The sequence below is a fragment of the Heterocephalus glaber genome, unplaced genomic scaffold, assembly GCF_053883595.1.
Source record: "Heterocephalus glaber isolate CG9 unplaced genomic scaffold, H.glaber_assembly_v1.0 deba00001561, whole genome shotgun sequence".
NCBI lineage: Eukaryota > Metazoa > Chordata > Mammalia > Rodentia > Bathyergidae > Heterocephalus > Heterocephalus glaber.
In genome coordinates this window covers 14,340,481-14,478,856 of record NW_028258349.1, presented here as the reverse complement: position 1 = coordinate 14,478,856, position 138,376 = coordinate 14,340,481, and the positions used below count along the sequence as shown (strand labels likewise).

The following is a 138,376-nucleotide window of genomic DNA, read 5'->3' as shown; positions in this document are numbered from 1 at the left end:
GAATTCCTCCTGGAACCTTTTTGTGCTTGGATTTTCCATCTTCTTCTGGCTCGTCCTTCCAAGTTATCTCACACAGAACCCTCTGGTCACAGGCACAGCAGGAATCAATCAAGTCTTAAACGTTCTTCTCACAACTGCTTTGTTTGTAGGAGGCTGTGTGGCTTTTATTTTGGACAACACCATCCCAGGTACCCCAGAGGAAAGAGGAATCAGGAAATAGAAGAAGGATGTGAGCAAAGGGAACAAGTCACTTGATGGCATGGAATCCTACAACTTGCCATTGGGCATGAACATTATCAAAAAATACAGATGCTTCGGCTACCTACACATCAGCCCAATCTTTGTAGGTCACACATGGAAAGGCTTTGGGAAGAGCAAAAACAGCTGGAGTTCAGATGAAGACTCGAAGGCCATGGTATACCCTTAGCTGTGCCCTGTGGCCTGGTCGCAGTGAGGCATGTACCTGTAGTTCCTTGCCAAGTAACAAGAAGTCAAATATATGTTTATATATCTGAAAAAAAAAAAAAAAAAGAACACATTGCCATTTACTCACCTCACCTCAAACACACATCCTATCGTCTTGCCACTTTCTGAAGCAGTTCTGGAAGTCCTCTTTTATGAGTGTGTTTATGAGGTTCGATCAAAATTATGGTGAATGCTGCTGCTGAATGCTGTCCAGCAGAAAGGCAAGCTTGTAAAAACACTACTGTGTCCTCACCCACCTTATTCACCAGATCTGGCACTGTGTGACTTGTGATTCTTCCCCAAAGTCAAAATGACCATAAAAGATAAAAATTTTTCATTAATTCAAGATGTCAAGGCAGCCACACCCATGCAGTTTTTGCGTTTTCCAGAATGTGGTATAGCTGGGTTGTACAGTATGTACCTTTTCAGACCAACTTCTTCACTAAGTAACATGCATTTAGGGCTCCTTTGTGGCTTTTCATGGCTTGATAACTCATTTCTGTTTAGTGCTAAATAGTGTTCCACTGCCTGGGTCTACCAGTTCATCTTTATTCTTCACCTGCTGAGGATATCCTGATTGCTTCCAAGTTTTGGCAATTAGAAATGAAGCTGCCATAAACAGGCAAGGATGGGTTTTTGTGTGGACATAATTGTTCAGCTCCTTTGGGGAAATACCAAGGAGTATGGTCCCTGGCTCATGCAGGGAGAGTATTGTGAGAAACCACCAAACTGTTTCCCAAAGTGGCTCTACCATTTTGCATTCCCAGCAGCAACAAATGTGAGTCCTGTTGGTTTACACCCTCACTGGCATTTAGTGTTGCCAGAGTCTTGGATTTGGGCCACTACAGGTAGACACTGGTATCTCATTGCTGTTTTTTTGTTTGTTTGTTTTGCGGCGGTTCCAGGGATTGAACTCAGGACATTGAGGCAGGTGCAGTGGCACTGAGCTAAATCCCCCGCCCATTGTTCCTGTTCTAATTGGCACCCCCAGGACAACATGTGGTCTTTTCATATGCTTATTTGTCATCTGTGTCTTTTGGGGTGCAGTATCTGTTCAGGTCTTCTGTCCATTTCTCGGCCTGATTGCTTATGTTCCTATTGTAGATTTTCAAGAGCTCCTTGTATATTTTGGATAACAGTCCTCCGTCAGAAATGCCTTTTGCAAATACTTTCTCTCCATCTAGGGCTGGGGTCTCACCCTCTTGAAGGTGTACATGGTCTTTTTTTTTTTTTTTTTTTTTTGAGACAGGGTCTCAATACGTAGCCCAGGCTGGGGTCCGACTCACAGTGGTCCTCCTGCCTCAACCTCCTGAGTGCTGGGATTACAGGCGTGTGCCACCACACCCAGCTGCAACGTGTGCATGTTCTTAAGAGGGTCAATTTGAGCTCCAAAACGGACACATAGAAAAGGGTGAGGCAGCCTTCCTGTCACTTGGGCTGGGGACACGGCCAGTCTGGCCTGCACCCTTGGGGGTTGCTGCTGCTTTTCTGGCTTCTCTGCATTCTGCATCCCCAGCTCTGAATTGCCTGCAGCTGACCCTAAGCCACAGCCCAGTGTGATCTGCTGTGGGCTCAGTGCTGTGCTAAACTGAAAATGGGCACGTGAGCAGTGAACTCAGACTCTGACACTAGGACTCAGGACTCTCTGGGCTCTAAACTGTGACACATCCTGGATCACATGTAAACGCCAACTAGAAAGGGCTTCTAAGATGGAACCGTCTAGTCAAGTGGCAGCCGGCATGGTGGCACACGCCTGTGATCCCAGTGCTCTAGGAGGCTGAGGCAAGAGGATTGCAAGTTGCCCCAGTTTGGGCGACTATCTCAAAATTTAAAAGTGGTTTGGAGATATAGCTTAGTGCAAAAGCCCTGAGGTCAATCCCAAGTACCATCAAAAATAACTAAATACATAAATAATAAAGTCAAGTGGCTGTTAGGCTCTAGATTCTGGTGCATATACAGTATTAATTTCTGAAGTATTCCTAACTTGTGATTCCTACAAAACCTGCAAGCTGAGGGAGAGGACTTCACAGGGACTGCGACCTTCCTGGCCACTCAACAGATTGGTCTCTGGATCCCGTGGCAGGGGTGGTCTCACCCGTTGGTTACATTCACTTTCGAGGTGAGTTGCAGCCTGTGACAGCCGTCTGTTGCCTGACTCTACTGCCCCACGTTGTCAGTGCACACACCTCCTTGAGGCAGTTTGGTCACTAAGTGCTGCTCTCCCCACAAAGTGATCTATCTTTCCCAGGCTGCTTGCTGGACAAATGATCAAGTAGGGAGCTATGCAAATCCATCTGAAAACTTCTGAAAATTCAAGATTTCAAATTCATGGACATGGGGCCGGGGATTTAGCTCACTAGTTCTGCTGCCTGCCTCGAAAGCTCAAGGTCCCGAGTTCGATCCCGGTACCAAAAACAAATTCATGGACATGAGGTGTCTTTCTAGATAAGATGTATAAAAATGTTTTCCTGTGAATGCTTTTGTCTCTTGTGCATCCGGCACTTCTGAATGAACATCTGGATGAGAATTTAAAAGTGATTGGTATGCTGAGGGTGTAGCTCAGTGGTAGGGGGCTTGTGCAGCATGACAAGGCCTTGGGTTCCATCCCTAGCACCACAAAAAATTAAAATTAAAATGAACTTAAGAAAATAAAAGTGCTTGGAAATTCTGAAAGTATTTAGAAAACTAACAAATAAACAAAAACTATGTATTCAAAAGAAGCCCGACTTCAAATTTTGAACACTGAGCCAGGTGTGGTGGTGCAGGCCTGTAATCCCAACATTCTGGGAGGAGCTGAGACAGGAGGATTTCAAGTTTAAGGCCAGCCTGGGCAATTTAGCAAGACAGTAATAGAGCAGTTGCCTAGCATGTGGGAGGCTCTGGGCTCCATCTCCAGGCATGGAGGGTAGAGCGGGGGCAGGGAGTTGAGTGCTTCTATTAGCTCAAAAACCATACACCTAGCTGGGAAAGACTTTGACCCACAGAACTGTCATCTGGGTGGATTCTCTGAAGACTGACTCTCCAGGCCTCTCTGAACCTTTTGAGTCTTGGAAGTTCCCATCCCTCAGCTCCCTGCTAGAAGCCAGCACCGATCCCAGACTGGGAAGAAAACATGAGTCACCCCCCACCCCCCAGTGACACACAAGGGAACAGGGGGTCCTCAGGAGCTGCTGCCTTCTCCCACCCCGGCCACCAGGCTGACAGCCAGCATTCCATTATTTGTGACAAGGACTTTGACCACTGGGTTCAGATGGCATGTGCAGAATTCTTCATCGTGAAGCTAACACGTTTCCCTAGGTAAAGAGAGCCTGAGAGCAGGGGAATGAGTGTCCCTTTCTCCACTGAAGCATCACTGAACGCTTTAGCATCTTCAGGAAGGCCTGCAGTCATGGCTGGCCCTTGGCTGGCTGTGGAGCCTTGGATATGGGGACTGATAAGAAAGACAGGTCTGCCGGGATGACTGTGCAAACAGCATGATTTATGCTCCTTTCCTGCGAGGAATCTGGAATCTTGGTACACACCGTGCTCGGCATGAACCATTTTGTTTGCACAGCCTGGTCGAGAGAAACTCCCTAACAGTCAGGGAGTGGTGGAGCACTTCCAAACTCCCAGTTCCCTGATCCCAGCCGAGGCCCCTCTGAAAATAGAAGCCTCAGCCAGTGTGGCAGCAACACTCCCAGCTCCTGGGGAGGCAGAGACAGGAAGATCACTTGAGGGCCAATGCAGGCGACAGAACACAAGCTTATCTCAAAAAAAAAGGCCCAAATGTCCATGCTGACGGTATTCTGCCCAGCTCCCCACTGAGTTCCAAGTGAAACCAGCCACATACCAAATCTCTCTAACTCACTGTCCTGAAATACGTGGAGCCCCCTTCTTTATCTGAGCAGCCTATATGTCTCACTTGGAAGGTCATGACCTTGAAGTCATTGGAACTAATAGCTAGAGTGGGATATTTTTCCCACTACTGAGCATTGAACCCTAGGCCTTTGTACTGAGCTACACCCCCAGCTTGTTATTTATTTTATTAATTTAAATTTTGAGATAGGATCTCACTAAGTCTCTAAGTTGCCAGGCTGGGTTCAAATTTATAATCCTCCTGCCTCAGCCTCCCAGAATACTGAGATTACAGGCATGTGCCACCATGCCCAGCTCTCTGCTACTTTTAGAGATACTTTCAAATACATCAGCCCATCCATAATCTAGAATAATCTACCTCAAGGTCACTGTTTGGCAACTTTAATTCCACCCACACCCCTAATTACCCTTGGCTATGTAGGATGGCATGCTGTACACTGCGATTCGGACTTCCTCCAGAGAGGGAAGGAAGGTCATCTCTCCACCTGCCACAAAGCAGCTCATCCCTGGAAGAATAAATATCCTGACTTCCCAGTCTGAGTCCTCTTTCCCCAGAGTGCTGGGCAGACTTTGGAAAGAGCTGAGAGGGTCCTATAATGGGGTTGCTGCAGGTACCACCCCACTTCGTCCCCCACCTCTGAGTAAGTAAGAAGACCGAATGGGAGCTGCCCCAACAGAGATGAAAGGAATGGTCATACAGGAAATGATTCAGTAATTCGGCTTGGCGCTGGACTCAGATGGATACCCCTTGCCCTTAAAAAGTGAACCCCACCCACCCAGCTGGCAGCAGAGCCGGTGACCAGGGCCTCCCAGAAGAGATGGACCCTTCCTCCAGAGCAGCCAGGAAGGGGCAGCCTGAAGGGCACCGAAGCCGGGCTGAGCCAGTGCCATGACCAGTTAATATGTCATGGCCAACCCAAATGTTTTAAAATAAAATACAGTGGAAAACATCCACATACACTCTATATAGCAAGAGGTAAGTATTGCTGCAAAAATTCTGTCTAAACCAGGTATAGTGGTCACACCTGTAATCCTAGCTACTCAACAGGCTGAGTCAGGAGGGTTCCAACCTAGCAAGACTGTCTCAAAAAGTAAAAAGGGCTGGGGATGTAGCACAGACGTAGAGAATCCCAGTATCACCACCACCACCAAATTTAGAAAATTTAGAAAAATGTTACAAAATTTAGACGTGGGTGAGGGTGATCAGGCAGAAGGGGACAAAGCAGGGTCGTCTGCCAGGTTGAGATCAGTTCTGTTTTTCTGCTAAATTTCTGTTTCTCTGAAATGGTGTCATCTGGTCAAGGCTGAGTTAAGTTCTGCTTTCCTAAGTTAGGTTTTTATCTTTTGGAAATGATGAGAAAGCCATGCTGCATTGTCTCCTCACACTATATGTGAGGATAATCAGTATGTGTAATTGGTACACATTAATAAACAACAAAGTAAAATATTTACATTTAAAGAGGCAGAAGCTCCTTTCCCTTTCCTTCCTGGTTCTCGGACCTGGGAAGCCACGTCCATGATTGGCTGCAGAGGGACAACCTACTTCTCCCATGGTGTCCCCTTCCCGCAGTCCCAGTGACCCTCTCCTCTGCCCTTCCAACTAAGATGAACCCTGCGTGAGAAGATTGCTAGCTACAAAATCGGTATGATGTGACTAACAAGAGCAGAAAGTAATTTTGAACAATAGGAATACCCTAAAAGTGTGGGGGTTTTACCCTGGAAATGCCCGGGCATGCAACAATGAAACCATTTCTGTGATGAGACAGAAACCCACAGAACTCAGAAGAAGAAATCCTCCCCACCTAGGCTGTGGTAACAAAGTGCCAAGGACTGGGTGGCACAAAGGAGAGAAATGTCTCTCAGCTCAGGAGTCTGACCTCTGAAATCCAAATGCGGCCAGGGCCCCAGCCTGCTGAGACTGAGGGCAGCTCTCTCTCTCTCTCTCTCCAGCTCTCAGCTGCATCCGGGCTTCCCGGGCATCTTCAGTGTCCCTTGGCCTGCAGCTGCACAGCTCCAGCCCAGCCTGCATTGTCACACGTGTCCTCTCCGTGTGTCTTTGTCCTCAAGTGGCCATTTCAGAAGGACACTATGGGGTACCAGTATACTGAGTTACCAAATATGAGAGAAGCGTCAGATTGGGTGGGAAGTTTATCTTCAGGCTTGAGGTAGAAAGGCCTGGGCAACATACAAATGGAGCTGCAGATACAGGTTTGACAGTCACTGTCCTTCCGGTGGTTAACAGAGCCATGGGGAGGATGGGCTTGCTCAGGGGAAGAGTGCAGAATGAGAAGGAAAGAGGGCTTATGAGTGAGCCCTCCACGGAGCCTTCAAATTAAAAGTAGACTAGAAAAGGAGGAGCAGGCAGAGGAGAGCAAACCGCGGCATCAGGACAATAGTCTTCTCTGAGAAGGGGCGAGCAGTTGTGAACGTTTCTGAGAAGTGAAGCATCTGCAGGATTTAGAAACCTGGAGGCAATTGTCCACCTTTCCAAGGAAGGTGAGGGAAAAGCCACAGCCATTAAGGTAAAGAGTGGGATTTGTGATTTCTTTTCTCTCATGACTCCCAATTTTCTGCAGGACCCTCCTGGGTCCTGTCCTCCTCCTTTGTTCCCCGGGTCCATCTCTGCTCCAAAGAATCTCTAACAGGCAGACCTTATGCCAGTGTCACAGAGAGAGTTCACCCATGACAGTGAAGTACTTCATTTCTGCTGCCTTAGCTGCTGAGGTTGCTTCTGGGTGCTGGCTGTGTCTTTGGCTCCTGGTTTCACATGCAGAGCAGCAGTTGGGACAGTAGAACTGAATTGCTAGGGTACTTTACCACTGTTCATTCCTCATTTCTCCCTGGATGGCTTGCTCTCTACCTCCCCCTCTTAACAGATAACAGCCTCTCTCCCCAGATCAGGGATGGAGGCTGAGGGCAGTTTTGTCTCTGGCTCAATGGCTAGGTTGACCAGGAGTCCCTTCAACTTCATTTCCAGTGGTAGGCCAAAGACCACTGTCCACACAAAGCCCCCTCAGTGGCATGCTAAGAAATGTTTAATATCCAGCTCACCAGGGGGTCCTGAATTGTAGCCTTTGCCAATTTCTATGGTGAAAATATTCAGTCAGGCATGCTGGCACATACCTGGGATCCCAGCACTCAGGAGGCTGAGGCAGGAGGATTGATGCAAGTTTCAGGCCAGTCTAGGCTACATAGGGAGACCCTGTCTCAAAAAAAAAAAAAAAAGAAAGAAAGAAAATAGAACAGAGTCACTGTGCTTGACTTCATTTTTTGAGACCCTTTGCACTTCTGAATCTATATACTTTTTTTTTGGTACCAGGTATCAAACTCCGGACCTTTCACTTTCGAGGCAGGCAACAGCACCACTGAGCTAAATCCCCAGCCCCTTTGCACTTCTAATTAATGACCAGCATCCACAAGGGGGTTCGGTCCTGCTCCATCACCACATTCTAGAAAAATGATAGAAAAATAAATGTAGCATGAGTGACACTGTCTACTTAGGCAGTGTATGACTAGGGACACCCATGTACACTAGCACAGACATAATTACGTGTGCATGTGCCTGGGGAGAGTGTGTATGTACAAGTGTGTTCTAGAAGGCTGGGTTCCCACACTCTTGCTTATTTCTTCCTGGCACTTACTTCACGGTTTGTACAGACAGTAAACAAAGGTCTGGAGTCACAGACTGAGGGAGAAGGCAGCCGTCCATCCATGGACTCACTCAAGGCTCATCATCCTCGGAGGATGGACAAGACAGCAACAGGCTGGTGCGGAGCAGGCCAACTTCAAAGGCCCAAAGACACTGACCTGGGGAAACCACATCTATGGCACAAAGTATGTCACTCTCTCAGACTCAGGGATCTAAGGAGAAAACAGTGTGTTTAGTCTGTAATCTTAAATGAGGGGAATTAGTGATCAATGATGTTTAACATTGTATTTGTAATTGAGTGCAGCAGAGTTCTTTTTTCTAGTTTTGCAATGCAGGGTATAGAACCTAGGGCCTCGCACATGCTAGGCTGGTGCTTTACCTCTGAGCTGCACCCCAGCCACAGAGTTCTTTTTTTTTTTTTATTTAGTATAAATATGTATATAATTTTGGGACAGCTATGTTTGATATTATTGATTTTTCCAACATACCCTAGTTGAGAAGAATTAAATTTCTTTTAAGAGATTTTTTTTTTCAATCTGGCTGGTGAGGTGACGGAAGTAATGTTGGAAACCATTTGGTCGGGACGCACACAGGGGCTCGTCCCACTTCCCACTCTGTAGGAAAAATCGTGGGCTGTGGGTCGACCATCAGACCCACCTTGCCTGGCTCAGAGGAGGCCGGGTAGGGGGATCTGTTCTCAGGACCGTGGGGCTCTCATGCCTAGCAGCTGGCCCGCTCTCTCCACCCTACAGGGAGTTTCAGGCAGAGAAAGGACCCCATCCTGCACCTCAGGGGTGGGAGGACTTCCGGGTGCCTGGATGGCTGGACAGTTTCCCATCTAAGCCTTAGTGTGTTCTGCCTGTCAGGTTGTGATAGACTGGTTGTGACATCTGACACTAGGACCAAGCGTACCAAGGGTGCCACACTGAGAGGCAAATGCACTCCAGATCACTACACTAGTAAAAAAGTTACACAGAAATGTAAAATATTATTTCTTTTTAGGTGATTGCAAATATCCATCTCTTTTATCTGTGCGGAAAAGCCCCATTTAAAAAATTACAATGTCATACATATTTGAATTGTAAAAGTATAGATATGACCACATATGATGGTACACACCTGTAATCCCAGCACTCTGGGAGGCTGAGGCAGGAGGATCACAAGTTTGAGCCCAGCATGGGCAATGAATTAGTGGGACCTTGTCTCAAAATTGAAAATTTTTAAGGCCAGGGATTTTACTCAGTGGTTCTGCCACCTGCCTCACAAGCAGAAGGACCCGGGTTCGATCCCTGGTACCAAAAAAAAAATTTTTTTTAAGGGGCTAAGGATATAGCTCAACAGAAGACCCTGGGTTCAATATCCAAACACACACACATGCGCGCGCACGCGCGCGTGCAAAATGTAAAAAGCTTAAATCCTTTGTAATCTCACCTCCTAGAAATAACCACTGTTAACATTTTGATGCATGGTTTTTCAATTTTCTCTCTTCTATCTAAAAATGGAGTAATCTTTTAAATGATGTGGTTATTAATCTGAACATGATTGTTTATTTTCCTTTTTTACTTTGTTGATAGTTTATTCTGAGTGAAATGAATCTTCACCAGTTCTCCACGGTGGGACTTAGTCTTCTGTCCCTGTTTGTTTCTTTGTGTTAACTTCTTCTTAGATGGCCCCGCCTCGAGCATGTGTTTGATCCTCAGCTCTGCAGTGACCTAGGTACACCTGCCTCTTGGCGGGACACCCTTGGTGCACCTGGTCTTAGGTGTCTTCGTGTATCTCACTTCCCTGTTCCAGGGTCCCCGAGGGCAGTGGTGGCTCTGCTATGTTCACCGATGTGTCCTCAGCACCTGGCCTGAGCTACTTAAGAGAAGTAAAGACAGTACATTGTTTGGTGGCAAAGACATTAAAGAAAGACTTACATGTATTAATACCCGGCAAATGGGTGAAAGTCCTGCTCTGGTGTTTTCAGCTAGTAAACAGGTGCCTCCTGAGCCTGCTGGATACCTCCTTCTGGGCACAGAAGATGCAGCTGGATAAACAGAAGAGTCGGGTGCGGCTGCCTCCCGCCTTCTGCCCCAGTGAGTCCCAAGCTCCTTGCTTGGCCTGCCAGTATCTCCCCGAGGTGTGACAGTGTAACAGCTCTACCTTGTTGTTACACCCACCCAGCTCTCTGATCTGGCTCCAGGCCCACCCACCCTACTCATTTCTGGTTTCTCTGCTTTTGGTCACATTTTTGTTGTTGTTGTTGTTGTTTGTTTGTTCGTTTTTTGGTACGGGGATCAAACTCAGGACCTTGCTCTTGCGAGGCAGGCACCGGAACCACTGAGTTAAATATCCGGCCCTTTTGGTCACATTTTTGAAACCCGTTGCCTCCACCTAGTGCTTGAACCATAGCTGTTGCTCAACAGTGCCAGAGACCTTTAAACTTTTCCCTTTCTAATTTTCAGATGTTAATTGTAGAATCCTAAGCATCTTATTTTTCATCATTTATAGGATTAAAAAAAAGTAAAAATCTTTCATACACAGATGGGAGGGGAATTGCAGGGAGGAGAATATTTTAAGACACTTTCATACTTTGGGTAATGAAGTAAATAAAATAAAACTAATTCTTTGAGAAGAAAATACTGTCCATCCTCTCTTCCACTATCTGTTAGCAACTCCTGTACAGTGCCACCTTACAATGACATCTCCTGATAAAATGTTTAGACTGGTTTTTATCTTCTCTTTGAAGGCTGAGTTAATAAATATCTAATAACTCGGATATGTGAACAGCATATAATTCCAATACCTACTTATATTTTCTTACAGTACCCACATTTAAATATTGCTTTGGTGAGGCCGGGGATTTAGTTCAGTGGTTCCGCCACCTGCCTCGAAAGCGCGAGGTCCCAAGTTCAATCCCTGGTACCCAAAAAAATAACTAAATAAATATTGCTTTGGTTAATTTACACAGCTTTCAGGGAGATGCTAGAAAGTAGTAAAAATTATGAAGCTTGGTAAAACTGCAGTGAATGTATTTCTCATTTCCTCTAGTTGTTTAGATCTTTAATTTAAAATTGGTGTCACCACTTGAAGCTATTCTGTGAGATAATTATTCCTTCATTATTATTCCCTCCATTCTTTTCCAGAATGTCCTTGATACCCCTACAATAATTTATAACAATTTCGTGTATTGGTTAGTTAGGGGACATGGTTTTCAAAAGCTAGCATAAAAAAAAACAATGGAGGTCAAATTCTGAAATAACTGAGACTAGAAAATTAGAGGCATTTGTTAACTGGGTTTGGAAAACAGCCACACTCCTGAAACATCTTGAAACTTCTCTTTAGGTGAAAAAAGTATATTTAATGACTTGTATGCTTCTACTATCATGATTTTTGTTTGTTTTTTATCACCTGTAAATTAGCAACCTTATAAACATTTTGGTCTGAATCAAGGTGGTGAATCAAGGTGGTGACTCTACCATAGGACTATGCAACTTGTTTAGTTTTTTCTTTTCCTTTTTTTTTGCCAGAGGTATTGAGCCCAAAGACTTTGCTCTGCAATTCATCCCCAGCCTTTTTGATTTTTTTTTTTTTTTTTTTTTACTTAGAGGTAGGGTCTTGCTAAGTTTCCTGGGCTGACCTCAAACTTGTGATCCTCCTGCCTCGGCCTCCTGAGGAGCTAGAATTATAGGAGTATGCCACTATGCCCAGGTTCTTTAGTTATTTTTAATTGTTACATACATTATGTTGTTTTGATGCCAGCATTTTAGTATTTCCACTTATAGGATAAATTCTTATAAAATATCTTTTGTGAAGAGAAGATGATACATGAAGAGCTGACATTTATGTGCCACATTCTGGGCTGTGGGATTCAGGCGCCTGGTCTTAGCTCATCCTCCCTTTGTCCCTAAGAGAGCAGGGATTCTTGTTACCCCGTTTTAAAAATGGGGGCAGACACTTGGAGAGCTTGGGCAACGCCCCAGAATCACAGGGCTGGGCCTGCAGCCAGGACTCAGCCTTCGGCTGGGGCCGAGCTCACCTGAGGCTCGTGGGCTGTCTGCTCCGACTTCATCTCCCTCTGTGTCATCCAGAAGTGAGGGACGGCGGGACCCTGGTTGGGGTGTTCAGGTCCTGCAGGAGGTTTCAGGCCGCTTCCTGGCTGTGGCGCGACGGTGCGCAGTGCTAATCTGTTCATCACTGAGGCAGAAGCAAATCAAAGGGCAGGAGTTCTGCCTTAACGGGGACCTTCCGTCCATGTCAGACTCCTAACTCAGCAATTTAGGAGCTTTTTTTTTTTGTACCGGGGATCGAAGGATCCTTGCGCTTGCAAAAGAGGCAGCCAAACCACTGAGCTAAATCCCCGTCCCCAAGGAGCTTACTTTTTATAGTCTGTGTTTTCCCTCTAGTTCACGTGTTTATTACATCTGTGTTTCAGATGCTGGTCAACACCTCAAAAAGAGAAACATAAAAAGAACAAAGAAAAACACAAGACCAAGAAGCAGCACAAACAAAGGAAAGAGAAGTGAGTAACTTCTGCGTGTCCCAGGATCCTGTGGGGCCTGGAGCTTCTGCTTCCGGTGTCCACAGAAGCCCTGCACAGCACAGGAAGCCAATCAGGGAGGATCTCATGGCCAGGATCAGGGACACGGGGCCCTCTGTGTCTTAACAGAAATGCTGACATTCAGTGCAAATGCTCAGTTTTTCAGACGCTTTGTTTTTCTTTCAAAGCAGTATATTTTAATTTGTTTAACTGTACTTTAAAAAAAAATTTGGTGAAGATTAAAAAGTAGAAAAAAAGACATAAGGCTTCTCAGAGTAAAGGTTGGGTATTAAATCATAAAACAATGCTTATTGATTATTTGTCCATATTACATGAAGGTATCTCTTTTGGGGGGGTTGAGAAGAGGTCTCACTATGTAGTTCAGGATGGCCTTGAACATACTTATAGCCTAGGGTGGCCTCAAACTCGTGACAATCCTCCTGTCTCAGCCTCCAGAGGGCTGGACATTATGGGCATCTGGCACATTCCCAGCTCCAAATGAAGGTATTTTGAGCACTTCTCAACTACTTTTTTTCTCTTTTCAGTACTGGAGATTGAACCAGGGCTTTCTTTTTCTTTTTTTTTTTTTTTTTCTCGTACCAGGGATCAAACTTGGGAGGCAGGCAGCAGAATCACTGAGCTAAATACCTGGCCCAGAACCAGGCCTTTCTTGCTGAGCTACATCCCCATCTTATTTTTTATTTTTCATTTTGAGTCAGGCTGTCACTAAGTTCACTTGACTGAGCTGGAATTTGTGATCTTCCTGCCTCAGCCTCCTAGAGTCCTGGGATTATAGGTGTGTGAAACCATGCCTGGCTATTTTTTTCTTTTTGTTTGTTTGGCTGGTTTTTTGAGACAGGGTCCCCCTTTGTAGTTCAGGCTGACTCACTATGTAGCCCAGGCTGGCCTCAAACTCTGTGATCCTCCTGCCTCAGCCTCCTGGGAGCTGGGGATTATAGGCATACACCACCAAGCCCAGCTACTTTATTTTTAAAACAGTACTAGGGATGGAGCCTTGGGCCTTACTAGGCAAGCACTACCGCTGAGCTTCCTCCTGGCCTCCACTTTCTCATTACAAATAGAGCCTTCGGTCCATAGCTTGCCATTAGAACTAAAGGGAATGAATAGAAAGAGTAGCTGCGCATCCACAGTTGACATCTTTTGTCTCATTATCCAAGTCTTCCTTAAGCTTTTAACTAAATTCATGTTATTGCTGGGCACCCAGTGTGGTCCAGCTGGGAGCAGAATAGATTGGAAAGTGCTCCAGTGTTGGTTCCCAGGGGGAAAGATTCCTGACTGTGAGGACAGCTAAAGTCCTCGTGCAGTGAAAAGGAATGACAAGTGCTGACAGACTGGAAAACTAAATCCCATTTGCTCCGAGCAAAGTGCACTACTGTTCTTTGACCTGCCACTCAGAGATGACAACCCTCAGTATTCTGGAATAATTCCACCCAGTCTTATTTCCTAGCCATGGGCCTTCAACAGATGAGGCAGCATTTTGCTCTGCCCTACTGTCACTGATTCAGTGACAGATCTTTCCCTTACAATCTTATGGACTGTGTGACCCCACCCCAACCAGTTACATGTATTTCTCAGGGGCCCTTGCAGTTCTTATTGATTGTTTCTCTATTGATTAACAGAAAAGAGGGCTGACCAGCAGCTCCTACAGAGGCAAAGGACACAGAAATCGCCCTGTGACAGGGAGCTGGGGTGACCCAGAAGGATGACACAAGGGGTAGGGTCTCTGATTTCACACGCTCAGTCTCCTTCCTCTGGTTCCTAGGACGCGACCTCGTTTTTCTAGGGTCAGCTGTTGTCCACCTGGGAGGCTTCGTTTCCCAGCCGGGAGGCGCGTGGGTGCAAAGGGCTGGCGCAGGGCACAGGGGTGAGGTTGCCACCATCCAGCTCCAGGCCTGGGGCGGCCACCGGCAGGTTCGGGATCTGAGATGGCCTCGGCGCCGGACTCCCTGAAAACCTTGGGCAAGGACCCGAAGGGGATGCTCATGGTCCCCACCAGGGAGCACCGGCCCTGCAGGCTGCCCTGGGCCACCATGGTGAAAGCCGTGGGCTGCTTCAAGGTGTCGCTCCCTGCACTGCGCCGCAACGGGCTGCTGGGCACACTCTACCCCCTGGCCTTGGACGAGGGCAATCAGCCGTCTGAGCAAAACACAGTGATGCCAGAGGCGCTCTGGGGCGACCAGGAGCCCCTCTCCAAGACCAGAACCTCAGGGAAGCCCTGAGTCCTGGGTCCACTCCCCTACTCCACCCCTCACCCTCTGTGGCACCCTCAAAGTGCCTTCGGCAGGGCCAGCTGGAAGAGACGCTGGGTGGCCGCACTTCCACACTCTGCTCCCTGGGGAAACAACGAAGACACCACCCCAGATGGTGGCCCTGCGTCTCCCACCTACCACAGTTTGCCTATGCCCCCTGGCGATAGAGCCCGGGGTGGGGTCAGCGTGTCCCCACTTCCCCAAGCCCCTTGGAGGCTGGTATCTGCTCACCTCCTACATTCCCACTGCCCTGCCCGTCCCCAGGTCCCCTCCCCTGCATCCCTCCACCGCCCTGCACCTCCCTCTCACTGTCCATGCATCCCGTGCTCCCAGAAGCAGAGTCCAAACCCTTGGTCCCATGTCCTGCACTCTCACACCTCCCAGCACTCCCAAAGCCAGCACCCCCAAGTTCTGGCCCAGTGCCCCCAACACGTGGCCATGGGAGGGAGGGTTGGATGTTTTCAGGCTAGCTCCCTCTTGTCTAATTTTCATCTTTATAATAATTCACATTCCATACCATTCCACGATACAAGGTGTACAACTCAGTGGTTCTTAGTGCATGCGGACTTGTGTAGCCATCATCACAATCAATTTGAGAATGTTTTCATCACCCAAAAAGACACCTGGTAGCTGTTAGCAATCCCTCCCACTTCCCTACAACCCATCCTCCCAGCTCTGGGCAGCCACCTTGAGTCTACTTTCTGTCTCTATAGATTTGCCTTTAGGCCTTTCATAGTAACAGAATTAGAGGATGGTATGCGGTCTTCTGTGATTGGCTTCTTTTCCTTAGCACAATATGTCAAGGTTCATCCATACTGAAGCACACATCAGTACTTTACTCCTTTTTATTTCCAACTAATATTCCACTGAGTGCCTATGACACATTTTCTGTATTAGTTCATCATTGATGGACATCTGGGTTGTTTCTACTTAATGAATGATGCTACCACAACATTCTGTACACATGTAAATTTTTTGTGGATATTTTCATTTCTGTGGGGTATACACCTAGGTCTGAAATTACTGGGTCATATTTTAACTCACAGGTTTAATTTTTTGAAGAACTGCCAAATTGTTTTCCAAAGTAGAAAACATTCCCACCAACAATGTGTGACAGTTCCATTTTTCCACATCCTTGTCAACACCTACTATTATAGCTAGCCTGACAAATACGGCATGGTATCACACTGTGGCTTCCATTTGTATTCCTCCAGTGGTTAATGATGTTCAGAATCTCTTCATGTGCTGTCAGCCATTTGCATGTGTCTTAGTTACTTTCTCATTGCTGGGACAAAATACCCAACACCTATAAGATAAGGAGGAAAGATTTATTTTAGCTCACAGTTGTAGAGGTTTCAGGCCATACTTGGCTGGTTCTAAGGCAGGGTGGCATGGCAGCGGGCATAGCACAGGAGAAACAGTTCATGACAAGGCAGGGAGAAGGCAGCAAGCCTTCTATCTTTCCCATTTTATTCCATCTAGGCTACAAACCTATTGGTTGGTGCCACCCACAACCAAGGTGAGGCTTCCCTCTTCACTAAATCAATCATCAGCATCCACAACTGTGCTAAACCAATTAGTAGACTAATCCAGTACCACACACCCATGATCTAGCCACTCCCAAAAGCCCCACCTATGAGCGCATGAGGCTGTGTGGGGACATCTCTAGATATAAACTATAACAGCCTATCTTTGGAGAAACATCTATTTAGATCATTTCCCCATCTTTAAATTTAGTTCTCTTTATCACTAAGCTGTAAGCATTCTTTATATATTCTAGATACAAGCCCATTATCACATACATGATTTGCAAACATGTCTTCTCATTAAGCAGTTTATCTTTTTATTTTTTTCATGGTATCCAGTGAAGCACAAATGTGTTTAATTTTACTAATGTCTAGGTTATCTATTTTTGTTGCTGTTACTTGTGTTTTTGGTGTCATATCTAAGAAATCTATTATCCAAAGTATAATAGATTTACAATTATGTTTTATAAAAATATCATAGTTTTAACACTTACATTTAAGTCTTTGATCCATTTGGAATTTATTTAAAGAAAATTTTTTTTGGTGATACTGGGAATTTAACCCAGAGCCTTATGCAAGCTAGGCAAGTCCTGCACCACTTGAGCTACATTCCCCAGCCCTTTTTTTCTGGTACCAGGGATCAAACTCAGGACCTTGCATTTGCCAGGCAGGTGCAGTGCCACTGAGCTAAATCCCCAGCCCCCCAGCCTTTTTCTTTTCTTTGCAGTATTGGGAATCAAGCCCGGAGCACTCTACCACTGAGCTGCATCCTCAGTCCTTATTTATTCATTTTGAGACAGGTTGTCTCTAAGTCATTAAGTTGCCTAGTTTGACCTTGAACTTGCTGTTCTCTTGCCTCAGCTTCCTAAGGAGCTGAGATTACAAGTATGGGCCACCATTCCTGAATTGGAGTTTATTTTTATAAATGGTGTACAGTAAGAGTTCAACTTCATTCTCTTGCACGTAGAGAGCCAGTTTTCCAGGACAATTTGTTTAAAAAAGAAAAGAAAAGAAAAGAAAAAAAGCTATTGTCTCCCTATTTGCCTTGGCACGCCAATAAAAATCAGTTGATCCACTAAAAAAAAAAAAATCAGTTGACTATAAATACAAGTATTTCTCTCTGGATTATCAATTATATTTCATTGATTTATAGTCCTATCTTTACACTATTATTGTACTGTCTTGATTAGTTGCTTGATAGGATACTTCAAAATCAGGACATGTGATTCCTCCATCTTTGTTGTTCTTTTTAAAGATTGATTCAGGTTATCTTGAATTTCCATATAATTGTCCTGTCATTTCTACAGAGAAGTCAGCTTGGAACTTGATGAGATGGTGTTGAATCTTTAGATCATTTTGGAGAGTACTGGGGTTTTTTGTTGTTTTTTGTTTTTTTTGGTACCAGGATCGAACAAGTATTGTTGTTTTAACAAAATTATGTCTGCCTATCTATGAACATGGGATGTTTTTCCATTTACTTAGGTCTTCTTTATTTTGCAATTTTCAAACTTAAGTTTTATACTTTCTTTGTTCAATTCATTCTTACATATTCTTTTAGATACTTCTGTAAATGGAAATGATTTTTCTTAATTATTTTCACGTATTCATGTCAAGTGTTTAGAAATACAACTGATTTTTGTATATCAACCTTGTTTCTTGCAACCTCATTGAACTTGTTTGTTCTCTCCTTTTTTTCAGATTCCATTTAAAATTCTGAAGGGGCACGAGTATGTTGTGAGTTCCTGCCACTTCTGTGTGAATGACACAAAGCTCCTCAGTGGCTCCTATGACTGTACCGTGAAGCTGTGGGTAGGTGGCTTGGTGTTAGATTCTCCTCAAACTAAAACATCTCAAAAGCATTTTTTGTGGAGAGTTCTCCAGTACTGAGTTCTCTGACACTCAAGGAACTCAAGCTTTATAAAGGCCTTCTGAACAAAGTATAAGAAATATGGCCCGGGGATTTAGCTCAGTGGTTTCGCCACCTGCTGAGCAAGTGCAAGGACCCGAGTTCGATCCCTGGTACCAAAAAAAAAAAAAGGAAGAAGTAGGAGCCCACCCTAATGTTAAGCCATTAGAGAGAAGTCAGTGTAGCTGTGGCCTGTCTGTGGATATGAACATGGTAGGAGCAAAAGTGGGGGACTGAGAGCCCCCCAATTATTTTGGAGATGGTCCCTGTTGTGCCTTGGTTATACCTGGGATCTCTGAGCTGTCACTTCTCTTGGTCTCCTTCTCATCTGGAACACTCAGTTCCATCCATAAAGACTCTATGGCCAGGCCTGGGTGATCACAGAAGACAGAAAAATGGCCAGGCCTGGGATTTTTCCAGAAGGGGTGGTTAAGAGAGGCAGGCCCAAGTACAAATCAGTACCCCAGGATGCAAGAGGCAGGGGCACAAGGAATGAAGATGTGATGCTCAGGAAAGTGGATACCTAGAGCCATCCAGAGCTTTATGAACATGGTCAGCAGACCCTATCAGGGCTGTTTGGGGGCACTGTTGGCCAGTGAGGAGGGCATGATGAGGGAGTAGGGCTGAAGGAGGGCAGTGGTCATCAGGGAGCAGGCCAAAGATGGCTGGGTGTCTGGGGCTGTGGTCCATGCGAAAGGATAGTCAGTTCTGAGTTTTGCTGACTTCTGGCTTCAGCGGCAAGAAGGAGATAGAATGGAGTGAGTCAAGGCTGGTTTTCTGCTTCTCTTATGGGTAGTTGGGCAGAGAACAGCCCTTGACTCTACAGATGACCTTAGAGGAATATCTATCACCTGTGGGTGCCACAGGAGGCTTTGGGGACCTTCCAAGTTGGTTCAGACCCCACATGTAGGACTCATCAGCTGTACGACCCTGGGTGGACACATGAATGACCTCCTGGGCCTCCCTGAGCTCCCACAGCCTTACAGGGCCAGCTGTGGACTTGGGCTCCCCCAGAGTTTAGCTGGCCCACACTAGACCCCAAAAGTTCTCCACACTCTCCCTGTGCTGCATCAAAACACAAGAGAAGAAAAACTCATTCCACAACCCTAGAGTTAACAGCTGCAAAAATGTTGGAGGATATCTTTTTTATGTACATACACATATACATACATTTACAAAATTGGAACTATATAGAAATACTGAATATGTAACCATAATAAACTTGAGCTACACGTATTGTTATCTCCTTGGTTTTTCTAACTATTAAATTAGAGGGCCTACCTCCCCATCCTTAAAAACTTCACCACTTAAATTGTCCTGTTTCCAAAATGCCAAGTGAAGAAGGAGCTGGCTTCTCTGTCCATGGCTGCTTTTCCTTCTCTGGGCCACTTCACGTCCCTGTTGAACGCTGAACCTGCACAGCCCTGTGGACTCTGATCCATTCTGCTCCCTTGGTTGGCATAAGGCCCTGCCCAGACTACATGAGCCTCAATCCCAGGCCCCAAGGTGATTGGTGTCTTTGTTCACAGTCATGTTTTTTTCCTATAGCAGCACACCAGCAGAGGAGGCTCGGTCCCAGGCTGTCATAACCAGCCCATTCTTCCCAAGCCATTAGACTCTGGAACCCTGGCCACCAGCCTAGATGGGTCCTGCCCTGGGGAGGTCCACTTTGGGACTCCTGTTGTCCTTTTCTTCCACTGGGCTTTGAGTAGGGCCTGCCAGGATCCCTCAAACCTGTCAGGTAAAAGGGCCGAAGACCAAGACCAGACCAGGCCACAACAAGCCTTTATTAGGGGACTAGATCTGCTGGGCTGTCTCTGAACAAAGGAGAGACAAAAGCAATATGGCCGGGGCAGGGAGAGTCTTTTATAGAGACTGGGGTGGGGTTTGTAGGGGCTGAGGTGGGGTTGAGTGAGGTAGTGACTAGGGAATGGAGGAGCCCATAATGTCACTAGGTGGTAGGAGGTGAGCGAGTATTAGGTTACTTTCTAGGCAGGAACAGGGGCATGCTGGGAAGAAGGGTTTATTCTTTGGTGGGAGCAACCATCTTGGCATGATGTCACACAGGGGAGGGGGCGAGGCACCATAGGAAGAGGGCAGCTACTATGCATAATAGCTGCTGAGGTGGTGGGAGACCTATCAAAACCTAACTCCATTGTTTCAAGTCTTAGGGAACAAGGGATAGAGGCTGAGTCTGCACAGAAAACGTTCACTTAGCGGGCCTAGGCTGCTGGCCTTAGAAAGACTGCCCTTGGCGTGCATTTGGGGCTGGACCTGTAAACAGTTCCCTACGACCAGTGACTCACTCTGCCTCAATTGTTTGTGCAAACTGTGTTTCTTTTGGAAGTCTGGAATTTGGGTACATGTCAGACAGAGAGTACTGTACCTATGTGCCCAGCACTTCCCACCCCTCCCCTTCAAAGCAAAAACCCTGGACTCAGGCTCAGCTACAGCCTCTTGGTAGAGAACACTTCTATGTGTTGTTGCATTTTGTTGCTGGAGGAATTCAGCACTTCTGAGCCTCTCCACTGGGAGAAGTCTCTCGGACACCCGTGCCTGTCTTCCTCTGGGCTTCGCCCTTGCCTCTTCTCTTTGCTAGTTTGGTTTTGTGGACTTTCACCGAAATAACCCTTAGCTGTGAATGTGACTATAGGAGAATGTGACTGTAATGTGGTCTTGGGGACCCCTGACACGGGGTCCCTTGCTTCCCAGAAGGTCTTGGGGGTCCTAATGCAGCGTGGTCTCTACATATCCAGGGGGTCTTGTCACCGACCTGCCCTGGTCAGGCTGAAAAGTCGCCACACCCTTGCACCATGGTCTTACATCACAACACTAGATCTTTTTAGTAAGTCATTGTCTTACTAACAACTTGCCACCCCCTCCCCAGCTGCTTGTCCTGAAAAGCTGTTGGCACATTTCTTAGTAAAACTATTTTCTCTTTGCTGCCACAGACACCCTTGTGCTTTGGTAACCCTGCTTTGATCTCTCACATTCTGCATTGTTAACCTTCAGCATGATCGTTAGCAGTTGCTGGTGCCCCCTGTGGGATATGCTAATTTGTTTAACTTTTCCTCTTTAGATGGACACCCAGATTGTTGCTGGGAACCCAATGTGTATAAGTCTTTGACCACAAATCAGGCGGTTTCCTTAGGAGCAGCCCCCTCAGAGTAGAATTGCTGACGCAAAAGTGTGAAAAAAATTTTTTTAAGTTATTGAAAGATATAGCTACCGGTTTCCCTGAAAATAAGACCTAACCAGAAAATAAATTTCCCCTGAATTAATAGCTGGTTGTTAGCATGGTGATGGCCAATGTCACACAGATCACACCTTGCTCTGGCCTATTGTAAGGCAAGGATAAGCCGATAGGGGCTGGCAGTTTTCATCTCTAGTTAGGTCTTGTTTTCAGAGAAACGGGGCGGGGCGTGCAAAGTAGAGAATGAGAAAAATGATCTCTTTGCCTCTCTGCTCCCAGTGGCCAGTGCCCATCTGTTGCCTGTGGAGCTGTTGGGGAGTTCCCCATGGATGGTGCAGTCCTTCTTCCTGCTTGGGGGAGGTGTTGGAAAGGCTCTTTGAGGATGAGGGAGAGTCGTGGGATCATGATGTTTTCTAACTTTTCTTCTGTAGACAGGCTAAGGCTGTTGCTGACTTCAGTTCACAACTCCTACAAATACAGCCCTGACCATTCTCTCTGCTCTCTCCCATTATTTGAGGATGCTGAGAATGGATCTGTGATTCGGGATTTTGAGGAAAGGCCCAAAGCTCCTGTGTTAGAGTGCAGCGTCACGGCTGACAGCAGAAGGTGATATTAACTTTGTTTTATACTGCTCAGCAAAAGTGAGAGTCCGCATAGAGGCTACTGTACAGGCACAGCATTGATAGGCTGTTGTTTGTTTGTTTGTTTGTTTGTTTTTAAAGCAAATATAAAACTGTATTTCCTGATGTTAGTCTCGGAGTTTCCTTTTTTTTTTTCCTATGAGGATCAACACTTTGAAAGCCGTATGTACTTAAAGAGAACATTGTTGTGGTTAATAATATAAAGACAGTCTGAATTTTCATTGGAAGTATCTTTTTCATAGTTGCATATAGACTGCGGCAGCTGCAAGGGGCCTTAGCCATCTTGTCCAGGCCCTCATTTTTCAGGGGAAACTGAGGCCCAGAGAAGTCTGGGAAGGCTCAGGTGGGGAGGCAGCAGCACACAAGAGAGGGACCTCTGAGGGCCGGGGATGTAGCTCAGTGGCACCGTGCCTGCCTCAAAAGCACAAAGTCCTGAGTTCAATTCCCCAATACCAGAAAAAAAGAGAGCGAGAAGGACCTCCAAGCCACCCTTGCTGAAATCCACTGGCAAAGACAGAAGATGGCCCTTTAACAGACCAAGGGAATTTGCTTTAATGTGGATTTGTTTTTACTCTGAGCAGCAGCACAAAAACCAAGATATTACGCCAGGGATTTAGCTCAGTGGTGCCACCGCCTGCCTCGCAAGCGCAAGGTCCTGAGTTGGATCCCTGGTACAAAAAAAAAAAAAAACAACCAAGATACTAGTAAAAAACTAGTATGGGATTTACGTTTCATGGGAATTTATCTTATAGAGAGAATAAATTTTGCCACAGAAACATGCACTATAAGATATAGGTATACAGTATTTATATATTTTTGCTAAGTGTACAAGAAAACATTTCTGAACATCACACGCTGTCTCTGAAAGCATTTTCCTGTTAAAAGACAGATGTGAACAGAGAGGGAAGGGAGCGTCCTTGCGAACTGTAACGATCTTCTTAGAAATAGCAAATTACGGACGAGAAGAAGAACAAATGCTTTTAAAGCCCTAAATATAAAAGAACATCTTCAAAGTGAGAGGCCCTGGGTTCAATTCTGATACCCCCAAAATTAAATTAAATTAAATTAAAAATATGGGACATGTGCATAGGTTGTATGCAGATACTACACTATTGGGCTGGGAATGTAGCTCAGCGGCACAGCACCTGCCTGGCAAGCTCAAGGCCCTAAGTTCAATTCCTGGTACCAAAAAAAGAGCATCTTCGGGTGGCTGAAGGAGTAAGGACAGTGCGGTGCTGTGATGTCTGGTAGCTCCAGGGTATCTCTGTTTTCAGTGGGAATTCACTGCTCACCAGGGCGGCACACGGAGCATCTTTTGAAAGATTCTTGTATTATCTGCATTTTGGTCCTAAATTGTAAAAAAGAAGAAATAGTTGTCAGAAAAACCACAGGCCTAATTGTCTCTGTGCTCAAGGCCCATAGCTGTCATTGTATTTCCAGAATCATTGCAGCATCCTATGACATGACAGTGAGGACGTGGGACCTTGAAACAGGCCAGCTGCTGGTACGTTCACCTGCCCCCAGGTGGGGATGGGCAGGGTGCAGGGCTGGTCTGGGCCTTGGGAGCTTTGGCCAGGGTTGGGGAGATGACAAAAGCCCCAAGCTTCCAGGATAAGAGTGCTTTCTCAGCGACTGAGGTGTAGTGTGAACCCCACAGCAGCCATCGCTGGCTGTGCGGAGGCTGCCCTTGATGGGGGCAGGCACTGGGGGAGGAAACTTCCTCAGCAGGCAGAGCAAGGCGTCTGCTTGAAAGATATGGAGGGTTTGGACCCACAAGAGAAGCCGGGGCTAGGGCTGGGCATGGCATTGCAGGGTCCCCTGTGGGCTGTTTGGATTTGGTGAGGCAGGAAGTGGGGCTGAGGCCGTGGGACAAAGGCCAGGTGGCCAAAGAACCAGGCTGCGGGCCTTTCCCCGTCTATTCTCTTTCTCTGGGACAGGGCCACTATCCACCCGTCCCAACAGGACTGGGACCCGGCTCCCCCGCCCAGGCAGCCTCAGCCCTGCCCCCGGGCTTCTCAGGACCCCTGTCCTCACCTGCACTGACTTCCCCCAGCAGCTACTTAGTGCCCCTCCTCTCCTCTCTTTAAAAAACAACTTTCTTTTCGGTGCAAGAGTCAAGTATATTCATTGTACACATTTCTGTCTTTTTTTTTCATTGTAAACAATTTTTAGAAAGACAAGACAAGCCATGTTTAAAAGCAAACAAATAACAGTGTGGTGGTGCATGCCTATAATTCCAGCACTTGGAGAAGCTGAGGCAGGAGGATGGCAAACTTGAGGCCGCTCTGGGCAATTTTGCAACTCAGCAAGACCCTGTTTGAAATTTTTTTTTAATTTTTTTGGTACCGGGGATCAAACTCAGGACCTTGCACTTGCGAGGCAGGTGCCAGAACCACTGCGCTAAGTCCCCGGCCCCTTTAAAAATATTTTTAAGGGCTGGGAATGTAGCTCAGTGCAAAGGCCCTGGGTTCAATCTCCAGTATCACAAAACAAATAAACAGAAAACCCTTAAAAGCACCACTCAGAGATTATAGTTAACATCTCGGTGTCTCTTTTCCTATACAGTTTGCTTTTGAACCCAAGTATGTCTTATTAACAAGCACCATATCATCATACACATACTTTCTTGACCCTGACTCCCCTGCCCCTGATTAACAATAAACTGAGTGAGAACAGATCCCCATCATCCTTTTGTTTTGGTTTTGGCTTTGGTTTGGTTTTGGTTTTTTGAGACAGGATCTTGCTTTGTAGTCCAGGCTGGTATTAAACTCGCTGTGGAGCCTGGGCTGGCCTCGAACTCACAGCAATACTTCTGCCTCAGCCTCCCAAATAATGGGATTACAGACATGGTCCACCAGGCCCAGCCCATCATCCTTTTCAGTGGCTGCATGGGATTCCCCAGCACACACAGGGCAAAACCTGTCTCACCACTCCCTGGTAGAGTACTCTAAGGCTCTTCTTATTTTTGTCTATGAAAATCGCTGTAAGGAAAGTCTGCATATGTTTTTTATACATGTGCTCCCATATTTCTTTAGTGTCTATAGCTGGATTCCATTGCTAATTCAAATAGCATAAGAACACAGAGCTTTAAAAAATGCTTTCCAGCCAGAGATTTAACTCAGTGGCACTATGCCTGCCTGCCAAGCACAAGATCCTGAGTTCGATTCCTGGTAACAGAAAAAAAATAAATAAATAAAATGCTTTCCAGGAAGTTTGCCCACTCATACTCTAGGTGCTCAAGGAATCCACCACCTCCCACCCCACAGGCTAGGCATCGTGAGTTTTCAAAATTGTAAGCAATATGGTAGGTGACTGATGAGACTTGCACTGATATCTCCTGACTTTGAATATTTTCTCAAGTGTTTATTTCTTCTGCTGTAAATTTCCTTTTCTTGTCACCTTAACTGGTTCTGGCTCAGGTCTCTTGTGAAGCCACAGTGAAGATGTAATCTGAGGCTACGGTCAGCTTAAGGCTCCACTGGGGCTGGAGAATCCCCTTCCAAAATGGCTCACTCACTGCCCCTTGGCAGGAGGCCTCAGTTCAGCTCCATGTGGGTGCCCAGGGAGAGGTGGGGCTGCTGCATGTCCTCAGGTCATCCAGTTAACTTCCACAGGGCAAGTGATCCAAGAAAGAGCGAGGAGCAAGCCTAGATTCCTTTTATTTTGCTTATCCATTTTTTGGTGCTGGGGATTGAATCCAGGGCCTTGAGCATGCTAACCACATTCTCTACCATTGACCTACACACCCAGCCCCATGATTTCTTTTATATTCTAGCCCCACACTCTCCCTTCTGCCATATTCTGTTCATCAGAAGTGAGTCACTAAGTCCAACCACATTCAAGAGAAGGACAACTAGGCTCCACCTGTTGGAGAGGGGAACTGTTGAAGAATTTGAGGACTTTTGTTTTGTTTTTTGTACTAGGGATTGAACTCAGGACCTTGTGCTTGCAAGGGAGGCACGACACCTCTGAGCTAAATCCCCAGCCTTGAGGACATATTTTAAAGCAGTCACAATAACAACAGGAATAGATCCTCCTTTTCTGGATCATTGAAAACACATTGCCCCTTTCCCTGCCTTTTTTCTTATTTTTGAGAGTTTCACTATACATAGTCCAGGCCAACCTTGAACTCACTATGTAGCCCAGACTGGCCTTGAACTAAGGATCCTCCTGCCTCCATCTCCTAAATGCTGGGATTACAATGTACAACACTGTAGCTAGCCCATCACCCCCTTTTGTCCACAGAGTACTGAGAGTGTCTGGGACTACAGCATCTTGTCCACAGTACCAGGCACAGGGCAGAGGCCCAATAACACTTGTTTACCTCATTGGTCCGGAATAAAGTTGGCCATTTCTGGTGTGGCCAGTTCTCTGTGTGCCCCATCCCTGTTCCTCTGTCCTGGACACAGATTAATTATTTATCAGTTCATTAATTAAAATTAAACAAACTTAATCATTCAGCTCCTTCTTCACACAGCCCACTACAAGTCCCGAAGACCGCATGTGACCAAAGGCCATCATTTTGGATGGTGCATGGATAGAAATTTCCACCATCACAGAGAGTTCTACTGGGTGGCTGGGCCAGTGAGAGGGAGGAATCGACCTTTTGATTGTTGCCCCCTTTCAGTGGAAGATCAGGCATGACACCTTCAAATCATCCTGTAAGTTTTCTCCTGGTGGAAAATACATGGTCTCAGGCTTGGATATAGATCGTGGAATCTATAAAATGGATGCAGAAAACATCACCACCGTGACATACATTGAAGGTGAGGCCCCCCAGGCTCCCAGCTGTGTCTTGCCCACCATAGAGCACTTGCTTGTCGCTTGACCAATAGTGACTTTCGATGGCTTTACTAGGTGAAACTGTCATTGTAAGAACCACGTTGTTCAAGCACAGTTAAGACCAAGGCTGGTCCTCTTTGGTTAACGCTTTTCATTTCAGTCTTGTGCTTATAACAGGTAAAACAATGTTCCCCTCTGGCCACACATGCACATAGACCCAGCCTTCTTAACATTTCTGCCTGGACTGATTGATTGATTGATTGACTGATTTATAGTACTGGGGATTCAGCCTAGGGCCTTTACACTGAGCTACATCTTCCGCCCTTTTGTTTTGAGACAAGGTTTCACTAAGTTGCCCAAGCAGGACTCCAACTCGTGATCCTCCTGCCTTGGCTCCCTGCAAAGTGCTGGGGTTACATGCAAGCACCACCACATCCAGCTTCTATCTGTATTTTCAAAATATAAAAATAATAACCACACACAAAAAATAACCATCATAGGGCCCGGGGATTTAGCTCAGTGGTTCCGCCACCTGCCTTGAAAGTACAAGGACCCAAGTTTGATCCCCAGTTCCAATAAATAAATGAATAAATAAATAAATAAATAAAACCATCATATATGAATTCCCTGGTTGTGATAGTGTAGTACGATGATGTTACCATAGGGGAAACTGGGTGAAGGTCACACAGGATTTCCCTGTGTTATTCCCTCCACCTGTGTGTAAGTTTGCAATTATCTAACAGTTAAAAAAATCTGCAGTTATTGTAAAAATATTTTTTTCAATATATAAAGAATGAAAGACAACTGTACCTGTCCTTTCCCTTCAGAGATATCATTTATCATTATTATTATTTTGTGGTGCTGGGATCCAACCAAGGACTTCAAGAATACTAGACAAATGCTCTACCACTGAGCTCAAGCCCCAGTCCAGAGATAGTTCTTGTTGTTGTTGTTGTTGTCGTTTTGTGGTGCTGGAGATTGAATTCAGTGCCTTTGCACCGAGCTACATCTCCAGAACCCAGACTTTTAAAAATATTTTTTGAGGGTTGGGGATGTAGCTCAGTGGTAGAGCACTTGCCTAGCAAGGGGTTTGACCCTCAGCACCAGAGAGAGACAGAGACAGAGACAGAAAGAGAGAAGAGAGAAGAAAAGAAAAGAAAACAGTTTGAGCCAGGGTTCCCCTGAGTTGCTAAGTTTCCCAGACAGGGCTCACAATTCCGATCTTCCTGCCTCAGCCTCCCAGTGTGCCGGGATTACAGGTGTGGGCCCCGATGCCTGGCTCGAGGTGTCTATTATTAACAATACATTGCACGGTGACCATCCTGAACTGTACTTCCCATATGTCCTTTCTGTTTATTTTTACCAGCGTGTTGCCATGACACAAGCACCACCCCAGCTTGCTTTTTCCCCTAACACATCACCTCACATGCTGCCTCTCCTCCGCTCCACATTCTAGCTGTGCACCGCACTTCTGGCTCTGTCTCCCGCCAGGCCTCTGCATGTGCTGTTCCTTTGCCTGGGGTGTGCTTCTTTTCCTGCCTGATGATTTTTACGGCCTTTGTGGACCCTGGAAGGTGGGCTAGGCCGAGACGGGCTACACAGTCCCCTCATGGCCCTTGCATGTGGCGGGTTGCTGCCTGCTCAAGGGAGTCTCTCCCGCCCCACAGGGAGCAGGTCAGCTGGGCTCAGTGTTCTGAGCCTGGCTCATAGTAGGCGCTCAGGAAATGCATGTGAGGGGCACAGTCACTTATGAAAACTGGAGTTGAGTCTTCATATCAGTGGCTGAGTGGCCCAGAGTGTGGTCCTCATGGCAACGAGTCACTGTCTTGTGCTGCAGACCGTCACAGAAGGTCGATCACCGCATGCTGCTTTGACCCCGACAGCCAGAGGGTGGCTTCCATCTCGCTGGACAGGTGCATCAAGATCTGGGATGTCACCTCCCAGACCACACTGCTCACCATCTCCAGGTGAGAAGGGTCCCAGAGGCCAGCAGCATCCTGCTGCAGGGACGTGGGTGGGACGCCTGCCTTGGATCCCTCTGGGAGTCATGTCCATGTAGTGGTGTCTGCAAGGAGGTCAGAGACACAGGCAGGGAGAAGCCACCACCTGTGGCCTGCTGGCTGGGCTGGGCCCCAGATGCATTTGTTTTAGTGCGAGTCCATCCTGGAAAACTGTGTGCAGAGCCTGCATTAATATGTGAATTCCAGCCAGTCTTGGTGGTCGGCACCTGCAGTTCCAGCACTCTGGAAGGCCAAGGCAGGAAGATCGCAAGTTTGAGCACGCCCTAGGCAACTTGGCCATATAGTGAGACCCTGTCTCAAAATGAAAATAAAAAGAGGTCTGGGGTGCAGCTCAGTGTGAAGGCCCTGGGTTCAATCCCCTGCCCCCCCATACACAAGCAAATTTCAAGCTTCTCCTGTGAAACGAGAAGTTGTGATGATCCAATGCCTGCAGAGGGTCCCTGGCAAACGGCCACCACCAGATGGGCCCAGCCCTTGGCACCAGGCCCTGGTGTCAGGATCCCACCATGTGGTGCTCCTGTCCCCTGCCTGCTCTGCTCCATTACTCCTGTGTGGCTGGGCCAGCTTCCCCTGGTGGCCAGGCCAGACATTGAGAGGATGTGGTTCCCATTCTGGGTGACCTCGGACCTCGGTTTCCTCCTTGCAAGCAGAGCTGAGATGAGGTCTGAACCAGGGTAACAGAGGAAGCAGCACCTTAGCACAGTCCTGGCTGCACTGCGGGCCCTCTGAGGGTGCTGTTCCCAAGAGCGCCCCCTGGGAAAGCCTGGCTTAGAGAGCCATGGGCGCTCCCTCCATGCTGCTCCTCAGAGCCCCTCCGTGGTGGCAGTGAGGGGGTGAGGGCAGCAGAGGTGACCGAGCTCCTGCTGTGTGCAATATCCCGACCCCCCTCCCACTTCTGCTGTCCTAATGGACATGATATGGAAGAAGAAGATAAGCAGAATGTCTACTGGTAGTTTTGATTTATCTTGAATTGATTATCTCTGGAAATATACCATTCACTTTTCTTTTCTTTTCTTTTTTTTTTTTTGAGACAGGGTCTCGCTATGTAGTTCAGGCTGGCCTCAAACTCATGACAATCCTCCTGCCTCAGCCTCCTTAGTGCTGGGATTACAGGCATGCACCACTACACCCAGATTTCACTTATTTTTGTTGTTTTTTTTTTGAGGCCAGGTCTCTCTACGTACCCCAGGCTGGCCTTGAACTTTTGGAAGGATGTTTTCGTAGGCTATAGAAATCTTGGCTCTCAGTTCATTTCTTTCATATTTAAAAACTGCCACATCACTTTCTTCTGGCCTTCATAGTTCCTGATGAGCAATCTACCATCATTCAAATTATTTTCCCCCATTGATAAGATACCATTCTTCGCTTTTTTGCAACGGGTTTGCCGCGAGAGTGCAGGTGTAGTGAAAACCACCACTAAATCAAAGCCAACGTGGGAAAGGAAAAGACTCCTATCAATATTGTCATCATCGGACACGTGGATCCGGGCAAGTCCACCACTCCCGGCCATGTGATCTACAAACGTGGTGGCATCGACGAAAGAACCATTGAAAAATTTGAGAAGGAGGCCGCTGAGATGGGGAAGGGTTCTTTCAAGTACGCCTGGGTCTTGGGTAAACTGAAAGCCGAGCGTGAGCGTGGTATCACCATTGACATCTCCCTGTGGAAAATTGAGACCAGCGAGTATTACGTGACTATCATTGATCCTCCAGGACAAAGACTTTATCAAAAACATGATTACAGGCACATTTCGGGCTGATTGTGCTGTCCTGATTGTTGCTGCTGGTGTTGGTGAATTCGAAGCTGGTATCTCCAAGAATGGGCAGACCCGGGAGCATGCCCTTCTGGCTTACACGCTGAGTGTGAAACAACTCATTGTTGGTGTTAACAAAATGGATTCCACTGAGCCCCCCTACAGCCAGAAGAGATACGAGGAAATTGTTAAGGAAGTCAGCACCTACATTAAGAAATTTGGCTACAACCCTGACACAGCAGCTTTTGTGCCAATTTCTGGTTGGAATGGTGACAACATGCTAGAGCCAAGTGCTAACATGCCTTGCTTCAAGGGATGGAAGGTCACTTGTAAAGGTGCCAATGCCAGTGGAACCACACTGCTTGAAGCTTTGTATTGTATCCTGCCACCCATTCGCCCAACTGACAAGCCTTTGTGGCTGCCCCTCCAGAATGTCTACAAAATTAGTGGTATCGGTACAGTCCCTGTGGGCAGAGTAGAGACTGGTGTTCTCAAACCTGGCATGGTGGTCACCTTTACACCAGTCAGTGTCACAACTGAAGTAAAGTCTGTTGAAATGTACCATGAGGCTTCGAGTGAAACTCTTCCTGGAGACAATGTGGGCTTCAATGTCAACAGCGTGTCTGTCAAAGATGTTAGTCGTGGCAGTGTTACTGGTGACAGCAGAAATGACCCACCAATGGAAGCAGCTGGTTTCACTGCTCAGGTGATTATCCTGAACCATCCGGGCCAGATCAGCGCTGGCTATGCTCCTGTACTGGGTTGCCATACAGCTCACATCACTTGCAAGTTTGCTGAGCTGAAAGAAAAGATGGATCGCCAGTCTGGTAAGAAGCTGGAAGATGGCCCCAAATTCTTGAAAGCTGGTGGTACTGCCATCATTGACATGGTTCCAGGCAAGGCCATGTGTGTCGAGAGCTTCTCTGACTATCCACCTCTGAGTCCTTTCTCTGTTCACGATATGAGACAGATAGTTGCTGGGGGTGTCATCAAAGCAGTGGACAAGAAGGCTGCTGGAGCTGGCAAGTTCACCAAGTCTGCCCAGAAAGCTCAGAAGGCTAAATGTACATCACCCCTAACACCCGCCACCCCAGCCTTAATCAGTGGTGGAAGACTGGTCTCAGAACTGTTTCTCCTACTTGGCCATTTAAGTTTAATAGTAAAAGACTGGTTAATGATACCAATGCATTGTAAAACCTTCAGGAGGAAAGAAGAATGTGTTTTGTGGACCATTTGTTTTCTTTTTGTGTGTGACAGTTTTAAGTTATTAGTTTTGGGGTTTTTTTGGTACTGGGGATCAAACTCAGGTCCTTGCGCTTGTGCAGCAGGCAGCAAAACTACTGAGCTAAATCCCGGCCCCCTACTTTGGTTTTTTGAGACAGTCTCACTATGTAGCCCAAGCTGGCCTTAAACTCAGAGTAATCCTCCTGCCTCAGTCTCCTGAGCACTAGCATTGCACACCTCAGTCCTCCCTACGGTCCTCTTCCCTTCTGGTACCTCTCGTAGTATAAGTGTTAGAACATTTGGTATAGTCCTTGTAAATGTCTAGGCACTGTTTCCTCTCTTTTGTTCAGCTAAGTTAACTTATATTGTTCTGCTTTCATGTTCACTAATTCTTTCACTGTCCTCTCCATTCTGCTGCTGAGCCATCCAAGGAATGTTTCCATTAGGCTATTGTATTTTACACCTCTAAAATTTCCACTTGATTCTTCTTATATGTTCTATTGCTTTGCTGAAGTTTTCTATCTTGTTTCAAGCATGATTTATCATCAGTGTTCCATGAACCTTTTTTGATGGTTGTTTAAAACTCCTGGTCAAACCTGGGCATGGTGGCACACACCTGTAATCCCAGCACTGGGGAGGCTGAGGCAGGAGGATCACCTTGACGTCCAAGCCAGCCTGGGCTACATAGTGAGTTCAAAACCAACCTGAACAACACAATGAGACCCTGTCTCAAAAAAACAAACAAAAAATTCCTGGTCAGATAATTCTAACATCTCTGTGATCTCAGTGTCGGCATCTATTGATTATCAGTCTATGAGTTTCCTTTTGAATTAAGTGTGTTTCTTGTATGCAGCATATTGTTGGATTTTGCTTCTTGACCCATTCTGCCAGTCTATTTCTTTTGATTGGTGAATTGAGACCATTAACGTTGATGGTTATAACTGAAACACATTGACTTGTCATTGCCATGACTTTTTCTTTTTGTTGGGTTCTCCCCCTTTACATTTAATTTCTTGTCATGCCAGATGGGTTCATTCTGCTTTGCTTCCTGGGGTTGTGATCCTCAATGTCTGTTCCTAGGATATTGTGTAAAATTCTTTAGAGTGCTGGTTTGGTATTCACACAGTTCCTAAGGTGCTCTTTGTCATGAAAGTATCTTATTACTCCATCCATTTTGAAAGATAGTTTTGCAGGGTACATCAATCTGGGTTGGAGGCTGTTTTCTTTTAGGGCTTGGAATATGTCACTCCAAGCTCTTCTTGCCTTGATGGTTTGTGTCAAGAAGTCTGCTGTGATTCTGATGGGCTTTCCTTTGTATGTGATTTGTTTCTTTTCTCTAACTGCTTGGAGAACTTTGTTCTTCTGTTGAGTTTCTGGAATCTTAACAATTATATGCCTGTGTGTAGATTTTTTTTATCAAGGCTATTTGGAGTCCTATATGCCTCACTTATCTGTATGTCAAGCTCTTTTCCCCTGCTTGGGAAGTTTTCTGCCATTATTTCTGTGAAGAGATTTTTTTATGTCATCTGCACTCTCTCCTGTTTCTTCATTGAGCCCAAACAGTCTTATATTATTCTTTTTTGCATCATCTAGCAGCTGCTGGATTGATTTCTCATGTTCCCTTAAAATTTTGAAGCAGTTTTTCTTTTCCTGGTCACTAATTGCAATCTTATCTTCTATATCTGAAATTCTGTCCTCACACTGGCTCATTCTGCTGTGTAGACTTTCAATGGAGTTTTTCATGTCCTGGAAATCTATTTGCATCTGTTTTATGGATTCCATTTGTTTCTTATGTTAGGATTCCATCATGTTCCTCAGCTCCTCTCTAGATTTATTAATCATGTCTTGCACTAGGGGCACAATTTCTCCTGTTATCTGAGAAATTATTTCTGATTTCATTTTTTCCAGATCCCCTTTTGTTGCCAGTTCAGTGGGTCCAGGTGGTTGAGTATCAGAGGGTTCCATCTCATTTCCCTTTGGGGTTGCTGTAGGTGATCTGGAAGTCTGGTTTTGAGACTTATTTATGTGTTTTCTCATTTCGACTGAGGCGGGGGTCTGTTAGCGCCTGCACGGATTACCTCCTCTGAGCTGGGTGAGGTGGGACAGGGGCTGGGAGCAGTGGTAGGGATGGTGACCCAAAAGCCCTTTCCTGTGGGCTGGGAACAGCCGGAGGGATGGTGACCGGGAAACCCCTTCCTCTGGACCAGGAGCAGTGGGACGGTGGCTCAGAAGCCCCTACCTCTGGGCCGGGAACAGTGGGACTCAGTACCTTTGTCTGGTGGTCTGGTGTCCTCTGCGCCTTGGTAATGTGGAATCAGGTGGCTGCCTGCCTGCAATGGGGTGATTCGGCGTCTTCCGTGTGACTCAGGACCTCGGTAGAGCGTGCACCAACCTGTCTGTCTGCAGCGGGCTGATTCGGCGTGTGTTCCGCGCTACTGGGGACCTCGGCAGGGTGTGGGCAGACCTGCCTGTCTGCAGCGGGGTGATTCGGCGTCTTCTGCGTGACTCAGGACCTCGGTAGGGCTTGCACAGACCTGCCTGTCTGCAGCGGGCTGATTCGGCGTGTTCCGCGGGACTGGGGACCTCGGTAGGGTGTGGGCAGACCTGCCAGTATGCAGTGGGGTGATTCGGCGTCTTCCTCTATTGATTATCTTTCTCATTCATGTCCAGCTTTTCCTGACTCTTGGGAGTTCCTTTGCATGTTGGGCATCTGGGGTATTGCGAGACTTAGAGTCTATTGAGATCTGCTGTAGTGGCCACATCTCACAGCACGGAAGGGTGGCCATCTAGGCTTCCCATTCAGCCTTTCTGATGAGGGTAGCACAGGGCTGCAGTTTTTCCCAAGATTCCTGGCTCAGATAGGGCAGCAGTTATCTAAAAGTTTTCTGTTTTGCTAGGCTGCCCCTGTCCTGGACCTTGGCTTGAGGAGAACAGGCTTTTCTTGGAGGCCTTTGGTTGTTTTTTTTTTTTTTTTTTGGTACCAGGGATCGAACTCGGGTCCTTGTGCTTGCAAGGCAAGCGATGGAACCACTGAGCTAAATCCCCGGCCCTTGGAGGCCTTTTTTATTTTTGCCCCCACACATATTTTTCCCCTTTGACTGAGGGATATCTGCCTCTTCTCTCTGCCTTCCATGGCCTCCTCACGTTCCCTTTGTAAACACTGCCCAGGGCTGTCAGCTGCACTGGGCCGGAGGAGGAGAGATCAGTGCCGTGGCTCCATCGTGTCCAGAGCTCCGCGTCACAGAGGCGCGGCCCCCAAACTCCTGTTCTCTCTGGGAAGTGGGATTCACTCCACGTGAGAAGCCATCCTGGCAGCGGAGACAGCTCCAGTTTACATCCAGGGACGGGGTCCCGTTCTCAGTGTATGCCAGGGCTCCTAGCCTGCCAGACACCAGGTTGTGGGGAGGTTTGTCCTGGGCCCTCCGAGGAGCTGACCTTTCTCCTCTTTGCACCCCGCTCAGTCTCTGCCTTTCAGTGAACCGAGATGGGGTCTGACACTCTGACCTGAGCTCAGCAAGACAGGTTTGCTCAGTCTTTTCTTCTGGTGGAATGACTGGTTTTTGCACAGAGATGCACGAACGAGTTTGTAGTTTCACTTGAAAACTCTCTCTCTAGGAGGAAATGAGAATCACAGGGAAACTACTCTGAGGATCACAAACAAAAAAAAGGGGGGCTGAAAGCTGATAGATTATTTTCAAGTAAAGAAAATATTTTAAAATCGAGAATGAGTAACCCAAACCTTTATTAGTTAAGTCTATAGAACATTATTCTGCGCTTTAATGGCCCTGGAGATAGATGAGGAGGGAGCACTGGTGCGGAACAGTAAGGAGGGCGAGCGAGAGAGGAGTGGGACGGGACACGGGGTGGGACGCGGAGGGAAGGAGCCGAGCCGACCGCACAGGAGAAAGGAGGAGGAGAGGGGCGGGCCTCTCTGTGAGCGGACCCACCCGGAAGCTGGACGGCCGTTAGTCCACCAGCCGCCGCTGATGGCTTTTTAGGTGTTCTTTCCTCAGGCCACGGCAGCTTTTGAATATCCCAGTGCTTCTCAACTGGGGGCAGCTTTGTTCCCCAGTGGACGTTTGGCAATGATTAGAGATGTTTTGTTTGTCATAAATGGGTTATGGCAGGAGCTACTGGCATCTGCTGGATAAAGGTCAGGGATACTGCTAAGCATCCTACTTTCTATAGGATGAGCCTCTGCAACAAAGAATGATCCACGACAGCGTGTCATATTAGGGTGGCTGAGAAATCCTGGAGTGGTGTGACACAGTCTAAGCAATTAGTCTCTGGACTACGGTGGGTCAAAGGACTGGTGTCCATTTGCTCACAGGAGATGGTGGCCGCTTCTGCCATCCTCCCCTCTTCTAGGGACACATGTTCTGCCATCCAGGAAGCGCTAACATGTCCCCTGCCTGTGTTTCAGGGCACAGGAGAGCGCCATCTCGAACTGCTGTTTTACCTTCAGTGGCCTTTTCCTGTGTACAACCTCCTGGGATAAAGCCTTAAACATATGGACTGTCTACGCAGGAGAGTTTCGAAACCGTGGCGCCTGTGTGACTCTGATGCAGGGCCATGAAGGCTCTGTGAGCTCCTGCTGCTTTGCCAGAGACAGTGAGTGATGAACCCGTGCCAGGCTCTGTTCTCCAAGGCTGCTGGGTGGAGTTCTTCATATTTCATTCATAAGGACTTTTCTAAGATCAGACCGGCGATTTCCAGTGATTTCAACCCTGAGAGTAGATTTTTTTGCCATGAGGACAAAAAAAAAAAAAAAAAAAAAATTCACAGACTTGGGTGGTTTTTTTTTTAGCTTTTTTTTGGTACCGGGGATCAAACTCAGGTCCTTGCACTTGTGCAACAGGCAGTGAAACCACTGAGCTAAATCCCTGGCCCTTAGCTTTTTTTTTTTTTAAGGCTCATTTGTTTATAAGCAACAGAAACTTAGCTCAACATGGCTTAAGAACAAAGCCCAGCCCCAGCATTTTTGTGCTTTTTTGATAGTAATTTTGCTGTTTAATATGGCTCTCAGGCACAGTCCTGAAGTGCTATCTAATGTTCTAAGTGCAAGAACTCCGTAATGTACCTAACAGAGGAAACGTGTGTTAGATACCCTTGAGTTCAGGCATGAGCCTTAGTGCTGTTGGCTGTGCGTTCAATGTTAACGAATCAAGGTTAATGAATTTATATATATTATGGTGTCTTTAAACAGAAACACTCATAAAACAAAGTTCTGTACAGATCAACTGATGAAAATGCTGTGACTAGGGGTTTGCCGGACCCTAACCCTGCATTTCACCAGGAGCAATGGTTCTGCATTTGCTAGCCCAGTATCCACAATAACTCTATGGACCCTAATTACCATGCATGATGAGAGTCCTGTGATTGCCTAGGGGTGACCAAGCACCCCAGGAAGGGTTTCAGTGAAGTCAGAGTGGGCCGCGATGGCGCTTTACAAGGCAGCCTCAGCCTGCTTTGGCCTCACTGCAGAGGATGGCCCTGGCTGGGGAAGGTGACCCCCCACACCCAGACTCTTCCGTGTTGTGTTGCAGGCTCTTTTCTCATTTCTGGAGGCTTCGACAAGACTGTGGCTGTATGGGATGTGGCAGAAGGCTACCAGAAGCTGTCCTTGAAGATACAAATGCCAGCATCAGATAGATCCGCGGTGTACTCCTGAGTCATTCTCAGCTGTGTCCCAAAGCTGGTGACACAGCAGCGAGACAGACCTGGATGCCTCCTAAGGGAGTTGGCGCCCTGTGGGGGACCAGACGAGAACCAGCAATGAATCCTAACAGTGAGGAGTGGGGTGGAGAAACCACACCAGGAAACATGATTGGCCCACAGTGGGGCAGGAGGGCTTCTTAGAGAGGAGGCGCTTGCCCTGGATGGCAGTGGGTGGGACACTGCGGTCAAAGGAACAGTTAGTGCAGCACCCAGGGGTGGGGAAGTGTCTGAGACAGCAGCCGTGTAGGGGGACGGATGTCACAGGGAACATGGGTGGTAAACTGGGGGCTCCAAGATGGGGGCTGTCAGTTGAGTGCTTCCAGCTGGAAGTTAAAATACACCCAACTCAAAGTGGCTCTGTAGTTAGAGACACATTATCCAACAGGGCAAGAATCCAGGATTGGGTCATTCAGTGCCCTTGTTCCAGGGACCTTGTACCCCGTGATTTCTGCATGTTTCCTGATTCTACCATTTCACACTCACCTCTGTCTGTCAGTGCTTGTACCCGTTACTCTCAATCTCTGTGTCCCCAGTGACCAAGCATTAACTGTGCCCCTTGAGCAGCCCATGTCCAGGCCCATGGGCCCAGTCCGTCTCCAACTAGGGTTTGGGGATGCAAGGAAAATTTACATCCCAGCAAGTAAGTTTCAAATTGAATGTTAAATCTCCCTGTGCTTAAAAATCCTTTTGTCCCCTTTCAGGTTGTTCTAGTTTTCTTCTCCTTTTCTCTGCTTTCTCGCTATTCCTCCACCCTTGAATTTCTTTTTGTTATATGTGGCAGTCTAATTCTCTTGCTCCCTTTCTTCCTACTATACCTTGTTGCCTTACCCTCCACCTCTTTCCATAAGGGAAAGACCAGAGGATGAAAAGCTGCTGGCCCAGAGCCCCAACATCATAAAGCAGTGCCACCCCCTTCACTATTTTCTTATGCCACCGTGAGTTACAGTGGTTTGCCAAAAGCCCCCTCAGTGATAGGACCTCTGGGGGGTATTTCCTAGAACAAAGGATGCAAACAAAGCTAAGACCAGATGGGAATATAGTCTTTTATTTCCTTCTAGCCTTCTAAATACCACAGAACTGTTTTTAAAAACACATACAGAGTCCATCATGGTGGCCCATGCCTGTAATCCCAGCTCTTGGGAGGTTGAAGCAGGAGGATTGCCGTGAGTTCAAGGCCAGCCTGAGCTACATAATGAGTTCATAGGCCAGCCTGAATTACACAGCAAGACCCTGTCTCAAAAAAAACAAAAAGCAAAAAAAAACCCCACTGAAAACATACAGTGTCCCAACAGGCGTACATATCACCTGTCTTTTTAGTATGTTCTACTTTAAATGTTGAGGAGATGGGAAGTGCAATTATTGCTCTCAAACGTAAGCAACATTGGGTTCCAACTTTGTTTCTGTTGTTTTTATAAAAGTACTTTTTCTGAGGGTCCTTGTTAAATTTTTATTTTTCTTCAGGGCCATAATGACTGGGTAATGGATGTTGCTATTAGTAACGACAAGAAATGGATTCTATCTGCTTCAAAGGTAAATGTGCCCTAGCTTTGAGTGATTTAAAATGTCTATCATCGATCCCCGGTACCAAAAAAAAATTGTCTATCACATTTGTCATAATCAGTGATAGCCAAGTGTTATTCCCAAGTATAAAATTCCTGGGCAGGCTCAGCATGATGCCTGAGCCCGGGGGGGCTGCCTGGGAATGTGGAAATCGAGTCCTTCCCTCTGCAGATGCGGGAGTTGCCTGTTATTTCTGCTGTTGGCAGAAATTGGCATTGGAGCTTTGTTGGAGAAAGAGGCTGGCCAGACAGTGGGGTAATGGAGCTGGTAATGGTCTTCCCTTCCCTCTGTACCAGTGCATCTTGGGATCCCATTTTGGTGGCATGTGACAGCTCGCCATGGATATCCCAAGGGCTGTTCTTCAAGCAGGAACATCTGAGAAGTGTGTCAGACTAAAAATCCGTGCTAATATAATACAGAAGAGAAAGTAGAGGGCCATATGTTATTATAAAAATAGAAAAAAATGAGTGTTTACTTGAGATTATATATTATTCTGTATATTTTACTTTTCTATTGCATGGATATTGTTAATTAAACAAAACAATAAGAAGGTTAGTTAATAGTGGCAAATTGTAATTAACAGCAGGGTTATTTAAACAAATATGCTTAAAAAATATAAAAACATTTTATAATATTTCTTCCTGCCTTCTGATATAGCAATTTGTTGTGACTTTAAAAATCTTTATTAAATTTTAAGTGTTATAGGATATATTATTATATATTCTTAAGATACATATATAATATTATTTTAAAAGAGAACATAAATACAATAGAACTAATTAAACACATACTTCTTACATTTAATGAGAAGAAAACAACCTCATTCTATGAAACCAGCATTATCCTGATACCAAAGCCATATAAGGATATCTTGTGATAAGAAAGTTACAGAAAAATGTGTAGGCTATATTATTGTACATTTTTAAAGACACATAGATGTAAGACTTTTGAAAAAAGAGAACATAAATATGTTAGAATTGATTAAGCAGGGGGCTTGAAGGGGATGGGATAAAATAAAATTTTTAAAAAACAGTTGAAGGGCCAGGGATTTAGCTCAGTGGTTCTCCTGCCTTGCAAGCACAAGGACCCGGGTTCAATCCCCAGTACCGCAAAAAAAAAAAGTTGATTAAGCAGATATTTAAAGCAAACCATAACCTCTGAAGCCAACATTACTCTGATATCAACCCAAGACAAAACATCACAAGAAGAAAAAGTTACAGACCAGTATCTCTCATCAATACAGATGCAGGTATCTTCAACAAAATATTAGAAAATAAAGTACTAAATTGATTACTAACCATGACTGAGTGGAACCGAGGAATACAAGGGTGGCTCAACATAAAAATCAGTTGGTGTAATATATAAGATTAATAGAACAAGAAAGGAAACCCACAGGATCATCTCAGCTGACACAGAAAAAGTATTTGAGGATCGCTGTGAGTTCAAGGCCACTCTGGGCTACCTAGTGAATTTGAGACCAGCCTGAACTACATAACAAAACCCTGTCTCAAAAAAATAAAAATAAAAATAAAAAACTAAACTAAATAAGACTGTCTATTCTAAATATATACAGACTTTTTTCTGCTTGTCATTATTCCCTAAAGAATACAGTCTGTTTACACAACATTACATTGTATTAGATAGTATAAGTAGTCCAGAAATTGTTCAGAATATACAGAAGTATGTGTATAGATTAGATGCAAATACCATTTAATTTAATTTAATGTAATTATTTTTTTTTTGAGACAGGGTCTCACTGTGTAGTTCAGGCTGGCCTTGAACTCACTGTGTAGCCTAAACTGGCCTTGAACTTGTAGCAATCTTCCTGATTCAGCCTTCTGAGTGCTGGAATTACAGGTGTGTGTCACCATGCCTGGCAACTACCATGCCATTTTATATGAGGGACTTGAGTACCTGCAGATTGTAGTATAAAAATTAAAAATAGCCTGGTACGGTGGTGCATCATGCCTGTAATCATAGCACTCTGGGAGGCTGAGGTAGGAGGGTCACAAGTTTGAGCCCTAGCAACTTAATGATATGCTTTCTCAAAATAAAAGTACAGTAAAAGGCTGGGGATATAGCTCAGTGCAGAGGGCCTGGGTTCAACTCCCAGTATGGTACTACAACAACAACAACAAGAAAATGGCAACAACAAAAATCATGGAAAATAACAAGTGTTGGCAAGGATGTGGAGAAACTGGAGCCTTTGTGCATTGCTGAGGGGAATGTAAAATGGCACAGCTGCTATGGAAAACAGTTTGGCAGTTTCTCCAAAGGTTAGAACTACCCTATGACCCACCAATTCTTCATCAGGGTATACACCCAAAAGAACTGAAAGTGGGGATCTGAAGCAGACACTTGTACACCTGTATTAATAGCAGCATTATCCACAATAACTAAGGGGTGGAAAGAACCCTAGTGTCCACCCATGAAGGAATGGATAACTAAAATGTGATGTGCACATACAATGGAATATCAGTCATTGAAAGAAAGGAAACTCTGACATATGCTACAACATGTATCGATCTGGAAGACATTACGCTAAATGAACTAAGCTGGTCCTAGAAGGACAGATACTCTATGATTCCACTTCTCAGTGGCATCTAGGGTGGTCCTGTTCATAGAGACTGATGGCCAATGGCTGGTGGAAGGGGGAAAGGAAGTTATTGTTGAATTGGTAATGGAGTTTTTGTTGGAGGTTTTTTAAAGTTTTGATTACAGATAGTGGTGATGATGACACAATATTGCGAATGTATTTAATGTCACTAAATTGTGCGCTTATGAGTGGTTAAAATAATGACTATGTCGTGTACATTTTACCACAATAGAAAACCTCCCAAAAATGATGAGTTCTTTCAGCCTAACACAGTAAACTATTTTTATTTTTCCATTTCTTTTTCCAGTAATGCTTTTCTGAACTTCCTGTAGCCTGTAGGACATCCTTCTTTTATACAGTGGAAAAATGGAATATTGTCAAATATAATACCCACTTTAACTTACAGCTCTGTTCTTATCCTGCACACATGATTTCTGGCCAGAGTTAAGTTTTGTTTTGTTTTGTTTTGTTTTTTGAGACAAGTTCTTACAGCGGTCTTGAACTCACTGTGTAGCCCAGACTGGCCTTGAACTTGTGGTGATCCTCCTGCCTCAGCCTCCCAAATGCTGGGATTACAGATGTACTCCACCACACCTGGCTTTTATTATTTGATTTCTTGATGACAGTCATTCATTCTAGAGTAAGATAAAATCTCAGTGTTCCTTTTTTGGTTTTTTCGTACCAGGGATCGAACTCCGGACCTTGTGCTTTCGAGGCAGGTGGCGGAACCACTGAGCTAAATCCTGGCCCCTCAGCATCCCTTTAACTTGCATTTCTCTAGTGGCCAGAATGGTTGTGCATTTTTTCATATGTTTATTGGTCACATGTACTTCTTCAAAGAAGTGTCTGTTCATTTCAGTTGCCCATTTTTTTTATTGCTTCTTTTATTTGGGGGAGTCTAATTTCAGTGTAGTCATTTTTAAATTGCTGCTATAATAAATTACCATAGACTGCACTGTTTAAACATTAAACAACACAAACTTAATATCCCACAGTTCCATAGGATAGAAGTCAGGCAAAGTCTCACTGTGCTAAAATCAAGGTTTCCACAAGATTCCATTCCTTTTTGGAATGATCATTAACTAAACTCCATAGTTTATACCATTTCACTCTTTGTTTTGTACATTCCATGAATTTTGCCAAATGCATGCCTCCTTTCCACCATTTCAGCAGCATATGGAATACAGTGGTTCCTCTGTTCACAGGCTTAATTCTTTCTATGATTCTGGTCACAGAATTTGAATTAAGCTTGTGAACCAAGGTACCACTGTAATTTTACTACCCTAAAAATACTTTGGGCTCTATTTGTTCCTCCTTCTCTTCCCCAGAACCCCAACAACCACTGACCTTTCTACTGTCTCTATAGTTTCTCCTTTTCCAGAATGTCTTATAGTTGGAGTTATACAGTCTGTAGCCTTTCCAGATTGACTTCTTTTGCTTAACAACATGCTTGAAAGGTTCTTCCATATCTTTCTGTGGTGCGACAGCTCATTTCTTTGGGTCATTCAGTGATATTGCATTGTACGGCGGTACCATGAACTCTTTTTTTTTTTTTCTATACCTGGGATTGAACTCAGGACCTTGTGCTTGCCAGGCAGGTGTGGCACTACTGAACTATATCCCCAACCCACTTCATGAACTGTTTTCTGATCTGTGGTTTACTGTTTACCTTGTTTTAGGATAGGACCATGAGACTATGGAATATTGAAGAAATTGACCAAATTCCTTTGGTAATCAAGTGCAGAAAGACCATGGGTTCAAAGATAAATCAGGTCCGTACTGGGTAAAATTAAGTGAAGACTTTCATTAGTCCTCTACAAATGAATTTATTCTTTGAACAAACATTTATTGGGCAACTGGGGATACAACCATGAAGAGTAAAATCCTCACCCTGTAGCAGCTTAAATTCTAGGAGAAGAGACAAGCCCAGTGTAAAGAGACAGGAAGATGTGTAGTAAGTCCCATAGTGACAGTAATTTGAAGACAACTGACACAGGAAGGGGGTGGGAGTGTTGGGGTTTGCGGTATTTAAAGGGTGGCCAGGATGGGAGCCACAAAGACGGTGACCCGTGTGCAGCCTGGAAGGTGCTAGGAGGTGAGCTGTGCAGATGTTTCGGGAAGGACCTCCCTCTGTGGGAACAGCCTGTGCGGGACCCCTGGGGCAGCGAGCCTGGCTGGCGTGGCTAGGAGTGCAGTGAATGTGGAGGTGTGGCGGAGACGAGGCAGCACTGTGTGTCCAGAGCAGAAATGGCTGGACACAGCTGGACAACGCATGAGCTCCTCTGGTCCAGCTGCAGACCCCCGGCCGGGCCCCCTGGGCCCCATTCCTGTGCAGGAGGCTCAGGAACTCACATTTCTCCAGGGTGAGCTAGGCCATCCCCATCCCCTCTTCTGTGTGCTGAGGCCAGTGGCAGGCCCAGGACCCAGGGGGATGCTGAGCACTTACATTGGCCAAGTAGAAACCCGTTTTGTTCAGAAATTGTGCCTGCCTGCTTCTCATGGTTCTGTAAAAGTCAGGTGTCCCCAGGTGTCAGAATGTCCCTTGGGCTGGGGATTTATCTCAGTGGTGCCATGCCTGCTTTGCAAGAATGTCCCTCAGCCCCACAATTCCACTCTGCACAGAGCAGTGGACAGGGATGCACACTCACCCCTGTCTTCCCACCACCAAGTGGCTGCCCTCAGGCCCTACCCTCCATACTGCTCAGCCTTGGAGGGGAAGAGGGAACAGAAGCCTGCCCAAACCCACTGGCATGCCGGGTCCATTCTGGAGGACTAGAGACTCCGGAGGAGAAGCCCTTGCCTCAGCCCAGCCAGGGAAGCTGGGTTGAGCTGGGGGTTGGGTGGGGAATTTCACCTTCATCCCATGAATCTCCTCTGACCAGCATCTCCTTGCTCCTGTCTTAAAATATTTCATGTCAGTGCGAAGGATGTGACAGGTCTTTCTCTGCCTTCGAACGTGACAGCTCCTCTGAAGTATTCACCAGATGTGTACTCTGCCAGAGAGAGGCAAGGGACTCACCACTGGAGGCTTCACTGTCATCGGAGGGGGAGAGCAAGGAGGACTGATGGCTACCAGGCCCTTGGGGTGAGCTGAGCGTCAGCCACCTGTCATGCAGGTTGCGGGGCTCTGCAGGGCCCCTCTGTGGGGCCCCTCACTGCTGAGTGGGCGGATCAGACCTGGCAGGGACCACGTCTTGGCCGGGCTCCAGCACCAGGCACCTCCTCAGTCCCGCAGCATCCGGGGGGAAATGAACACTTTCGGTTTTCATGCAGAGTAAATCTAGATTCCTTTGGATAACAAGTGTCCATGTGAATTGTAAAAGCAGTTTTGCTCTTTCTAGGCCTTCTGTCCTGGTGTTCATTCTGTCTCGTGTTTGGAACACAGTATGCACTCACGTTCTGGAGTGCACAGCTGTCCTGTGAGGTGGCCCCAGGGGGATGGCACTGGCACTTCCTGAGGACAGGTTTGCCAAATGCGTATGAAGTCACGTGAGGCTCCTCTGTGGGCGATGGCAACGCATTGTGGCTGCTATGGTTTGGCTATGGTTTGTCCCCTATTTGTGAGCTGGAAGCTTGGTCCTCCCTGCAATGCTACCAAGAGGTGGGGGACCTCTGTAAGGTGAAGATGGAAGATGATTAAGTCATGGGGAGTTGTAGAATTCAAGAGACCGGAGAGACCACTGGGAAACAGGAGGATTTTAATAGGTGCACCGTCTCAGCCAGACTTCTGTCCAAAGGACTGGGCAACGAACAAAGAAATATCCTAGTTTTTATATATTTTCTGAAAGGGTGGGTGCGAAATGAGACAAAGACAGTTACTCATTTAGTGACAAACTTAACAGTCTGCCTGAAAGTACACAGGCATAAGGAATTCTAGGATGTCATAAGGCGTTACTTAGAGAACACAGTGTCAGCCTTACCTGTATTTCTTGAGAGAAAACAATTCCCAAGATGTCGTAGGGCTCCATTTACAGGGATGTGTTTGTTTACCTGATTAGTACCAGAACGAGGTCAGCCTTATGAAGAAACAGATTCCTGAGAAACCAGGACACCACAAGACTCTGTCGTCAAGAATCTTGCTATTTACCTTATCTGTTGAAGAGCAGGGGTCAGCAACACAGGGGGGTGGAATAGAAGGAGGAAACCGCACAAAGCAGGGAGAGACTGCTTAAGGGTAAAGAAAAACTAATTTTAGGTTCTGCTTTAGGGGCACTGCCCTCGCACAGTATTGTTGTTTTTTTTTGCCCTGGCACAGTATTAATGCCATCTCTTGGGAGTGGGTTCACATCAGGAGTCTGGGTTAGTTACCACAAGAACAGAATGTTACAAAGTTGGGTCATCCACATGTTTGGTTTCTTCTGTACGTGCTGCTTGCTGTCCTTACATGTGGTTCTGCCATGTGATGCCATCTGCCATGTTATGACACAGCACAAGGCACTCATCAGATGAGGCCACCTGATCTTGAACTTTCTTGCCTGCAGCTCTCTAAGCTTAATAACCTTTTCTTTATGAAGTATCCAGCCTTGGGTATTTTGTCATAGCAACAGGAAATTGACTAAGACACTGCTAATTCTCCCAAGTGACCACCTGCTTGGCACACAGGAAGATCTGGTTAGGCAAAGGGTGGCAATGGCATTTTCGTCACAGGATGTTTTATTCGATCTACCCAGACTTTTCAATGTCCAGAATGCCGACACACACTTACGGCCCTCTTCCTGTTCCCATAGCACATGTAAATCAATCCAGAATGAGTGACATTTTCAGTTAACAAACATGAAGGGCCCCATTCCACCCCATGTGGCTCACATGAGCTTTGCCAAGTGTTCCTTGGTCCACTATAAAAACGTGATGCCTACAATGTCGATTGTCTGCCATCCAACAATTCTGTGTGTAAGTCTCACAATCTGTAATCATTATTTGAGCAGGTCCTGTGCTGGGCACCATCCCTGTCTGTCACAGCGTGGGTGACCGCTCAGATTCAAGCTGACTGCTCAGTATTTATTCACCTACTTACAAGACATGATGTATGACATGGTCAAAACTCCACTTGTGGCCTCCATCCTCCTGTTGGTTTCGAGGACTTTCCACACATGAAGACGCACACAGCTGTGAATTCCTAGGGCTGTGCTGGTCACCTGAACTGAGTATGTGGACACTGCCCCCACAGATGGGCACCTACGTTGCTGTTACAAATAATTCTGGGACGAAACTTCCTGGGCATAGACTTTTAATTTTTTTTTACTTATTAGTACCTGTGTGTAGTACAAAATGTTAACATTCCTTGTGGGGAATTAATGCATGTACATAATACATCTTAACTCCCTTTTTCTTCCCTTTTCCCTTCCCTCCCTCTCTTCCCTCAGTCTCTGCATAGACTAACATTTCTGCAGAGGAATCTCCCACAGGAGTAAAGTTGGGGGCAGGCGCTGGCTATGGTTGGCTTTGCTGCCACTGAGGCCCTCCAGAAAGTGTTGGGACGCAGTGAATGCTGTGCCCACTGCTGTGGCCGAGTGAGGAAATCCCAGAGGGCAAATGGGAACCCCAGGGAAACCTCTCCCCACAGGAATAGATGCTTCCAGGCCGTGGTCCGGGCTCCTTGAAGGCCATGATCGCACGGGAACCCATAAAAGGTTAACTTTTCTTTTTTTTTGAGGGGGGTACCAGGGATCCTTGGGCTTGTGCAGCAAGCCAAATCCCCGACCCATAACGGATTAATTTTGAAGGGAAAGATGAATTAGACTCGATGGCCAGGAAGAAACCGCCCAGTTGAAGTTCTGGGCCCCAGGCTAGGCCCTGGGCTGGGCTACTGCAGCTCTGGGTGGAGTCTCAGTCCTGTCTAGTTGGGAAGAGGATTCCTGGGGCGCTTGCAAACCCTGAGCTGGACCAGAGTGGATGGGCTGAAAATGGGCAAGTGGAAACTGGCTCTCTGCTTCCAGGAGTCCAGTGGGTCCCAGAGAAGCAGGGCCACCTATGTGGCTGGGGCCCCACTGCCTGCGAAGAGACACACTAGGTCTAGTGAGGGCCAAGGACAGGACTGGAGGTTGCGGTTGAGTTTAAATCCCTGGTGAGCAACACCGCTCTCTAGCGGACCTAAGTTGCTATTGGCGAACACTCGTGGGGCTTGGACGCCAATGTCCAATGGTTGTGGGTGTGTTAAGAAAGCTTCTCCTTCTGCTTGGGAGCTGTGCAAGGTCGTTAGCCTTGGCCTGACCGCAGTTTTCCTAGGTTTCTCACTGTAGCCAGGAGCCACCAGAACCGCGACACAGAATGTGAACCCTTTCCACATCCCATTCTTGTCTGGGCACTTCTGACCCTGCAGGTCCCACCAGGAAGCCAGAGTGTGGATCATGATCTTAGCACTTCTTCCACACAATGGTCCCCACTGTGGAGTTTCCCAGACGCCACGAGGCTCTCCTCCCCCGGGCTCACCCATCCACCCTTGTTGTAGAGACTCCTAGACGGAGGACCGCTCGTAGCCTAGCCACCTCCCAGAGGCCACACTTCTTACTACTGTGACAGTGGTGAATTTGGGAGGGATAAACATTCAAACCATAAAAGATCATTCTGGAGAAAGTTCTGAGGGAAAGTTGGGTGAAGGGCAAGACAGGAAGATGAGGGGAAGTGGGAGGTGGGATGGAGGAAGTGGGCAGCCTGGATATCTTCTGGGGGATATAATTAGGAGGTCTGGGTGGATGACGGGATGGCACAGGGAAAAGTGGAAGTGGGACGTGCTCCATCAGGCATCTCTGCTCAGGGAACCAGCCCAGTGGGGGAAGTGATCTGGGAGAGGAAGCTCAGGAAGTCAGTTTTACTCTGAGAGGCTCCACAGGCATCAGAGACAGAGCCAAGGGGTGAGCAGGCACAGTAGCCCAGACGTGGACCGGGAGGGAGGACTGATGCACAGCTCCATGAGACAGGGCTTGGGCCTGTGGGCCATGTTGACCCCGCTGGTGGGTGTGCAGTGGGTGCTGGGAGACAACTCCCACTGGGTGTCTTGCATTTCTGCACATCTTGTGAGCAGGGTGCTGCTTGACCCTGTGCTGAACTATCTTCCCAAGGAGATTGGTTTGTTCCCAAATAGCCTGGGAAGATAGCAACTGTGTCTCCTTCCAGAGCAAAGGATGGGGCTACCTACTATCTACTGTTTGAAGACAACGTATCCATTAGGCAGACTCACTGCCCATTAAAAAAAGGCTGGGCAGGGCCAGGGATTTAGCTCAATGGCACCATGCCTGCCTGGCAAGCACAAGGTCCTGAGTTCAATCCCTGGTACCAAAAATAAAAAAGAGGCTGGGTTCCCTAAGCTGAGGGCTCCTTTGCCATAAAACAATCCACTGTGTGCCTAATGCTTGACCCTCTTTACATTGCCCTGTGGGAAATGGGGCTGGGGAAACCACCCCAAATGCTGATTCTGTGACTACTTCTATTGCTCCAAGCATCTTGTGCCTTCTTGGAAAGAAAACAACTCAGGTATTTCAGGTTAGTTGACAATCTCTCGCTATCATCTTGTCCCCTGTGCTTCTTATTTTATAGAGACTGGGAGTATAAATATTAATTTCCCCGTGTGTGGACATGGCCATCTGACTGACTGCTATCCAATGTGGTTTCAGCAAAAGTCTTTTGGAAGGACTTGGGTGGTGGTTCTGGGAAAACATCTGTTTTACAAGTTTAAAGGGGGAGACTTTTATAATAATAAAAAAGACAATAAATGACAAGCTATAATTTTTTAGAGACACTTTATTTCAATATAATACAAGTAGATATTAATAAAGAAAACCTTTTTTAAAACAGTCTCCTATGAAAAAATACAGCAAAACTTTCATAACAAATTAATTAATTAACATTAGTTAATACTCTGTGTACTATAATCTTAAAAGAATGGCCAAAATGTTAGAGTACAAGTTATAGACAATAAAAGACTCTTAAAAATAAAAAATAACTGGTGCCTGCTGCGCAAGCACAAGGTCCCAAGTTCAATCCCTGGTACCAAAAAAATAAAATAAAATAAAATAAAAGACTCTTACAAAAAAGAAACAAATATATAATAGCACAAAATTTTCTTTTCATTGAACTAAGAGGACCTAGTGGTATAAATGAAAGAAATTAGCATATATATTGAAATATTTTGAAACCATGGAATATATAAATTGGGGAATTATTACAACTTCTCCCTACTTCCTATTTCTCTCTCTTCTTTTTTTTTTATGTTTTCTTTAACATTTAATAAAAACTATGTATAATAAATTTTTATTGTATTTTACATAAATTAGCCACCATACAAATTTATATAAATTAGAAGGAAGATTGACAGTTAAGGAGGGCCTACGGGATGTTTTCTCAGAGCATTAAAGTCAGAGTTCAGTTGGGGAAAAGGGTTCAGACTGTCAGATTAAGTGGGTGTTTATAAAAGCTAAAATGCAGGCCTTTGGGTAGATAACCAGACGCTGGAACCACCAATATTTCAAAGGCACCATTCTTTTTTTTTTTTTTCTTTTGGTACCAGAGATCGAACTCAGGACCTTGTGCTTGCAAGGGAGGTGGTGGAACCACTGAGCTAAATCCCCAGCCCCGCAAAGGCACCATTCTTAAACACAACCCCCATTTAGTTTTTGTTGTTGTTGTTTTTTCCCCTCCTTCTAGCCTAGAATGCAAATGTGATGTTTGGTTGGTGCAGCAACCATTTTGGGATCATGAAGTAGCAAATATAAAAATAAAAACTAGGGCCGGGGATTTAGCTCAGTGGTTTCACCACCTGTTGCAAGGACCCAAGTTCAATCCCTGGTACCAAAAAAATAAAAATAAAAACCAACATTCTAAAGAAAAAGAAGTGGTAAGCAGAAAATGCTTGGTAACATTATTAGCTACTACACAAACTCTGGGCTACATTTTTGAGCCTAATTATAGTGAAAGACAACTAAACCCAAATTAATTAGGGACACAAATGTCAGGTTTTTGTGTGGTTTTTTGCAGATGAATAAATTAACTGGTATGTTTTATTCATTTCATTTTTTATTCTTTGGCACTTAGGATTTGGTACAAAGATTAAAGTAGCTCCTAGGGTGGATGCTAAATAAATGACTGATAAATAAATTTATAAGAAAAAATTTTGTAGACTATGGGACATAGTAAAACAAGGGACAAGTAAGTTTTAAAGTTTATGATTGTGGAAAACTTCAAACATCTAAAACTGTATATAAGATAACATCATAAATTCTAAAATCCCACATACCCATCATTCAAACTTAACAATTAAGGACAAAATAATTCAGTAGTGTATATCTTTCTGTTGTTACATAAAACAATAACTGCATCTGTCATTGACAACTTTTTTGTGAAAGTGATCACTATTTCATTGACCTTCCATCTCATGTATCCTGAGATAACAACAAAGACGTAATTAGGCTATTGCCAAATTAAATATTGGGACTCTGTAAGCAGATAGAAAGAGGAAGATAGAAAGAGGAAGATTTTTGAAAAGTTATAAGTCAACATCAAAAAACTATAGTTGGAAGAGCAAAAGTCCTATTTGGGTCAAGCTCTGTCCAAGTTTTTATCTATAACAAGCGAGGATTGGAATAAAATCATCTCTAAGACCTCTATAACTCCAACATTATCTGATTTTTTTTAAATCTTTTTTTTTTTTTTTTTGGTACCGGGGATCAAACTCAGGACCTTGTGCTTGTGAAGCAAACACTGGAACCACTGAGCTAAATCCCCGGCCCTAAAAATCTTAAATGCTTGTTAGGTAAATGGCATTTGATCCGCACACTCAAAGTCCTACTTCTGCTTTGAATCTGTACTTGAATTTAGTTACAGAAATGCAGAGAAGGTTGAATTCTCAGTCCTGCAGGCCAGTTTTGCCAACATCGGGGCCCTAATTAGGAAAAAAGAAGCCCGGCACAAGCAGTATGGATGAGCATTAGAAAAGCTTGAGCTTACCTGTGACCTGGCAAAGGGTAAAGAAAATGTGGCTTGTATACACAATGGAGTATTATTCAGCCACGATGAAGGATGAGATCCTGTCATCTGCAGAAAATGGATGGAAACAGAGACCATCATATTAAGGGAAACAAACAAGTACCATATTTCATATTCCCACATATGAAAGATAAAAAACAAAAAGTTAAGCTGGTAGTAGAAGAGTGACTACTAGCAATTGGGAAGTCTGAGGAGAAAGTGGATATGGGCAGGTTGGATTTGATCAGAGCATGCTGCATGCATGTGTTGAAATATCGCCTATAACCCAAGTAAGCACTGAAACGGGGTTCACAGGGTTTCTCATAAAGAGGAAATAAGAGCTCCCCTTTCAACCCCAGATCCCTGGCTAAGAATTAACCTCACTGCAACAGTAACATGGTTTTCTTAAGAGGATCTTTTCATGTTAAGCCAGAAGGCTCAGAACTGAACAAAGGAGCTGGGAGCAGTGGTACACACCTGTAATCCTAGCACTCAGGAGACTGAGGCAGGAGGATCTCAAGTTGAAGGCACAAGGCCAACCTGGACCATATAGTGAGACCCTGTCTCAAAAAAAAAAAAGAAAGAAAGAACAAAGGGATGAACTGAATTAAACTCACAAAATCAACTCCATTTATTTATTTTTATTTCCTTATTTTTGAAACATTGTTATATATTTACTTATTTACATTTATTTACTATTTAGTTATTTAGTTATTATTTAGTTATTTGCAGTACTGGGGATTGAACCCAGGGCCTTTGCACTGAGCTACATGCCCAGCCCATTTTTATTATGAGACAGGGTCTTGCTAAATCACTAAATTGCCCAGGCCAAGTTTGAACTTGTGATCTTTCTGCCTCAGCCTCCTGGATTCCTGGGAATGTGGACATGCACCACCAATAACACTTTTGGGTAGTATTTAAGCAACATCAAGGATAGTGCTTGTTTAAAGTCTTTGTAATGTTAAAATGACCAGGCATTAGAAAATGTGACAAATATATCCTGTAAATGTACATCTTCCAATATAAACTGTGTAATTGAGTAATTCTTTATTTTAGATTTGAGATTTTGAATAAAAGAAGGTTTTCCCCTAAGTGAGCAAACGGCACTGCAATGTTTAAAAGATCTTGATATATTTAATTTATCAAAAACATCAAGTGCTTGGGCAGGTTTTGGTTCTTCAATATTTCTATTGAACTTCCAAAGAAAATCGAACAGTTTAAATTTGTGAAAGCAGAACATTTAAGGGAATTTAATTAACTAAGATTCTAAGTGGGATGCGAAGCCGCTGAAAGCGGAGTTGGTTGAACATTAATCAAAGAGCTCCCTGAAAGTGGCTGTTACATCTCTTGGTTTATAAATAGAAGTGATACTCGTAAGCAGAGCCCAGCAGCTTAGAGAAGACAATGGTTTAATTGGTCGCCTTAATGCACTGAAAATCACCTTCAGAGCAGAAGCCACGGATCCCTCCCCCATGGCACCAGAAGCCTCTCATGTGCTCTCCGGCCTTGGTGTCCCGAAGTGTCTTTGTCACCAGCATAAGCCTGGAGAAACAGTGCTAGACACAGCCAGATGTCCCCGACTTCCGTCTGCCCTTTGTCCACAGCTCTGGGAGGCAGCATCTGCGAAGCCCTGGGGACACCTACTCCCCAGTATTCATGGCCTGTGGAATCCTCTCCCCAGTGTGCACTGAACAGCGACTCCCTTCTGGCAAACAGAAAATGGCAGAAATGATGGAATGGGACTCCTGAGGTTCAGTTCCAAAAGGACTGTGACATATATATATATTTTTTTAATTGGCACATAGTAATTTTGTACATATTTATGGGGTACAGCCTGACGTTTCAATATATGTATACAATGCATAATGATCAAATCAGAGCAATCAGCATATCTCTCACCTTAAAAATTTGTCCTTTCAGGGCAGAGGATGTAGCTCAGTGGTGCTGTACCTGCCTGGCAAGCACAAGGTCCTGAGTTCGATTCCTGTACTGATAATATATATCCTTTCAGCTGGGTATAGTGACATGTGCCTGTAATCTCAGCACTCTAGAAGGCTGAGGCAAATTCAGTCTCAGCCTGGGCAGTTTAGGGAGATTCTGTCTCAAAAAAAAAAAAAAAAAAATAGCCAAGCATGGTGGTGAACACACACTACCATCATGTGAACTCTGCTCTTCTCTTTCGTTCCCCCAGAAGGCATTGTTCTTGAAGCCCAGATACTTTAGTCTTTTCATATTCTAGGCCAGCAGCTGTCAGGTAACCCATAGGCCCCTGGTGGCCAGAGGCTGGCCAGTGAGATAAAAGCCTCTGGTGGCCTTTCTTCCCCAGTCTGGATCTTCAAAGGAGAGCCTGATGACATCCAAATTACCCAGGCCCAGTCTTTTGTGATAGCAGCAAAACAGACTAAGCCAGTCTCACCAAACCGTGTCCCCAGCAAAAGGTGCACTCTTGTGGATAAAGCAACAGGACAAGGGAATCAAATGGAAACGGTAAAGAGATTGGAGAGGAGACTGCATCTGTTTCCTGATGCTGCTGTAACAAACTACCTCAAATGTAGTGGCTTGAAAGAGCAAAATTTATTCTCTTACACTCCTCGAGGTCAGAAGTACAAAATTACATCCCTGGGCTAACATCAAGTCATCAGCAGGGCAGTTTCCTTGTGGAGACTGAAGGAAGAACCCATGTCCTTGTCTTTCTTAGTTTTTGCTGTTTGCTTGCTTGCTTGAAGAGATGAGGTCTCACCATGTTGCCCAGGTTGGTCTCAAATTCTTAGGCTCAAGTGATCCTCCTGTTTCAGCTTCCCATGTAGCAGGTACTACAGGTATACATCATCATCCCTGACTTCCTTTTCCAGTTTCTAATGGCCACTTGCATTCCTTGGCTTGTGGTCTCTTCCTCCATCTTCAAAGCACATCCCTCCAATCTGTTTCCATCATGACATCCACATTCCTCTGGCACCTCCTGTGTCCCTCTTACAATGATTACTGATTCCATTCAGGACCCACCCAAAAAATCCAGTGTAATCTCCCCATCTCAAGATCCTTGATCACATTCACAAACCTCAGATTTACATTTACCTTTACATTTTGCCATGTAAAGTGACATATTCACAGGTCCTAGGGGTCAGGATGTGGATACCTCTGATGAAGAACTATTCAGTCTACCCCAGAGCCCATGGGCAAATGAGAGAAGCCGACACATTTCTGGCAGACGAGTCAGGTGGAGGAACAGAAACACGAATCTGTTGAGAGGAGCGTACCATTTCCGAGGGAGCTGCAGGAAAGTGGAGGCCAGGGCCACTCAGACTGTAGGAAGCAGGCAGGAGGGAGGTGAGGGAGACCAATGGACTCACTGATAGTCATCTGTGCTTCCTGCACCCTCCCCTCCCTGCTTAACAGGGTACAGGACACCCAAAGTCTAGGGAAACCAGAACTGAATACTGGTTCCCTAAAGTTCGAACAGCCTGAGGTGGTAACTCGGGCAGATGCTGGCATCTGAAATAGAAAGAAAAAAAAAAAAAAGGCAACCAGCCCTGTCCAGGCCCTTGTGGCAGAGGCCGGGCAGCTGGAAGTGGGGCTCCTGGTTGCTCACTGACCCAGCCCATGGACAGCAAGCTTCACACCCAGACTCAAAGCTCCCATTCATACCCTGATGCAGGGCACAGGCCTGGTGGAAAAGTAGCCTGGCTTTGAGAGCAGGAAGCCACTTCCATCACCTGCAGACACTAGCTGTGTCCCACCTTTGAGAACACCTACTGACAAGCCAGGATCACCAGATAAGACAGAAAACTTTGAGCAGGGCAGAGAGAGCTCAAAGTCAAGGCTAATTCAGGCCCCAGTCAAGGTACAACAACTATATTTGATTGTTGTGAGTCTTGGGGCGCCTCTCTCTCTCTCTCTCTCTCTCTCTCTCTCTCTCTCTCTCTGTCTCTTTCTAAAGGTCCTGGCCAGGTATCTTGTGGGTGACTGCCTGTTTCCTCATTATTAATTCAGGCTCACGACTAGGGATGTAGCTCAGTGGCAGAGGCCCTGGGTTCAAGCTGCAGCACTGGGAAGAAAGGAAGGGTGGGAGAGAGGAGAGAAAAGAAAAGAAATAACAGGACAGAAATTTGCACAGGCAATTTTGTGTCACATGTAGAGACGCTCAAGTGCATCGGGATGTTACTGTTGAGGAGGCTGTTTGATCCCTTGGTCTACAGAGATTCCTCCCGCCCCATTGTGTGGGTTCCCTTTTCCTCCTTGGTGATGAGGAATCATCTAGGGGGTGTTCATTTTGGACTCTTCCCAGACACTTTTACCTATGGCTCTGGGATCCTTCCACCATCCAGTTATTATACCGGAGACCTCCTGGGCTGCTTCTAATTGATCTGTAGTAAACATGAAGAAGTAAATTGTTTAATGTCTGTAAACATATATCGTCTATACAGGCCACATCTGCTTCACAGCAGATAATAATGGCATCAGTCATCGCAGTGGCAGGGCTAGTCTCTTATCTTATCTATAAACCTAAAGTTTCTTCATAAACTAGGCCGCCAAACTTTTTAGGCAGTGAGATTGGCCTGAAGGAGCAGTTGGCTATTTATAACCGCTTGGCTACTAAGTGCTACTCCCCTCTACTCACATGATCTTGGAGAACTAACCCCATCTGGCTGGGGACAGCACCTCACCCAGAGCTGAAACACTTTCCTCATCTTGCTTAAAGTAGCTTGGGTGGGTTCCTATTGCTTGTAGTCAAATGAATGCTAAGCTATGGAAGCCAGCAAAAATGACTCCGGACTGACAGCTCTCTGACATTCCTCCTGAGAGAGCCCTCTGACAGTACCTAGAGCTGATGTAGAACCACAGGAGGTGATGGGGAATGAATCACTGACACAAGTTTGACATCTGTCCTTAGAGACACACCCACAGGGTTCATCCTAGGCCTGAGAGGATGGCACTGTCCTGCTGATCTTGGAGATTTGGGTGTCCCTAAAGTAGAGGAAAACAGGCTTTTCATTGCTACAGAAAAGGCCCGGACTTCCCAGAATCCAGCCCTGGAACACAATGTTCAGAGGAGGAGATGATCCCTGCCTGTAATCCCAGCACTCTGAGGCTGAGGCAAGACGATAGTAAGTTGGAGCCCAGCCTGGGCAACACAGAGACTTAGAGAGACCCTGTCTTAAAGGAAAAATAAGGGTGGGGGGAGGCGGTGGCCTGAGGATGTAGCTCAATCCAAAGACCCTGGGTTCCCTCTCCAGTGCTGGGGTGAGCTGGATGGGGGAATCCAAATATTACTCAAGTCCCAGCCAAGCCGTTTAGGAGGCGTCGACGGGTGCAGGATCCAAGAGCTTTCAGGAATGGTGGAGGCGGCTTCAGGCAGAAGGCCAGGCGGGGAGGGGAGGGGGGGAGGGACACGGACAGATGTGGTGAGGGCGGGGGGCTTCCGTGGAGGTGGAATCCGCCCAGAGGAGGTGCCCGGGGTGTGAGCCCAGGCCGGGTCTCAGATTGCAGGAAGCCCCGCGGGAGGGGGAGGGGAAATGGGGGGAGGGCTGGGGGAGGAAAGGTCTTCCCCTTCCTGGGGGGCGGGAACCTGGGGCATGGGACTGGGCCCCCCCCCTCCGCCCTCGTCCCGCCCGCCGGCCACCTCGCAGGGCCGCGTCCCCGGCTGGCTGGGCCGGGCGGATGTCGGGGATCCCCTACCGCCGCCCCGAGCCGGCCGCCAGGTGAGCGCCAGGACAGGTAGGGACCCAGGTCTGAGCGAGTGTGGCGTCCTCACCGCAGCTGGGGAGATTCTGGCCCCGGCCCTGGCCGGAACGGGGTGGGGGGTCCCGGGAGCCCTGGCGCCACTTCCCAGGGCCCTGCTTTCCGAGACTCCTCTTACAAACCCGCATTGCACAGAAAGAGCTTTGCTTCCGAGCCCACCCCCTCTCACCCCACCCAGACCCACGCGGGCGCTGTGGGCCCTGAGGCCGGAGCTGCTACGTCTTCTCGCCTCGCAGCCCCTTCCGAAAACCCTGCGCCCCGGGCCTCGCCGAGGGCCCGGCCTCGCTTCAGGGACTTGGGGACGGTATGTGTTCAGCATAGCCACGCCTCTGAATGTAAGTTTTGTTCTTCTAAGTTACTTTTGCAAGGTTCTAGAGCAAGTTCCTTCGACTTTACCTAGCATCCATTTACACTCTTTTGAAAAGACTGAAATAGTATGAATCTGCTTTTAAGATACAGAATCATTGTTTAAATGTCCCAGGAACACATGAGAATAAACGACCAATAAGACAGACATGGCTTTGCATGAAAAAACAATTCTCGAAACAACAGTACCTCTTCCGCAGACAGCCAATCAAACATTTTTTGTAATCAACTTGCTTTTCAAAAATGGAGAAAGTAACTTGTGATACTGGTGCATCGTTTTGTTTTGTTTTGTTTTTTTAACATTTTCTCCTTTGTATTTCTTAGATAATCGTTTCCAAATCTTTAAAGCAACTTCTTGTATATTTTCTTCCATTATCAACTTTTAGACAGTGTGTTCACTGATCCTCTTTAAAATAGGAGACAGCTGGGCCGGGGATTTAACTCAGTGGTTTCGCCGCCTGCTGCGCGAGCACAAGGACCCGAGTTCGATCTCCGGTACCAAAAGAAAAAAAAAAGGAGACAATTTTCATTAGCTCGTTTTTGCCCTTTCTGTATAATCACTGCATTACTAAGTTTCTCTGTTAGCTTCTTTCCTAATACAGAGTCACTTTTTAAACTTGTATACCTGCGCTGACAGTGCAGTCCACTGGTACAGCGAGGCCCTCAGATAGATCCCCAGTACCCAAGAAACAAAAATAAAGAATAAACTTGTATTTCTGGTGAATATACCCAGTATCTGTTGATCCCCCGCCCTTTTGTAAGATTTGCCTGAGGAGCCTGTTTTAAAAGATGTATTTTAAAAATAGATTGGGTCGGGGATGTGGCTCAGTGGCGCTGCGCCTGCCTGGCAAGTGCAAGGTCCTGAGTTCGATCCCCAGTACCGCAAAAAAATAAAAATAGATGTCTAGGGCTAGGGATTTAGCTCAGTGGTTCAGCTGCCTGCCTTGCAAGTGCAAGGACCTGAGTTTAATCCCTGGTACTAAAAAAAAAAAAAAAAAAATAGATGTCTAAATATTTATGTAAAAAGTATTTTTATTTTTTATCCAATAAAGTTATACATTTGGTTCCCAAATCAAATAGAAATGAGTCTATCTTAATTTTTCTCTGATAAAAGTAACAATATCTTGAAGAAAATTGGAAAAGATGGGGGCTGTGCTTTAAGAGTTGTAAGGAGCCAGGCGTGATGGTGCTCCCCTGTAATCTCTGCACTCTAGAGGATGAGGCAGGAGAATCACTGAGTTGAAGGCCAGCCAGGGCTACATAGTGAGTTCAAGGCCAGCGACTTGGACTACATAGCGAGACCCTGTTTCCAAAAAAAAAGAGTTTAAGGAAACCTGACAACTCCCATCCCTGGTAAGACCTTATTAGCTAGAAAGAGTCACAAGACCTGGGGACAGCATGGGAAATCGGTATTAGATGACAGAATGGCTTTCTCTGTATGCTGTGAAGTGGAATTATGGTGTAGCCTGGTAGAAGGCCCTGATTCTTTTTTCAAAGGTCCATGTTTGAAAAAAGAGAGAGAGCAAATATGGCAAAATGTAGGGCCATTGGTGATGCTCATTTTACTGGTCTTTAAATTTTTCGATGTGATGAAAATGTATTTTTTATTTTATCTTTTATTTATTTTATTTTGGTACCGGAGATCGAACTCAGGACCTTGTGCTTTCCAGGCAGGGGGCAGAACCACTGAGCTAAATCCCTGGCCCTGTCTTGTTTATATTTTAATCCTCCAAGGCTCCTTCTAGTTTGAGCTGTTCAGGCCTTTTGCATGTTAACTTACCCAAGCCCTGACCTTCACTTTCCTTAGGTTCACTATTCAGAACCTCTGCCCGATCTCCCTAACTTCCTTCCACCTCCTGGCCTCAGTGGGAGCTTTTGTTTTATACTGAGCTGGTGCAGTAGGCCCCTGTAAGTCAGACCAAACCAAAATGGAGTCACTTGTGCCCACTGCCACATAATGTGACAGAGACTTTAAGGAAGCAGATAAATCCCAAAACAGACTTTTTTTTCCTGAAAGCAGGCGATTCCAGTCTACCTGAGCAAGTCCCCTCTGCCTTAATTCTTAAGGAAGGTAACCCAAAATAAACTGATATTAACCAGTCCTGTGTCCTGTCCACGCCCGCCCCCCCCACCATTGTTATGTTCCCTTGTTGCCACCTTATAAGATCCACTTCTGGGCCAGGGATTTAGCTTAGTGGTTCCACCGCCTGCCTCACAGTGCAAGGTCCCAAGTTTGATCCCCGGTACCAAAAAATAAAAAAATTTAAAAAAAAAACATTGAGACAAGATCCACGCTTCTGTGGCTGCCCGGCCTGGACCTCTCAATTCTATTTTGTAGAATGGAGGCTGCTCCAATTTATGAATCATAAATAAACACTTACTAGAAGCTGGATGTAATCCCAGCTACTCAAGAGGCTGAAGCAGGAGGACCATAAATTCTAGCTTGGGCAATTTAATGACTCAGCAAGACACTGACTCAGTATTTTTACAATTTTTTGAATTAAAAAAGAGAGTTGTAGATGCAGCTCAATTTGAAGGCCCTAGGTTCAATCTCCAATACCACAAAAACAAAAGGAACAACAGTGTCAAACTAGATCTGTGACTGAATTTGTTGTGATTTTGTCTTTTGATGCTGCTCTGCCCCTTACTTATCAAGTGACCTTGGGCACATTTCTTGCCTTGAAACCTCAGTTTCCCCAAGTGGAAAGGAGAATAGTGTCTAACCCTTGGGTTGTGAAGCTTCTGTGGGATTTTTCTAAAGAATTTCCCACAGGCCTAGAGCAAACTAGATGCTCAGTTAATAGAAGCTGTTAGTTTTTGGTGAAAGAATTTTCTTAACTACCATAGTCTAGGGCCGGGGATTTAGCTCAGTGGTTTCACTGCCTGCTGCGCAAGCACAAGGACCCAAGTTCGATCCCCGGTACCAAAAAAAAAAAAAAGACTAAATACTTTATTTAGGGCCGGGGATTTAGCTCAGTGGTTCCGCCACCTGCCTCGCAAGAGCAAGGACCAGAGTTCAATCCCCGGTAACAACAACAACAACAAAAAACATAGTCTACTACCCACACATGCTGTCAGCATCACAACTGCTATGGGGTCCCGCCTTCCACTCATTTTTTCTGATGGCTTTATTTATTTAATTTTTTTATTTTTATTTTTACTGGAGGTTTTGAACCCAGGGCCTTCACACTGAGCTACATTCCCAGCCCTTTTATTATTTTTATTTTTATTGATTTATTTTTGATACTGGGGATCGAACTCAAGACCTTGTGCTTGCGAGGTAGGTGGCGAAACCACTGAGCTAAATCCCTGGCCCTTTTTATTTTTTATTTTAAAACACAATCCCACTAAGTCACTAGGTTGTCCAGGCTGGGCTCACACTTGCAGTCCTCCTGCCTCAGCCTCCCAGTATCCTTGGGATTACACGGTGTGCACCCAAAAGCTAAACCCAGCTTTCTGCGGTAGATTTTTTTTTTTTTTTGGTACCGGGGATCAAACTCGGGACCTTGTGCTTTCAAGGCAGGTGGCAGCTCCACTGAGCTAAATCCTCAGCCCTCTGCAGTAGATTTTTGAATGGGCATTTTCATTCCTTGTCTTTTTTGAAAAACTGGAAGATTTGGCCACACTGAGGGCAACTTCCTACTTGGCAGTAGGTCAGGCAGTGTGCATGGGGGCCAAAGCCGTATCATCATCCCCCACTCCCTATCTCCTCCACCTGCCCGGCCTCACGTAGGGCGCTGCCACTTCCTGCAGGCATTTGAACTTGGTGTCTGTGAGATAATGTTTGAGGAGAACCCAGTGCAGAACCAGAATACAGTATAAATTTCTACTAGGCCAGCTAGGGTGTGTGTGTGTGTGTGTGTGTGTGTGTGTGTGTGTGTGTGTGTGTGAGACAGAGAGACAGAGACAGAGAGACAGAGAGGGAGAAGAAGGCACCCGGAGCTTGCTTTGATCATCAGGCTATGCAACCCCAGGCTTTCTCTACCCAGAAGAGGTGACTTAAAAAAAATCTAGGTCTGGGGATGCAGCTCAGTGGTAGAGTGCTTGCTTAGCATTCGGGAAGCCCTGGATTCCATCCCCAGCACAAGCACACATACAGGTACCCTATTCACACACTCAGATCGGCTAGGACACATCCTGATTAGCAAAGCTCAGTTTGCCTTTTTTTTTAGACAAAATCTCTCTGTATATTTCAGGCTGACCCTGAACTCACTATGTAGCCCAGGCTGGCCTCAAACTCCCAGCGATGCTCCTGCCTCAGCCTCCCAAGTGGTGGCATTACAGGTGTGCACCACCACACCCAGTAAGTTCAGTTTGCTTTCTTGAAAGGAAAGCTATATTGACTTTTTGAACATGTAAATAATTCCAAAGAGCATTATTTAAGCATGGCTTTCTGATGGCTTTTATATAACTGTTGCAGGGTAGAAACAACACAGCACTACTGTTCAGGAGCAAAAGAGTTAAAATTAGTATGGTTGAATGTAAGGGGGAGGAACATCTCCAGAAGGCATGACAAGGAAACCATTCTGAGTCCAATTTTTAAAAGATGGGCAGGGCCTGGGATGTAGCTCAGTGGCACCATGCCTGCCTGACAAGTGCAAGGTCCTGAGTTTGATTCCCAGTACCGGAAAAAAATAAAAAATAAAAAGATGGGCAATCCCAGGAGCTGACCTCGGCTGTCCTCAGGCATCACTGCTGGGAATGCAGTGCAGTCAGCAGCTCATGCTGGAAAGCTGCAGGGTGCTGCGCTGAAAGTTAAATAGACACGCACCCAGTGACCCAAGAATTCCACTGCTGGGTGTTTCCTCAGGGTGTCCACACACATTTTACATGCATGGTCATAGAAGCTTTGCTCATAATTGCCCCAAACTGGACACAACCCAAGTATCCATAATGATGAGTGGATAGAATGTGGATTATCAGTTCTGTGGAATATGACTCAGCAATAAAAAAGGAATGAACTGGTGACTGATTCACACATTCACTGTGGATGAATTGCAAAATCATGCTGAAGGAAGGAAGCACATACTGCACGTGTCCATCAGAGTCTAGTCAGGAGACTGAGACCGTATAGTAATTTGAATGGGGAATGTTTAAGATCTATAATTATTAACTATACCAGGGGATTCGAGTAAAAGGGATGGGCTGCTAAGAAATAAAAGGAACAATGAAGAATAAAGAAATAGGAGATAGTGCTGAGTAATCTGGCCACTCAGCAGCTACTCAGGAGGCTGAGGCATAAGGATTGCTCGAGCCCAGGAGTTCCTGCCGGCCTGGGCAACATAGCAACACTGGGTCTCAGGCAGAGGGAGGGGGAGACAGAAACCTTGAGCCATGCTGGATGTGCTGGCACTCTTAATCTCAGCACTTGGTTAGTTTAATCCAGGGATGCAGAACCAATAGTCAGTACTTAAAACATTGTTTTAAAAAAATGCTACTCCCAATTTACATTTACTAGGCTCAAAAGTGATAGTTTTTGCCCTAAATCACACATGTGGGAAATGGGTAGCATCAGAATTTGAACCCAGGTCTGTCTGTGTCTACAGTGCAGGGACCAAGCAGTCATTTCTTTTTTTCTTTTTTCTTTTCTGTTTTCTGGGGGACTTGTTTGTTTGTTTCTTTGTTGAGGTACTTGGGGTTGAATCCAGGGCCTTTGAACTGAGCTACATTACATCCTCAGCCCTTTTAAAAGTTATTTTTATTTTGAGACAGTGTCTCACTAAGTTGTCCGGACCTGGTGCAAACTTGCCGTCCTCCTGCTTCAGCCTCCCAGAGTGCGATACCCACTGTTTCTTAGTGGGGGTTCACCTGTTGGGCACCATCCCACATGGTGCAAGTCACCAAGCATTGTTCCAGGTAGCTAGTGTGCCCACTGAAAACACAGTGACTTTAAACAATAACCATTATTTTATTATGATCATTTATGGTTCTGGGGACTGACAGGACTCAGGTCAGTGGTCTACACGCAGGGGTCTCTTTCTGTTCGGTCAGACAATGGCTGGGGCTGGGCGGGGCTGTCCCAAGGGTGCTTCTCTCCTGGTCTAGCACCAAGGATGGGGAGCCTTGAACAGCTGGGGTGGGAACAGCTGGCGCTCCTCAGGCGTTTGTGCCTGTGTGCACTTGGTCTTTCCACAGGATGGCTTCCGGGGAGCCAGATGCACACAGGAACTCAGGCAGCCGTGTGCCAAGCCAGCACACACTGGCAAAGGCCAGTTAACTGTCACATCCCTTTCCAGTTCATGGACTTCGCACGGGCAGCTTGTAACCAGCCTCAGCTATAGTTTACACCACAGAAAGCAGCACATGCTATAAAGCCAAGTTCCCCACCCCACCAGTTGCTGACCGCTTTGCATTTGGCAGCAACCCCGGGCCCCAAGGCTCGTGTCCCTCTCAGAACACTGCCTCAGAAGTCCCTGAGCAGTGTTCCCTCTTTAGTGCTCTGAGAGTTAAGCCAGTCACAGAGACCAGTGCCAAAGACAGCATGTGGGCCTCACAGTTTAATAAGGAACAAAACTGTGGAAGAACAGGAAATGGCACTGTGGCCAGCTTTGGAAACTGTGGCCTACCACACATAGTGTCACCCATCCCTGGAAACTCAGTATCAGGGGTATCCCCAGGTACCATGACAATGTTTTACAATTGTATTTTATTCTGTGGTACTGGGGATTGAATCCAGGGCCGTTGCACTGATCTAGATTCCCAGCTTTCTGTAAATATTTTTATTGAATTTTGAGACAAGGTCTCACTAGGTTGCTAAATGACCCATACTCGTCTCAAACTCGCAATTCTCCCACCTCAGCCTGGGATTATTACAAAGCTTGTGCCAGAGCACCCAGCTTGTGACTACTGATAATAACCTCCCCCAAACACACTCACTCCCCAGTGCCTGGGCAGAGGTGGTGCCAGGCCTTATTTGCCCTGGACTAAGGCTGCAAGTAATTCACATTCAGCCATGGGGACAGGGTAGGGAGCACCGCCAATAAGCAACTTGTATACTTTGTATAGTGCCACTGAGGGACCATGAGCTATTTTTTTTCCACTTGTTTATTTATTTATTTTAAATTCTTTTATTGGTACATTTTAGGTATACAACACATTTACATTTCTCATTGGGAACTTGTACCTTTACATGATTCATCTTGGTTCTTATTTTTTTCCTATTCCTAGCCCTTCCTTCACCCCCTCCACCCATCCCTATTTACAAAGACTTTGTTTCCATTTTTTCCATTTCTCATAATTTTTCCATCCACTTATTTATTTATTTAGGTTTTTGGGACAGGGTCTCACTATGTCCTCCAGGCTGGCCTTGAACTCACAGTGATCCTCCTGCCTCAGCCTCCCGAGTGCTGGGATTACAGGTGTGCACCACTGCACCTGGCCTGAGCCATGCTTCTTGCTCCTTGGTGAAGTTTGGCTGCCCTCACTAGCCACCCCAGCCCCAGATGCCCCTTGATCACCAGTGACAGCACACTCCTGAGAAGAGCAGACCAGGGGACTAAACTCTGGGGGCTCTCACATCCCTGCCAGGCAAACCAGTGGACTTGCTTTTAAGTCGTAGGTAATTATCAGTGCAGCTAACAGCCACCCGGAGAAAAGCAGTTTAGTCTGAGAGCAGCAGGTCTTCCCAGCTTCTGTCTTTCTGTGGCAGGAGTAAAGGCAGGGTCAGGATTTTTGCTATATCCACAGGCCACTTACCTGAGAGAAACATCTTCCTTCTTTCTTCTTAATTTTTTTTTAACAAAACCTTGACTGGGGCCAAGGATTTAGCTCAGTGGTTCCACTGACTGCCCCACAAGCACAAGGACCTGAGTTCGATCTCGGGTACCAAAAAAAAACCTTGATCGGTCCACTTGAGGATAATCCCAGCTATGGAGAAGGGCACACTCCCAGGCAGATGCATACCAAGCATTACCACACAGGAGCCTCTTAAACTGGGGCAACCTAGAAGGAGTGAGTCACCTATTAAACAAGATCATGGGGTTTGAGAGCTGATCCAGCTTAGATGCACAGCACGGTGCCTCCCTAAGGGCCAGTAAATGTCACCACACGAAAATATCACAGCTACATAGTTGCCTGTCACTTTTTTCCATGTGTAATAACAATAATAGCCACCGACAATATTAGATAATTAGCACTCTTCCTTATGAACCCCAAGCACTTTTCCTAAGTGTCTTACAAATATTAACCACGTCGTCCCTATAAAGTAGGCAGCATTAACACGGCCATATTTAGAAGGGGAAACTGAAGCAAGGAGACACTAACGACACAAGTGACTTGCTCCTGGTCATACCAGTAAGAGAAGCATCCGGGGGAGTGGCCACAGGCAGGCAGGGTGGGCCCAGTGCTGTTCTCTCCTCACAAGGCTGCTCCATGCCTCCGAGGACAAGGTTGTGACATGAGTGTCTTTCCAGGCCTTGGTCTGGCCCCTGAGCTTCTGTTCAATAAAGGTGTCTGTGTCACCTCATCATGCATCTGTATAACATCAGTTTTCCCATCTGTGAAATGGGGATTTTGTTTTGTTTTTTCGGTGCTGAGGATGGAACTGAGAGCCTCACAACTGCCAGGAAAGTGCTCTACCACAGAACCACACCCCAGCCGCCACACTGGGCTTCTCCCATGATGCTTCAGTCATTTGCTTATTTGACATCTCCTTACTGAATGTTTATGATGTGTCAGGCACTGTCCTAGGCACTGGGGTTCGCAGGGTGCAAAAGAAACAATTTCTGCACTTATAGTGATTACTGTGTAGTTGGTGAGACAGCCAATAAAGATAAATAAGTCACAGTTATTTGTTAGAAGTTCGAAGTTATGTGTTAGAAGTTGATAAGAGCTTAAGAGATGAAAGGAAAGGGAAACAAGTCAGGGAAGGTGATGCACACCTGTGATCCCAGCACTCTGGGAGGCTGAGGCAAGAAGATTGCAAATTCAAAGCCACCCTGGGCAATTTAGGGATTAGTAAGACCCTGTCTTAAAATTAGGTGGGGAGGAGCTGGGGTGTAGTTTAGTGTAAAGGCCCTGAGTTCAATCTCCAGTGCAGAAAGAAAGAAAAGGAAAGAAGGTAGGGGAGAGTGAAAAGGTGAGAGGGGAGAAGGGCAGGACAGAGAAGAGCGGGAATGGGACAGGGATTTAGCTCAGTGGTTCTGCTGCCTGCTTCGCAAGCATAAGGTCCCAAGTTCGATCCCCAGTACCAAAAAAATGAAACAAAACAGAGAAGAGTGGGGAGGTGTGAAACAGTTGTCTAAGGGAGAGATGGGGGAAAGAGAAATGTAATCTGATTGCCAGGCAGCATTAGGAACCAGCTCACGTTCACATTCACAGACTTTAGGTGAGAGGGGCCCAGGAGTTGTGCTGATCTCCAGCCACCTCAGAGTGTGTGGGTACAGGCACGGGGTGTGTGGGTGTGTGTGCACGCGTGTGTGTGCAGGGCTGGATTTAACCAGTGTGTTTTCGGAGGAAGTCAAGGGGGCAAGGGTGTATGCAAAGAATGTTTTTTTGTTTTGTTTTGTTTTATTGAGGCAAGGTCTCCATTTGTAGTTCAGGCTGGCCCAGGACTGTGTAGCGCAAGCCTTGCCTCGAACTCACAGAGATCGATCCTCCTGCCTCAGCCTCCAGAGAGCTGGTATTACAGGCATGCACCAACATACCCTGGCTTGCAAAGAATGTTTTTGTTTGGTTTTGGGTACTGGGGATTGAACTCAGGACCTTGCACTTTTGAGGCAGATGGCACCACTGAGCTAAATCCCCAGCCTACAAAGAATGTTTTAATGCTTATGGAATTTAAACTGCATGAGGAAGAAAAGAGAGCAGCAGCAGAGAGGGGCAGTGCAGAGGAGGGAATCACAGGCACTGGAAGGACTGTGGGCCTCTGGGACACTGGAGGGAGTGAGATAGAGCAGGGGTAATGAATGGAGAGTAACTGTGTAAAATGAGTCCTGAAGAGGCTGCTGTCATTGAAGCAAGGCCTACTGTGACTCTGAGGACAAGGTCACTGTAGAAGAGGTCAGGGAACTGAGAGGCTGGGGGATCTTCCGCCTGGGTACGGGAATCACCAGGGTGCTGCTAGGAGCATCCTGTGAGGAGTGAATCGAGACAGATTAATGAGAGCGGAGAGAGGAGCACACCTGGGTCAGCAGATGACCCACGAGGTGGCCAGTGACTGACCCCTGGTGACGTGAGATCTGTAGCTGAGTGACTGGGAGGGTGGAGGAAGGATGATCTAGAACAGCTCCAAGGGGTAAGGACACCTACTCTTTTGAATGAGCATAAATAGAGCCTGGTTCTGGTTAGAGAAAGACGGTAAGAATGTTCCAGGGGGAAAAAAGCTGAGGAAAAAGATTTTGCTAAAGACAGGTCATGAATGCCAGAGGCCCTTGGAACTGGAACAGACTGGGGTGGAAATGGTCTTCCCTCCTGGATCAGGGTGCTTATGGTCATGTAAAGTGTTCAGCCACGTGGGAGCTGTGGTTAGCGCTCCTGATGGGGTCAGGCCACACAGGGGTCCTTTTATTTCTGAGACAGTCTCAGCTGGGCTTGAATTTTCCATCCTTCTGCCTCAGCTTCCCAGGCCTAAGCCACCACGCCTAGCTCCAGCCAGGGTCTTTTGTCCGAGGAAGAAAACCAGAAGACCTCTCCTGATTGTTGCTCACACACACACACACCCCGCCCCCCGACAGCGGGAATCCAGTCTGGCTTCCTGCCGTGGCAGCCCCGGTTCCTCAGGGAGCTGATGAGGGCATTCGGGAGACAAGAGGGTAGGGCCTGGATGCGCTGACCCACCGACCCCTCTCGACCCGCAGGCGGCGGCGATGGGCGCCAGGCCCTCGCGGCGGGGGCGGCCCGTGGACCCGCCCATGGCCCTGGACGAGCTGCCCCTCGAGCTGCTCGTGCGGGTGCTGAGCTACGTGCCGCCGTGCACGTTAGTGACCCGCTGCCGAGCGGTATGCCGCACCTGGCGCGAAGTGGTAGACGGGCCCACCGTGTGGTTGCTGCAGCTGGCCCGCGACCGTAGCGCCGAGGGCCGCGCACTCTATGCCTTGGCTCAGCGCTGCCCGCCCAACAGCGAGGACGAGGAGGAACTCCCGCTCTGCGCCCTGGCGCGCTTCTCTCTGCGCGCGCCGCTCCGCCGAAACCTCATCTTCAACTCCTGCGGAGAGCGTGCGTGCCGGGGGCGGGGCCTAGGGCGGAGCGGGGCCGAGACTTCTGACGGAACCCTAGGAAAGTGGGCCCCGGGGCGGTGGAAAGAGTGGGCGTGATAAGGATGGGCAGGGCCATGGCAGGCTGTGGGCAGAACCTGAGAGATGTAACCAATGGGAGACAACTAAAGGAGCTAGGGGCGAAGATAACACGTGAAACTGGGAAGGGCACTCTGAGGGCGTGGCTTAAGAGGAAGTACCTAAAGCAGGCTGGGGTGAAGCTGATTGGATGCTGACGGAGGGAGGTTGCGTAGTAGACTAAGGCCTCACAAAAGTGGGAGGTAAACTGAGTGGGCGGGGCAAAGCAGGAAGTGAAGCCCCGGGGGACGCCAGGAATTTGAGAAGCGAAAAGGAGACCAAGCAGGGGAAAAGGTTGAATGGATGGGCGGGCTGAGTGACTCTAAGGCAGAATGCTAGGGTCCGAGGTCTAAGTAGAAGCAGCGAGGGGGTGGGGGAGGTGTTTGGGGGGTTGGGAGGAGCCGCGAATGGGCAGTGTCTGCTGGTGTCATCCCCTTTGTGTTCTTACAGAGGGTTTCAGAGGCTGGGAGGTGGAGCACGGCGGCAACGGCTGGGCGGTGGAGAAAAACATAACCCTGGTGCCTGGGGCTCCTTCCCAGACCTGCTTCGTGACTTCTTTCGAGTGAGTGGTCCCCGGTGCCTGGGGCACAGGCCAAAGAGGGAGGAGGGGACCCTGCCACGACCCCACCCTACCTTCAACTGCCTCACCCTCTCCTCACATTCCTGCCTTCTTGCATTCAGCAAGCAGCAGTTTGGGGTGGGTCTGCCGGGGTACTCAGGTTCTAGGCACTGTTGTAGCTGCTAGAGATACAAGAGAAAAGATCAGAAAGGTTAACAACCTCTCCTTCCTTCCTTTGCATTTTAGATGTAGGGTGAGAGTAGCTATTAAACACAAGCAGTAGCCGGGCATAGTGGAGCATGCCTGTAATACCAGTGTTCTAGGAAGCTGAGGCAGGAGGATCACAAGATGGAGCCCAGCCTAGGGACCTTAGCCACGTACCAAGACTCTGTCTCAAAAAAACAAGCGGGGGGGGGGGGTGGTATTTAATTCAGCGGTTCTGCCACCTGCCTTGCAAGCTCAAGGTCCTGAGTTCGATCTCCGGTACAAAAAAAAAAAACAAGCAGTAAAGTAACAACACAACAAGCATTTCCATTGGGTTACTCTATGCTAGACGCTTTATGTGTAACTCAATTCTAACAACCACCCCAAAACCCAGGTTCTGTTCTTGTCCCCATTTTATATAAGGAAATTGAAGTACAGAAAGTAACTAATATCCAGTAAATGGTAGAGTTGGGAAATAGACCCCGGTAATCTGGCTCCAGAACTCTTGATTATGACAACTGCTGTGAAGACACCCAAACCGAGCTGGGCATTGTGGTGCACACCTGTAATCCCAGAACTCGGGAAAGCTGAGGCAGAAAGATTGCAAGTTGGAGCTCAGCCTACTAGTAATTTAGAGAGACCCTGTCTCAAAATAAAAAATAAGGGCCAGGCATGTAGTTCAGTGGGTTCTAGCTCCAGGACCCAAAAACAAAACATTTAACTGTGTGTGTGTGTGTGTGTGTGTGTGTGTGTGTGTGTGTGTGTGTTTTGAGACAGGGTCTCACTAAGCAGTTCAAGCTGGCCTTGAACTCACTATGTAGCCCTGGCTGGCCCTGAACTTGCAATGATCCTCTTTCCTCAGCCTCGGAGCCCTGGTATTACAGGCATGTACCACCACACCCGGTGCTAATTGATTATCTTTGAACTTCATACTACCTACTCATTCTCCTTGTCCCTTCCTTCCATGGGCAACCATTCTCATGTGGCATTATCCAACTTTCTAGTAGTTGGCGTACACTGGGGAGCAGGAGTGATATCTCCCTATTGTTTTAATTTTCATTTTTCTGTAATGAGTATAAGCATCTCTTTGTGTGCTTCTTGTTAGCTTTTTGTTTTGTTTTGTTTTTTTGAGGCAGGGTCTCCCTTTGTAGTTCAGGCTGACCCTGAACTCACTATATAGCCCAGGCTGGCCTCAAACTCAGTGATCCTCCTGCCTCAGCCTCCCGAGTGCTGGGATTACAGGCGTGCACCACCACACCTGGCCTGGTTAGCTTTTTTGATTCCGTCTTTTGTAAATTACCTGTTCATATTTTCTGTTAGGACTGATATATGTTTCTTGTTGACTTAAACGAATTCCTTGTATCATCCAGATGTCCCTTGGATGATATATGGGAATGTATGTACATCCTGGGAATGGTAGAAATCATCTCCTACTTGCTATCTGTATTAACTGTGTCCATAGTGGTTTTTTGTTGGCAGAAATCTTTTGCTTCCGTATGATCAAAAATTTCTCTCTCTTCTCTAAAATTTGTATTGTTGGTCTTGGGCCTGTAGCCCAGTAATACAGTGCTTGCCTAGGATGCATGAGGCCCTGGGTTCAATCCCCAGCATTAAAAACAGAAACAAACAAAACTGTATTCTTGAAATTTTGTTTTAAAAACTCCTTCCCCACCCCTAGCTCCTAGCAATAGTCCCTTATATACTGTTTTCTAGTAACCTCATATCTTCACATTTAGGGTCATTTTTTTTTCTGGTACTGAACCCAGGGCTCTCACACTGAGCTACATCCCCAGCCCTTTATATTATTTTTTATTTTGAGATAGGGCCTCACTAAGTGACTAAGTTGCCCAAGCTGGGCACAAACTTGCAATCCTCCTGCCTCACCCCCTGAGAGTGCTGGGATTACAGGCATGTATCACCATGCCCGGTTTAGGTATTTAATCTATCTTTGAATGTGCTGTTATGTAAGGATCCAATCCCCTGCCATATACTGAGCCTGTTTTCCCAGCACTGTCTACTAAAGAATCTACCAATTCCCCATGGAATGGTGTTTGCACCTTTGTCATTGTAGGAAGTCGCAGGTCTAGTTACAGTGGAGGAGGCACATGTCACCCACAGGCCTACAGATGATGAGGGGAAGAACAGCTATGGGACCTGAAAGCAGAGGCTGTGAGGAGACAGCACTGTGGGTTATGCCCTTTCTTTGAGTGACACAGCAGTCCCTTGGGAGGGAACTTAACCCTAGAAGGATTAATATTTAGATTTTATTCTTTCCTCCCTAGGGTACAAGAGACCCAGCCATACAGGCCATGCAACCTTAAGAGGCCCAGAACTCTCTGCTCCAGTGTTTAGTATGTGGCCTTCATTGTCACTCACATCCTGGTCCCCACAAACATTAGGGTCAGGCTAGTAGATAGGTCAGCCTCCTAGAGCCCAGAGCTGGGCAGAGAATGGGGAGGGGTCTGCGAGGGGGAGGAGGGATGCGAGACCCATCATGCATCTTCCACACTGTCCAGCAAACCCTGAGCAGCTGCTTTAGGCATGGTGATCAGGGAAGGCTTCCTGGAGGAGGTGGTTTCTGCCTGACTTGAATGCCAGGACTGTGTCCCAGCCCCTGCTCTTCCCCTCCCAGATGGTGCTTCAAGAGACAGCTTGTGGACCTGGTGACGGAGGGGCTGTGGCAGGAGCTGTTGGACAGCGCCCAGCTTGAGATCTGCGTGGCTGACTGGTGAGTAAAGAGTGGCAGCCTGCCCCCAAGGGCGGTGGTGGCAGGGTGCGGCAGCCCCCCCGGGTCAGTGGTACAAGCACCTTTCGAAGTGAGGCCGGGAGAGAGGAAGTGAGGTTCACAGTTACAGAGCCGGGAGGAACGGGGCCTGGTGAGCCCAGAGCCCCCGCCCCACACTCTCCCACTCTCTTCCCGGGGAACCTGGACTCACCAACAGGCTTGATGCCCCTATCACCCCAACTCACTGCTGACTCTAAAGGCCTGTGGATGTCCAAGCCTTCTGAAGGGTGAGGAGCACTATGCCCTGAGAACTGGGCTCAGAGGAGACACAGTGGAGGTGGGGCGCTGGCTGGCTTCAGAGTCCAGGAGCCGTACTTCAGCGAGCGCTCCCCTTCCAGAGCTGGCAAGATCTTCTCCAAAGCATTCAGACTCTTCCCAGTCTCTTCCTACTCCAGATCACCAGGCTTCTCACCGTCGTCACAGCCCTGCCCCTTAATCTAGCCAATCAAAGCCTCTCAGGCTTCTCCTCGCTTTGGCCCCACCCCGGGGCATTTAGGCTCCTCCTCCAAGCTCTGGCTCCACCCCCAAGGAGAAAGTTCCTACCCCAGAAGGGCTCAGAAGCCACCAGATGTGGTGCAGAGGTGTAAGACTTTCATCCAGGTCCTGGAGGGCCTCCACCTCCCTCCTCCCAACCCAGAGAACTGGCGGGGTGGTGGGGACATCTAGGCTCACTGTCACCTGGCAGGTGGGGCGCCCGAGAGAACTGCGGCTGCATCTACCGCCTTCGGGTCCGCCTCTTGGATGTGTACGAAAACGAAGTGGTGAAGTTCTCCGCGTCACCCAACCCGGTCCTTCAGTGGACTGAGAGGACCTGCCGACAGGTGGGTCCGGACTGCTTTCCCACTCACTCTGACCTGCTTTGAGGCACACAAACCCAATCTGTCACCCTGCTGTGCCGTGGTGCTCAGCGGTCATTGGTGCTGGGTACCTGTAGTCATAGCTAACAATTATTGAGCACTTTCTACACCACCTCCCAGGGCTGTTCCAAGAAGTTCACAGATTAATTCACTTCCTTAGCACAACAACCTACATGTTCAGTATTTATTGAGCACCAGCTGTGAGTGCAGAAAACTGCTAATGGAGTTGTAGTGGAGTGATGAACCAAATTTTTTGCCCTATCTCCATCCTAGAAACTGAGGCACAGAGCAGGTGACTGGCACAGTCACATTTAAGGCATGCAGGGCCTGACTCAAGCCCTGGCTGACCCCTAAGCCTGTGGTGTCACAATCATCAAATATCAAAGTTACCTTCTAGGTAGCCTCTTGGTTTCACTCCTGCCCTCTTCCCCTACGACCCCAGAACGAAGCATCCAGAGGATCCCACTAAAATCTGAGTCATCACAGCACTTCTCTGCTTGTCACCCTCCCTTGGCTACATCTCAGCAAAAGTCAAGCCCCCAAAGGAACTAAGGGGCTGGGGAGCACTGATCTATACCACACAGAGATGAACTATGAAAATGTTACACTAAGTGAGAGAGGATATGAAATGTCCACAACAGGCAAAGCCAGGAGACATAGAGTAGATTAGTGGTTGCCAGGGGCTGAGAGGAGAGAACTGGAAGTAATGGCTGATGGATACAGTTTTTTTCTGGGGTTGTTCCAGAATTAGATAGTGGTGATAATTGCATAACAATATACTAATAATCACTGGATTGTATACTTTAAGATGATATTTATGTTTCATGAATTTTGTCTCAATTTTAAAATTCCAGAAACAAAGTCTGAGTCTTCCTGTAGCCCACAAGACCCCACGTGATCTGCCCATTACTTTCCTGAGCTGGTCTCCTAGATCTCCCCTCACTCTGCTGCAGGCATGCTCCCCCCTCAGGGCCTTTACACGGCTGTTCCGTCTGGAACACTCTTCCTCCACAGCCCCACATGGCTCCCTCTCCTTCAGATGTCCACTCAGATGTCACCTTGGGGAGGCCCTCACTTGCTTCACTCATATGTCCATCACTCTCCTAGCAGGATGCCCTCTACCCCCACCACCTACATTCAGTGTCTGCCCCTTAACAGGTCATCACAGGGCAGGGGCTTCCTGCTGCCGACCTCACTGCTGTGCCCATGCACTCAGCACAGGGCCTGATGCCTACTGTGTGCCCGCGCAGTGAGTCTGCAGAAGCTGAAGAGGAGCCCACGGCACTCACTTCTCTCCTTTCCCTGTAGGTCTCCCACGTATTCACCAACTTTGGCAAGGGCATCCGCTATGTGTCTTTTGAGCAGTATGGGAGAGACACGCGTTCCTGGGTGGGGCACTATGGCGCCCTGGTGACCCATTCCAGCGTGAGGGTCAGGATCCGGCTCTCTTAGCTGGCCAGCATGACCACACCTTCCGGGACACACTGCCATATGCTAGATGTCATCAAAATCAAAAGTGGCTTTGCAGCCCTGAGCCTGAGGATACCCAGATATCCAGAGTCCCATGGCACCTGCATGGTGACCTTCGTGCTGTATGACAAACCAGAGACCCCAACAGACACTTCGTGGCTCGCTGAGCTCCCCAGGTAGGGATGTCACAGACTGGGGACATTAAGTTGGTTTGTGTGCCTGCAAGCTGTTCCTTCACAGGTAGACACCTGAGTTAAGAAACAAAGGTTAACTGAATCAAGAAACAAAGGTCAAAACAGCCTTACGATGGAGAGGGGGAAGCTGCTGATCAGGGAATGGTGACTCTTGTCCATGTTTTTGAAGTGAGTCACTGGCAGAAGCCAGAGTTCATTTGGGCCATCTGTCCTTAAGACCCACAGGGGCCTCAAAGGAAACCCTGTTGTTTTGGGGTCTCTGGGATTCAGCTGTGGGGCCCTATAACCAGCCATCTCTGGGCACTGTCCAGCCCGCCCCTTTGAGCCACCTATCTGCCATCAGAATTCTCCAAGGCCAGTCCCCACCCTCACCTCCTGCTGGATGACACCCTCCTTCCCCCTCACGAGTGCCTTCCTGTATGGGGACCTGGCACAAGGCCCAGCATGTGGAAAAGCACCCTGCCCCTGAGTCCAAGTGCTGCCCAGCAGGCCCCAGCCAACCAACTGGCTCAGTAAAATTGGTGTTAAGTATGAGGTGATTTGTATTTCTTGTCTTTACTCTGCACTTTGTGCCTCTAGTGCTTATAATCACGAGAACCTCAGGAGGGTGCTTGCCAAGTGCCTCTGTCCCTGAGAGTTTGCAGAACCAGGGACGCCTATGATGCGCCCAGCAGATGAGGTCCTCACTGTTCTCAGGCAGGTGTGTTCAATACCATGTGGTCCAGGCACAGCCAGCTTTGTTTGCTTTTGTTTTTTGAGACAGGGTCTCACTATGTAGTCCAAGAAGGCCTTGAACTCCCGATCCTCTCACCTCAGCCTCAAGTGCTAGCATTACTGGCATGAGCCACCATGCCCAGAGTAGGATCAGCATTTAAATGCCCTGCCCCAAGTCACTGGGCGAGTAAGCAGAGATGGGGAACAGGCCAGAGTTGGGCTCCAGAGCCCAATGACAGAAGCACAGCCTCCAGTTTAAAAGCAAACACGGGGGCCAGGGATTTAGCTCAATGGTTTCGCCTGCTGTGCGAGTGCAAGGACCTGAGTTCGATCTCCCGTACCAAAATAAAAATAAAAGCAAACATGGCCAAATCTTGTGATCACACAATTCTGATGGTCAGAATTATCCTCAGTGGCCAGGTATAGTGGTGCATGCCTGTAATCCCAGCACTTGGGAGGCTGAGGCAGGAGGATTGCTGCGAGCCTGGACTACATAGTGAGACCCTGTCTCAAAACAAAACAAAACAGAATTACCCTCAGTGCCACTTTCAAGGGAGGAAATGGAGGCCCTGAGCAGGGAACTACTATAGCCAGCTCACAAGGCAGTTAGGGGTGCAGCCAGCACTTGAATCCAACTGTGTCAGATAATATCAAAGAACAGCTCTCAGCTTGAAGCACCCCATTTAACCCTTGCAACGTGCCTTCTATAATTACCAACTGCTGCCATTTCCCAGATGACCACACTCGGGGGCAGCAGCACAGCAAGGCGGTCAGTGCTGCCCAGCAGGCTCCAGAGCTTAAAGCTGAGCAGCCCACACAGGCACTGTGCACACTGTGTAACCTCATCTTCACCAAACACAGCCACTTTCTGGGAGAGAAAACAGGCCAAGAGAGGGTGGCAATGCCACAACCACACGGAGGGCAGATACTGCACCAGGGAGTCACATGGCAATCATGGGGATCTGTGTGTTTATTGCAGTGTTTTGTCCCAGCAGAAGAGGCTGCTCAAGCCAGCACTGAACACTGACCTCAAAGTATTAACAGCGGGAACCTTTTTCTAATCCACACCCAGAACCCCAATGAGCTAGTGGGGGTCCTGATGGAAGAGGCAGGTTCAGGTTTGTTGCCTCTGGAGTAGGAAGGGCTGGTTTCTCAGGACCTGCCAGAGCCCAGACAGGAAGGTTCTTTTTCTGCAGGGAGCCAGGGCCACTGTGCCCACTGGTCATTTCTTCTTCTTCTGCACGTGGCCACAGTCATACTTGCCCCGCACAACTTTGAGCTTGACACCGGGCAGGTCTTGGGTGCGGCCACCCTTCACGAGGACCACATGGTGCTCTTGCAGGGTGTGGCCCTCACCAGGGATGAAGCAGATAGCTTCTCGGCCGGTGCTGAGCCTCACGTGGCAGCACTTGCGGTTGGCTGAATTGGGCTTCTTGGGCTTTCGGGTGAATGTGCGCAGGACCACACCCTTCAGCTGTGGCCTGCCTTCCGTGGGGCCCAGACGCAGGGGCTGCTTCTTGGGGGGTCCCAGGCGGTGCATCTGGTTCAGGGTAGCCATGGAGCGGGTGGCCCAGAGCCGGGGAACCAGGGCCAGGCCTTGAGAGAGACAACCAGGAGGGTGGAAGGTGGTTATTATCCCACCACATAGATAACAGCATTTGCAACTCAATTTTGGTGTTCTAGGCATGCATCCAAGCACTTTAAAGGACCCATTTGTTTACATCCGGGGGTATTTTTGCATAATAGTAATAACTGCTAACTAATGTTTATTAACCATCATGTGTCAGGTTCTGTTTTAAGTCTTTTACATAAATTAACTGAATGTATTCTTCTAAGAAGGTACTAATTTGAATGCGGTTTGGAAATAACAAAAATGAGCAGAGCAACCACATCATACACGCATTCATGTCACCCCTGCAGCAGCCCTGTGGGGGGACTCCTGGTCACCCCTCCTCTCAAGCCCACATTCAGCCCATGAGGACATCCTGTCAGTTCAGTTTGGTACAGCTCAGAAGCCCCCGCCTTCTCCCTCCCCTGCTAGCCCACCTTAGGCTGCTCCATCCTTGTCTCCTGCTGGACTATGGCACCCTCCTCCTCCTGAGCTCCCAGCTCTGGCTCCCAAACACACAGCCAGAGGGAGCCTGAACACCAGGTGCAGATTGGGCCCCTTCCCTGCTCAGAGCTCCCTGTGGCTCCATCTCAGGAGAAAGGATAAAGTTCTTCACCCAGTCTGCCCCTGTGATTCCTCGATCTTAGCTCCCCACTGGTCTCTTGCTCTCGATGGGGCCCCAAAAACACCAACAGAGAGGATACCACGGTGGCTAAAGACTGTAGTATGAGGAAAGGAAGGTGCAGTAGGAGAAGGGGAGGGAGATTTATTTTCAAGGCAGACCAATGGGATTTGTTCACAGACTGCATGTAGCTGCGTGAAGATACAAAGACAACTGGGTTCTTGGCTACATTCATTGAGCACCCACGGTGTCTAAGCCACAGTGATAGGGACACAGCAGGGACTGAGGACACTGGGCCCTAAGCATGATCTTGGGCTCTGAAGTTACAGTATCATCTATCTATCCATCTCCTACTCCTCTCACTGCTGTTCAGACGTCCTGCCAGCTCCCCAACCTTACACTCCCTTCCATACCCAGGCTCTACTGTCCACTTCCATGTCTCCTTTTGTCTAGAGTGACAGCCAAATTCTTTTCCCCCTCTTTGTTTTTTGAGACAAGGTCTTACTATGTAGATCAAGCCAGCCTTGAACTCATTATGGCTTCAAACTCATGAGCTCCTCCCCCAGCCTCCTGAGTGCTGGGATTCCAGGTGTGCACCACCACCCCCAGCGATGGCCAAATTCTCAAAGAAGCTGAGCCATTCCTAGAAGTGACTGCCTAGTACCATGCCCCTGAACGAGACTCTTGGCATCTGTGCCTCATTTTCCTCACCTACATCCTGGGCACCATGGTTTCGTCTCCCTCCTTGGTGCCATGTGAGACTACCATGAAATATTTTACATGTCCAGTGAGCCCTGATTACTGAAGCAGGGAGCAGGCCTAACTTGCCCACCCTTGTGATCTTTGCTGAGTGACAGAGTGCTTAAGAAAGGTTTTCAGAGCACACAGTTAAATGAAATACCTCCCACAGGCAATGGCCCATGAGAAGCATTTGATGTCTCAGGAAAGTATGAGCCAGGTACAGTGCCACACACCTGTAATCCCAGCACTCTGGGAGGTTGAGGCAGGAGGATCTCAAGTTTGAACCAAACCTGGGCAACTCAGTGACCTAGTGAGACAGTCTCAAAATTAAAAAAAATAAAAAGGCTAGCAATGTAGTTCAGTGTTGAGACCTTGGTTCAACCTCCAGTACAGAAAAGAAAGAACATAAATAAAGCTACTTCAGTGTCTGGCACATTCTAGGCTCTGGAAAAGCATCAGTTGAATAAATGACTACAATACCTTGCTAGGCTGTCTTACCCATGGGAAGTAATCAATAAATACCTGCTGAATGAATGGTCATGCGACGCTGTATCATGCAACATGCTCTGAGAAGTGTAATGTTAGCAGATTTCTTGTGCAGTCATCATAGGTTGCACTCATATACACTAGGACTGGCAGGGCGTCACCAGGCAGTATCACCTCATGCAACAACCCTCATAGATTCGGTCCTCAACCTCGTTATGCAGGGCATGACTGTAATCAACACCAAACTGCTTCAGGCACAATTACCTTCAATGAAGCTACTTTTCACCTGTTGTCTAGCAGCCCGAGTTCTGCCAAAAGCCACCGGGGAACCACCTCTGATTTAAAGTCCATGATTCCACGACTGCTGCGTCCCAGACGGGATAACTCTCATCCAGCTACCTCCCCACTTACCACGACTTAGGGACGTGTTGAGACCACGGAGAAGGCCAGACCAGGACATCCCGTCTCTTGGTGCGTCCCTGTGTTAGGGATAAGAGACTCAGAAAGGAGGAGAAAAAAGTGGCTATAGTCGCCGAGGGCCGAAATTCCTAAGGAAGTTCTTTTAGAGGTCTAATCATGACCCCTTATGCTATTAACAGAAAGTCCCTCCGCATAGCCTAGCTCTAACCAGGCTCTGGGGACGCACTGATCCCGCCTGCATATAGGAGAAAAGGGTGAACTAGGGGGAGAACCGGGGAGATTTGAAGGACCAGATGCTTCCACTGACCTCAATGACCCTAGCAGGGTCTGAAGCCACGCCGAATCTTGACTCCACCACCTTCCGGGGATTACCCGGGGAGAGATTGGCTGGTTCTGCTAGGAAGTTACAAAAAGGATAGGACACACACGACGATTGGCCAAAGACAGAGTCTATCACAGGCAACTTTCCTCAGTGAACTGTTTCTGAGGCCCTGCGACTGCAATATCTTCCAGAGTCTGATTGGTTTACCTCAGCACATTGGCTGCTTTGCAATTGGTTTAAATGCGGAGTAGGCGGGACAAAGGGCTCTTGCCTCCTCGTTTCCGATCCAAATGGCTGCGTCCGTGGCGCGGCGCTTGTGGCCTTTGCTGGCTCGTCGGGGGCTTTGGCCCCGGGGAGAATGCGTCTACGACCAGAGTCCAGGGAGAAATTTTGCTACAGAGAAACGAGGCCGGAACCTCCTGTACGAGCACGCGCGCGAAGGCTACAGTGCACTCCCTCACCTGGACATGAAGCTACTGTGCGCATGCCCAGAAGAGGTCGCGCGCGCCTTGGAGCTCCGCAAGGGGGGGCTGCGACCCGCAGATCTGCCTAAGATTGTGAGTGCTCTTGCGCGGCTGCTGGCTTCGCAGCGGTGGGTTCGAAACCTCAACTCTGTTTGGGGGAGGGAGACTATTTGCAGGATTTTAGTTCCTTCCAACGTTGGCCAGTGTCTTGAGCATAGCATCCGCCTTTGTGTCAATTGTCCGCTGAGGGCTAGGGATCTACAATGTGCGAAGGATGCCTTCTATTATTCTGTTATTTTACGTCTATCGCGTAATGCGCGCTGAATACCTAGTGTGCTCTAGGGACCTACTATATATAGTACCAATGCTCTCTGGGCTCCAGCCTCATGGCATGCTTACCCTAAGGCCACACACACACACACACACACACACACACACACACACACGCACGCACGCACACACAAAGTAAGGAACGGGGTATTAATCAGGCGGGGAAGTGTCAGGCAGTGGTCTTGCTTTCAGAGAGGTAGAGTTCTGTACCAGTGCCGCAGGAAGCAAGCAGTTAAATAGGGTTTAACGAATGAATGGTTCTGCTGAGCAAATACTTAAGGGACATCTACTGTGTTCCAGTGTTCCACGGGGTGAGAACAGGCGATGAGTAAAGACGATAAAAATCACTAGCATTTACATAACACCACATATGAGGAAACTAGAACTGGGGTCATCTTATTTCTTTTTTTTCCCTACACTAGGGAGTTGAATCCAGGGCCTTCACCCTGAGCTACATCCCCAGTCTGTTTATTTATACTTATTCTTTCTTGAGATACGGTCTTACCAAGTTGCCCAGGCTGGGTCTCACCATGTTGCCCAGGCTGGGCTTGAGTTTGTGATCTTCCTGACTCAAGCTCCCAGAGTGCTGGGATTACGGGCATGTGCTACCACACAAAGTTTGGGGTCATCATATCTCTATGGTGAACAAATGTAATAGGGTCACCAAGTCTTCCCCGTTCACTCTTGGATCCCTCCAGCCAGCCTGTTCTAACTGCTTTTTATACTTTGGCCTCAATTAATTTTTGCAACAACCCTGTGAATTAAGTGCCATTATTTCCCCCTCGCTCTATCAAAGGGGAAACTAAGGCTCAGAGAAAAGCTGGTAAGTGGCAGAGGAGATTTAAATCCCTGCTGTTTGGCGCCAGAACCCACAATCTGAAGTACTCCACTATGCTCTACCATAAGCAAGATGAGCCAAGTTCACTGTCTAGTAAATGAGAAATATTTCACATACAGTTGTAACTATGTACTCAAACTCTGATAAGTACTATGAAGGTAAGGTACAAGACAACTTGAGGCGGCTTCTTGGAGGACGTGGGTGGCATTAGGCAAAGATCTATGGGTTGAGTGAGAGCCAGAAGAGGGGAGAGGAGTATCCCAAGGGAAGGGGGTCAGCATTTACAAAAGCCTAGCGGTAGCATATTCTGTTTGGTAAACACATAGGTAATTTAATGTCACAATCTTTAGTAGGGTTTTCAGTCATTGTGGCCAAGAATAAGGAAGCATTTCAAGTCCTGGCCCAGGACACACACCCACAATTGAAACCAAAGTTTCATGTTCTTACCATGAGTGATGCAGTCTTATTTTTCTTAATTATATTCTCTTTCATTTTTATTTTATTTTATTATTTTTTTATTATTATTATTATTTTTTTTTTTTTTTTTTGGTACCAGGGCTAGAACTCAGGTCCTTGCACTTGTAAGGTGGCGAAACCACTGAGCTAAATCCCTGGGCCTCTCTTTCATTTTTAAAACATTTTTAATGCTTTTTGGTTTTTGCTTGTTAGTTTTTTGAGACAAGGTCTCGCTATATAGTTCATGCTGGCCTTCAACTCACTATGCAGCCCAGGCTGGCTTCGAACTTACAGTGATCCTTCTGCCTCAGGCTCCTGAGTGCTGGGATTACAGGTGTGTGCTACCATGCCCGGTTTAGAAATCCTAAATTGATGTTATAACTCCCTGTCTGTTTGGGCTGCTGTAACAGAAAACTATCAACTGGGCAGCTTCTAAGCAACAGAAATTTATTTCCCATCACTTGGGAGGTTGGGAAGTCCAAGGTCAAGGCACATGCAGGTTTTGCCTCTGGTTCATAGATGGCCGTGTTCTCACTATGTCTCACGTGGTGGAAGAGGAAGAGTTCACTGTGGTCTCCTTAATAAGTGCATCAATCTATTCATCAGAGATGTAGCCTTGTGGCCTGGGATCGCCTAAAGCTACACCCCCTAATGCCTTCCCGTGGGGTGGGGATTTGAATATAGGAAGGGGTGGACACGGGCATTCAGTCCACAGTGCCTGTGTTGGGTCACGGCCCAAAGGCTGAAAAACACTTCTGTGAGGTTCAGCTCTCTTCAGGGCCCTTCATCTAGTCCAAGGGGAGTGAGGAAAAGTCTAGGATGGTGGCTTATCTTTAAGGGGGTGACCCAAGAGTCACACTTACCCCTTCCACTCATGTCTGTTGGCCACACTTGGTCACAACAGCACAAGCGCTGCAAAGGCAGCTGGGAAGTGTGACATGCCTACCTCAGCATTGGGGAGTTCTTGTCCTGAGGGAGGAGGGGAGAGTGGCTTGTAGGGGCCCATGAGGGGTCTCCACTACAGCACCTGCAGGGCCAGGTGGCCCAGGGGTGAGGCTCCAGCAGCGAGAAGCATCTTTCCCTCCTCTCTGCCCACAGATCTCCACGTGGCAGGAGCTGAGGCAGCTTCGGGAGCAGATCCAGAACCTGGAGACCGAGAAGAGCACTGTGGCAGAAGCAGTGAGGGCCCTGCTGGTGAGCAAGTGTCCTGAGCAGGCGGGGGCAGCGGTGGGGGCACCGCTGGCCACCGGCAACAGGAAAGGCACTTGAACTGCAGGGACAGTCATTGCCTCACATTCTGGCTGCCGAGGGTCCCCAGCGTCCCTAGGGTTGATTAGTTAGCAGCTGTTGCCTGCATCTGCAGCCATGTTGTCTCCCCTCTCTGGGCTGGCAACTTCACTACATTGATCTGACCTGAGTTTCCCGTCTTGATTCCAAGATGGCTGCCATAGGGCAGCAGCCCCTTCCATAACTCTGCCATAGGCAGAGAGCAGGGACTGCTTGGGCTCTGTGCTTTTTCCAAGAGCAAGAACACTGTTCCCCAAGGGGAATCTCCTTGTGTTTCATGGGCCCAGATGCCCACCCACGCCCGTCACCAGTAAGAGGGATGGAGTCCCTGCTGTGGCTTAGGGCTGGTTAGCCTCAGGCTGGGCTCACGTCCCTGAACTGCAGGGAAGGTAAATGGAGTCAGATGTTACAGGGAAGAAGAAAGAAGGGATCCTGGGTTAGACAACCCAGCAATATATATTACAGAGGGTATAAAAGCAGTTACTTAAAAAAAAAAAAAAATCTAGCCAAGGGCCGGGGATTTAGCTCAGTGGTTCTGGCGCCTGCCTCGCAAGCACAAGGTCCCGAGTTTGATCCCCGGTACCAAAAAAAATCTAGTCAAGGACTGGCAATTTAGCTCAGTGGCATTGTGCCTGCCTCACAAGCTCAAGGTCCTGAGTTCAATCCCCGGTACTAAAATAAAATAAGTCCAGCCAACCCAGGCATGATGGTGTACATGTATAATCCCAGTACTTGGGAGGCTGAGGCAGGAGGATTGCCCTGAGTTTGAGGTTAGCCTGAGCTACATAGTGAGTTCAAGGCCTGCCTGAACTACATAGCGACACCCTGTCTCAATCAAAAAAATCCTACAATAAATGTGGTCAATATGTGTATGACAAATATGTACTAATAAAAAAAAAGTATAAAAATAAAAAACCCAGCCCTAAAATAAAAGGCAAAAGATAAACAAACAAAAGAAAATAACCCCCCAAAAATCCAACCTGGCATACCAGATGGTGCACATCTCCTGAGGAAGCTGAGGCCAGAGGATCACAAATCCTAGCCCAACCTGGGCAACTTAGCGAGACCCTGTCTCAAAATAAATAAAAAAGGCTGAGGATCAGCCTAGCACCCTAGCTCAGTGCTCCCAGGCTTCCATCTCCTGCACTTCCCCCCCCAAAAAAAAACAAACTTCCAGATGTTCATATAGCAGTCGCTGTGCACGAGGCACCATAAGCTGTGCTTTCCAGACTCCCAGTCCACACAACATGGTGATGCAGGAACAGACAAGTCTAGTTTTACACTTGGGGAAACTGAGGCCTTACATCCTACAGCCAGGAAGTGAGAGAGGTGGACCTGAGCCCAGGCATGTGGGTTGCTTTCCGCCACTCCTCAGAGGCCCCTGCCACTTTCAGGCCCAGCTGCCCGAGACCTGCAGAGTGCGCATCCAGGCCAGCAGCCCGTAAAAATGGCAGAACTGCTGGCCTACCTTCAGAGAGCACTGTTACTCAGGGAAGCTGCATCGGGGTGGAGGATCATCCTACCACCCAGATGGGGACACTGAGGCCCAGAGAAGGGGAGAGATTTGCCCAAGGCACACAGCTGGTAGGTGCTTGGCGGTCAGGCCCACATCCGCCCGGTTTGCTCAGCAGCTCAGGGTCATGGAGGTTCTGAACATCATGGGTCTTTGGCAGCTGGCCTCAGTCACTCAGACCTTCCCTCTCCAGACTCATTTGCTTATCTGCCAATGGGCCCCCACGGCTGCAGAGTGGGCCATGATGCAGGAGACCGTGTCCTCACCCCAGTCCTTCGTGGAGGCGGCACACCGTACTCTGCTGCTGGTGTGATTACTGCTCCATCGCCTTGCCCTCCTAGTTACTTCAGCAGGGAGACTGAGGAACCGAGTGGTGGAGGGACACTGACTGGGCAGGAGATCCAGATCCGCTGCCCTGTTTGACCTTTCACCACACCCTGCAGGTTTATCAACCTAATCCTTACCCTCCCCATCTCTCTTCTGCCAGGTGAACCAGGACCACAGTCAAGTGCAGCAGGTACCACAGGGGGCTCATGTCTTGTCCTGGGTTGGAGATGGGCAGGGTAGCTTCTGTATCCGTCACCATTCTTCCATTGTAAATGACAAAAATTGCAACACAGACAAGTGTAAGGGGAAAAACAGAAAGCAGGCCCTCTTGGCTCACAAAACTAAAATGGCTGGCTTCAGGTGTTTGGTTCTGTTTCCTTTCCTTCTCAGCCCAGATTTCTCCCATTGTGGAAGGGATAGGCAGGACTAAGCATGTTCTTCTGAGAGCTCCCACCAGAGTCCCGAGACTGCTTCTCAAGAGTTCATCAGGGGTCACACGCTTGTCACTGAGCCAATCATGGAAGTCAACACAACAGAATGTTCTAGCTGGCCAGGCCTGAGTCTTGTCCACAGGAACCTGCCACGTGACGGGGTTCAGGAAAGGAAATTCAAGTTGCCAGACCAAAAGAAGAGGCAACAGAGATCCACCCCAGGGGTTCTGCCAGTGAAGACTGAGGTCCAGTTAAGGGCTCCCACCCTTACCCTGGGCTGACCCCTTTGTGCTGTCCCCAGGACCCTCAATATAAGGCCCTGAGGACCCGTGGGCGGGAGATCCGGAAGCAGCTTGTGCTCCTGTACCCCAGGGAGGACCAGCTGGAGGAGCAGTTCTACCTGCAGGCACTGAAGCTGCCCAACCAGACCCACCCAGACGTGGTGAACATCTCGGGGGGCGACGAGGGCCCTCTTGGCACCTCCTCCCCGTGACACCCCCATCTCTGTGTCCCTGCAGCCCGCCGGGGATGAGAGCCAAGCCCGAGTGCTCCAGGTGGTCGGAGAGAAGCCAGGTGGGCCATGCCCATGGCCAGGCACACCTGGGATGGGGGTGTGGGGCTCCTGGCGCCTGGGGTGCAGCTGAGCCTTTTGAGAGCTCAGCTCTGTGGGTGGTGCACTGTGGTCCTTCTCTCCCTTCCCTGCCTCTGTCTCCCCATCCTTCCGTCTGCTTCTCCGGCTCCCTTTCTGAGCACCTCCTTCCCTTTCCCGTCTCTCTGCTGCTCCAGCTCTCTCTTCACCTTTCCCCATCCCCACCCTCTTCTGCCCGCTTTGGCTTTCTCTGTCCTTCTCTCCTCCCCTCTTCTCCCCCTCTCTCTTCCTGCCTCTCTTTCCCTTTCTCTGTCGCTCGCTCTCCTGCTGTTTCTGCTGCTCCATTTCTATCTCTGTCCCATCTCCCTCTTCCCATCTCATCCCATTGCTTTTCACCCACATCCAGCTTTCTCCTTCCAACCTCGGGGCCACGTGGAAATCGGCGAGAAACTCGACATTATCCGGCAGAAGTGAGCTCCCTCCGCCCTCCCCTCACTGTAACAGCTGGTGTCCGCTCCTGCACCGCGAGGCTCAGCCTGAGATGTGCAGATGCCAGGGCCGCGCCCAGCATGAATGTTTGATGCCCACCGCGCCTGGCAGCTGGGCTTCCGCCCCAGGTGCCCGAGTCCCTCTTGCCTCTGCCAGCCCTGCCCATATGCAGTTGCCTGTCTGTCTGCCCATCTGTCCCCAGGCGCCTGTCGCACGTGTCGGGCCACCGCTCCTATTACCTGCGTGGCGCAGGGGCCCTCCTGCAGCACAGCCTGGTCAGCTTCACTCTCAGCAAGCTCGTCGGCCGGGTACAGCTGGGCCGGGAGGGCTGTGTGGACTGGGCAACATCGACCCTGAGTTCAGAGGACTCCAGGAGAGGGGAGGATTTTGTGTGTATTAGTGATACTCAGTTCTTATGATGATCTTAGGAAGTAAGTGCTTATTTTCCCCACTTTAGAGGGGAAATCTAGGCCTGGGCCCAGGGGCTCAAGGTCACAGCCAGAACATGGACCTGGCCCAAAGCCTGGACATATAACCACACCTCTCTGCTTGCCTAGGGTAAGGGAAGCATGGTGTCCATGAGGAGTCAGCAGGCTGACCTCGTGGGACACTGGTCATAGTCAGGGAGTCAGACATTTCTCCCATAATCTGGAGGGCACTAGGGAGCCATGAGAGGCTCAAGCAGGGGCAGGATGTGGCCAGACCTCTACCTGCCTTGTGCTGGATGAACTGAGGGGAGGAACTGGAGCCTGCAGCAGGATGGCCCTGGTAACACAGACACCAGAAACCTGGCCTCACTTGGTATCTTCTGCTGAGGGAGGGGAGTAACTCAAGTGACGGGAGGACAGGCCCTGCCTGTACCTCACTGACTCCTCCTGCAGGGCTTCACCCCCATGACGGTGCCAGACCTGCTCCGAGGAGCTGTGTTTGTGAGTGAGCCCAGCACTGTCGGGGAGGCTGCCCTGGGCCAGGGGACTCCAGGTGCTCCCCAGGAGGGCTGGGGCTGTGACATGAAGCCAAGGGTACCCCCACCCCCGGCTTCCCCCAGGAAGGCTGTGGTATGACACCGAATGCCAGCCCGTCCCATGTGTACAGCATCGACCCCTCCCACTTTGAAGACCTCCACCTAGCTGGGACAGGAGAAGTGGGGCTCGCAGGTGAGCACCCCGGGGGTGGTGGGGCGGTGGGGCAGAGGGGCAGGGGACATTGTGGGAGACAGTAGGAAGCATTCCTGGGAACAGCAGGCAAAGCTGCCTGCCCTGGAGAGCTCAGCTGGGCATGGTGGTGCACACCTGTAATCCTGGCATTCTGGGAGGCTGAGGCAGGAGGATTGCAAGTTTGAGCCTAGCCTGGGCAATTTAGACTCTGTTCCAAAATAAAAATTTTAAAAGGAGGGCCAGGGATTTAGCTCAGTGGTTCTGCTGCCTGCCTCACAAGCGGAAGGACCAGAATTTGATCCCCAGTACCAAAAAAAAAGAGAAAAATTTAAAAAGGACTGGGGATGTAGCTCAGTGGGAAGGCACTGAGTTCAATCCCCAGTACTACAAAACAAAACACAGTTGTGTGGGCTGTTCACTGCACAGAGACATAGTGACAGTCCAGCAGTTGCTCTTACACGGGGTTGCCGACACCAAAGGAAATGCCTTTTCTGAATGTCACAAAGGCTTACGAGTGACAGCTCCCCTGGCTATCCTATTCCTTCTCTTTCTTCCAGGCTACTTCATGGACCACAGTGTGGCCTTCAGGGACCTGCCAGTCAGGTGACACCGAGTTCCTTTAAACCCTATCCCCACCCCACACATTCACTCTGTCCTCCCTGACCCAGCCTCACCTACCCCCACCAGGATGGTCTGCTCCAGCACCTGCTACCGGGCAGAAACCGACACCGGGAGGGAGCCTTGGGGGCTCTATCGGGTGCACCATTTCACCAAGGTTGGTGGGGTCAGGACAGCGATGAGGGGTCACCCGGGCCGCCAGGCCTCCTAACTGCTATGCCCCACCCGCCCAGGTGGAGATGTTCGGGGTGACAGGCCCCGGGCTGGAGCAGAGCTCACAGCTGCTGAAGGAGTTCCTGTCCCTGCAGGTGGAGATCTTGACGGAGCTGGGCCTACACTTCCGGTGCGGACTGGGCCAGAGGGTGGGCTGAGGGAGGGGCAGGATGGCCAGGTGCTCCCCTCTGTGGCTTCCTTTGTTCAGCGCAAGGACAAGGATGGATGAGGTGGAACATCCATGCGTGTCTGCAGTGAGGCCCTCCCGCAGGTCCCCAGCCCCGGCCACCTCTGCACACCAGCTGAGATGCCTCTTTCATGGCCAGTGGGAAGTGAAGCAGGGAAGGGAGGAAGCCCCCATCCTCACTCACCTCATCAGGCACTCGTAGTTCTTGAAAGAGGCCAGGAAAGGTGGACTTTTTTTCTGGGTGACCCAGCAAAACACTGGAGGTACTGTTCTGTTATTTTTTTCCAGTACTGGGGATAGAACCCAGGGCCTTTGTGCTGAGCTACACCCCCAGCACTTTTTATTTTTAATTTTGAGATAGGGTCTTGCTATGTCATTAAGATGCCTAGACTGACATTGGCCATGGTGGTGCAAGCCTATAACTCAGGAGTCTGAGGCAGGAGGTTCACCACACGTTCCAGGCCCCCTCAATCCTCATAATGAGTTCAAGGCTAGCTAAAACTACATAGCAAGATCTTGTTTCCAAAAGTCACCTGCCCACCAAAAAAAAAAACCCAGGCTGGGCTCAAACTTCCAATCCTTCCTCCACCTCCAGAAGTGCTGGATTACAGGCATGCACCACTACACACAGCCTCTTACAGAAGGGAGCATGGCCACGGGGAGCAGCCTGGAGACTCCATGCGCCTTTCCTCCCTTCTGTCACCTGTACTGCCTTCACCACCCCATCTCACCTCTGCCCCTTCATTGCTGTCCCCCCTCCCTCTTGCCTGCCATTTCCCTCAGTTTGGGCTGCCTGCTCTTCCTTGACCTCCATTCTCCCACCATCTTCTCCACCTGTCCCCGCACACCTGCCAACCATCACTGCACTTCTGTCCCCGGCCACAGGGTCCTGGACATGCCCACCCAGGAGCTGGGCCTTCCTGCCTACCGCAAGTTCGACATTGAGGCCTGGATGCCCGGCCGAGGCCGCTTTGGAGAGGTGAGCCCTGCTGGGCTGGTTGGGGGACAGAAAGGAGAGGCCTGTCCCCCACGGCCGAGCCACTGAGCCCCACCTGCCCCCAGGTGACCAGCGCTTCCAACTGCACCGACTTCCAGAGCCGCCGCCTGCACATCATGTTCCACACCGAGGCCGGGGAGCTGTGCTTTGCCCACACGGTGAGGCCCATGTGCCCCCACCCACCTGCCCACTGGCCTCTCCCCATCCTGCGTCCCCCCAGGGCCCTGGCAAGCCCGGCTCTCCTCCCTCCCAGGTAAACGCCACAGCCTGCGCCATCCCCCGTGTCCTCATTGCCCTGCTGGAGAGCAATCAGCAAAAGGTAAGGGGTCAGGGGTCGTCTGGGAGGGGAGGCTCAAGGGCTGGGGTGGTGGCAGCATCCTGAGGCCTATCTGTCCCCAGGATGGTTCGGTCCTCGTGCCCCCTGCCCTTCAGCCGTACCTTGGCACTGATCGGATCACAGCCCCCACCCACGACCCTCTCCAGTACATCGGCCCCAACCAGCCACAGAAGCCCAGGCTCCCGGACCCATCAGCATCAGGCTGAGAGCCGCCTGCACCCACTCCTGGGTTGTCGCTGCCTCCTGGAGCTCCAGAGGCCCCAAACACTGAGCCTATCTGCCTTGGCACATCCTGATGCCTGTGAACACTAGATCCACACCTGGGCGCCGGGACCCCATAGCCCATCCCTCCTGCTTCCCTGTCCCTCAGTCAGTCAGCAGCCCTGGGGTCTTGGGGGCCACCCAGAGGGCTTGTGAGGATGCCGAATCCCCCCATGTCCCCCGGGACAAGCCAGGCAGTCACCTCGGTGGTTCTGGCCCCAGACCTCCCCAGGTCCGTCCTCCACAAGCTTCCCACTCCACAGCCAGCTCGTTAGCAGCCCCCTTCAGAACACTTCCAGAATCTCTTGGGCCCCTCTTCGGGTCCTGGCCACCCCCATCCCTACTTGGATGTCACAGAAGCCTCTTCACGGTCTTGAGCAAGACAGAGCAAGGCCCTCCCCTGCCTAGAGCTCTCCCTCAGCTCCATCTCAGAAAAGGACAAAACTGTCCTGACATCTGGGTCTGTCCTCTTTGGGTTCTCCAGTCATGTCCACCTTCCCTATATAAAATGTAGTTATGTGAGTGTTGTCTCTCCCCTTTTCTGCGTCTGCTCCAAGAAGGCTGGGATGCTCGTCAATTTTTACACTACTGTAGCTCCACAGCCTAAAAAAAGAGTTGGCATATAATAGGTGCTCAATAAAGATTTTCCTGAATGGGGCCAAGGATATAGCCCAGTGGTAGAACAGTTGCCCTGTGTTCATGAGGCTCTGGGTTCCATCCCCAGCACTGCAAAACAACTCACTGGAGTGGCATGTGGACCTTTGCAGTTCCCAGGGTAAGGCACTGCCCTAAGCACTACACACTTTGCTTCTGCCTCACGAACAAGCTGCAGTAAGTCATCATCAACCTTTTGATAAATGAGACCATTTTAGAGAGTTAGGCAGCTGTCCACGGGCTGCACACTGCCTAAGTACTGGAGCTAGGCATTCAGGCCAGAACCCCACTCCAACCTCTGAGGAAGTACTTTGCAGATGAAAAAATGAGGTACAGAAAGGAGCTGGGTGGGACTAACCAGTGAATGTGTGTGGGTAGCTCAGAACCTAGGTGAGCTCCTTGCCATCTGCAGGGCACTCAGGGCGGGAATTCTGAGGGATGCGTGCAGGGCGAGGGGCCCCATGAATAATTAAGGGTCGTAGGCAGGCTGACCGTCCTGCAGCTGTTGGGTGCCTGGGTGCTGTGGGCGGGGAGGGGGTGTTGGTGAAGTCATTTCCTCCCTGGGGGCCACGTATGGATTATAAGGTGCTGGCGGCAGCTGCAGAGCCAAGGACCTGGGTCCAGACGCCCCGCTATGGCAAGCTGCATGCCTGTCCCCGCGCTCTTGCTGCTGCTGGGGGCCGGTGAGTGCCAGACACTGGCCCAGGGGCAGGGGCACTGGGCCAGCAGGGTTGGGCGGGCAGATTGGCCTGGTGAGGGGCTGGATTGTCCAGGGAGCTGGGGTCAGTACCGAGGATGGTGCTCTTCTCTTTCTGCCACAGCCACTGCTGCTCCCCTGGTGCCCACACCCCACAAGGAAGAGGTGAGGAGCATGGACCCCCTGCCCCGGCTCACCCCACTGGCTCCCCTTCCTGCCCAGCCTCCATGATCGCCACCACCTCCCAACCCTCCAGCCACCCACCCCATTTCCCCTGCTCTCAACCTCCCCTCCGACCCTTCTCCCCTATCCCTAGCTGACCCTCTGTCTAGCAGAGGTGGTCACCGAGGTGCTGGCCCTGGGGCAGGCCCAGAGAGGACCCTGCACAGCTCTCCACAAAGGTAAGGGGACCCCCATTCCTCTACAGGGTACCACTCCACCCAGGTTCTGCCCGGGACGCCCCACCTGCCCTCCCACTCACCACATGATGCCTGAAGAAAGGGGTGTCCAGCACCCCAGCCCCCTGGCCTGTCCACCACTCCCACCTGACACAACCTGGCCTCCAGCTTCTTACACACACACACACACGCCCGGCTCTGTCCCTGCAGAGGGGCAGGACGGGGCTGGGACCGTCCCCAGCATCTGACCCGCCTCTCCCAGCTCTGGGCTATGGGACCTCAAGCAGGACCCAGGACTCCTCAGGTGTCAGTTCCCCGGCTTGACAGCATCTCTCTCTTTCTGCCAGAAATAGGTAAGACGGAGCCCTATGGCTGTACATCCCCCGAGGAAAGGGAGTTGTTGCATGGGGACTCCAAGAAGCAAGAGGCTGGCAAGACAAGGTCCAGCCAGGAGGTGAGGGATGAGGAAGAGGAGGCAGCAGAGAACGCCCACAAGTCTGAGGTGCAGGAACAGGCCATTCTCGAGCAGCTCCACAGCCGGCTCCACCAGGAGGAGGAGAAAGAGGATGAGGCGGAAGAAAAGAAGGGCCCCATGGAGACATTTGAGGATGTGTGGAAGGGGCGCCTAGAAGGTACAGGGCCCCCCCAGAAGCGGGTGGCAGAGGCCAGTGACAAGACCTCCCGGTTTGGGGAAGAGAAAGCTGTGCAGGTGCTAGGCAAGGGCCGCAGCCTGTGGCAAGGGAGAGAGAGGGACACAGGACAGAGACATGAGAACTCACCACACCATCACCAGCAGCAGCAGCAGCAGCCAGGCGCTGAGGCCAAACAGGAGGAGGAGAAAGCCTCAGAGTGGGAGGTGAGTGGGGGAGGTGCCGTCATTACGAACAGCTCCCGGTGTTGGGCGCACACAGTGAGATCCACCACCACCAGGCCAAAGTGGCCCAGCCTGACACGAGGTCCTGGTGACAACATCGAAGCGAGCCCTCTGTTGGCTAAAGTGGCTTCCCTCTGGGATTACACTTGCTGGGAAGGCCGACATTACAAGATTACAGTCACCAGAAAGCCTACCATTACTGCCCGGAGGCAAGTTAGCCACCCTTGCCAGTCCAGCACCAGCAAGTTGGCCGCCAGGAAAGTGGCAGCTGTGGCATGTTCACTAGGCTAGAAATTGACACCATTGCTGGGTAATGGAGAGTTAGATGTCACCAGGGTTGGTGGCACTAACCAAAATGGTCATCACGTCACAAATGGATCACCCACGTTGGGCACCTTTGGTAGTCCCATACAGCAATGCACGCAGACCTCAGATTTCCAGGGTTGTGGCAAACAAGCTGGTGCCCATTGCAGATCATGATGACTAGGATGACTGCTGTGGGCTGCTACCGTGAAAAGTGCTAGGTGACCCCTGGGGCAGCCTGCCTTTGCAGGTAGGCACTGATCATTATTTCTGATCCCACCAGGAACATGACATGGAGCGGCTGGAGCACATGAGTGATGAGCTGAAGAAGGCCACTGTGATGCTGGGGGAGGCGCTCAGAAGGGAGGGCTGACCCGCCTCAGCCCCTCTCCTTTCCCAAGTGCCCTTATGGCTTACGACTATTGACCCCAAAGCCCCCGCTTCACTTGACACCCCACTGCACCCCCAACCTGCAGGGGAGAGAGGAAGGGGGCACCTTGGAACCAAGCCTGAGGGGACAAGTCTGCGCTGGGTGGGGGCTGGGCTCAGACCCACTCAGGAAACCCCCTCCAACACCCACCATACCCCTCCCACCCTTCTGAGTGAATAAAGCACAAAGAAAACCAAGGCTTGTTGTGCGGCCCTTGACCTTGGAGGGACAGGGACCCAGGAATGACCCGGAGGACTTGGAAGGGCACATCAGTCTGGGCTCTTGTCAGAACAGAGGTTTTATTAAACTGGTAATTACATTAACAATTAAAACAAGTCAGATGGGGCCAGGGTCGTCAGGAAGAGGTGTGGACGCTGGGGCAGGAGGTAGCCTGCTTGGGCTCCGGCCACTGTGGACCACGATATCATCGTATTCATCCTAGGGGCAGAGGGGGTGGCAGAGGGGCTCAGGTGGCTGCCACCTTGCCCACTGCCCAAGTCACAACATCACACAAACCCGGTCTTGCCTTGAAACTGAGTTCCCCTCCTTCTGCTTCAACCTCCCCACTCCTGGAACTCAAAGCGCCCTTTCCAAGGTCATAGCTCCCAGGCCTGTGTCCTCCTACTGCTTAGGCTAGGACTGTGCTCACAAACACCTTGAGGTCCCTCCTCCAACCCTCAGCCTTAACCCAAATTCTTCAACCCCACTATTCCACGCGCTCCTTGCCAATGTCTTGGTGCTTGGGTTCTCCAGTCAAATGTCTCCTTACGGCCTGGCAGCCATGTTCTAATCCCTACTACCCAGGTCACCCACCTGCAGCCTAAGATCCCCAACTTCTACTCCACCAAATCACTCCCCATGCCGTGTCTGCCCATCACTACAACTGTGATCTCTCCACCTCTGCCCAAGTTCTGCCTCTGTCGCTGCTTTAGCTTTGCAACTACCTCTGTCCAACTTCTTCCTGCCACCCCACCCAGTGCGCCCCTCACTGCTGCCAATGTCACTCCCAGGGCTGGCTGAGTTCCCAAAGAGCAGCAGCCCCAGGTCCGATGGTCTTGATGTGTCAGTTAGTTATCATCTCGCTTGCTGGGCTGCTGTTTGCCCTGACCCCCTGCTGGGCAGCCCCTGCTTTCCTCCTGACTCACGCCCTCATCTCTGCTGTCACTGTCGTCGCTGTCGCTGTCGCTGTCACTACTGCTGCTGCAGGGACCAGGTTTCTCATCCTCATCCTCAGGCTCAGGGGCTCCATGTGCTCGGAGGAGGTGGGCGAGGTCAGCGTTGGGCCGGAGCAGGGCACTGCCCAGGGGGGTGCGGCCCCCGTACATTCGGGCCGTGGGGTTGGCACCCGCCCTCAGGAGAAGCTCCAGCACATCAGCTGCTTGCGCTTCCACGGCCAAGTGCACGGGGCTCCGGCCACATGTGGGCTCCTGTGGGGTACAGCAGAGTTCAGTGGGCCTGATGAGACAAACTTCCCTACACACACACACATACATGCACACACACACTCATCCTCTATAGCCGCTCACCGGTTTGTTGAGGTCAGCTCCAGCATCCCGGAGCACCCGGACCATTTCTGCATCTTTGTGGATGACTGCCACATGGAGCGGCGTGTGGCCTGGGGACAGAGTGACTGGTGTCAGACAATGGGGTAAGGTCCCTGGACCACCAGTGCTATCATCCTGGGGGAGGGCCTTTCCAGGTACATCAAAGAGGCGTGGACATCAGATGCCTGCATCTCAGGTGCTCCAAGGGTCCTGGCAGGTGCCTGGCAATGGGATGTATATGGGTCCTAAGGGTGGGGAGCCTGGGGTCTTTGAAGGAGAGCCCTGATTCTTGGGGCTGGACACCTGAGCCTCTGGTCTCATTTTACAAAGGCTCTGGGATGTAAGCAGTTGAAGAGCCTATGACCTTGGGTTGGAGGGTGGGCTCTGAACACCAGGTACTGCACAACCTGAGTCCATTTGTGGAGGGCCCAGTCCCAGGCAGCTGGGCTTCTTGGTCGAGAGCTGAGACTCAGAAATCAGGGCCGTGGGAGACAGGTCCTTTCCCATGAGGCCTGGTGGAGGAGGCTGCTGCCTGGGGCTGGGACCCTGGAGTGCTAGAGTCCCTGAGTTCTGAGTGGGCAGGGGCTGTGCCACATAGGTAAGAACAGTGATCCTAGATGGATCGCACCTTGCAGGTAGGAGCTTCGGCCCAACCACTAGATCCTGGCAGCTCAGGGTCTGGGTCCTAAGCGGTCTGAAGCCACCATCCTGGATCCCATATATAGGATTCTCAGTAATCTGGGGCCTCAGTGGAGATCCTTGGTCCTGATGCCAGAGTCCCTGAAGCCCGGGGATGATTTTCCAAGGGGCTGGGTCTTGAGTTGGAAAAGCTGAGCCCAGAGGTGGGTGCCCAGCCCTACAGGTACCCAGCCCTACGTGGGTGCCAGGGTCCTTCCCCAACCCTCACCCTCGTAGTTCTCAGCCTCCAGCTGTAGCTTCCAGTCCTCCTCACTCTCCTCCTCCTCCTTCTCCAACTCAGGCTCAGGGTGCAAGGCAGCAGGGTTGTGGCTGGTGTCGCAGGTGCGATCTCGGCTCTGTGTGAGGTAGCTACAGGGGGCTTCCTGGGGACGGGGCTGGAGCAGCACTCGAGCACAGGCTGATGCCCGAACTCGGCAGGCCAGGTGCAAGGCAGTGTGGCCCCCACGTTCCCCTACCAGCAACCCTGCGCCTGCTGCGTACAATTTCTCCACGGTGGATGCCTCCCCTAGGATGGCTGCCAGGTGCAGGGCTGTCTACAGGAGTGGAGAGCAGAGGTTGAGATCACATGGAGGACCCCAGACCCCAAACCCTGTATTATCCCCAGTGACTTACTTGCCCTAGGTCATTCTGCAGGTCCAGGTACTCCGTGCCCGCGGAGAAGCCTAGAAGGAAGTCCAGGAAGGGCTCGTGCTGATGTATCACGGCCAAGTGCAGTGCCCTAGGGACAAAGACAAAGATCAGGGGCAGAGGTCAGGTATTGTGCATGCTGTAACAAACATGGAGCAACTACTGTGCATTAAGCATTGCAACCACAGTTCTGAAAGCAGCTGTTAATATCTAGGAGGGTCACAGAGCAGAGTTAATTCAGCAAATTGGTTTAATCAATGTTTATTAAGTGGGACTTCTACTTCCGCCCAAAATGAAGTAATATGATCACTTTCTCTCCCATCTGAAACAACTGAAAACAAAATCAGACAAAAAACAGTATATGAAGCCATAGTTTTGAAGACACTAGACATCATGCAATAAATCGCACTAATTCCTGAAAGACAGGGATCGTGAGGTGAAGCCCTACAACTGATTGCCACAGGTCATTGTCGGAGAGAATTTCCAAGCCACGGTAGGTGCAGAGACAGGGAGCCCAGGCAGAGGTCTCGGGTTGTGACTGAGGGTCTGGAGAGACCAGGGTGGCTGAGCCATAGGGTCAAGCACCTAGGAGAGAGCTGCACAGGGAGAAAGCCCTGGACATCTGCAGAGGATCCCAGCAAGTATTCAGGAGGACATTGACCAGAGCACGTGTGTGAGTCCGGGGGTGAGGGTGGGACAGTCGCCCAAAAGGATTAAAGAAAAGTATCTCTCATTCTCTCAGAATAGTGCCTGTTCCCACCAGGTGGACTAGAGAAACTTGTAATTCCTACAACACTGGGTATTATACTCTGGAAGATTTTGCCTCAGTAGTGGGGAATAATAAATCTTAGGAACATTGCTCCATATCCAACTAACAAATCATAAAGGCAAAACTCAAGAAAAGATCAAACTAATTCAAAGTGATTTAACTGCATCCCAGAACAATACTCAGGAATATTTGTAGGAATACAAAACTATCCAGACTAGTAGGGTAAACTTCTCAATGTCTGGCTTCTAACCAAAGCCTATCGGGTATGCAAGAAAATGATTCATCATGACAATCATCAACTAATTGAAACAAACCCAGAAATGACATGAGTGTTAGAACTAGCAAGCAAGAATATCAAAATAGGGCTGGAGATTTAGCTCAGTGGCACAGTGCCTGCCTGGCAAGCACAAGGTCCTGAGTTCAATCCCCAGTACCAAAAAAAAAAAAAAAAAAAAAGAATATCAAAATAACTGTAACTGTATGCTGTGTGTTCAAAAAGTTAAGTAGGGACACAGATGATAGGAGGAAAATCTCAAACTGAACTTCTAGACATAACAGTATCTGAAATGAAAAAGCACTGGGTGGGATTAACAACACATCACAGCAGAAAAGTTGAATGAACTTGAAGACATAATGACAGGAACTATCCAGAATGAGCCATGCTAATGAATGCCCCTCCCAGCTAGTTGAGAAGCTGAGGCAGAAGGATCTCTCTTCTCTCTCTTTTTTTTTTTTTTGAGCCAGGATCTCATTGTGTATCATAGGCTGGCCTCAAACTCACAGACATCCTTCTGTCTCAGCCCCAGAAGAATTTCATGAGCCCAGCAGTTTGAAACCACCAGCCTGAGCCATATAGTATCACCAAGACCCAACCCCCAAAGAGAGAAGAGCATCATTGAGCTATGCGACAACTTCAAGAAGCCTTGTATATGTTTAATTGAGGTCCCTAAAGGAAGCAGGAGACAGAAAAAACATTAAAAGAAATAATAGATGGCAAATTTCCAAATTTGATAAAAACTATAAATCCACAGATCGGAGAAGCTCAGTGAACCCCATGAACAAGAAACATGAAAAAAAACAAGGTTCATCACAAGCACACTGTTCAAAATCAGTGATAAAGACAAAAGTCTAAAAAAAATATTCTTGCTGGTAGTATATGAAGATATTGGTGAAATTTCAGGAGGAAATTTATCTCACTACCCAGCAAGAAATTATCTTTAAATATAAAAATTTTTAAATAGCTTAAAATTTAAAAGGTAGAAAAAAGATTTGCCATGCTAATATCAGTTAACTGAGCTAGACTTCTTTTTTTTTTCAGTAGTGGGGATCCAACTCAGTACCTTCAGATTGCAAGGCAGGCACGGTGCCACTGAGCTAAATCCCCAGCCCTGAGCTGTACTCTTGATAAGTGGCTAAGTTGCCCAGCCTGGGCTTGAATTTGTGATCCTCCTGTGCTACCATACCTGGCTAGAACGTAACTTCGTAATGTTAAGAGTTTAATTAATCAACCAACAATAAAAGAAGCTTAGGGTATAGCTTAGTGGTAGAGTGCTTGCCTAGCATGCACAAGACCCCAGGATGAATCCCCAGTACTGCAACAACAACAAAATCCTAAACACTTGTGGTCCTGATAACAGCTTTGATTATATAATGCAAAACCTAACAGAACTACACGGAGAAAAAAACAAATTCACAATTATAGTTGGAATATATCTCTCTTTCAACAATTAATAGAAGAAGCAGACAGAAAATCATTATAGCGGACTTGAATACTGTTCACCAACACAACCTCTAAACATTTAGAGAACACTACTCTTAACAGCAGGATTTATATTCTATTTAAATGCACACACATGGCCGGGAATTTAGCTCAGTGGTTCCGCTGTCTGCCTTGCAAGCAGAAGTTCCCAAGTTCGATCCCTGGTACAAAAAAAAAAATGCACAAACAATATTCAGGACCATAAAATAAGTCTCAATAAATCTGAAATTCAGATCATATGAAGTATGTTCTTTACTCATGATAAAATTACATCAGTAACAGAAAGATATATGGAAATTCTTCCAAACATATAGAAACTAACATACTTTTACATAATCCACTGATCAAAGAAGAAATCAAAAGAGAAATTAGAAAGTATACTGAATTAAATGAAAATTAAAATGCAACATATCAGAATTTGGGAGATATTGCTGCAATTTCGAGGGGAAATGTATAGCACCCAACACTTACATCAGTAAAGAAGGCCTCAAATCAGTGGCCTCAGCTTCTGCTTAAGAAAGTACAAAAAGAACAAATGAAACCCAAAGTGATCAGAAGAAAGAAAATAACAGTGTCAGAACAGGGACCAATAAAATAGAAAATAAAGAAACAATAAAGAAAATTAATGAAACCAGAGCTGGTTCTTTGAGACCAGTGTTTATTGAGTGCCTCCTATGTGTCAGGCCTTGTTTGAGTCACTGGGCCTATAGCAGTAAACACAACAGACAAAAAACCCAGGTACAGCCCCTTATGTAGGCCTTTAAAACAGCTTGTTCCTTCTGCCTAGAATGCTCTCCTCTCGGTTTATCTACTTGTCTCATTTTCTTACTTTTTTTTTTTTTTTCAAAGAACTTATTACCTTTTGGCAGACTTTTTTTCTTTCCTTCTCTCTGTTTCTTTTACTTAGCAAAATAAAAGATTGAGACCTTTTTCTTTTCTAATGTAAGTGTTGGGTGCTATAAATTTCCTCCTGAAATTTCACCAATATCTTACAAATTTTGACATATTGTGTTATTTTCGTTATTTTTACTTAATTCAATATACTTTCTAATATCTCTTGATTTCTTCCTATCTTTTCTTCCTTTCCTTCCTGCCAACCTGTCTTTATAGCCCTACTAAAATATATAAGCCATAACAGTAAGTTTCTGTATTTTCACTGCCATACCACTCCTATCTAAAATAGGGTCTGAAATGTGTAGTATATGAGAAGTATTTAGTTAACAGATGAATCGCTGTTCTCATGGAACTTACATAGATTGTTTTTAAATTTAAGCTTTGAAAATCAGTGCTCACAAGACAGGATCACAGAGTCAAGGAGAAAGTATTACTAATTTTGGAAATCGAAGTCTAAGGCTCAGAAAGGATCAAGATCATAATCGGAGGATAGATGTCAGGAGGAACCTGAGCCGGTTTTAACAAAAGTCACCAGGCTGGGGTCAGGAAAGTTCAAATCGGGTTTTGGGATCAATTGGTAGGATGTGGATTCCAAGAGCTGAAAATAAAAGGTCAGAAAAGATTGAGTTAGGATGCAAGCAGGAGATTGGTTTTGTTACAAGGCAGCACTTAGGAGTTAGGGGTCAGTAAGCCCAGCGTCAAAAGTCAGACTTTGGAGAAAAAGGATAGGAAGCCACAGGGATCAGAGGCTGATAGGCAAACAGATGTCGGATCCTAGGGCTCCGTTTAGCAGTCTAAGGTTCACTCACGTGTCCCCGTCCTCCGTGACGTAGCCAAAGACGAGGGGCGCCCACGACAGACCCGGGCCCAACTCCGCGCACAGCCCCGAACCTCCAGGAGCTGCTGCGTCCGGACCCAGAGAACCCAGGCCGCTGTCGCACCACTCATCAGCATCTGTAGCTTTTCCCAAGCACGCGACCCCAGCCATGGCCCCAAATACCGCAGTGACCCCCTACGGCCAACCGCCTGGCTGGGCTCTGCGGGGAGCTCAGGCGCTTCCGCCCTACCGGGAATTCCCCAACACTCCCCCTAGTTCACCCAATCAAAATGGAGCAAATTGCTCACGACTCGCCTGCGTACCATGTTATGACCAATCAGAATATTCAGTTAGGTTACTGCTCTATAGTCGTCCCCGCATTTTCCGGACGCCCTTTAGCAACATGGCTGCCGACGCCAGGCCCTTTGGTACTTGTAGTCTGGCCCTCGCGTTTCTGCCTTAAGGAAGGCGCGCGCTGGCAACACGTGAAAGTTTTTAATGTGGCCCCACTGGTTGCTGGGAGTTGTAGTTCTCTGCCCTATTCCTGCCCCTTCAGTTTCCGGTGCCGTCACGGGACAGAGCAGTCGGTGACAGCCCCAAGGCCCCCGCCCCGCGCCCATGGCCGAACCGGACCGTGAGTCGGGGACCCCGGTGGGAGGGTCGGGCCGCGCCGGGGCCTGGCTGAGGGCTACAGGCCCCGGGGCCCGAGGGCAGGCGAGGTGGGCGGGAAATAGAGGCCGCATGAAGGGAGTGGAATTGGGGGGCCGTTGCTAAATGGTTCATATTGCTAAGTTGGCGAGTTTCTGGGTTGCGAGTTTTAAGGGTCCGTTTGGCATGTCCGCTTGCCAAGTTGCTAATGATCGTGTGTTTCTCGCATTTTCGCTAAAGACCCTAGTTACTAAGGATCCGAGTTGCCGCGGTCCCGGTTGCTGGTGTTAAGGGCAACTGTAGGGTGTTAGGGAATCCCTGGTATCCCCTCCTATCTCTTCCTTGTAGTTCCTGTGCCTCTCCTAAACCTATCACCTCCACTGCACTTCTCTCCCAAGCCTGCCTCCCAGCTGAGGTATCTTCTCTACTTTGTAAACCTAACCCTCTGACACTCAACTCACTACCTTCCTAATTCCTCCGAAGTCTTCCTTCCACTGTGTCTCCCAGATATCTCCTTCTCCTCCTAACCTTCTCGATCTCAGCTTCTGTGCACATCCATAACCACCTCTACAACTAACCCCCTCCACTCCAAGACCTGCTTTGCTCTACCCCTCCCTCCCTGTTTTATTTTTACCACCACCAACCCCAGTGTAACTAGGTTGGTGGGTCTTCTCCCCCCAGCTACCACTTTGAACCCCTTTGTTCCCCTCTTAACCATTCCCCCCACTGTAACCACATCTGCTCCCCCTCCTCCCCAGCCTCTGACCCTCTGGAGACCCAGGCAGGGAAGGTGCAGGAGGCTCAGGTGAGATGGGGAAGGGGTGGAGGGAAGGAGAGAGATCTTGCTCCCCCGCCCATCCCACACTGGTGGGAGGTGGCAGAGGGGAGATTGTTACCCAAACCCTCAGCCCATTGCCCCAGCCCCTACCCCCACCTGGCACAGCTTCCTGGAGACTGTCAGCAAAAAGTGTCCAGACCTGCCCTTCCAAACTTCCCTCTTTCCTTGCTCTGGGCACCCCAACCCCATTCCCTTCTCACCCTCATTTGTGCTGGCCCTGGAAGAGTCAGGTATCAAATTTGGTTCCTGAACTCACAGATCTACTGGACAAGTGACCAGAAAATGACCCTACAGGGTGATTGTGAAAGTAACTTAGGGCACTGTAGGAGCCAGAGCAAACTTTCTGGGTCACAGAGGACTCCCGCTGGGCCCTTCCTAGAGGACCCCACGGGCTGATCTAGGAACCAGCCTGAGCTATAGTCACAACATAGTAAATGAAGAGTAACTTGAAATTTTCTTAGACAGCAATGGGAAATGGTGCTCCATGTAGAGGGTACAGCTTGTGCAGAGAACTGGGGCAGGAAAGAGTGTGATGTGCTGCTTTGGTGGTTGGGTGTCTAATTAGACTGGTGGGTAGTCTTTATTGCCTACTTACTCCAGCCAGGAATTCTGTTTGGTGCTTCTTGGGTACTATCTCCTTTAATCTTCCCAGCATGCCTGTGAGGAGTAAGGCCCACCACAGCTGTTTTACAGACAAGGAGTTGGAGGCAGAGCTCTTAGGTAACTTGTCCTTTGGTAGAGAGGAACAGGAAAGATTTGAGACCCCGGGCACTGGGTACATTGCCCTCCAGATGCTGCAGGGAGAAGACATTTGAAGGCATCTGACAACACCACCCCACACTCCCCAACAGTGCCTCACTGTCTCCACCCTGACAGAATGCCAGCCAACCTGTAGCCACAACACTCTTCACATGTAGGTCAGAAGCTGTGATTAGGCTAGGTGTGGTGCACGTGCCTGTACCCCCAGCCCTCTGTAGGCTGGGACAGGAGGATTGAAAGTTTGAGCTCAGCCTGGGCACCTTAGCACCTAGTAAGACCTTGTCTCAAAATAAAAAATATAAGCGCTGGGGATGTAGCTTAGTGTAAAGGCCCTCAGTTCAATCCCCAGTATTGGGGAAAAAAACAAAAACGCAAAACAGCTGTGATTACCCCACAAAGGGACAGCAGAGCCATGTCGAGTGCGTGACAGCCTCCTGTCAGTCCTCAGTGTCTCACTGGCCTGGGGCCCAGAGCACAACCATGGCCTGAGAAAAGGTCTCATGGTCAGAATGGATCTTCAGTACCAAAGAGTTGTGAGGCTGTAAACTCCAGCATTGTCCATAATAGGCAGAACTGGAAACAGCCCAACCGGCTGTTTGAGAGACGGGTTAAGTGAACCCGCACAATGCAATACTGTGTAGCTGCTTAAATGAACAAGGTGGGTCTATGCTATATTGTTCAGTGAAAAATGCAATGAGATGACTTATTTCTAGAAAAAAAATGAGTTTTTATACTCAAAGAACAAATCTGGAGTAGCTACTATTACACTGTTAATAATGGTCGTCTCAGCGTGGTGGGTCGGGGCAATTCCAAGGCAAGTGCCCGTGTTACTTGTCTATGGCCAGAGTGTTTGCAAAGCTTGTGTAATCTTTAAAACGGATTTTTTAAAAATTTAATGTTTGCAAGGGAAGTTCTCGTTCAGAAAGTCTCAGAACCAGAGTAGTGAGTGTCTGGGGTGGGCCTGCGTACAGGAGACTGAGCTGTAGGCTGCGTGTTTGGCAGCATCATTGCAGGCCGGCCCACCTCAGAAGTGTTCGGCGGTAGATGCCTAGAAGCCCTGGCCCCAGAGCCGAGTGTCCTGTGGTGAGCACGGGCAGTCCCTGCCCTTCCCTTGTATTGCCAACAGTGTGATGATAGACTGCGGAGATGTTTGTGATCAAAGGAGGAGACTGGAGGAGCCAAAGAAGTGCTCTGAAGTGGAAGCATGTGCACCGGCCATCATGCGGAGGCCGAGTGGACAGGATGCCCTGGCGAGCTGAGGCTGTGCCTGAGGCAGGAGGCAGACTGGGGGACAGGGAGGCCACACTGAGAGGAGCCCGGGCTGAGGAGCAGGTTAGGGAGAGATGTGAGGCCAGTCTGGAACAAGGTGGAAGTGAGAGACCTGAGGGTCACATGGGCGAGGTGTCCAGGAAGCCTCAGGATCCCTGGGTCTGGGGATGGCAAGGTGGTATCTATCGTCAGTGACTATGCAAGGCCATGGGCACAAGTGTGGCAGGTAGCCAGGGAAAGTGGCAAGGGGAAGCAGGAAGGGCGCAGGACAGAGTCCTAGAGCACTGCAGTTGGGAGGGCCCACAAGGTGAGCACCAGGCAGGTGTAATCCATGGGCTGCCCTCATACAGCAGGCCTGTGAGGCTGCTGGGGAGAGACAGTGGGCCCACACTCCAGGGGACAGGGACGCCGGCATATGACAAGAGCAAAGCTCAGGGCTCCCTGAGCGCTGGTGCTGTGTGGCGCCTCCTGTGTGTTAACTCTGCTCCTCCTCACTGCAGCCCTCTGCGCTCCATTCTCAAGATGAGGAGCACCAGAGCCCACACAGTGAAGGTGCTTGAGAGGTAGCGCTCCTCAGGAGCAGCAGGCCCAGGTCTTCCCCAGGCAACCTGTCCCAGAGCCCGCACACTGACCCTAGCACCGGCCCGCACCACCCCTCACTTCCCCAGGGCCACATCCCAGCCAGAGCCTTCCCTCCCAAATCTGGCACCCCTAACTCCCCTTCCTCCCTAACCCCACCTCTCGGGCATGGCACCCCACCCCACCCCTTCCAGGACACAGACTTGGACGCTGAGGAAGGCGCATCCGGTGGAGAGGCAGAGAGTGAGTGTCTTCCTTGAGGGGCAGGACTCTGGGAGGTGATTTTAGAACAAGGAATGACATTCGAAGTATATAACTTTGTTGGATGTGGCAGCCCATGCCTGTAGTCTCACAACTTGGGTGGCTGAGACAGGAGGATCACAAGTCTGAGACCAGCCTGGGCTACACAGCAAGTTCCCAGGCCACTCTAGATCGGAGAGCAAGACCCTGTCTTAAAAACAGGGGGCCGATGGCTGGGGATTTAGCTCAGTGGTTTTGCCGCCTGCTGCGCAAGCGCAAGGACCCAAGTTCGATCCCCGGTACCGGAAAAAAAAAAACGGGCCAGAGATTTAGCTCAGTCATTCGGCCACCTGCCCCGAAAGCACAAGGTCCCGAGTTCAATCCCTGGTACCAAAAAAAAAAAAGCAAAAGAACAGGATGTAATGAAAGACTTGGTGCCAGTACCAAGCAGGGCTGAGCCAAGCATCATGCCTTCTGTGGTGAGGAGAGGGGATGCCCAGGGCTGGGGCGGGGGCCTAGGGGACACCATACATCCTTGCTGAATGCTCACCAGCCGCTGCCTCTCTTCTTTTCATCAGTGGACTTCCTGAGGAGTCTCTTCTCTCAGACCCTGGGCCTGGGCTCCCAGAAGGAGCGTCTGCTGGATGAGCTAACTCTGGAAGGGGTGGTCCGCTACATGCAGAGCGAGCGCTGTAAGTCACCCCCACCCTGCCACTGTCCCCGCTCCTGGCCCCTGTGACTTCACACCTGTTGTTTACAAGTAGCAAGAAACCCAACTCTTTGCCCAGAAAGGAATGTGTGGACCTTAAAATAGAGCTGTGGGCATGGCTGGATCCAGGGGCTTCAGTGTTCTCCAAAATCACTACTTCTCTGTATTAGGGTACAGTGACTTCCTGGCAGCTCCAAATACAAGTTCTACCAGCCTAGCAACTACTCTTCAAAGAACACACCTTTTTGCTAATGGTCCAGGCAGAATGGTAGAGATTGGCTCCCATTGGCCCAGGCTGAACCAGTTTCCCTGTCTGATTGGCCAGACCTGGGTCACATCTGTTGCTGAATGAATTACTGTGCTGTGATAGGCCAGGCCTTTTTCCTAGAATGAGGACAATAATAGTGCCTCATGGGATTACTGGGGACGCTAAACACACTAAGAGGAATGTAAATGTTTAGAGCAGGGCCTGGACCTCACAAGAGCTGTGCTGTGGTTATTGCTACAGGAGGCAGTTTCAGGTGTGGTGTGTAGTGCCTGCTGGCTGGGTCACCATGAAATGCATATTTCTTTTTTTTTTTTTTTGGTACCGGGAAGCGAACTTGGGACCCTGTACTTGCGAGGCAGGTGGCGGAACCACTGAGCTAAATCCCCAGCCCAAAATGGATATTTCTTGCTGTGAGTTGTGTCACAAAGTCTGAGAAACTAGGCCTCAGCAGTCCTTACCAGGCACAATGGGCCTTGTGAGAGTCCTGAACAGCCCTTTGTTGAGGGCGTCTTCTCCGGTTTCCCTGTCCTCCAGCTGCTGCTGTCTCCCTCCTTGGGTGGCCAGGCCTGCTGCCCTGAGCCTCCTCCTCTGGGGCCGGCTGGGCATCTGCCCACAGCCGTCCCCTGGCCTGGATGGCCCAGAAGAGAATGCAGGTAGTAGCTACAAAGTATTTGTTCCTTCTATCCTCCTGTGTCTGGGTCTTGGAGTAGTCAGCCCATGAGTGTGTCCATGAAGGAATATTAATAAGTAATAATTTACTGAAGCTGGGCATGGTGGTGCACACCTGTAATCCCAGCACTCTGGCAGGCTGAGGCAGGAGGATTGCAAGTTCGAGTTCAGCCTGGGCAACTTAGCAAGATGCTGTCTGAATATAAAAACATTAAAGGAATAGAGATATAGCTCGGCGTGAAGGCTCTGCATTCAATCCCCAGTACTGCAAAAGAAAAAAAAATTTGCGACCTGGAGATTTAGCTCTGTGGTGCCACCGCCTGCCTCAAAAGCGCAGGGTCTCGAGTTCAATACCCCGTACCAAAAAAACATTTGAGTCGTCACTGTTTGCCAGGCTCTGGGATAGGCACTTTACAGATGTCCCCTGATTTGATCTTCCCATTATAACTGTGAGGTCATCACAGCATGATCTGGGCAGAGAAGGAAACTGAGGGACAGAATGGTTGTGACTCGGGGCAGGTCAAGAGGCTAACAAGTGGCAGAATGAGATTTGTCCTCAGGTGCCCTGAAAACAGAACACGTGCTTCCCCTCGTCTCCGCCTGCACTGGACCAGCCAGAGATGAAGCCGCAGTCCAGGCTGTGGTGGGCTTTGACCTTTGTTGGTCCTCGCCGTCCTTCCATGCACAGGATACCCCTGGGGTGCCCAATTCATGGGGTGTCACACTTGTGTCTGTCATCAGCTGACAGGCAGATGCCAGGGCTCTGTGTGTCAGGGGGCCTGCCAGGCATTAGCTGAGGCAGCGCAGGGCTATTTGTGCTGGGCTGTGTGCTTGTGAACCTATTTGACCAGTCTTCCCTGTCTTCTCTTCTGAAAACTGGAACAAACTGCAGAACAAAATACTTACTATGTGTACAAGTGGTGGGTCTCGGGAAGTTTAGTACAATCGACTCAAAGGGTGTAAGTCACGCATACACTTGTATGTACTGTTTGCTGCGTGCCAGGCACTGATCTATACAGTGGCATCTTCACTATACATGAATCCATTCATTCTCTCAGGAGCTACAAAGCCAGAAGTATAATTACACCTATTTTACAGAGGAGGAAGCCAAAGCCCTGAGTAGTGAAAGAAACAGTGTAGTCAGGGATTTAACTCAGTGGTTTCAGTGCCTGCTGCGCAAGCACAAGGACCCGAGTTCGATCCCTGGTAACAAGAAAAAAAGAAACAGTGTAAGCCCCCATCCTTGCTGGTGAAGAGGAGAACTGGATTTGGATCCAGTCTCCACTCTTCTTGCCTGGCAGTGGGTTGAGGGTGGCAAATCTTCGGTCTTTGCCTGAGGCTTCTGGAGGCTGATGTGCATTTGCTTGTGGAGGAAAGAAATATGATAAGAAAATGTATACAGAAACAGAAGGTTACCTTCTAATAATAGAGGGGGGTCCAGAAGATGGATTGTTACTTTTCTTGTTTTGGGTGGTACTAGAGGTGCAACCCAGGTACTCTGTCACTGAGCCACACCCCACCCTCAGAGATTTTTATACTAACCTGCACCTTTTCCTGGAGAATGTGTCTTTGTCTAGTCTACTTACAAGGAGAAACTTCTGGTCCTGTGGTCTCTTCTTGAGTTTTCTTTTTTTTTTTTTACTTTTATTTTATTTTATTTTTTGTTTTTTTGGTGTTTTGAGATAGGTCTTACTATGTAGCCCAGGCTGGCCTTGAACTCATACACTCCTGCTTCAGCCTCCTGAGAGCTGGGATCATAGGTGTGCACACCATGCCCATCTTCTTGAGTTTTCTTAAACTGTTGTCATTTCAAACAGTGCATTCTCAGCCAGCCTGGTGATGCATGCCTGTAATCCTAGCACTTGGAAGGCTGAGGTACGAGGATCCCCATGAGTTCAAGGCCAGCTAAACTGTATAGGGAGACCTTGTCTCAAAACAAACAAAAAAAATCAAACAGTGCATTCTGCCAGTCCCTGTATTCCCTGCTCTGGGCCTTGGTGTCCTCATCTGTAACTGGGGCCAATAACACGATCCCCCTGAAGACGCTGGGAGAACCATCAGCCATCCGAGATGCTGGCCCCACACCCAATATGGAGGAAGCAGCGTCACAGCCAGGATGGCTGATGTTGTCGGCTGAGCAAACTGTCAGATGATGTTGCCTTCCCATCCCCCAGGTCAGAGGGTCATCTGCTTGGTGGGAGCTGGAATCTCCACATGTAAGTTCCCCTTCCCCAGTTGCCCGCACAGGCTAGGAGGGGCCCTGTCTTCATCCAGCCTGGGAGGAGCCCGGGTGCCGTGTGATGGGGCCAGCATCCCCAGTCAGCTGTCCCCGCCCCTCTTCCCCCAGCTGCGGGCATCCCCGATTTCCGCTCTCCAACCACTGGCCTCTATGCCAACCTGGAGAAGTACCATCTTCCCTACCCCGAGGCCATCTTTGAGATTGGCTATTTCAAGGTACACATCTGTAACAAGTGGCCGGGGGCGGGGGGCACCTGCTCCAACCCTCGAGTCATCTGGGGCATCGGGCCCTCTGACACTCTCTCCCACAGAAACATCCGGAACCCTTCTTTGCCCTTGCCAAGGAACTGTATCCTGGGCAGTTCAAGGTGAGATACTATTCAGCAGGGCAGGCGGGGATAGCAGGCATAGGAAGGCCCCCTGTAGGACCCGCTGACTGTTACTAGAGAGGCATCATGGACGTGGGCTCTGGACTCAGGCCGGGGTTCAGCTCCTGCATTTCATCCTTAGACCACAAGCCTCAGTTTTCCCATCTGTGAAATGGAGCTAATGGTGGTATCTAAAAAGGGTTGCTGTAAGGTGTAAATGAGTTCATACATCAGAGCCAGGCAGCCTGGTTGCAAATGCCAGCCCTACGACTTCCTGATCAGGTGACCTTGGCAAGCCACCCTCCCCAGGCCTTGGTCTCCTCGTCTGAGGGATGGGGTAGAGAGGGGATGCTGGTCTCCCTCATGAGGCCCTTGTGATGATTCTATGAAGAAAAATAGACACAGCGCCTAGGACAGTCCCTGGGCCATGGTGAAGGTGCATAAACGTTCTCTGTGACATCGGCATTGTCGTTACTCCCCTTCAGCCGACCATCTGTCACTACTTCATCCGCCTGCTGAAGGAGAAGGGGCTGCTCCTGCGCTGCTACACACAGGTAGGCAGCACTGCAGCCAGGCACTGTGAGCACTGCGGGGCACGGGACCTGGACAGAGCTTTGTGCCTATGAGCTCGGCTACCCAGGAGGCCTTGGGGCGAGGGCTCTGCCTACTGCTTCCCTGCTGTGACCTGTGCTGACTCACTTCCTCTCAGCCTCAGTTTCCCCTTTATAAAATCAGCTAGAATGGCTTCAACCTCTCAGGTTTCAGAGAGGTGGCAACGAATTCCTCTCTGGCCATCTCACTTGTTCTGCAAAAGGACCCCATGTCTGAGGGGACACCGTTGGCACCATGCAGTCCAGATTTCCTGTTGTTCTGATAACAGCAAAGTGACTTGAGCCAGTACACCGGTACACCATGACAGTTTTCCAGCAGGGGCCCGTTGTGTCTGAAGGAAGGGGCACCTTGTCATAATTGCACAGAGGAACCTGGCAGTGGATGTGCCATGGGCCATGGCTTGCGTGTGCCAGGGTAGTGGGCAAGGGTGGCTCACACTGATGGCCTCTGGACTGGTCCCTGAGTCCCCGGAGTCTCACACCCCAACGGGAGAACATTGGCGCCTCTGTCCTTGTGTCATGGGTACAAGCTGAGGTGACAGGACGTACCAGCTGTGTGCACCTGTGCCAGCAGTCCCTCCCCCAGCCCACCTGGCGCAGCAGGAGGAAGGGCTTGAAGGTGGAGGGGGTGCACATCCCTTCAGGCCCATTGGGTGCCTGCAGCTTCAGAAGCAGCCAGCAGAGGGCGGATGGGTCCTTTCTAGGTCCAGCTTTCTCAAATGGGGTGGTTGGTGGTAGCTGTGGGGAGGAGATGGTCTCCTCCTTCTAAGAGGCCCCCATGCTCAAGGCACACCTGACCCAGACATGGAGCTTTACTCACGAGCCAGGGCTCAGCAGTGATTGTGTGGCTCCCGCTGAGCTGAGTGCCTTCCATGTGTGATGCTGTGGTCTTCCCTTGTCAGCTTCGGTGACAGCAAATGTTCACTCTTGGGTCCAACCCAGTGCCAGGCCCTGCCAGCAGCGAATAGAGCAGATATCCCTGCCTTCTTAGAGCTGACACTCAGGTGGGAGGTGACAAGGACAAGATGGAGAAGCCATAGACCTAGTATGTCACATGGTGACAGGTGTCTGGAGCACAGTTCCACAGAGAGGAATCAAGGCTGTGTGTGTCAGGTGGCCATGGAGGCCTCATTGAGAAGGAGACTTTTAAGCAAAGACTTTAGAAGCAAGGGAAGGACCCCTGGAGCTATGGGGGGAAAGATGTGTTCTGGATGAAAGGAAGAGCCAGTGCAAAGGTCCTGAGGTGACATTGTGTATTGCTCATTCAGAGAATCCCAAGAAGCAGGGGATTTAGCTCAGCAGTTCCGCCGCCTGCCTCACAAGCGCAAGGTCCCAAGTTTGATCCCCAGTACCAAAAAAAAAAAAAGAATCCCAAGAAGCCAGGTGTGGTGGTCCACATCTGTAATCCCAGCACTGGAGAGGCTGAAGCAGGAGGATTACCTCAAGTTCTGGGCCAGCTTGGGCTGCATAGTGAGTTCAAGGTCTGCATGAGCTACATAGCTAGATCCTGTCTCAAAAAACCAAAACCAGGGCCAGGGATTTAGCTCAGTGGTTTCGACGCCTGCTGTGCAAGCGCAAGGACCCTAGTTTGATCCCTGGTACCAAAAAAAAAAACAAAAAAAAAAAACAAAACCAAACACAAATGAAAGACAAAGAATCCCAAGAGACTGGATCTGTGAGCAATGAGGAGAGCTAGAGGAGAGGAGAGGAGACACAGGGAGCGGATGAGGGTGGATGCTACCCAACTGTGCGTGGGGCAGGGAGGCTTCGTCCTTTCCCGGAGCCAGTGTGCTCTGCTTGGGGGCAGGGTGCGACCTGATTCAAGAACACAGCTCCTTCTGGCTTCCGGTGGGGAGACGCTGAGAAGGAGGGGAGGGCCACACAGAGACAGGCAGCAGGCCGCTGCGATGCTGAGGGGAGGAGGAGGCCAGAGCGACTGAGGTGAAGTGGGTGACTCCTGGATCACTGTGGCGGGACAGAAGGGGGCAGCTGAGCATCTGCTCTCCCTTCCCGAGAACATGGATGTGCAGGTGCCCGGCAGGTGAGGGACTGAGATGCTGAGACAGATGCCCACATGGATGGGGGAGACAGCAGGAACAGGCCCCGGGCTGGAGCTCAGAGATGCCCACTGCAGTAGCAGTGGGTGGTGTTTACTCACCAGCCAGGAGGGGAAACTGAGGGCTCGCACACAGGCACCTGGAGGCTACTGACAGCTCTCTCAAAGGCAGAACACCCTGGCCCTTGAAGCCAAGTGTGGTAGCACAGCCTGTAATCGCAGCACTTGGGAGGCTGAGGCAGGAAGATCCTGAGTTTGGAGCCAGCCTGGCCTACATACAGAGGTTCTGTCTCAAAAAGAGCCATAACAAAACCAAAAAGTTCGGCCCTTAACCAGAGTGCACAAGACCATGTGCTGTTTTCACCAGAAAGCCAAAATGAGTACATTTGGTCAATCTTCTCCTTACCTGCAGTTTAAATTTTCTTTAAAAATGTTCTATATTCACTCATTTTGAGTAAATGCATTGCCAGGCTGGTCTCAAACCCCCACCCCATCTCACCACTCCCCTGCACATGGCTCTGCTCCTGAATGGTGACGAATCAGCACTTCTGAAGCTCGGTGTGATGCTATGTTTAGCTCACGACACAGGACCCATTCACACATTAGGGCAGCTCTGGAGTTCAGTCAAGCTCGCTGATCTCACGCTGATCTCACGGCAGAGCGGCTTCTGGTCCTGTCCAGTTATACACAGGCTGGGGTCGGGGTGGGCAGCTCGGGGCCCTGGGTCCCCTCCCTAGCTCTGCAAAACAATGTATATCTGAGGTATTCGTGCTATTCATGAGGTTTCGTACTTGGCTTTTTCTTCATAGCCTCTCTTGCAGAAGACCCTCGCAAATCCATACCCGCATAGCAGCCTCACACTTTTTCAAAACAGTCTCATGCCTTTTTTCTTTTGCTTTTTTTTTTTCTTTTGGTGCTGGGGATAGAACCCAGGATCTTGTATGTGCCAGGCAAGCACGCACTCTGCCACTGAGCTGTACCCCGGCCTAAGTCTGTTCTTTTTTTTGTTTGGTTTGGGTTTTTTTTGTTTGTTTTTTATTTGGTACCAGGTATTGAACTTAGGACCTTGCGCTTGCCAGGCAGGAGCAGCACCACTGAGCTACATCCCCACCCCTGAATATGATTCTTTTGTAAGCACTTTGCCTTCATTTTCAGATCAGTGCGAAGGTCACACTTGAGGGGGAGACCCCAGCCCCCTACTTTTCTCCTCAGCCTAAACCTACTTCAGTGGCGGGGAGGAAAAAATGAGAGCATTGTTGAGGGGAACATGCTCTGTGTGTGTGTGTGTGTGTGTGTGCGCGCGTGCGCATGTGTGGTAGGTATTAGGAATTGAACCCAAGACCTTCATACTGAGCTGTAGCCCCAGCCCGTTGTAATTTTTTTTTTTAATTTTTGAGACAGGGTCTCACTATTTGCCCAGGCTTGAACTTGTGATCCTCCTGCTTCAGTTTCTCAGAGTGCAGGGGGGCCAGGGATTTAGCTCAGTCGTTCCGGCACCTGTCATGCAAGCGCAAGGTCCCGAGTTCGATCCCCAGTACCAAAAAAAAAAAAAAGTGCAGGGATTCCAGGCATGCGCCACGATGCCTGCTTTGCTAAGGGATTATGTGCTTCTGACGTAGGGTGCACTTTTACAGGATGCCTACGATGTCACCAGGCAATATGATCTTTTTGTTTTGGCCCTGGGGGTTGACCCAGGGTCTCACCCATGGAAAGCATATGTTTTACCACTAAGCTGCACCTCTGCCCCTCTCCTTATTTTGAAGACAGGATCTCACCATGTTGCCCAAGCTGATCATGAACTCCTGGGCCCAAGCGATCCTCCTGCCTCAGCCTCCAGCATATAGAACATGGGACTATAGGCTTGTGCTTCTGCACCCAGCCAGGCAATATAATCTTTTTGGATCACCATCTCATATGTGGCCCACGGTTGACCAGAATATCATCAGGTGACACATGACTGTGAGAATTTGTGTACTTCTGTCTTGCTTGGTTATAAAATAACTCCAAAGTGGAGACAAGAAACAGGTCACAGTAGTGGCCTCTGGGAAGGGGAGCTGGCCAGTGGAGGTTGTACAAAAGTAGTTCCTGGCTGGGCATAGTGGCACACACCTGTAATCCCAGCACTCGGGAGGCTGAGGCAGGAGGATCACCGTGAGTTCAAGGCCAGCCTGGACTACATAGTGAATTCAAGCCCAGCTTGAACTACTTGTCTCAAAAAACCAAAAATAAATGAATAAAAGTAGTTCCCTACTGAAGGGTTCAATCCCTAGTATTGGGGGAAAAAAATACAGGTTAGTATGTCATCTGTGAAACATCATAATAAGAACCCTGACTGCTAAGTAGAAAAATATTGTAATTAAAACCAAGTAAGAGCTGGATGTGGTGGTGCACGCCTATAACCTCAACACTCGGAGGCTGAGGCAGGAGCATCACTGTGAGTTCAAAGCCGCCCTGAACTACATAGTAAGACCCTGTCTCAAAAAACAACAAAAAAAGAAAAGCAAAGAAGCTCTCCTGATTGGTTTATTTACACTCATGCCTGGCCTGAGCTGTATAGCTTGGGTGCTACACAAGGACGCCACATCTGGGGGCTCCATTTACAAGAGAGACACTGGAAATTTGTCCATTTATTTCATCAGATTTCTGACAAGTGGCTGTAAGGTGTCTGGCTCTCCAACAAAACAATTTTCCTGAAAAATAGAAGTGGCCTAAACTGACAGACAAATGCCCTAGGGGCTGGTGGTGGCAATGGGCCTGGCCTCACACCCACTGAATTGGGGCCCAGCCTTTGTGTACCCCTGACCGTTCACCCTGCAGTGGCCCCCCTGAGTGACAGAACAGTTTTCAGACATGGACGTACCTGCCACCGTTCCCCTTCCCCACCCTGTCCTAATCCCACCTGCTCCCCTGACCTCAGCTCCCTGCCCTGTGGCCCAGGATGGGGGTGTTCGCCGCTGACCCCTCTTCCCCACTTCTCTCCAGAACATTGACACCCTGGAGCGTGTGGCCGGCCTGGAGCCCGAGGACCTGGTGGAGGCCCACGGCACCTTCTACACATCACACTGCACCAGCCAGCTCTGCCGGCACGAGTACACACTGGGCTGGATGAAAGGTGAGGCTGGGGTCACCCAGGAGACGGCCTCGTGCTCATGTGGTGGCTACCAGCTCGGAAGGAGTTTTTAACTCGGCAGGGGGGTGGGAGGGAGCGGGGTGTGCGAGGGATTGAACCAAGGGCCTCCACACTAAGCTGCATCCCCAGACCTTTTTTTTTTTTCAATTTCTGAAACAGAGTCTCAATAAGTCACTTATTTGCCCAGGCTGAACTCAAACTTGTGATCCTCCTGCCGCAGCCTCCCTGAATGCTGAGATTACAGGTGTCCCCCACCACACATGGCTCTGTGGCTTTTTAATAGATAGAAACAGCACCGGAGATGTGAGGTGGTGGTTTTTCATTGGTGGGATTACATGTGCAGCACCATACCTGGCTAATTTTTTTTTTTTTGTACCGGGGATTGAACTCGGGACCTTCCACTTTTGAGGCAGGCAATGGAACCACTGAGCTAAATCCGTGGCCCTAATTTTCTTAAATTTTTATTCATTTAAATTATACAAGTGACATGTGGCTTTGGCTGCTACACTGAACAATGCAAGCACAATCAGGGGTGTGAAGTTCATCACAGCCCTGGTTAGGGACTCGGGCTGGGGCTGGCTCGAGGAGTACAGACTACAAGGCTTGCTGGAGTCATTGTCCCTGTTCATGTAAGGACAGAGTGTCCTCGAGAAACAACCGACCAGTCTGCATGCCTTGAGAGCCGCCTCTGACGGCACTGTGCTGTGTAAGAAGCCCTGTCTCACATCCAAAGCCCTCTCCGACCCTCCTTACACCAACTGAACAAAGCCACTGGTGTCCACATGAAGTCAGGAGAGTGGTGGAATCTGTAGTAGGGCCTGGGGAGGGTGGCCTTTCTGACAAAATGGCAGCTGACCGCCACTGGGCTGAGGAGTCATGAACAGCCCAACTGCACACAGCTGGGGTGACATACAATGGCCACCACCCATTACATCCCTCAGCATTGTTACCCACACTACCCACAAAATAGCCTGTTGTCCTTGCAGAAGTCTCCTAAATGGCAGCTTTGGATGCTATGCTCCATAGATGTGGGCTGAAGAGAATGAGAGGACAGTTGGGCGCATGCGTTCTGTTCTGTCCCCTTCCAAGCTCCCTTATCCTGCCTTAACAATAAGGCAGGCAGTTGTCACAGGATGAGGGTGGGAAGCAGCTGGGCCTAAGGATCTTTCCCCATCCTGGGGTTATCTGCGTGTCCTCCCTTCCCTGCTGCCAGCATCCTAGGCAATCACCAGGCCTCTCTGACTTGGGGGAGCTAGATCTATACCCCAAGACCCACTGGAAGAGCTTCACTCCCAGGTGGGGGCTCGGGGAACTCAGGTGCACCTGCCTCAGGGCAGGCAGCTGCTCCTACGTTCACTTTTTTATTTAAAATAGCTAGGGCTGGGGATTTAGCTCAGTGGCACCATGTCTGCCTGGCAAGCGCAAGGTCCAGAGTTCAATGCCTGGTACCAAAAAAAATTATTTTTTACATAAAATAAAATAGCAGTAAACAGTGGTACTGGGGGGAGGGACAGTTCTCTAAGAAGGGAGATCTTAGCCAGGCACTGTGGTGCACACCTATAACCCCACTACTGAGGAGGCTGAGGCAGGAGGATCATAAGTTTAGTATATGTGCTGCTGAAGCGAGCACTAGGAGGATCATAAGTTTAAAAAACAAAAGCCAGGAGTTTAGCTCAGTGGTGCCGCCGCCTGCCTCGAAAGCACAAGGTCCTGAGTTCAATCCCCAGTACCAAAAAAAAAAAGTTTAAGGCCAGCCTGGGCAACCCAGCAAGGCTGTCTCCGGAGGAAAAATAGAAAGGGCTGGGGATGTAGCTCCATGCAGAGGCCCTGGGTTCAATCCCCAGCACCACAGAAGGGAGGGCGGGAGCAGGGCAACACCCAGGAGATTCTCCCAGTGGCCAGGCGTTGGTGTTGGCAGCGGAGGGAGAGCAGGAGGGGACTGCAGCCCCAGCCCTAGCCTCATGCCCCCTTTCCCACTTGCCCACACCAGAGAAGCTCTTCTCGGAGGTGACCCCCAAGTGCGAGAAATGTCAGAGCGTGGTGAAGCCTGGTGAGCCTTGGGGTCAGGACCAGTGGGTGGATTTGGGCTGGGGTCCCCTCTCCCCTCTGTGCCCTCCCACAGGCCACACTCCCACCCAGCCCCCTTAGCTCCCCGACCAGTGCCCAGACCATCCTGGGCACAGTGGGTCCTGCCCCTCTGTCTCCATGTCACTGTCTCCTCTGGCTCTGGGCCCGTCTGTCTGCGCGTCTCCACCTCAGACATCATCTTTTTCGGCGAGAACCTCCCGTCTCGGTTCTTCTCCTGCTTGCAGTCAGTAAGTACTGGCTGCCTCGCCTGCCCTGGGGGAGGTTGCTCTGGGCCACTGTGGGGGGCTGGGCAGAGGCTTGGGGCTCTCACTGGCTGCTGCCCCACAGGACTTCCGGAAGGTGGACCTGCTCATCATCATGGGCACCTCGCTGCAGGTGCAGCCCTTCGCCTCTCTCATTGGCAAGTAGGTTGGGGTCAGGGCTGTGGGGGTGGCTGGGGACCAGGGAGCTGAACTGGGACAAATCATGACTCCCAAGCTCGCCATCCCCCAGAGCACCCCTGTCCACCCCTCGCCTGCTCATCAACAAGGAGAAGACTGGCCAGGTAAGTCACCTTGGCCACTGCCCCTACCTCTTCCCCTCCTTCCTCCCACTGGCTCCCTTGGGGTTGGGATGTCGAGTAAGGGGACAAGTCCTGCAGAGCTCCCAGCTGGGGAATGGCGGCCTTTAGACTCCTCAGCTCAGACCCTGTGATTTGAGAATGGGGAGGGTCAGGTTCTAGGCTACCCTGACTCTACAGGCCTCTGGGTCAGTTAGGAAGGACCCTTTTGAACATGTGACAGGATCCCAACTCAAATCTGTTGAAGCTAGGTGTCGTGTCCCCTAGGAACACAAAACCAGGGCAGGGGACAAGGCACAACGGGACGCAGGGCCTCCCACAGTGCAGTGGCCCTGCCCTCTTTCTCCTGGCTGTCCCTGGGTGGCCTCCCACCCAGGCAGCACTCCCTGCTGAACCTGCTGGGAAGAAGGCCCTCGGGGAGCAAGTCTCCTGACAGGGAAACCGGGCAGACACAGTCATTCCATGGGCCACACAGTGTTCCATTTGACAGTCATCCCTTGGTACCTGAAGGGAACAGGCTCCAGGATCCTTTCAGATGCATAAATCCAAGCATGCTTAAGTCCCTTACATGCAGTGAAGTATAACCTACATACATCCGCCCATATATTTTAAATCCTGTCTATGTTACTGTCATAGCTAACACAGTGTCAATGCTACATAGATAACTTGTACTGTACTGTTTAGGGAATAAGAAAAGAAGGTGCAGTTGGGTATAGAGGTGCACGCCTATAATCCCATCTCTCTGGGAGACTGAGGCAAGAGGATCGAAAGTTTGAGCCCAGGCTGGGCAACCAATTTTTTATTTTATTATATATATTTTTTGGTACCGGGGATTGAACTTGGGTCCTTGCACTTTCGAGGCAGGTGGCGGAACCACTGAGCTAAATCCCCGGCCCCTGCAACCAATCAATTTAGGGAGACTCTGTCTCAAAAATAAGAAATGAAAACAAAAGTCCAGGGGAATAGCTCAGTCCAAAGGCTCTAGGTTCAATCCTTGGTATGGAAAAAAAAAATGGGGGGGTGGGGCTGAGACGGGAGGATTGTAGTGTTTGTTTTCTAAATTTTGCTATGTAATTCAGCCAGGCCTTGAACTCACTATGCAGCCTAGGCTGGCGTCCAACTCCCACCGATCCTCCTGCCTCAGCCTCCTGAGTGCTGGAATCATAGGTGTGTGCCACCTCACCTGATTATAAGTGGGTTTTTTTGTTTTGTTTTGGTACCAGGGATCGAACTCGGGACCTTGCGCTTGCAAGGCAGGTGCTGGAACCACTGAGCTAAATCTCCAGCCCTGTTTTGTTTTTTCTTGAGACAGGGTCTCACCATGTAGCCCAGGGTGGCCTCCAACTCCCAGCAATCCTCCTGCCTCACCCTCCTGAGTGCTTAGATTACAGGCATGCCCCACTGTGCCTGGCTTCAGATTGTAGATTTGAGTCTGGCCTGGGTAATTTAGTGAGACCTTGTCTGAAAAAAAAAAATTGCAGGGCATGATGGCACTGTGCCTATAATCCCAACACCCTAGAGGCTAAGGCAGGAGGATCACCCCGAGTTCAAGGCCAGCCTGAACTACATGGTGATACCCTGTCTCAAAAACCAAAAATCAATCAATCGATCAAAAAAGGCTGGGAATATAGTTCAGTGTGAGGACTCTGGGTTGAATCCTCAGTACTGGAAAAATTAAAAGTGTTTATGTTAAGGGCAGACACCATTTTTTGTTTTGTCTTGTTTTTGATTTTTTTTTTTTTTGGTACCGGAGATCGAACTCGGGACCTTGCACTTTCAAGGCAGGCAGTAGAACCACTGAGCTAAATCCTCAGCTTGTTTTTTATTTGAAATAGTATCTCACTATGTAGGCCAGACTGGCCTCAAACTCGTGGCTGTCCTCCTACCTCAGTCTCCTGAGTGCTGGGATTACAGGCATGCACCACCATGCCTGGCAGAAACCATTTTTAAAAAACTCTTTTAGCTGGGCCTGATATGGTGATGCAAACTTGTCATCTCAGCACTCGGGAGGCTAAGGTAGGACAGCTGTGAGTTTGAGGCCAGCCTGGGCTACATTGTGAGACCCTGTCTCAAAAGAAAAAAAAAAAGAAAAGAAATTCTTTTAGCTCACAGTGTGAATCTGCAGGTGCAGAACGAGTGATATGGAGAGCCCGCTTATACAGTTAAGTTTTAACTCACTGACACCACTGTCCTATTGGGGTGTACAGATACACCACATTGTACAGACAAGGAAACCGAGACACAGGGAGGCCCAGCAGTGACCTGAGCAGAGTCACAAAGCTGGGATGCAGACCCAGGCCAGTGCTCTTCCTCTCCTCTCCCCCGCAGACTGACCCCTTCCTGGGAATGATGATGGGCCTGGGAGGAGGCATGGACTTTGACTCCAAGAAGGCCTACAGGTGAGGCTGGCCTGAGCCGAGCTGCCGAAGGGAGGTGTAAGGCGGAGACGGAGGGATGGAGGGGAGGAAGAGCTGGAACTCTGACTCTCCCACCTACACCACAGGGACGTGGCCTGGCTGGGTGACTGTGACCAGGGCTGCCTGGCCCTCGCCGACCTCCTTGGATGGAAGGTGAGGAGCTAGGCGACCCCTGCCCACCCTAAGCCCAGTACGTGGGCCCCACGCCTGCCCCACAGGTGTATGGTGACCTCTGACTACTGCACACTTTGGCCCTGCAGAAGGAGCTCGAGGACTTGGTCCGGAAGGAGCACGCCCACATAGATGCCCAGTCGGGGTCCAGCACTCCCAACCCTACCACTGCAGCTTCCCCCAGGACATCCCCACCTCCTGGCAAGGCAGAGGCCAAGACCACAGATGGGGAGAAGCCCCAGTGACAGCCCACCACCCCTGCAGGACACCCAGCTGCTCTGGGACAGTGGAGCCCCAACAGCAGCGCCAGCCCCCTCTAACTTGGAGCCCTTATCGGAAGAGCTCAGTCCACCCCTTCAGGCTCTAACCACCCCTCCTGAAACTGAGGCCCCAGCTGCTCCCCACTGGATCCCAGCAAGTCTCTAACATCCCCTAGGAGCCAAGGTCCGAGCAGCCTGTCTCTAACAGCCCCTTCTCTAACCGCCCCAGGGCTAAGAAGCAACCTCTCTTGATCTCTAACTGCTCCCAGGGGCACCCCAAAACTCCTAACTGTCTCAGGACAGGGGGCTGAGGGCCCCCTACTCTCTCTACTGCTCCCAGGGGCTTGTGGCCAAGTAGACCAAATCTAACCTACCCCAGATGGGGTGTCAGCCCTCCAAGTACAACACACATCCATCCCATGGGTGTGGGGAGCATTCTGAGCCTGAAGGGCTCTCAAGGCTCTGCCACCAACACCCAAGATGGGTGCTGGGCCCCTTTCCCTTGGGACCCACTTCCCACATGGGGTGGGCAGAAGACGTTGCTTATTGGAGATAAATTAAAAACAAAAAACCAACTAACCATTAGCAGTCTGGCCTCTCTGTTCCTTTCTCGGCATCTGAAGCAGCTGGAGGGAGAGTGTGAGGTCTTGGGCCACCCAGGATGCCAGAACATCTCCAGTCTCTTGGGAGCAATAGCGAGGGGTGCTGAGAGGGGCCCCACAGGTAACTCTCAGGCCTAAGCCCCAGAAAGGAGGAAGGTTCATTGCAGATGGCCCCAGCTCCGCCTCTTCCCCTGCCTGTTCAGCTTCCTCTCTAGAGAACACTTTCACTTCCTGTTGCTCCGGGCCTCCCCTTGGGAACAGGTAGGGCCCCCAGGGACCCAGCAACTGGCATCTTCACCCCCAGCTGTCACCCTTTGGTATGGGGCAGCCACTCCTCTCAGCTCTGCCCAGTGCCACCCATGTCCTCCTCCCCTTCCCAAGGGCCATGGGTGGACATCTGCTCCTCTCCACCCTCCTTCCTGCTGTCCCCTGCCCTCTTCCTTTCAACACCCTGGGTGATGAGGCAGTGGACTGACGTATTTATTTGGCTATGTCTTACCTGTATTGCAACTCCTCAAGAAAAGAAAAAAAAAACAGGAATGGCAACCCATAGAGCAAAGGTCTGTCCTGTTCTTCACCTGCCCCAGGGTACTGGCACCTACTTCTGGGCCTGTGCTCAACTGGATGCATGGATGGATTCAGTCTCCCTTTCCAGACCCAGGTCTCCTATTGCTGAGACTGCTGTGGGGAAAATACTTGAGTGCTTACCCTAGTGATGATCCCTCACAGGACTCTGTACCTGGCTAAGAACTGGGGCCTGATGGGGAGAGGAATAGGTAGTGAAAAAGCAAATAGGAGTCAAATGTTCATGGCAGAATCCAGCCAGTGGCATACAGATGTTCCCTAGGAAATTCAGTTTTTCTGTATATTTGTACATTTTTTTTTAGTTTGGTACCAGGGATCGAACTCAGGACCTTGTACTTTCGAGGCAGGCGACAGCACCACTGAGCTAAATCCCTGGCCCTGTTTGTAAATTTTTATAAGACAAAGCTGAAAGAAAATATCCTGGGTGGTCCCCTGCTATGGTCTGGGAAGGGAGAAGGAGGGCATGTTGTGCTATGGGCCAATAGCTTTTCCAGGCTCTGGATTTTAGCAAGGGTCATTATTGAGCTGGTCCACATTTGTATGGATGCCCCAGCTGTGAAAATCTTGGGACTGTTCTCTACCCCTTGGCAAACAGTTGTGAGTCCTTTCCCCAACCTAAGACACACAGGCCTTTCTCTTGGGGTCCCCAGATTCCCCCAACACCAGCTTCTAAAGAAATAAGCCCTAGCACAGCTGGGTTCCACCAGGGCCCATTCTGTAGCTCAGGGTTTCCCCATAGTGGTTGTAAATATTTTGCATTTTATCCCGGGAGTAGGGAAGCCTTGAATCTTGTCTTCCCCTCTCCCAGAGGCCAGACCATGGCTCCCTGGCTTCTGGCACCTTGAAGATGGCCCACCCAGAGGACATGGCCTCTGAAGTCCCCAGCGAGGGGCAGAGGTGAGGGCTGCTGGGACACAGCATTCCCCTTCCTGCCCCTGATCCAGAACTCCTTCCATCCAGTGCTACCCTCCAGGACCCTGAGCCCACCCACCTCTGACTCTCTGTCCCCGGGCAGCCCCTTCTGCACCTTCAGCCCCACTTCTGTGTCCGACCACCCACCTCCGACCCCTAACCTCCTGGACCCTGCACATCCCAGGCTGGTCCTACTGCAGACTAATGGAGCAGGTGAGACCCCTCCAGAGGTCCTCAGCAACCCAGAGGCACTTCTTCGTCTTCGGAGGACACGGGGGGTGTGGCAGGTCCCAGAGCTGGATGCCCAGGATGCAGAGGCCCTTATGGTGCAGTGGCCACTGGGGGTGAGTACTCACAAGCAGGAACCTGTCCAGCCTCTCCGACACGCTGGGTCAGCCAGAACCATTTTTGGTTGGCAGCAACAAACAGCACAAATTGGGAAAATCCCAAAAGTTACACATTGATTCAAATGGCAGAAAAGTGCAGAAGTAAAAGTAGTTTCAGGAAGGTCTGGATCCCACAGGTCACACATCTTGTGGATTTCTCTGCATCCCATTTCTTGGCTTGGCTTTCATTGTCGGGGAACTCTGGGTGTTTAGGGCTGCAAGTAACAAACACCCATTCTATAGCGGCTTCAACAATAAGGCGTTGATCTGTCCAGCACAGCCAGAAAGGCAGCTGCCAGCTCAACTTCAGCTGCTCAGTGACATCAAGGCCAGCTGCTCCACAACTCCTGGGACTTCCCTCACGGTCACCCAGGGACTGTCCCAGGGCTGTCACATGTACAGCCCAGGCAGGAAGCAAGGACACACCAGCTGCATCTGTTTCTTTGACCAGGAAAAGTCCAGGCTGTGCCAATTGATACACAATTCATGGCTGGGGTCCAGGAAGCGAGGTTTTTAAAAGGTCACCCAGTAATACCCATAGCTGAGAACCACCTCTCGCCTCTGTATTTACCCATCTCTTATGCTTAGTACATTCATCCTTGAACAAGGACTTCCCCAAGGAACATGGGGTTGATTTGGAGAGGACAACTGACAGGGCCTACCACAGCTTCCTCCTCAGGAGGGCACTGTCCCTGTGGGGGCATAATGCCTATCCCCACCTCATGTGCCATCCAACCAGCTTAGCAACCCTAGTGTGAAGAGACTGTTTGGGGCAGAGAAGTGGCTCATTGGTTTTTGGGGATTTTTTTGGTACCGAGGATCGAACTCCAGACCTTGTGCTTGAGGCAGGTGGCGGCACCACTGAGCTAAATCCCCGGCCCAGTGGCTCATTGGTAGTGTGGTTGCCTGGCATGTACAAGGCCCTGGGTTCCAACCCAGCACTGCCAACAGAAAGAAAAGCTGGGTGAGGCCATTCCATTGGCCAGCTCAGGTACGGGCCTGCCCCCTAGGCTTGGGAACCTCAGTCCCACCCTCAGGGACTGAGTGCAGGGAGTTAGCCTAAGGAAAAGGGTGCCAGGCAGTCAAAAATAAACATCTACACACACCTTCCTCAAACTGACCTTTACCTCCACCCCCTAGAGTTTCCTGGTCACAGGCCCTGACTCCAGCCAGGCCCTGGTACTGAGGACTTCACTGGAAGAAATCAACACTTATCAGATCCAGAAGTTGCCTGGAGGTGAGGGTCCTATTCTAGGCTTCCAGTCCAAAGCAAACATGTCATCAAGAACTGTCAGCTTTACTTCCAAAATACCTCCTGCTCTCTCCGCTGGCACCCTTTCCTCCTCTTCCTCCTTTTTTTTTTTCCAGACAGGGTCTCACTATGAAGTTCAGGCTGGGTTTGAACTTACCATGTAATCCAGGCTGGCCTTGAACTCGAAGCAATCCTCCTGCCTCAGCCTCCCTAGTGCTAGGATTACAGGCCTGTGCCATCACACCTGGCTCATCCTTTCCCTCTTGCAACCCACACTGGGCACAGCAACCAGGTGGTATTGCATGCCCTCCCCCAAACCCTGAAAAGAACAGGCCACCTCCTTAGATACAAATGCAAGTTCAGCGTGGCCTGTAAGATGCTGTGTGACCTAGCCCTGTCTTCATCTTCTCTTCATCTTCATCTACCTCTTCATCTTCTGCCCCAGTACATGTTCTCCTCTGTCCCCTGAGTGTACTAAGTATGGGCCAGCTGCAGGGCCTTGGATTTTGTTCTCCCTGCAGGAATTCTCTTCCTGGGGTAGTTGATTTAGTCTCCACACTTTGGACCTTTATAGAAATGTAACTTTCCTTGGTTGCCACTGTTCAGATAGCTCCTACTTGTCTTTATTCATCCCTTTTCATTAGTACACTGTATACAATATGCATATATGTTTATTCATCTGTCTCCCGTGACTAAAAGGGAAGGAAAGAGAGTGAATTTGTCTCCTGTTGGACAATTGTATCCTTAAATGCCCAGTAACAATTAGGTGTTTAATAAATATTTGTCTTAACTGAATGTGGTGGTGCCTGCCTGTAATCCCAGCACTCTGGGAGGCTGAGGCAGGAAGATTCCAAGTTAGGAGCCCAGCCTGGACAATTTAGTGACTTAAAGAGAGCCTGTCTTAAAATAAAAAATGGCTAGGGATCTAGCTCAGTGTGAAGGCTCTAGGTTCAATCCCCAGTACCTAAAGAATTATCTATTAAATAAATCCTATTTGGTGGCATAAGTGGGATCCAAGAATCAAGATGAGAAAGAGATGAGAACTCCAAGGAGATGGAAACATCTCTGTTGTGAAGATCCCTGTGGGGGATTTCAGAGATGTGGGAAGAGAGAGCCCCATGGGGGAGAAGGCTGGCACCCCTCAAGTTTTCTTTCTCATCCCTCCTTGCCTCCTCACCCCAGGTGTGTCCTTGGCATCCTCCAACCTCTGCATGCCAGACCTGCCCCATCTTCTGGCCTTCCTCTCAGCCAGCAGGTACAGGCCACCCATCAACAGGGATAAGGAGGACCCTTCCCCAATGCCCATCCACAGTGCCAGCTCTCTTCTGTCTTCTCAGGGATGTTCTCCCCAGAACACTGGTCTTGCCCTCTCCCACTCCAGTGCCTGGAGACAGACACACGGGTGAGGCACAGTTCTTGAAGGAAAGCTCCCTAAGCCCTGGCAATGAGACTGGACATGAGGGACCTGACTACTGGTCTGAAGGAGGGCAGAGCTGGGGGTCAGACAGGGAGGAGGGGATGGGAGCCTGGACTCCTGGGTCCTTAGGGAGGAGACAGTTGAAGGATGGAGCTGGGGGGACTCAACTCCTGGGCCTGAGTGAGGAAGGCTGAGAACTGAGTCTCCTCGTAGCCTGAGAAGACCAGGGTTGGCCCTCAGACTCCTGGGACACCCTCTCATTTCTGCTGGCCCTCAGATCCTCTGCAGGTTGGCAGGGTTCAGGCTGACACCTCGGGAAGGGTGCTTTCTGTAGTAAACCAGCTTTACCTGTACACCCACGGAGGCTGGGGGCAGAACCAGATACCGGAAGAGACTGCTCAGGGCCACGGTCCAGGTGAGTGGCAGGGCATGGGCTCCTGAGGGATGAGGGCAACTGTTCCAAGGCACCCACCCGCTTCCCCTCATCCAGCCCACAGGATCCCTGCCCTGCACCGCATATCCTGGGTGGAAGGACCGCCTAGCCCAGAAGTGCACCATCCTCAGCCTGCTCTGGGCAGTCTGGTAGAGAAGGAACAACAGGAAGACGACAACTACAGAGATGAAGAGGAAGACGCCGAGGATGAGCTCACTGCTCACGTCCTCGCTCTGGCCAGGGCTCGGAACAGCTACGTGGCCAGGCAGTACCGGGCCCTCCAGGCACGCCTCACCTCGGATTCCGGGGGTCCCCACAGGCCTGGGGACCCGGCCACGGAGCTGCTGCAGGATGTGCGGCACCTCCTTATTGACCTCCAGGATTACTTGGCAAAGGACCCCGACATGAGAGGTGTCTTTGGGAGCAGGGGGCCTCGGGTCCCCCAGAAGGGCCAGTATCTTGGTAAGGGGGAGAACTAGAAGGGAAGCCCTGCAGGCTTAGGCATACTGTCGCTTGGCCTCGCACAGGTGTTCACCGCCAAGTTCTTTGTCCCCACGGGCGTACACACTTGTGGCCTCTTCCACTCGCATGCCCTTTCCAACCTAGACCAGCGCCTGCTAGCCTCCCGCCCCGTCTCACGCGTGCGTATGTGCATTGCCTGACCCCAAGCGCGTGTTGGGACCTCTGGCTACAGCGGTGGGGGCCAGATGGGTCTGCTCAGCAGCTCCGCCCTCACCCGCCCCGTGCCCCACAGGCCCTGCAGTAGAGGCGGCCGTGTGCCGGGCGGTGCTCTCGCCCCTCAAGCCTGCCCTGTGGACGCGACTGCGCACGCTCCGCGCCCAGGAACTGCGCCGACTGCGGCGGCGACAAATAGCCCTGCGGGCGGGGGCGGGGCCAGAGGGACAGTGCCCCGCCCCCGCCCTGCGGAGCCGCATCCACGCGCGCCTCGCGCACCTACACGCCGCGTGCTCCCCGCGCCGCAAGGTGGCGCTGCTGCTGGCGGTGTGCAGTGACGTCTACGCGGGCCTGGCGGGCGAGAACCAGGGTAAAGGAGGGGCAGGCGTCTGCCGGGGTGTGGAGTGGCCAAAAAGTACAAGGCGCCTGTGGGAGCGTCGCGTGGAGTGAGAGGGCAGGCCCTGGTGGCAGGTGCCTATGGGGACCTGGGAATCGGATGAAGGTGTCTGCGTGCCCCAGTCACCTCAGGACCTGACCTCTGGCTTCCCTAGAGCCCCTAGGGGCAGACGCCTTCCTGCCCGCCCTGACCGAGGAGCTGATCTGGAGTCCGCACATCGGGGAGACTCAGCTGGACGTGGAATTTCTTATGGAGCTCTTGGATCCGGAGGAGCTTCGGGGAGAGGGTGAGCCTACACTTCCACCAGGGCCGCAGGAGGACAGGCGAGCAAGCCGCAGGGGCACTCTGGGTGACCGGGAACTCCCCTTCTCACCCTAGCTGGGTACTACCTGACCACGTGGTTCGGAGCGCTGCATCACATTGCCCACTACCAGCCCGACGAGGGCCGCGCCCCCCGGGGTCTTAGCTCGAAGGCCAGCGCCTCCCTGCGCCAGTGGCACCGCCGACGGACGCTGCACGAGCAGAACCTGTCTGGAGATCAGGTACCGCCTGTCTGGAATGCAGGTGGCAGGAAGGGTGGGATCCACCACCCTTTGACACCCCCCTTCCACCTCTCTCTGCAGGCCGACCTGCCTTTTGAGGAGCCGTGGGCAGTAGGGACGGTGACTGTACCCCATTGATGATTAGGGCTCTCAGTCCCTCTGCTTGCTTGCTTCAAGCAAGAGGCAGGAGGCAGCTGGGACAACTACACGTGGTTTAGGGGCAGCAAGGAGGAGGGGGCTCAGGAAAAGGGGCCTTTCCCTTGGGTGTTCTGCTGCCTGGCATGCCCTTCCCTGATATCCACAGTGGTCCTCGCTGGGACCCTGCAGGTCCTGAGGCGGATATGACCTCAGTGAAGCTCTCCCAGACTCAGTGGCCTAAAATCCAGCCCCTCCCCACGTGGCCCATCCTGTGATAGGCAGAATAACGCTCCCCCGAAGATGTCCATATCCTCATCCCCTTAATCTGTGGTAAAGGGGGCTTTATGGGGTGATCACATTAAGGACCAAGATGAGGTTACCCTGGATTCTGGTGGCCCTGTGCAGTCACGAGGGTCCTTGTAAGAGGCAGGAGGGAGGGCCGGGGATTTAGCTCAATGGTTCCGCCGCTTGCCTCGAAAACACAAGGACCCTAGTTCGATCCCTGGTACCAAAAAAACAAAACAAAAAAAAAAAGAGGCAGGAGGGAAAGAGGATCCATACGACCAAGAACCAAGAAAAATGCAAAAGCTGAAAAAGGCAAGAAATGGAGTCCCCTTCAGAACCTGCAGGAGGAGCTGTCCAGCTCTTGATTTTAGACACCTAACACCGGTTTTGGACTTATGATCCCCAAAGCTGTAAGATAATAAAACTGTGGTTTTATAAAGCACTAAGCTTGTGGCAAATCATTACAGCAGTGATAAAACACTCTCCTTTACTCTAATTTTTTTCTAAAACACCATATATTTATTTATTTTGTTAATTTCCACAATCTTCTGCTTAGGATAGCACTTTCCAATAAAAATGCAATGCAAGCTTTGTATATAATTCTAAATGTTCTAGAAACTGTATTTTTTTAAAAACTAAAAAGAGGACTCAGGCCTAGCTCAGTGGAAGAGTGCCTGCTTAGCATACTGAGTTCCATCCCTAGCACACACCCCTAAAAAGAAGCAGTGAATTAAATTTAATAATTTATTTAACTCAATATATCCCAAATATATCACTTGGACATATAATCAATATTTTAAAATTGTTGATATATTCAACACTCACTTAGATGATAAGTCTTTGAAAACCAGTTCAGTAAATACTTTGTAAATGAACCAGTGAGCAATGTTTCTGTAGTAGATGACAAATGGCCTCCCAAAAGATACCCAAGTCCTAGTCTCTGCAATCCATGAATGTTACCTTATTTAGAAATAGTGTCTTCCTCACTGTTAAGGATCTTAAAATGGGGGAAATTCGCCAGGATTGTCAATGTTGGCCCCAAATGCAGAGGGAAATGTGACACAAACAGGGGAAGGTGATGTGAGGACAGAGCAGAAATGTTCAGAGATGCTATCTTTGAAGACTGAAATGATGTAGCCACGAGCCATGATGCCAGCAGCCACCAGAGCTGGGGCAGGGAACAGAGCCTGGGTTCACCCCTGGAGCCTCCAGAGTGAGCCTGGCTCCACCAACATCTTGATTTCTGTTTCACATATGCTGATTTCAGGCTTCTGGCCTCAAGAATTATGAGAATAAATTTCTACTCTTTTAAACCACCAAAATTGTATTCATCTGTTATTACAGCCACTGGAAACTAATAGTTTCTTAGCTCTTAATATACAAAAAAGAAACAGGAGTCAAATTGATACTCAACTTAGTCATTTTCTAGGGACAAGGGACCTTGACCCACAGATACAGGAATTAACTAGAAAAACAGGGAAAGCTCATCCAGTTCACCTCAGAGATGCACTGCCATTAAAATATTACATTTTGGGCTAGGGATTTACCTCAGTGGCACTGCACCTGCTTCAAAAGTGCAAGGTCCTGAGTTCAATCCTTGGTAGCAGAGGGGGAAAAAAAAGTTTAAAAAATTACATTTTAAGCTGGGTGTGGCAGTGCATGCCTAAAATCCCAGGATTCTGGAAGGCTGAGGCAGGAGGATTGAGAATTGGATCCCAACCTGGGCAACTCAGCAACCTAGTGAGACCCTATCTCAAAAGAAACAAAGAAAAAAGAAAAGGAAGGAAGGGAAGAGAGACAGAGAGAGAGAGAGAGAGAGAGAGAGAGAGAGAGAGAGAGAGAGAGAGAGAAAGAAAAGAAAGAAAGAAAGAAAGAAAGAAAGAAAGAAAGAAAGAAAGAAAGAAAGAAAGAAAGAAAGAAAGAAAGAAAAGAAAGGGGCTGGAGCTATAACCCAGTGTGAAGGCCCCAGTACTACAACCGCAAAAATTACATTTTATCAAGGGAGGAGGTGTACAGAGAGGATGGTTAATGGGTACAGTGGCTCAGTTGGATAGGAGGAATCACTTCTCATGTTCTGAAGGGGGTGAGTAACTGTGGTTGACAACAATTAATTGTGTATTTCAGATGGCTGCTAGAGCAGATTTTCAATGTTCCCAGCGCAAAGAAATAGTAAATATTTCAGAGGGTAGGTATGTCAATTACCTGATCTGATCATTACACATTGCATATACCTGTTTTATGGTACCACAGTATACTCCATGAATATGTACAATTATTATATGTCAACTAATTTTTTTTGAAAATTAAATTTTTATATTTTATAATGATCAATTTTGTAATTTTAGGTATCAGCTTAAAAAATGCCAGGAAATAACGTTTTTTTGCTTGTTTTTTATTTTTTTGTGAGTGGGTTTTTTGGGGGGTTTTTTACACTGCGAGTAGAACCCAGGGCCTTCCCACTGAGATACATCTCCAGCTCTTTTTTAATTCTTTATTTTGAGACAGGGTTTGCTAAGTTGTCAAGGTGTCCAGGCTGAGCTCTGACTTGCAATCCTTCTGCCTCGGCCTCCTAGAGTGCTGGGATTACAGGCTATGCCACCTGGGCTTGGCTTCACAATTGTTTTGAAAGCTAAAAAGCTCAAGGGAGCTATGCTGGGCAGCAAAGCACAAAGCAGCTCTTGGGAGACTGCAGTGTGATTTCCGCTTTCAGTTTGTACAGAACTGAAGGGCACCAGACCCCAGGGGACCAGAAGGAATCCCTCTCCTCCTTCCGGGAGAAGAAGCCAGGGAACAAGACAGGGGCCAGGAATTTCACTGTGTTTATTTATGTATGTATTTATGATTGCTTTTATTTTCTTTTCATAGTGTTGGGATGGAACCCAGAGCCTTGCATATGCTAAGCAAGCACTTTACTACTGTGCTATACCCTCAGTCCTTGTGTATTTATTTTTATTTTTTATTTTTGGCACCGGGGATTGAACTCTAGACCTTGCGCTTTCGAGGCTGACGTCTGAACCACTGAGCTGAATCCCCGGCCCTGTATTTATTTTTAAACTGTGGCAAAAAAATAACATTTTCTATCCTAACTTTTAATTTGTTATTTTTAATTTTTCATGGGTTTAACAGTATAAATTTTATTATTTATTTTTGGGTGTTTACTTGTTGTTTTGAGACAAGGTCTTGCTATGTAGTTCAGACAGGCCTTGAACTCAAAGTGATCCTCCTGTCTCAGCCTCCCAAGTGCTGGGATCACAGGTGTGGGCCACCACAGCTGACACCTTTAACTATATTGCATTCATATTGGTTTTTAACAGATCTCTAGAACTTTTTCATCCTGCAAAACTGAAACTGTACCCATTGAACACAACTCCCTATCTCCTCCTCCCTCCAGCCGTTCAAAACCACCATTCCACCATGAGTTTTTGTTTTGTTTTGTTTCAAGATGCTTTCATGATGCAGTCCAGCCTGGCCTAGAACTTGTGATTCTCCTGCCTTAGCTTCCCAAGTGCTGGGATTGTTTTCACGATTTTGATTACTCTAGATATCTCATGTAAGTGGAGTCATACAGTAAGACTGGCTATTTCATCCACTATAATTCCTCCAGGCTCACTAGTTATAGAGCATGTTATAAGAGTTCCTTTTTTTTAAAGATTGAATAACATTCCATTATATGTGTACACCACATTTTTCTCCCCACTCATTCATCAGTGCACATGTGGCCTGCTTCTACCTCTTGGTTAGTATGAACAGAGGTGCAGTGGGTGTGCAAATGTCTTTCCAAGACTTTGCTTTCAGTTCTTCTGGATGAATACCCGGAAATGGAATTGCTGGATCATATGAGCCCCCTATTTGCTCCTCAAAGCCACCAGGCCCTGCCCACCTGCCTGGATTTCCCTTGGCCTTGATCAGCTTTTCCCAGGTGTGTGCACCTGACTCCCTCACCGCTCAGATTTTGGCTCAGCTGTTGCCTCTCTGCGACTTGTTTAAAAGTGCTGTTTTAGCTGGGTGTGGTGGCTCATACCTGTGATCCCAGTAGTCATGAGGCTGAGGCAGGAGGATGACCACAAGTTCAAGGCCAGTCTGGGCTACATAGTGAGTTCAAGGCCAGCCTGAACTACATAGCAAGACCCTGCTTTGGATAACAAAAAACAAAACAAGCAAACAAAAGTTCTATTTTATTATTTATTCATCTGTTGCAGTACTGAGAGTGGAACGCAGGGTCTTGCACATGCAAAGCAAGTGCTCTAACGCTGAGCTACATCCCCAGCCCTCCTTTTTATTATTTTTTATCTGATACTACATAAAAGTCAATGGTTCTCAGAAGCAACTGGTTACAAGGTGCAAATTCCAGAAATAAACCCTGGCATATATGCTCAAATGATTTTTTACGAGGATGCCTAGAATATTTGTTGGAGGAAACAACAGTCTTTATAACAAATGGCATTGGGAAAATTGGGTGGATATCTTTGTACAAAAGAATGAAGTCAGGGGTGTTGTGTACAGCTCAGGGGTAGAGTGTAAGTTTCTATATTCCCTGGGTTCAATCCTCAGCAAGGAAAAAAAAAAAAAGAACAAAGTCAGAGTCTTACCTCACATGATACAGAAAAACGAACTTGAAATGGATCAAGGACTTACATGTAAGAGCCAAAACAATAAAACTCTTAGAAGAAAACTGTGGGGGCTGGGGATTTAGCTCATGGTGCCAAGCACATGGTACCAAGTTTGATCCCCGGTACCAAAGGAAAGAAAGAAAACAAAACAAAACTGAAATAAAAAGAAATATCTCTATGTGTGCATGTATTTGCCCCCAGTTCCCAGCACAGAGCCTCATTTCCTGGGCGGTTGGAGGGTCCTTCATTCTAAGGAGACCCTTGGTGAGGTCTCCAGCAAGACCAAGCCACAATCACAAGCTTGGAACTTCCAGCCTGACTCTCTATTATTCAGAAAAGGGAACTAGTACTAACAATCAGTGATGTTTACTGATGAATCCTCCACAGAAATTCCTAAACTGTAGGGTTCAGAGACTGGGTTTCCAGACTGTCAAACACATAGGTCTGCCAGGAAGGTGCCCCCAACTACAGGATGAAGGCTCCTGCTCTGGACGTCCTCCCAGACCTCCTCTGTGCACCTCTTCATCCAGCTGTTCACCCGTACTCTTCATCACACCCTTTAGGAATACTAATGCCCCTCAGTTTAGTTTTCGGTTACGGGGCCAGGGATGTAGCTCACCAGCACAGTGCCTGCCTGGCAAGCACAAGGTCCTGAGTTCAGTCCCCAGTACCAACAAAAACCAACCCACCTAGGTTGGGGTTACATCTGAATAAACCATACTTGAGATGTCATAAAGTGAGAACATACTGACCACTCCCAACCTCCTAAGCATGCTAGATGAGCACCCCAGGATGATGCACAGGACCCCGTTATTTTCCCTCATGATTTTGGGGCCAACTGGGGGCTGCACTCACTGCTGCTGTGTTGTACTACATAGCGCTAGCCCAGGGAAAGGTCAAAATTCAAAATTTGAAGTATGACTGAGTGTCATGGTGCACGCCTGTAATCCCAGGACTCTGGGAGGCTGAGGCAAGAGGCAAGTTTGAGCTCACAGACTGGGCAAATTAGTGATTTACTGAGACCCTGTCTCAAAATAAAAAATAAAGGGCTAGGGATGTACTTCAGTAGGAAGGCTCTGAGCTTAATTCCTAGTACTACAAACAAAACAAAACTTGAAGTGTGATGTCTATTAAATGCAGATGGCTTTTGCATCACTATAAAATCAAAACATCACGCTGGGGTGTAACTCAGTGGTGGAGTGCTTGTCTACCAAGCTAGAGGCCCTGGATTATATGCCCAACAACAAACAACAACAATGACAAACCAGGCTCAATGGTGCACTCTGGAGGCTGAGGCAGGAAAATCAAGAGTTTGAGGCCAGTTTGGACTACATCGCGAGAATCTGTCTCAGAAAAAAAAAAAAAAGCTAGCTGTAGTGTGCACACCTGCAATCTCAGCCCTTGGGAGGCTGAGGCAGGAGGATCACCATAAGTTTGAGGCCAGCTTGGTTACATAGTAAGTTCAAGGCCAGCCTGAACTATATAAAACTATATATGAAACCCTGACTCAAAAAACCATGAAAAATTGTAAGTCAAATTGTAATCTAGATACTGGACAGACACTCCTCATTTAATGACCAAATTCTGTTCATTCGACTAGGTCATTAAATGAATTGGTCACTAAATGAGGAATTGTATATAGTATGCACATTACAAAATTCAGAACAAAGAAATATCAAAGGGGCCAGGGATGTAGCTCAGCAGCATCACACCTGCCTGGCAAGTGTAAGGTCCTGAGTTTGATCCCTGATACCGGAAAAAAAAGAAAAAAGAAAAGAAATGGTCAAAGGAAACGCCAATTTGATGACTTTGTTTTTATTTGCTTAACTCTTACATGCAATAGTATAATGTAATGTATAGCAAAACATAAAACTACAGCACTGTACTGTACAGCAGAATCAGCAAAATTACACTACTTGCTGGATGTGGTGGCAAAACCCTGTAATCCCAGCACTCAAGAGGCTGATGCAGGAGGATCACTAGGAGTTCAAGGCCAGCCTCAACTACATAGCGAGATCCTGTCTCAATTACAGGGGCCGGAGATGTGGTTCAGTGGCACCACACCTGGCTGGCAAGCACAAGGTCCTGAGTTTGATCTCTGGTACCCCCAAAAAAGAGAAAAAACAAAGTACAGTACCCTATAAACAAGGTGTACATTGAGGCTCTATAAACAAAATGTATAGAATTGTACAAAAAAAAAAAGATGGGTCATAAGTCCAAACAGTTGTTGAACAGATAGGTCATTAAACAAGTGTAGCAAACAAGTGTAGTAAATCAGTAAATGAGTCTTTCCCTGAGTTCTGTGAATAGCCTAGCAAATTAATCAAATCTGAGGAGTGGGTTGTGGGAATTCCCAAATCAGTTGGTCAGAAGTGCAGGTGACATCCTGGGACTTGTTGTTGGCCCTCAGGTGAAGGGTGTCTTGTAGAGACAGCAACATCCTAGGATCTGATGCTAACTCAGGTAGATAAAGTCAGAACAGAGTTGGGACTGGGGATTTAGCTCAGTGGTTCCGCTGCCTGCCTCACAAGCGCAAGGTCCCAAGTTCAATCCCTGGTACCAAAAAAACCCCAAAAAACCCAGAACAGAGTTAAATTAAAGGATGCCCAGTTGCTCCACCCACTGACTGCAGAATTGCTTGGTGTGTGGGGGAAACCCCTTCCCATCTGGTGTGTGAATTGTGTGGGAGGAAGAGAGCCTGCCCCCCCCCGAAAACACAGGGAGAAAGTTTGATGACCCTGGATTTGCAAACGACTTCTTGGACATGATCAAAAGAACAGGCAAAAAAAGAGAAACAAATTGCTTTACATCAAAACAAAATTTTTTTTGGTTCTGGGGATCGAACTTGGGTTCTTGCTCTTGAGCTGCAGGCGGCAAAACTACTGAGCTAAATCCCCAGCCTCTCTACATCAGACTTTAAAATTTTCTGTGCATTATTCTAGTGCAGTAGAGCACATCCAACTACTTGGAAGGTTGAAGCAAAAGGATTATGTCAACCTAGGCTACATAATAAGAACTTATCTCAAAAACAAACAAAAAGAAGATAACAGACATAATAATGAAGAGTAATTATTGAAATAAACTGTTCTTATGCTCTGAGGCAGCACTTCTACTCATTTATCCACTGATACATTTGCAAATGCGAAAATTATTTTAAGTACTAGGTTCTCATTGCAATACTATTTGAAGTAGCAAAAAAACCTAGGGTCGGCTAGTGGGTCTGCCTCACAAGCGCAAGGTCCTGAGTTTGATCCCTGGTACCAAACAAAAAACAAAAAACAAAAAAACCAGGGTCACCCTCAGTGGACTTCCATAAAGTAGATTCTAGGACATCTATAGGAAAGGGGACGTTAAGAGACGTTACTGAAAACCCTGGCTGTGGATCTTGTTCTCCTGTGAGCCACTACGATAACCTCGAGATAGGAAAGTGGGAAATAAAGACACAGAGACCGAGAGTTGAGAGAAACTGAGTCTTGGGCTGACCTAAGCTGCTCTGGGCAGCAAAAACAAAGGACTCCCACGATATCCAGTGTTTATTCGTTCCAAGTGTGGGAAGCAGGAAGCTGGGCAGGCCTTGGCACACCTGCTGATAACAAGTATCAAGCAGGCAGGACTGTAGAATGAGGGCACAAGCCTATCTTTGCTGAAGAGAACACATGGTTAATTCACAAGTGAGGAATTTAGTTGGAGCTGAGTTGACCTTGGCTGGAAGTGAACTTAAGTGATTGGACTACTTCTCATGTAATACAGCCGAATTATGGAGGGGCAAGAAGCTTGTGTCACTATAGCCTGCTAATACCGGGCAGAGGTGTCTGCTACAGACATCCATCCAAGGAAAACTATCCAGATATTAAAAAGGATACTACATGGGCTGTGGATGTGGCTCCATGGTAGAGGGCTTGCCTAGTATGTGTGAGACCCTGGGTTCAGTCCTCAGACCTAGGAGAGGGGATGGGAGGGGAAAGAAGGGGAAAGAAAAAGGGAATAAGAGGGAGGAGGGGGAAGAGAGGGAGAAGGAGAGGAGACTGCCTCTGGGAACATATAATGCATATACTTTGGAAAGCAACTGGGCATTAGCCAGTGATACTGAAAGAGAATGTGCGTGTGCCCAGTAATCCCCCTCAAAAGTATGTGCCCGGAAAACTTCCACACATGGATACAAGCAGATATCACTAGGAATGGTCAAAGTGATAGTCAAATACTTAGGAAATCCCCAAATGCCCACCATCAGTAGCATCAACAGATTGTAGCACATGGAATATTTTCAGTAATGAAAACCAATGAACTAAGAGGTATTCTTAGCTCTTACATGAGTCTCAAAAAATATAACATAGGACCGGGGATAGAGTTCAGCGGTAGAGCACATGTCTAGTATCCACAAGGGTTGATCCCTAGCCACCCCCTGTATATATTACAGACATTTCCTATTTAACAACTGAGTTACATTGATGCAACTAGACCATTAATTGAATTGGTTGCTAAATGCGGAGTTGTACATAATATGCATATTACAATATTCAGAACAAAGAAATAATCAAAGGAAACTCCAACTTGAGACTCTGCTTTTATTCGCATAGCTTTTCATGCAGTACTGGAATCTATAACAGAACATAAAATTACAGTACTGTGCTGTTCGGCACAATCAGAAAAAATTACAGTACTGTATAGGCAAGGTATACTGTACAAAAACACATTGAGGCTCTACAATAAGATGTTCAGAACTACGCAAAAAAAAAAGATGAGTCGTAAGTTTGAGTGGCAGGTTGTTAAATTTGAACTGTTGTTAAACAAGTAGGTTGTTAAATGAGGAGTGTACATATACAAAAATTACATATAGTGTGATATACATATATATATTTGAGCCTTTTTTGGGGGGGGCGGCTACTGGGGATCGAACATGGGTCCTTGCACTTGCACAGCAGGCGACGAAACCACTGAGCCAAATCCTCGGCCTCTAAACATGTATATATAAAATACAAAGAGGGACTAGGGGTGTGGCTCAGAAGTAGGACACCGTGCCTTGCATACACAAGGCACTGGGTTCCACCCTCAGCACTGCACACAAGCATACACATTTGATAGATACATAGATACACACTCACACATAAACAGGAACAGGGGCTAGAGGGCCCCTTTTATGAGGGCCCCAAACAGGAAAAATTAAACAGTGGGTAGGGATACATAAAACCATTAAGAAAAGTGAAGGCACCATAAAGACAAAATTCAGTACAGCAGTTATCTTTCCAGTGCAGAGCTGGTGATGCAATAACAGGGACAGGGTGAGGGGCTCGAAGACACAGGCAATATTTT

General features: G+C 48.9%; 8 protein-coding genes and 2 pseudogenes across 33 annotated transcripts; 8 read left to right on the top strand and 2 right to left on the bottom strand.

Moving 5' to 3' along the window:
- The window catches only part of LOC101696561 (solute carrier family 23 member 2 pseudogene), a 2,006-nt pseudogene extending 1,687 nt beyond the window's left edge, over positions 1-319 (top strand).
- A 14,118-nt stretch (positions 320-14,437) lies between these two features.
- Positions 14,438-44,920, top strand: LOC147824025 (WD repeat-containing protein 88-like). Its single transcript, XM_087191155.1, is given in 11 exon segments — positions 14,438-14,731; positions 17,986-18,096; positions 21,904-21,992; positions 23,468-23,531; positions 26,655-26,793; positions 28,647-28,776; positions 36,231-36,418; positions 37,354-37,448; positions 38,987-39,055; positions 43,361-43,453; positions 44,601-44,920. Coding segments are annotated over 11 exon segments (1,419 nt in total). The 3' UTR covers positions 44,748-44,920.
- Positions 29,770-32,161, top strand: LOC147824026 (elongation factor 1-alpha 1 pseudogene; annotated as a pseudogene).
- Positions 44,921-57,184: 12,264 nt separating the features above from the next.
- Fbxo17 (F-box protein 17) lies at positions 57,185-75,616 on the top strand. 5 transcript variants are annotated; one of them, XM_087191151.1, is made up of 7 exons: positions 57,226-57,353; positions 57,556-57,712; positions 68,540-68,897; positions 69,464-69,575; positions 72,409-72,504; positions 73,247-73,382; positions 74,727-75,616. In XM_087191151.1, the coding sequence occupies exons 3-7, from the start codon at positions 68,549-68,551 to the stop codon at positions 74,868-74,870; spliced, it is 837 nt and encodes a 278-aa protein (XP_087047277.1). In that variant the 5' UTR covers positions 57,226-57,353; positions 57,556-57,712; positions 68,540-68,548; the 3' UTR covers positions 74,871-75,616. The 5 variants fall into 5 exon arrangements, 3 of the variants coding, with proteins under 3 accessions (XP_087047276.1, XP_087047274.1, XP_087047277.1); XR_015443084.1 differs by lacking the exon at positions 74,727-75,616 and adding an exon at positions 72,059-72,127 and having other exon boundaries at positions 57,185-57,712; positions 73,247-73,333; XR_015443085.1 differs by lacking the exons at positions 73,247-73,382; positions 74,727-75,616 and adding exons at positions 72,059-72,127; positions 72,719-72,791 and having other exon boundaries at positions 57,185-57,712.
- Positions 74,879-91,012, top strand: Sars2 (seryl-tRNA synthetase 2, mitochondrial). 6 transcript variants are annotated; one of them, XM_087191147.1, is made up of 17 exons: positions 74,879-75,064; positions 83,183-83,278; positions 84,766-84,955; positions 85,372-85,401; positions 85,944-86,084; positions 86,161-86,215; positions 86,638-86,701; positions 86,923-87,028; positions 87,602-87,649; positions 87,769-87,877; positions 88,435-88,480; positions 88,565-88,652; positions 88,729-88,838; positions 89,781-89,874; positions 89,958-90,050; positions 90,146-90,211; positions 90,292-91,012. In XM_087191147.1, the coding sequence occupies exons 3-17, from the start codon at positions 84,902-84,904 to the stop codon at positions 90,433-90,435; spliced, it is 1,248 nt and encodes a 415-aa protein (XP_087047273.1). In that variant the 5' UTR covers positions 74,879-75,064; positions 83,183-83,278; positions 84,766-84,901; the 3' UTR covers positions 90,436-91,012. The 6 variants fall into 6 exon arrangements, 5 of the variants coding, with proteins under 5 accessions (XP_087047273.1, XP_087047271.1, XP_004859144.2 ...); XR_015443083.1 differs by lacking the exons at positions 74,879-75,064; positions 84,766-84,955 and adding exons at positions 80,287-80,553; positions 88,980-89,158; XM_021239667.2 differs by lacking the exon at positions 74,879-75,064 and adding an exon at positions 80,408-80,588.
- Positions 76,749-80,088, bottom strand: Mrps12 (mitochondrial ribosomal protein S12). Of its 2 annotated transcripts, XM_004859085.4 has the most exons (3): positions 79,982-80,088; positions 79,666-79,733; positions 76,749-77,392 (listed from the first exon to the last, which is right to left on the bottom strand). In XM_004859085.4, exons 2-3 carry the CDS (start codon positions 79,712-79,714, stop codon positions 77,019-77,021), a joined length of 423 nt encoding a protein of 140 aa, XP_004859142.1. In that variant the 5' UTR covers positions 79,715-79,733; positions 79,982-80,088; the 3' UTR covers positions 76,749-77,018. The 2 variants fall into 2 exon arrangements, with proteins under 2 accessions (XP_004859142.1, XP_087047280.1); XM_087191154.1 differs by lacking the exon at positions 79,982-80,088 and having other exon boundaries at positions 79,666-79,914.
- Positions 91,013-91,079: 67 nt separating the features above from the next.
- Positions 91,080-94,043, top strand: Ccer2 (coiled-coil glutamate rich protein 2). 4 transcript variants are annotated; one of them, XM_021239671.1, is made up of 6 exons: positions 91,080-91,265; positions 91,730-91,827; positions 91,966-92,006; positions 92,158-92,242; positions 92,587-93,095; positions 93,700-94,043. In XM_021239671.1, exons 2-6 carry the CDS (start codon positions 91,779-91,781, stop codon positions 93,787-93,789), a joined length of 774 nt encoding a protein of 257 aa, XP_021095330.1. In that variant the 5' UTR covers positions 91,080-91,265; positions 91,730-91,778; the 3' UTR covers positions 93,790-94,043. The 4 variants fall into 4 exon arrangements, with proteins under 4 accessions (XP_021095330.1, XP_021095329.1, XP_087047279.1 ...); XM_021239670.1 differs by lacking the exon at positions 91,730-91,827 and having other exon boundaries at positions 91,096-91,265; XM_087191153.1 differs by having other exon boundaries at positions 91,188-92,006; positions 92,587-92,871; positions 93,036-93,095.
- Positions 94,044-94,126: 83 nt separating this feature from the next.
- On the bottom strand, positions 94,127-101,227 carry Nfkbib (NFKB inhibitor beta). The gene is made up of 6 exons (XM_004859083.3): positions 100,948-101,227; positions 96,702-96,807; positions 96,298-96,622; positions 95,373-95,461; positions 94,992-95,273; positions 94,127-94,284 (listed from the first exon to the last, which is right to left on the bottom strand). Exons 1-6 carry the CDS (start codon positions 101,124-101,126, stop codon positions 94,183-94,185), a joined length of 1,083 nt encoding a protein of 360 aa, XP_004859140.1. The 5' UTR covers positions 101,127-101,227; the 3' UTR covers positions 94,127-94,182.
- Positions 101,228-101,230: 3 nt separating this feature from the next.
- Positions 101,231-121,411, top strand: Sirt2 (sirtuin 2). 13 transcript variants are annotated; one of them, XM_013077517.3, is made up of 18 exons: positions 101,496-101,589; positions 101,952-102,018; positions 102,362-102,408; positions 104,970-105,021; positions 105,243-105,291; positions 105,867-105,980; positions 109,109-109,150; positions 109,282-109,388; positions 109,484-109,540; positions 110,026-110,094; positions 115,190-115,319; positions 117,328-117,387; positions 117,597-117,652; positions 117,753-117,829; positions 117,918-117,969; positions 120,313-120,383; positions 120,488-120,554; positions 120,662-121,411. In XM_013077517.3, the coding sequence occupies exons 4-18, from the start codon at positions 104,992-104,994 to the stop codon at positions 120,815-120,817; spliced, it is 1,137 nt and encodes a 378-aa protein (XP_012932971.3). In that variant the 5' UTR covers positions 101,496-101,589; positions 101,952-102,018; positions 102,362-102,408; positions 104,970-104,991; the 3' UTR covers positions 120,818-121,411. The 13 variants fall into 13 exon arrangements, 12 of the variants coding, with proteins under 12 accessions (XP_087047261.1, XP_087047262.1, XP_087047267.1 ...); XM_087191143.1 differs by having other exon boundaries at positions 101,538-101,589; positions 104,970-105,032; XR_002387483.2 differs by lacking the exon at positions 117,918-117,969 and having other exon boundaries at positions 101,231-101,589.
- Positions 121,412-121,553: 142 nt separating this feature from the next.
- Positions 121,554-128,898, top strand: Rinl (Ras and Rab interactor like). The gene is made up of 11 exons (XM_004859073.4): positions 121,554-122,916; positions 123,116-123,275; positions 124,458-124,554; positions 125,752-125,824; positions 125,907-125,971; positions 126,264-126,401; positions 126,477-126,881; positions 127,174-127,464; positions 127,646-127,777; positions 127,870-128,033; positions 128,115-128,898. Exons 1-11 carry the CDS (start codon positions 122,867-122,869, stop codon positions 128,169-128,171), a joined length of 1,632 nt encoding a protein of 543 aa, XP_004859130.1. The 5' UTR covers positions 121,554-122,866; the 3' UTR covers positions 128,172-128,898.
- Positions 128,899-138,376: the final 9,478 nt, after the last annotated feature.

Coding starts and splice junctions, on each gene's coding strand:
- Fbxo17 (XM_087191150.1), top strand. CDS start 57,212: ATGGGACTGGGCCCCCCCCCTCCGCCCTCGTCCCGCCCGCCGGCCACC. Junction 57,713..68,539: donor GCATAGCCACGCCTCTGAAT/GTAAGTTTTGTT, acceptor CTCGACCCGCAG/GCGGCGGCGATGGGCGCCAG. Junction 68,898..69,463: donor CTTCAACTCCTGCGGAGAGC/GTGCGTGCCGGG, acceptor GTGTTCTTACAG/AGGGTTTCAGAGGCTGGGAG.
- Mrps12 (XM_004859085.4), bottom strand. CDS start 79,714: ATGTCCTGGTCTGGCCTTCTCCGTGGTCTCAACACGTCCCTAAGTCGT. Junction 77,393..79,665: donor CAACACGTCCCTAAGTCGTG/GTAAGTGGGGAG, acceptor GTCTCTCTCAAG/GCCTGGCCCTGGTTCCCCGG.
- Sars2 (XM_004859087.4), top strand. CDS start 80,287: ATGGCTGCGTCCGTGGCGCGGCGCTTGTGGCCTTTGCTGGCTCGTCGG. Junction 88,481..88,564: donor TTCAGGGACCTGCCAGTCAG/GTGACACCGAGT, acceptor TACCCCCACCAG/GATGGTCTGCTCCAGCACCT. Junction 88,653..88,728: donor GGGTGCACCATTTCACCAAG/GTTGGTGGGGTC, acceptor CCACCCGCCCAG/GTGGAGATGTTCGGGGTGAC.
- Ccer2 (XM_087191152.1), top strand. CDS start 91,779: ATGGCAAGCTGCATGCCTGTCCCCGCGCTCTTGCTGCTGCTGGGGGCC. Junction 92,007..92,157: donor CCACACCCCACAAGGAAGAG/GTGAGGAGCATG, acceptor CCCTATCCCTAG/CTGACCCTCTGTCTAGCAGA. Junction 93,096..93,699: donor AGAAAGCCTCAGAGTGGGAG/GTGAGTGGGGGA, acceptor TGATCCCACCAG/GAACATGACATGGAGCGGCT.
- Nfkbib (XM_004859083.3), bottom strand. CDS start 101,126: ATGGCTGGGGTCGCGTGCTTGGGAAAAGCTACAGATGCTGATGAGTGG. Junction 95,462..96,297: donor GGAGGCTGAGAACTACGAGG/GTGAGGGTTGGG, acceptor CTCTGTCCCCAG/GCCACACGCCGCTCCATGTG. Junction 94,285..94,991: donor GTGACAGCAGAGATGAGGGC/GTGAGTCAGGAG, acceptor CTCTGCCCCTAG/GATGAATACGATGATATCGT.
- Sirt2 (XM_087191135.1), top strand. CDS start 101,246: ATGGAGCAAATTGCTCACGACTCGCCTGCGTACCATGTTATGACCAAT. Junction 117,653..117,752: donor TCTTCTCCTGCTTGCAGTCA/GTAAGTACTGGC, acceptor GCTGCCCCACAG/GACTTCCGGAAGGTGGACCT. Junction 120,384..120,661: donor GACTCCAAGAAGGCCTACAG/GTGAGGCTGGCC, acceptor TTGGCCCTGCAG/AAGGAGCTCGAGGACTTGGT.
- Rinl (XM_004859073.4), top strand. CDS start 122,867: ATGGCCCACCCAGAGGACATGGCCTCTGAAGTCCCCAGCGAGGGGCAG. Junction 123,276..124,457: donor TGGTGCAGTGGCCACTGGGG/GTGAGTACTCAC, acceptor TCCACCCCCTAG/AGTTTCCTGGTCACAGGCCC. Junction 125,825..125,906: donor GCCTTCCTCTCAGCCAGCAG/GTACAGGCCACC, acceptor CTGTCTTCTCAG/GGATGTTCTCCCCAGAACAC.